Here is a 144,179-nt window from a genome sequence, read left to right on the forward strand (position 1 = left end):
CATGTTTTTTTCAAAATGGATTGTAAATCCCACCGACCTTTTTGCGAATCCTTTATCATAAGCAAAACTGTTGAGAAAACAGACATCTTCAAAGTGCTTGTGACAAAGAACACTCGTCGACCCTGGCTTGAAATTCCCTCTCATTGCCAGAACAAATTGGTCCATTTACGTGCCCTATTTTCATTCTTTTGGCTTCTCCAACAGAAGCTTCCCAGAATACAAACAATGCATCGCCACAGAGCGCAGAGGCATTTCGCCGAATAAGTTAGTCCATTAGTTCAGTACTCTTATCATTATAGTACTATTATCATTGCAGTAGTTTTTTCATTGCAGTATTTTCTATCATTCAGTATTTTTTTTTTTTTTATCATTGCAGCGTTTTTATTTATTTCCCCTCTGTACCATGGACAGACATGAGTGTTTCCTTACACTTGTATATGTTGTGGGATGTAAGTGTGTATATACGTGGGGATCTGTGTATATACATATATACTGTGTATATTTGCATGCTTTTTATGAATGTCTGCTGCTAATGTTATACATTAACGGCTACATTACGCCGCCTCTGTGTGATCTATATCTTTGCTGCTGTAACACTGCAAATGTCCCCATTGTGGGGCTATTAAAGGACATCTTATCTTATTGTAACTATGATTCTAGAACGTTTGCGTATAACCCCCCGCCCCCCCCCAAAAAAAAATAATGTAAAAAAAAAAAAAGTGAGTATTCTTAAATTAGATTTATTACTCAAAATGGTTGGTCAAGTTTACTTCCCACCTTGTCTTTAAGAAAGCTGTGCGACGCTTGGCCCGCAGGGGGCGCTAATACTCGCAATGCAGCCGTTGTGTCGCTCGGCGGTCCAAGCAGGCTGACACTGAGTCGCCTCCTCCAGCTTTGGAGCTCCCTCTCCACTCTCTCCATGTTGAGCCCGAGCAACTTCTCCACAAGAAACCACAACACTCCTCCAATCTCGCGTTGCAGTCTTGTTGCACGGTTTCCTTCTTGGTCCTCGTGGATATGACTCCAAACTGGAACGGGAGCTCGGAGACGACTGCATGATCCCCGAAACACGGCCGACAGTAAGTTTGCATTTTTGGAGCTTCCTCGCTGCATCATGTCGGTTGCGATAACTTGCTATTTTTAGCTAACGTTACTTGTATTTCTCCGAATAACGTGCATTCGATGGTGTTCTTCTCCAGCGCGTGCTTGTTGGCAAAGATGACACTAACGAGCATGAATTCGGACATTTTGTGCTTGGAAGCGAGGGTTCTTTTAGAAATACTTAACGGTTCGCCGTTTGGAGGAATTCGCCCACTTTTGTGTGTTGTGAGGCAGGGCGCAGGCTAACGTGTCTAGCTTAGCGTTAGCGACACCAAGTCAGGCTTGGCCACGTTATCGAGCTGTACCGAGCCTCGTGCCCAGCTTTGTTTTTAATTTGTTTATTTTTGCTACACTGCCAGTTGGCCGAATGGTAACCCTAAACACTCGCGATTGATGAGAACTGTGCTAGCTCCTGGAAAGCAACGCACGTCTCTCTGTGGACGCTTGACCCATTGATGGCGTCTTTATGTGGATTTGTCAAAGAAAAAGGGTAATCTGAAGCCCTAAAAGGGCATATGTGACAAAGCATTCCCCCGAGATAAACATAAAGGATGAATGTGACTGTGAAAAGGGTATTCATCATCAACATGATGCACGACTTAAGCTCACGATGTGGCGATGTAACGTGAGAATATGTCGTGGCGAGGGATTCAAAGATCACACCGAGTGGCTGGGAGACATTAAAATTGTGTAATTTGTAGGCGTTGTCATTTTCTGATTGGGGGTGTTGACTAAATGCAAGCAAATTCTCAATGGCAAATGCTTGTCTGCTGTGTCCCCCTTTCTGTTTTCATCAAGGCCAGTGTCATTACATGTAAGTACACTATTTGGGTGTCTGTGGAACAATCTTGATTGACTTTACTACAATTTTGTGTAACATCTGCCCTAACCTGTAGTCATTACACCATCAGATTATTTGGACAGTCATAGTCATGGGATCTTTGAAATGTTTAAGAAAAGAAACATGCTGTACATAAATGTGTCGCCCAGTTCTGCTCTGCCTCTCCCATCTGTGGACACAGATAAGAAGCTCATCATATAGATACGTGCGATTTAGCGTCAAGTGAGAATAACGATTCATGTTCACTTACATTAACAGATTAACAAACACTAAAGAGCTTCTCAATATAGTATTTAATCGGGATGTGCTGTGGTTTTAGTCTGTACTTGCTTGTTGGCTGAAGAAGGACAGTATCAATTACGGCAATCAGAAATTGGTGTTCCAGGGGAAATGATTAATTTTACAAATGGCTCCAAAACTGGTTGATATAATGGAAAATAAATGCCAGTTTCATTTTCCTGAGCAAAAAATACATGTAGTGATTTTATTAGTGATCAATAAAGCATGGTGACAACTTTAGTATCAACAATTTCACCCACCCTGTTTGTTATCCAGAGCGATAAAGGCTTAATGACTGGTTGTGGATGTGTAATAACCTGCTATTGAATGACCGCGTAATGGCACCCTCCAAAAGCAGAATTCCATTCTGATCAGTAATACTGACAGGCCAAAGGAAGTAGGTCAAACGATCAATAAAAATCCACTCTGCTTATGTCTGTGTTACTTTATACACTGAACATCCGATGTTCTTTTGATGAACGCTAAGTCCATCCATTACCAAAAAAAAAAAAAGTATTTTTTTTTCCCACACCCCTTTATAGCTTTAGTAATGATTGACATTTCCCGGCGTTGATCTGTTAGCGCTAACGTCTGCTCATGACGTGTGTTGCTCTACCTTGCTCAGGCGGGGATATTTAATGGTGTTGCTCCCTAAGCCTATCAACTAGAACTCCGGCTTTGCTCAGCTGTTGGATGATAAATGAGGAGAGAGTGATGGTGGAAACTGATGGCTAGTGAGAATTTGAAGAGCTGTTTGAGTCACGTTTTGTGGGTGATAGCTGCTGTGTTTTAATCATTGCTTGTTTCAGCAGCAAGGCACAACAGATGTCCCAGCTCCCATGCTGTGCAATGCTAAATACTTAAAAGACGCCATTTTCAAGCAGACACTGTTGAGCTGACCTCTACACTCTTGTCCCTGCTCTGAAACCAGCTGGGATTTGTGTTACTTGCCCTTTGCCACTATCGATATATTTTTATGCTGCAGCTTTCACCGCATACTAAGGCACACACATACATTAGCTGTTCTCATAAAACTGACGACACTGAATAATAATGCAATCACATAATGCAGTGCTTCTCAAATAGTGGGGCTGCCCCAGTGGGGGGGGGGTGCAATGCTGTGGGGCGCGTGTGACCCTGCGGCACATGCTTTTTTTTCGCCGTAAGTGTAATTGCACATCCACTCCAGTAGTTGGCTGGGATAGGCTCCAACATGCCCGCGAAAAACTGACGATTGATAGAAATTCTCTCAAGTAAAACTGCTTCAAAGGAATTCTCTCAAGTAAAACTGCTTCAAAGGGTGTTGTTTTATGATATCTTATTGGAAATACATCACACCACTCTGTGCATGTAGTCCATTGGTCAAGCCACCCGTGTGGGTGTTATTTTTACATTTTATTGACCATTCTAAAATGCTGAAAATGTCTTGCTCTCTTTGGCGATGTAATGTTAACGATTGAACGGTTTTGGGGTCTTCTGAGAAGTGATTGATGTTTGAGGTACGACTTTTCGGCCCGGCGCCAGCGATATGTGAATTGCAATTGAGTGTGTCCGTTGTTGAAAGTACCATAAAATCCTCTGCTCTTTAAATTTTGACTTTGATTCTGATTTTTTTCACTGGTTGCACTGGTTGCTTGTGACTCAGCCCTTTAGTGTTCCTTTGTGACATAATTGCTTCCCCTTCTCGAGTGTGTGAGAAATCTGGGCTGATACTGCTCTATTTTGGATTTATGAGAATAAACATGCATTTAGCTGTCGATGTTGTGGCAAGGGTCTTGTTGCTTTTTTTGGTAAAGTATTTCCTGAAAGCGACTTAACAGCTGTATGTTGTTAATCCAAAAAAGTAGCTCTCTTTAAAATTTCACATTTTCCCACAGAAGAACCTACCTTGTATATGGATACATTTTGCAGTGGGAAATAATATTTATTATGTATGTGATACACTGCTCCATAGAATCGATACATTGTTGACTTTTAACTGTTTAAACATTTTCCCAATTTCTATTGAGCCAATGCACATATTGGAAATATTGGAAAAAATCTCTAGGATAATTTCCCGTGGCACACCTGATAATCTCTTACGGGATGTGCCATGGCACACTGGTTGAGAATCACTGGTTTAAGACATATGACACGACGCCATTGGCACTTCCTGTTGGTGGCATTGCTTCATTTATCTCCAAAAGCTTTCATAGCGCCTTTAACATAGATAGTGTTGACGTTTAATAGTGTACATACGATAGTACAGGGAAGGGAAAATGGTGTGGCCCGTGCTCACACTTGGAGTGGTCTTTGATTAATTTCTAAAAATAAGCATGTTTACAAACAGCTGAGCGATCCCAGACACTCCCTATTTGGACACCAGGAAGTGAGGTGAATACATAAGTCTCGTAAAAGCTTTATAACTGAAAATGAAATCGATCCATGGTAAGCCACTTTCTGCAGGATGGAACGCTGGTGGGAGTATGACCACGAGCAACCCAACGAAGCACTACCAAAGCTTGATGAAACATTGCCATGTAGATCAAAACTTAAGTAGCAAAGTCTGGGTAACTCTGAAGACAGCATGAACAGAGGTTGGGAAAAAAAACTCACAAATTGTCCTCTTTAGCCCCCTCCACATATTTTCAATGCCTCGGGACTGAGGTGTACACTGGAGGACATTGAGTCTGTTTGGTAAACCATGTCTACAATTTTCAGTATGAAAGTATACTCACTCTTGCAATGAAAAAAATAGAATTATTTTTAAGGCTTTTAAAACATCTTAACCAGGGATGACATTAATTGTGGAGGGCACTGTAAGTTTGTGCATTTCCTGGGCTGTCAATTTGAAATAATGTCCTGTTTTTTATAATAAGGCGATGGAAATTTAGATCAGATGATTTTATTTATTTATGTTTATTTATTTTTTTAAATTTAAATTATTTGAAAAAACAACAGATGAATGGGTTATTAAATGTATTGAGTAAGCAGCTCTAAAATTGAAAGATGTTCAGCTAATCCATGTGATCGGTATTGGAATCGGTATGGGCTGATCTCACTCATCATCATCATAATAATCATAATAATAATAATAATAATGCATCAGATTTATATAACACTTTTCTGGACAACTAGACACGCAAAGCACTCACAATGGATGCATTATTCATGCAATCACACGTTCCTTCTCTGGTGGCGATAAACGTAGCTTTCCTCGGTCAGGCTGATGGAAGCGTGACTGCCAGTGTGGGAATCCAACAGTGGGCTTTCCCGTTACTGGACGACTCGCTCTTACCTCCGAGCCATGGCTGTTCCGGATGATGAGTCTTAAAATAGCTAACATATTACCCTGATGAGAACACCTCTAATACGCCCAGGTTGCCCTGATCTAAAATTGCTTTCTTTCTAGTTAGGAAGTGTGCGGTTCTTTGTGTGCCCCTCTGTAGCGCTGATTATAAATTGGGGCCCTCCTCTCTAAGTTGGATGCAGACATTTCATTTCCCCCCTCAACACGTGTCAGTTATGCTGTTGTACTATACGAATTATCTTGCAAAATATTTGTGTTTGGACAGTCTAATGAGGAACCAGTCAAGCTCAAAATGTCCTTTAAATGCTTTCCAGTTGTGTTCCCTCGAGTTATGTTTAACTGTAGGAATTGCTCACATTTATTACTCTTTCAATGAGCGGGTAAGATAACGAACAAGTCATTGTTGATGTTATTCGTGTAGACATGATCACATGTGCACAGTCGCACACACACAATATAAGCTGTGCAAATAACCTGGTGAGTGAGTGGTGACCCTTGAGGTTTGTTTCTAGGCTGCAGGTTGTTGTATGTGTATTTTTAGACCGGTTTTAACGTCATACCTCCAATCATCCTTTGATTTTTATGTCTTGAGAGATGACTCAGCAGTTTGTACATTTTATAATTAACAGCCATTTCTCATAGATCTCAAGGCCACTTTCGGGAGCCATTTAGTCTCTTGAAATCAGTAGGGATGCACGATAACTGTTTATTTCCATCAATAACCAAAAATATCCTGCTTCTCCAGACTGATACTGAAAACGATATTTTCTTTTTGTAAGCTGCACGCTATTCTCTGTAACGAGTCCTCAAGTAAATTGCGTACTCTTATTGAAAAAAATAAATAATTACAAAAGCCAACCAGCCCCAGCAACAATTATTCATGCCAAGCATGACAGTAACTGAAGATGAATGACAACTTTAAAATGGACCTTAGCTCCCCGAAGATAACTTGCACCTCAATTCCTTGGTGTGATTTTGTTTTGAAATTGTTGCCGACAGCGTATGGTGGCGTGGCGGCTGTCTTGACTCGTCGTCCCTACTGGAGTTAGGGCTAGTTTATATTGGCGACAATAACTATTTCCAGCAAAATCAATGCAACGTCATTCTGAAATTAACAGCATAAGCATCAGAAGCAAAAAATATTGGCTGACATTCATGATTTGTTTTTGTTAAAAGCAAGCATACACTTCACCTCCAGGTGAGTCCTTAGGTTTCTCAACAGAAATATTTCCCATAACAGTGGAGAATCAATTCAATCCTCCCCTCTAATTACATGGAAAAAGGTGACCCTGTTGCCTCATTTAGCAGTGCCCACATATTTGTTCAGACAAGTGTTGACTTGCTCCTCTATCGATAAATCTGTTCTAAATGGGGTTATTGAAATTTCCTAGCCAACCAACAACTGTTACAGTGGGTGGACTTTGTTTCACGTTTGCTGCTCTGAGTATGTAACAATGTTAAAGTCACCCAGATCAACAACAGCAGATGTGTTTTTCAGACATAAAGAATCAGATGTGTAAAAGCTCCGTGGTGAAACTAAAGTTTAATTAGGAACTGGTTCCCACCTGCCATTGTTCGACATTACAGAATATAAGAAGACAATATTTGTCCAGTATTCATTAGATGCAGATTGCATTGGCATTGACAAGTTTCACACCTGCATATGTTACACCACTGGAGCTATTAATTAGGTCACACCAAGATGGCCCAAATAAATAATAATAGAAACAAATTGTGGAATGCTGGCATAGCTCCTCTGTTGTCTTGAACAGGTGCCTCTGTTTTGGTCTTGCGCCAAAATCTTGGGCACTTAGGGCTAGATGATAACTGTCAATTTAAATACTGTTCTTCAATGCAAGGTTGCAAATTTGACCACATGCTTGGTCAGTTTCCTTTTAACATGCACATTATATTTTCTTTCCTAAAGCTTTGTCATCCTCATGCTTGGGGAGTTGTAGTTTTTTTTTATTTATCTCATTCACTGGCTCACCTCTGAAGCCCACCATCCTATGCAACACATGGTTCGTCAACATACAGTCAGCTTGTAATGCAGTAAACTGTGTTAAACAATCTGTGTGCAATAGAAATATCCTAGTATACACTGAATTTCATGTTAAAAAGTGCTTTAAAATCTTTATGAACGGTATTGCATTTGAGGAGTATAACTTTTGATAGTAGAGTTTGCATGAGAAATCTCACTGGTTTACGTGGCATTCATCTGTGTTTACTTGCAACCATAGGTTCGTCTTGCCCATTTCTTTTTAGGTGCTAAAACACCCCTAAATAAAACAAAGCTTTCCCAAAATTTGAGAGAGCTCAACATTTTATCGACTGTATTCATCTTTTTTAAGAAGCCAGTAAAATCATAAAATCATACTGTACTTGGTAAAAATGTCATATTTTAACAACAAAATACAGTAACCCCCTTTGGCCTTAAAAATGGCTTGATACAATTCATCCCTCCCACCTCTCTTTAGCCCTGTGCAAGTATGCAGAGTCTTCCAGTTATATGAATTTGTGTAATTGAGCAGAACCACCTTGCATTAACAAAGAATGGGACAAATTCTGTTTATGTTGTTAGGTAAGAGTTAGCTGATGTTTTTTTTCGTGCGTGTACGTACCTTTCTCCTGTCGACCAAATGCCCCTCTGTATCGTCAGATGTATTCTTATGTCAAAGCTGGCATCAGCCCTAAACTTTTGATCCAAGAATCGGCTTTGCTTGCAACAGCTTTATACAAAATCGACTATGCTCTTTTAATTTGTTGGATTTGGGGCTTATTACAATAAAATACAATTAGACCATAATTAGTGAATAAAATTATTGTATGTCCGATTAATTGAATTAATTTTGTATTCATACCTGATGCAGTGATGCTTACAATTTTTTTTGTCCGAAACAAAAATAATTTTGTTGCATTTATTGTTTAAATTAATATAATTTGTGCTTGGGATGCGATCCTTAAGTCAAATAAAGTGCAATTGTATGATGGTTTATTTAGTAAATAAAAATGAAAAGAGTAAATGTTTTAATAGGTTGTGACTAAAATGCCACTTCAAACTTTGACTTTCTTTTTAAAATTAGACCAACTCTTTCTGGCTAATGTTTATTTCCGCATTAGAGAGAACATTTCCGGTGTACAGGCATCCACTAAATGTATGTAATTAATGCATGTGCATTAATTTTCACTCAAACTTTGTTAAAATTGTTCTTTCAAGCCACATTTATAGGCTGTACAAAGATGGGATGTAATTATTTTCCTTTGGCTTGACTTAGAGAACAAGATGCAATTAGAATGTCTGTTGCACAAAATGTTCTGCTGCTTCAAACTAGGAAGGCAACAAATTTAGTTTGAGCAGCAAATCAGCAGCTTTGGAATATAATTGCACACTACCACTGTGCTTTACATTCGTACTTTGTTTGGTTCAGTGGGAAATGGCAACACTGGACTCACTTGACCTCCAACCAACCGTGTGTTTAGTAAAACTTTAAATGTAATGAAAAAAAAAACTGTTTTGTTCATTGTTAATGAGGAAACACTTTAATAGTTTTGCTGTCAGTTGAACTTTTTTTTTAAATGGCATGAGTCAACAATTATTCAAGTCCGGTAGTTCTTTATTTGTGGCTTTACAGTTAGTTGGCAAACAGTCCCAGAGAGGTTCCTCCCTTAGGACTGAGCCTGGAGCTGGGAGGGCTGAGTCTCCTCCCTCGTTAGCAAAGAGCATTGAAAGGAGGAACCAAGGATGTAATGCTCTTCGGAGGACTTACTTGTTTGTCTATGTGACAGCTTTTTTTTGTGTTTGTGCATCTCTGCAGGTGCGACAGGCGGCTTTGACAAAAGCCACTGGATGTGGTGTGCACTACAACTCAGGTGAAAGGTAAGAAGAGCGCTCCCCTACTTAACCACCATTTTCATACTTTATTCATAATGAATGAGCAGTATTATGGTTAGGCCTCTATTGGAATTAACGCTTTATGTTCATGCTAGGCTCCGTATTTTGCCTTGTAATTGTCTATCGACACGGCATTTGCTGACTGAAGCTCATTTATCACTGTTGGTACTTTACTTAAATTACATTCAAATTATTTTTGCATTTAACGGTAAAGAATTTTGTATGAGTGCTGATATAGGGTTGATGTTTGGGATGCAAATTGCTGGCTAAAAGTAGATACTTATCTGTCCTTTATTTGGAATCAGAAAGCAGGAAATGTTTGATTTTGCCCAAGGACGACTTGCTATAGATGGAATGAGATGAGGATAGCGGAGAGTACTCAGCGATCTTGCATGTGGTTAGAAAGTGTAATGACAAGGTACTGCTTTTTTTTCTGCCATGTGTCTTTAGAAGAGTGTGTATTTTAGTGACTTCTGACAGGATAATTGTACTGTGCACCGTCTATATTTATGTTAGTCGTATAATGTGCAAAGGAGTCATTGGAGTGTTGTTTGACTGTTATTTGAAGAATATGGTACCTTCCTTTTAATTATTTTTTTTGTTGCCAATCCTAACTAGTAGTTCCACATGGGGGGGGGTATTAACTACAATAGGGCAAAAGTGGTATAAATTCACTATGGTTTTGGATCGCTTCAGTCCACAAAACAATGACGGCCCTTTTTTATGTCCAGTTTGGGCTGGAAGGTGTTGTCGTCATTCAAAGCCCTTAAATAAACCTCCACTATTGGCAAGACCAAGAATAGAACATACCACATATCCTCCCACAGAGCATCACAAATTATCCAGTGTTTTCTTTTCTGGAACAGTTGACTTCCATTCTTATTCATTTTTTTTCCAGTGGAAAAAAGTAGCTTTAGACAAGGTTAATTAGAACACCCTGTAAGATACCAACTTTATCTATCAATATAGTACTTACAACTGAGATTTCTCTTCTCTTGGTCATCTGTTTTCTTTTCTTTTCTTTTTTTTTTTTCCTTTTTTTTTTAACCCAAATGAGGCAATGTGATACCTTTGGAACTTTCAACCCCACACAATCTTTACACCTACACTATTTGTTATCTGCAAGCTTCCATGAATCAGGTAGTAACGTGCTCACTAACAAACAAATGTCCCAACAAATCCAAATGCAAAGCTTTATAAATATTTTCACATTTATCAATAGTTCATCATGTGGAGTTCCGCACCCCACTTTGTAGTATTCTAGTTTTAATTGCTGAAACAACAAATGTGTTGCTTGCCTAAGACCCTTTGTACAGTTCTCTATATATTATTATTAGGAGGTGGACTCACTCCTGTCATCCTGATTGGTTAATCATGCTGACGTCACCAAAGGACTTCATAACAGTATGCCATATTCCCGGGGTAAGAAAAATTGGTATTTCCCGGAATATAAATAAAATGTCCCCTTAATAGTAAATGTGTACATAGCGCTTTATGTACACCATACAGTGCCCAAAGCTCTGTAAAATAGTGGTAAATTGCCCTCGTGGTAATGATCCCGAATGCTGGCTGGTTTAGCCTGTATGCTACATGGTAGCTCACTACAGAGACCATAGAAGCCTTGGCTGGTTGGCATAAAAAGCAGCCACCTTGCGTGTGTTTGCTCCAAGTTCATTATGACTCGTTGAATTCTTTTGTGATTTTGACACAGATAGGGTTGTGTTCATGTTACGTGTAATTTTCTAATTTTGGCTTTTACATAGTGTCCCTGTTCTACACGGCGGCCACTCAGAGTGAAGGCCCTATCTATAGCTATCTATACAGACGCCTGCCTGCCTGAAATTTACGCGTTTTCCTTTTTCTCAACGATTGTCAGCCCCTGGAGCCTTTCAAAATTTAGCCATTTGTTGGGCTGTCGACGTTTGAACTAACAAATGGAGGGAAAAAAAACATGCGCGTTGGTGTTTGTTTTACGTCAAATATTTGCAGGGTGCCATGAAAAGATTCAGAGCACTGTCGAAAGAACATCAGGAATGATTTTATGTGTATGGACAGTTACCATATTAACAAAACGCCAATTCCAGTGACGTCACACCATCTGATCCAAGTCCGGAAATTGTGCTTTGATTTTCCTTGTTCGAATTACCACTCATTTGTGCGCAGCACTAGTGATTAACCTTTAGTAAAACAAAAGTAAGTGGAACAGCAGACGGTCATACATGTGTGCATGCTCAAGCTGCCGTTAAAGACTGCTAAGTAGAATAGTTGATGCTCATACTGCACTTGGCCGCAGCCAATTTGGTTATATGTAGGTCATGTCATCCATTGGCTATGCCGCGATCGGAGACAGGGTTGGGGGTCTGAAAGGAAGTGGACTGAAGGGAGGATGCAGGGATCTGTTGTATGCTCGCACACTTTTTTTATGCTCTTAACCTACTGAGTAAAATCATGATAAACTGACACCCAGCTGGGTTTATAGCCCCTTTAACATTATCTTCTTTGGACACACATTGAGCCTCTGTTCGCCCATGCTGCACCCACTATCAAGCTCCAAACTAGGTCAGGGCTCCAGACTGCTATTAAATGGTCGGTAGAATTTTGCCCCAAAAATTATGAGGCAGCGGGAGTTAGCTTCCTCCACTTCGGTCAATCTTTTTTTTTTTTTTTTTTTTACATGAAATGTTTTCAAAATTAAATTTGCTCACATACTTCTGCTCCACACTTCGGATCAAGACCCTTCATCAAAACGAGGCTGGCATAAACAGGATTTTGTGATGACAGAAGAAGCCAGGCAAGAACGGGAATGGGCATGAGTCAGGGTTAGCCTCATGTCGCGAACTTCGGTTTGCCCGATCGGCGCTCGTTATAGAACTGTGGGAGTGGGACAACAAGGGGCATGGATACAAAATGACGCTATGTCGCCATATTCTTATTTCCAATAATACATGATAAAAACTGCATGCTAAAGATTACGCTATTCATCGTAGATCTTTTAGGATAATGCACAACAACATCAAGACACTTAACGGCATTCTGTGTTCACCTTCGACACTTGTAATAAGGCTTACGACTGGTCACATGGAAGTGGTGGGTAATATTTCCAATCTTGTTTTCAATGCCCGTCCTGGAAATCGTATTCACCCAGTCAGTGGCGCTGTTTGGCGACCTCTGCCATAAAGTGAGCAAATAAATTCCATGTTTTGGTTATCCATTGTTAAAATGTCAGTGTAACATTAATATTTTCATACTCTTCTCATTGAATTATTCTTTGAAATATTAATTGGAATGCATGCAAATGCAGTGTCTTGATTTCTGTGAGGCTAGTTAGTACACAGTCATAGCCATGAATACAATTGTACTGTTTAATTCTGCATCTCATTGAAGATAACCTTTTGGACCAGCCATTTGAATTCATTCATTTCGATTTTGGGTTTGTTGTTATAACAAGAAAAGCAGTATTATTATAAGATTTCATTTCATGACCAGTTGAATTTATGCAGCCATCCAGCCAGGCAATTCCAGATGTAAGCAAAACAGAAATAAAAGTTAATATTTCTATTGAATAATTGAAATCTTGGATTTTATATGAGTTTAATGGATTTTCTCGCACAATTAGTCCAAAAGATTGTCTTTACTGTGTACACAAAACACAAACACACCATATTGTAGCAGAAGGGTGAATGGAACCATGCTGGTAGCTTTTGGCATCAAAGTCCCCGCCCAGATAAAAACATTTTTCCCGTCCATTTCCACTGAATGTGGCCGATTGCACCACTCACCATATTTTAATTTGAGAAAGAGAAAATGAAGAACACGGATGGCCAACTAGTCAGAGGTTAAGAGAGACATTTTTTACCGATTCTGCAAGGAACATAATACACAAGAAAACTGCTCCCGTTCTGTCCCATCACTCCGAGGTCTCTTTTGCATGACTTGATGAACTCCCCTTTTTTGTATGGCTGTTTCTTCTAAGCAAGATGATATCAGTGCTTCCTAAATTTTGGGAAAAACTCTCTTTACGTTTCTGCTTGACTTTTCTAAGTGAGCAACTTTTGATTGCGAAGTTGACACCCCTTTGAAAATTCCTGGTTATTGTTCGCTTAGAATGAACCGATATTCCGGTAAATATTTGAAGCCTTGAAATGTTCGAATGGTGCCGAACATATAAAACAGAATGGCTTGCCATTGTGTTCAACAAAAAATGTTTCATGTTCATATTTTTTTGAGCTATGCTTTCTTCCCTCCCATTTTGAGTATTGCCTGACCAAGTCATAGGAGAAGTACGTTTTTTTTCTTTACACTCATTCACCTCCGTTGACAAGCAGCTATATGAATAGCATAAAACTGGGAAGGCTGGTGCTGATTAAGTTAATGCCACACAAACGACCAACACCTCCTTCAGGGTCTACTGGTCGATTGCGAACGACGCATTGGGCACCCATGTCTTATACGATACTCCTTCCATCCAGTCACGGTATTATTTAACAATGTCTTTGTGCATGAGCTACATATTTCGATAATCCATTTAAAACTCTCTGTAATATTGTAGTTGGTCAAAAAAAAAAAAAAGGAAGTCATCCATCTGTCCGTTTTCCCAGCCTCCGAACCGATTTGTTTACACATTAAATATTTACTTTGTTCACACCTATCCGACTGAACTGCACCAGAAGGGGGGAAACAAATTAGTTTGATTAATTTTTGTTAAAGGGTTTAAGTACAAGTCATGGTTATTAAATAAAATGTCCGGTGTGAGACGAAACTATGGTCCTGCACTCCACCATTTGCCTGTTGTCATTTTATCGGTCCTCTTATTTGTTGTTCAAGGTTAATGTTTGACAGAAATATTTGGTATTGACTGAGAAGCTGTTGCTGCTGTGCTGTTATCTTTTCCACATTGCGGTCATATAATTGGGTAAATATTAGCAAAACTTCAGCTAATGTGTATGGTGGGAATGCGATTGGCACCGTATGTATGTACTCTTATTATATATACGGATATATATGCGCTTTTTTTCTTGCTTAACAAAGTACTTTCTTGAGATACATCATTCACTTTACATACAGAATCTAGTGATTCCCTCTGAACAAGCCTGCAGCTGTGATGACCAACTTTGCAGGTCTGCTCTCCATGTTATTTATCCACATGAGGTACTTGACTATTTGTGTGCCCAGACAGTTCTGTTTGCTGTTGTGTAATGCGAAAAGCTTTGAGCTTTCCATGCAGGCTACCCTCAACTGTTCATGCACTGCAGAAAAGAAATTCTATTTATAGACCCTCCTTACAAGGACAAATGCATCTCTCTATTTAAAAAAAAATAGTCCCCCTTTTCAGTTTCCTATTCTCCACATTGATTTAAAAAAATGAGCAGAGCGCAGTACATAGGAAAATAACATCAATAGGATGAGTAGAACATGGAGGAAGGAGCTGGTGAGGTCTTTTTGTAGGACAGAGCTGCGTCGGCCTTAGTCTATAATGTACAGTATGTGGTGAATATGATTTGAGTACAGTATCGAAAAAAGGTGCTATGGTCCAATGGCTTGCCACTGGGGCATTCCACTCCAAGGCAGTCGGGTCAAACGCCAGTCCTCACCTCATTCAAATGAGAAAGATACTTATCAGGCTTCTTCAGAGCTTACTGATGACCTGATCACTAGAATGAGGTGGGTTGCAGCCGGTAGAGATTGAAAGCCTGCAGGAACACGGTCCTCCAGGACTGGATCTTGACACCCCTCACTCTAAGGCAGTGATAACCCAACCACCGGTCCGCGGGCCACGATGGGCAATACAGATGAAAGAGAAAGGGGGAAAAAACTTCCAGTACTTCCGGTTTATTTATTATTCAAAGCTAATATTTTATTTTGAAAAACTTCTCTCTGTTACATCCACCTATGATGGAATCTTGACGCATGTCAAGAGGCTAAATGTCTCTGTCACATTACACATTACATGCTAGCAAAATTAGTTAAAAATAATAAAATAAAAAACCAGACCGTGTACAAAGCCTGCTCTGCACAAAATGCGGCGAGCGGCTCTTAATAAAATGTTGCGGTGAGTTATACTGTATATGTTTGTACATTTCTGTGTTGCCTCATTTTGGTACATTTCAGCGGGGCACTGCTAATATCGTGACAAAAATGTGGCTTCACGTTTTTTGTAGTATCCAATATTATAGTTGTTCTGTGGTGCATGTTTTATTACCAGAGTGACCATATTAAGGTACATAAAAATACATAGTGGATTTGCGCATTTTGTTGTAGCATTTTATTAGTCAGGCCCCCCACATACAAGTTGTTGACTTGTACAGCTTCAGCTGTTCAACAGTCGGTGGTCTCTTACACTTTATAATGTGCCCGATATTTTCAATGGGAGACAGGCAGGCCAGTCTAGTACCCGGACTCTTTTACTACGAAGCCACACTGTTGTAACACGTGCAGAATGTGGTTTGGCATAATCAATGGGGCCGTTCATGAAAAATACGTTGCTTGGATACCAGCACAAGTTTCTTCAAAACCCGTTAACCTATTAATTAATGGCGCCTTCACCAATGTGTAAGTTACCCAATGCCATGGGCTTGTCTTTTTTGCCACCTGTCACAGGTTTTGTGGAACAACGTTCTGAGTTGCCCGATAGTTTGAAGTGAAACAGTGCACACGCTGTTAGGGAATAGGAATTTTGGGTGCAAGTCCAAGTTATTAGTCTCGGTTTTTATGAAATACATTTACGAAAAAAAGCAACTTATGACCTACATATTGTAAATCTTTTTTTCCTTCTTTATGATGCATTTATTGACTGGTGCGACTTGCACTCCAGAGCAATTTATAGTCCAAATACAGCTTATATCTGGATGAGCGCAGAGTAGCCTTCGAGACGGTTCCAGCTGACGTCAACTATGCTCCATTTAGCTTTGTATTTTACAGTCAGTCTAATTGACCAGTATCAATTATAAACGAGTATAATTATCCATTTGCTGAGCGCTGGGCAATAAATATATAGATGTTGTTTTTTTTTTTTCATTTTATCAGTGCTCTTGCAGTTGGATGGTGGAAAAAAAAAGATCATTAAACAGCCAGAGTGAATCAAATTGCAATGCCTTTGGGTCTGTCTTGAAATTCCCAATGGAATGCACTTTTCTTTATGAAGATGCACCCCATTAGGTAATGGAGGTACTTTAAATCCTCAGCGCACTGCTTGTGGATGTCTGGCGAGTCTGGTCTGTTATCCTTGTAAAGTAGCATTTTCTCGGGGCTGTCTGCTGGGTGTGATGAGGGGGAGGAACACACTCTCTCTTCATTCACAGGCTATGTGCAGTCTCAACGGCTTGTCATGACCAATCTTTGTGTCATGTTGTGAGAATGACAAGTTACTATACAGTATGTCTTTGTTGCTACACCAAAGGTTTGGGTTCCAGACATGCGCAACAGAGAGGTGGGAGCAGGAATGAATTTGAGAGATCACTTGTTTGACATTACCAAATAAAAGATCTAATAGTTTTTGTATTCAACAATATTGCAGTGATTATCGTACATATTTCATTATTGTTTCTTTTCCCCTGTCGTGTTATTTTTGTCTGTCTTTTCCACAGAGAGGGCGAGCTAATTTTTAGGATGAAGGAGGAGAGTTTGTACCACCGTAGGTTGTCTTTGTGTCCAAATGCAACAACGCCACCCAAAATTGACCCCCGCACCCTCACAAGAAACCTTTCTTATGGAGGAGACAATGACCTCTACAACCTCAGCTCAGGTAAGAAGCCATACATATACAAAAGACCCGAGCAGATGTTCATTTGCCACTTTGGCCCGGTCATGCATTTCCAGTCTGTCAGCTGACTGGCTCCCTCAGTTCATGTGTCTGTGTGTGGCTGTGTGTTGTGGGTTCCCACTAGGCAGTGAGACAGACAGGCACGATATCTCCATGATGACTAATGAACTTAGTCCTGCCCAATCACCAGGCAGCAAGGTAAGAGCACAGATATCTGATTGGGCAATTCCATGGCAGCTTCTCCTACATGTCTTTTCTTTTTTTGTCATTGCCACCTGATCAATTGTTTAGGGTAAATTTTCAGCACATTGCTGTGGTTTTTTTGTGAAGGCCATGTGGGAATTAATTGTAACCTAGACCTTTTAGACCTCATGCAACATTTCGTCCTGCTGTGATTTTTGTCCCTCTGTCTATGTTGCCAAAATCAACTAGATTTGGTCAATATGTTTTTCACTGGCTTATTTATGCTCCTCGTGATGTTTTGTCTTCTGCATTTGTGTTCTGTAACATGTGAAGAAATGACAAGCTTTAAGCATTTTTTTTTTATCTTAAACATTTTAAAGATAAAACATCCAAAGTTTGAAGACAATCCAATCAACTGTGTAGGGGGAGTTAATTCAAGTAAAAATAGATCATAAAAGGCCAAAACCGCGCCAGATTCCAAAGTAAATTCAAAATGACGTTTGGCATATTGGGTAACACTTTATTTGAAGTTTGTTAATAAGTCATAATCATGACTTGACACCTGTCATGAACATGAATGCATCCTTATGACAGATGTCATTAAGTGTCATTCGATAAATGATGCCGCTTTTGATACATTGATCAATGCCAGCTTTGCATCAAAAGTGACATAATTTAACGAATGACACTTAATGACATCTGTCATAAGGAGTCATTAATTTTCATGACAGGTGTCATGTCATAGTCTTATAACAGTCTTATGAACAAATTAAATTCAGTGTTACCGCATACTGCTGCAGAATATTTTTTTTTTTTTTAGATTTTGGCCTATTATACATGTCTCCAATATTTGGATATTTTCTGAGCTTTATGTGGGCATGTGTAGAGTAACCGTTACCTGACAAACCCGTTCGCAACTCCCTTGTCAGGTCCCCATGCTCACATTCTGAAAATGTAATCTTTCATCTTCCACCTGCCATTGTTCTGCCACTTGGCACAAAGCCAACATTTATACTTTGCCATGTGTGGTTTATTGCAAACAGGGGAAATTAGGGTCAAACTGGAATCAGCAGTTAAACTTTGTGGCCGTGTTTGCGCAATATCCATTGTGAATAGAGCGAGCAAACCACACGTGCAATTGGAATTGTTATCTGTGGATGCAGTTCATGCTTTTTGTATTCGTCCCTCTTTTTTTTTTTTGTGGAGAGCAAAGCGACATGAGTCACTTTTGTCTCCGTGTCTCGTCATTCACTGCATCACCACAACCTGCTGCTATTTTTCAGGAATTTTCAAACTATCTCATTGCACTATATTACATTTGCAAAATAAACACATTGAAGATGCAGAGGGATGTTTTTTTTCCACTTGACCATTAATAAAAGCCACCTCTCTTCCTTCTTTGCTCCAGTCTGAGTCTAGGATGTTTAATGGTCTGGAAAAGGAATGCCCCTCACCGACGGAAAAGCTTGCTCGAAAGGAGTCTCTTAAGGTTTGCGCATGCGTCATACAAGTATCATCATTATCTCATCGAGCTCATTCCATTCAGAATTAAAAAAGGAAGAAAAACACACTGTTATCTTTTTTCAATTTATTGCAGTCACTTATTACCCTTAAAAACTTTTTTTAATAGTAACATTTTTCAATGCCCTGGGAATGAATTGTATTTTTATAGGACTTTGCTTCCATCTAGTGTATGTACTTAGTATACATGCTTAGTGCAATACTTTGAATACTTCTGGCATGTACCATTTTGACAGGTCCAAAAACAGAATTACCGTCAAGAAAAGAAGCGGGCTGCCAAAGAACTGTTCAGCGCGCTGAAGGACCCTAGTGTTGTCATTATGTCAAACTGGCTAAAGGTGAGATTGCTGACGCAATGTACACCTGTTACTGACACCATATAGACAAAAATATACTGTAGGTGTTATTTATAAACTGTTCCTGATCATTCCGCATCTTTTGAGCCGACAGATACAGCAACGGGAGGAACTATTTTTGACACGCATTGTATTGTTGTAATCAGCAGCCGCTTCAACCAGATTCAATAACAGCCGTTATATCTGAACTGCAGACTGGAAGACTTCACAGTAAATCGGATCGGTGATACATTGATCCCTTAAAATAAAAGCCGTTTTGTCCGCGATTTTATCTCTCCTCACAAAGGTTCATGAAAAAGTCAGCTTTTGTTGAGATTTCTTTCAGAGAAGTACTTGGTGGCTCATAAACAATCAGTTTGTATTTGTATTGTTCGATGTTTTACGATAAAACATGATTGGAACATCGGAGATGTATGCTCTAGGTTCTGGAAAAATAAATTGCGATCGGCAGAAGTCTGGGTCGGCAGGTCAGGATTTTTAGATATTGGTGATCAGCCTGAAGATTGCGATCGCTGAACTCCTAAACTATATGCGAAGGCGTTATGTTGCACTCAGTGAGGCAAATAATAGTCACGCCAGGTACTGATTTTCTGACCCCACCTCCGGGCACACCTTCCCCATACAGTAAAACTGCACATTCCAGCGTGGCCTTTTATTGTGGACAACATTAGGCATACCGGTATTCTAATTGTCCTCTCTAATCAACATCTTGATAAACTACACTGTTGAGGTTGCTGGATTATCTCTACAAAAGAGAAGTGCTCAGATTTAGGCTGATTTGCGAACAATGAAAAATGTGAGCAACAAGTGTTACATTTACAGTATATTTTGCACATTGCATAAATGGCATGTATCTACATCATGTAGAAATTAATATTGGTTACACTTGCATTACACTATTCATATAGCAGTTTTTTTCATGTGTTCTCGTGCAATACTTAAAATGACCCTCCATTGCCTTTGTTCTTTTTAAGATCCGTGGCTCTTTAAAGAGTTGGACCAAGCTGTGGTGTGCCCTGAAACCTGGTGTTCTTTTGATCTATAAGACCCCTAAAACTGACCACTGGGTAGGCACCGTCCTGCTGAGTGCCTGCAAACTCATCGAGAGACCCTCGAAGAAGGATGGCTTCTGCTTCAAGCTTTACCATCCACTGGACAAGTCCATTTGGGCTGTCAAGGTCAGACATGTTGGTAATCTGGGTGCCCCTATTGATCGGACACCAATTGCTGATGGCTAAGGTTACTGTAAATAGACCTTGCTGGGTCAATGCCCTCCTCTCCCCGTCATAAAACACAGTGCAAAAACAAGAGGTGAAGAGATGGATTGTAGTGCTGAAGGAGATTTTAATGGTGGACCATAATAGCACCACAGACATTAACAACGTTAACTACAAACTCTTTTGCGTTCATTAGATATTAAAAATAATGTGTGTGTATGTATATATATATATATATATATATATTTTTTTTTTAGGTTGCTATGTTTTACTCTCACGATGCATTCCACAGTGTTTGTTCCGTATGTTTAGGGTCCCAAAGGAGAGAATGTAGGATCCATCACACAGCCTTTACCAAGCAACTACCTGATCTTCAGAGCGTCCTCTGAGTCTGATGGTGAGAATTCGTTTGTCAGTGTCGAAGCCAAAAGTTTTCGTTCCTCCCAGGGCTCCAGACTATTTTGACTAATAGCTGAGTGGTCCCCAACCGGATATTTTAGGGGTGCAAGGAGAAAATTTAGGGGCACGTTGCAAAATATTCACATTTCCATTCATTTTCACTGTATTACTGATAAATGAGCTCAAGTTTGGAGTCGAAGATTATCATCAACAATGTTATCATATTTTTTTAATCAGCAAATTAACTGATCGCTCATGAACGAGTAGATGAAAAATTTACTTGCAGTGTCTCAAATTTGGATGGCAAAGTGCCACCATTTCGGGACAGCCTGGAGCCCTGCTTCAATGCTTTAAAGGTGTTTGCCTCTTCAGGCCGATGCTGGATGGATGCGCTGGAGCTTGCTCTGAGTTGCTCCAGCCTTTACAAGCTAACAGCCAAGTCAGGAAAAGAAGGAGATATCAGCACTACTTCTGAGTCTTCCCACTTCCTCCATCTTCTGCAGTCTACCACGCTAGCAGACGCAGAGCTTTTGCAGTAAGTAAGAACTCATTGATGTTGCTGCATAAGAAACAGCTGTGATACCTGACCACCGCGCATATAAGTAACTCATCAGGTTTACAGAGCTTGTCAAAATTGAACTTTTGGTTCACTGCAAAAATGTGTATTGTTATTTTTCTCTGTGCCAGTGACACAAAGCGGCAGGCCGAATTTCACATTCATGTTGTAGTGAGAGGAGTTTCATTTCGACTTGTTTTGCTCCAATCTTGTGGACAATGTAAGCAAGTAAAAACCTTATTTGGGGACAGGATCATTTGTTGTCTTATTCATAGCAAGGCTCAGTTCCTATTCCCTGCAAATAGGAGTGAAGCACTGTATTTATACGTTGTGTGGCATTTTCCTTTGGGGAGGGGCCATGAGATTTTTACAAAGGAAAATGTCTTCCGTTGCTCAGTAAAGGTTGGCAGGTGCTGCTTTCCAGCTCAGCCCAATTGAAAGTTGTCCCCAGTTTACAATCTGCAGCAGTTGCATATATTTGTGCTTAATGTCACATATGTCCATCAGCATGACATTGTGTGTGTTTGAATTCTACTCTGGAAAATGTATTATAAAACTGCTATTCGAATTTCTCAAGTCAGCCATTCCTCCACCCCCTTTTCTGTGGTTTCACTTTATAGTGACATATTCATCAAGCCAATGACAACATTCAGAAAGCTCACACGGCTGAGAAGCAGGAAAATCTTATAAATGTGAGCTATGTACCTTTTAGAGAGAATAAGATGTGTTGTCATCCAGCAGACGTTAACAAACAATAGGTTTGTAACACTTGAGCCAACAGGACTATAATCTTTTCAGTCTTATACGATTTACGATTGAAGACAATTAGGAGGACAGCTCCTCGTATAGACGACTAGATTTACTGGTAACAACTTCAATTATTTGAATAGAATGATATTTTCCATGTTGCATTTCTCTGCTGCAGAACATTTTAGCATTGCTTGATTTCAGATTTGATTATTTGCGCATTTTACTTTGCTCTGGAATGTGATTTTTCTGGTCTGTCAACTCGGGTGTGTGAGTTCCTCATTTGTGGTTTCCTTGCTTTTTCGATAACCTCGTTCTTTGTCGTTTGATTTTGGACTGGAGCGTAGCGTACGTTGGAAGTAGCCGTATTTCTTTGAATATGAGCATTTGTGTACCTGTTTTGAAAGATGTCATAGTTTGCAACAGGTGGGAGCTCAGCGGGTGCACGGACATGTCATGACAGGTCTTTAAAATTGCTTTTTACTCGGATTTAATGTTCTACTTTCTTTGAGATTATATAAACAAACGACCATGTTGTTACAAACGAGCATATTTGTTATATCGTTATAAGGAAATATTACTTATATTGTAACCGTAATATTTGTCTTTAAAACATTCTTTGAATACTGACACTATTTGTTAAAGGCCCAACAGCACCATCTAGTGACACTCTGATTGGTCTAGTCTCTCATAGGGTAGAGGAGTCCCTAAAACGTCCACTTAAAGGGGTCACGTTCTAAAACGGAAAATTAAATTTTTAATGATTCATTTGTTAAGGTGAATTTTAAGAAAGTGTGTGTTCCAAATACAGGAGGATCAAACTCCTCAGCCTCCCTGGTAAAGCCTTCCCTGGGAAGTTGAATCTCAGATCCCGGAGTAGCAGATTGGCCTTAAGTAGTGTTGTGGAGGGTGTAAAAGAATGTGTGTGTGTGTGTGGGGGGCGGGGGGGTGCGAATGAAGTATGAGATACCGGACCCCCAGTATGGGCCGTTTGGTCCATATACAACCAGTGTTAGAGTTTGGTTTACATTGCCGGTTCTGATTCGTTTCCTGTGAGGGTTTGACTCCGCCAACTCACCCTTTGTGGACAGAACTTCTAGGCACAGCCAACGCATTGCAGTGGTCCGGTTTGGTTGCCTCGGTTACATTTCAGATTTTTGCAGATGGTGTGCTTTGACTGTCTTTATGAACTTTCCCTGGAACTGTTCCCAGACGTTTCGTGTATGAAGCGGGGGGAACTCGAGACGAGAATCTGCACCTGCAGAAAAGGGTGTGCCTTTTCTAGCTTGGGATGTCCTAAGTGGAGCAGTATCTTGGGGTCTTACGGGAAGAATGGAGCCACAGTTAGAGAGGTGGTTGCAGCATCTGTAGAATTTAATGCTAGTGGCTAGCCGGGGAAGGCCGTGGGAATCCCCCCCCCCTAAAATAGTTGGACAAAATGGCTGTGGATGGCGAAGAAAATGGATAGGTGGATACTTTTTAGTGCATGTTTGAGTCCCTGCTGCAACACACCTGATTCAAATGATCAAGATTATTATCCAGCTTCTGCAGATCTTGCAGATTATCTGATCATTTGAATCAGGTGTGTTGCAAGAGGGAGCGATGGATAACGGCACCAGCCCTCGGGGTACAGGATTGAGGACCTCTGCTCCAGGGGGTCTGAAAAGTTCATAACTCAGGCAGAATTCTTTTACATCTGCTTGTTTTGTTTTCTTCACAACAAAGATTATTTGCCAAAAATTACTGGAGTAGTGTGCAAAACATTTAGCGACTAGTTAAATTGTGTACGTGTTCGAATGATTCGTTGTATACATAAATGTAATCTTGGTGTTACTTTATCTATGTTACTATGAGGTTGAACGAGTCTGTGCTGCTTGGTAATCACCACATGGACCCTGATGGATTTTCGGACAAATCAGAGCGCGATGGTCACGATGACTGGGACGCCTCTGCAATTGATAATGGAGGAAGGTTGACGGAGGAGAGTGACGTGGACCAATCAGATGAAGCGATGTCTCCCATAGTGCAGGGGACAGTTTATGTCGAGCAGGGCACAGAAGAGATGGCCGAGGTGAGATCCCATGTACACAAGGTGTCCCTTCTTGCTTGCGTAACAATTTTAATCACAAACTTGCAGCATGTCTACATACTTTATGTTTTATATGTCTCAGGCTGGGGAGGCGTCACAAGTTGAGACTGTTTCGGAGGAAAACAAGGGTCTGATCTGGGGGATCTTGAAGCAGCTGCGACCGGGCATGGACCTATCAAAAGTGGTGCTGCCCACATTCATCCTGGAGCCTCGTTCCTTCTTGGACAAGCTATCTGACTACTACTATCATGCTGATCTGCTCTCACAGTTAGTATTGCCGTGTAGTTGTAATCTAATGTCTGATTGTCTTTGTTGTCATACTTTTTAATGATTACTTTCTCCTTTAGAGCTGCACAGGAGGACAGTGCATATGGCCGAATGAAGCAGGTAGTCCGATGGTACTTGTCTGGTTTTTACAAGAAGCCGAAGGTAAGATATGTCCCGGGTCAATTTATTTTTACCCCATAAATAAACACTAAATTAAAACATTTTTATTTTCTAACACCAAGCAGGGAATGTTAAACCATATTCTGTTCAGACATATACAGTCAAATAAAATTAGACCACCCTTTGTTTCTTGACTTTCTTGTTCATTTTAAATGCCTGGTTCAACTCTATGTTGGACAACCAAAAATTCTAAAGTTTAATTTAAGAGCTGATGCCAATGTTTTTCTTGATAACTCATCCATCCATCCATCTATTTGCTGTACTGCTTACCCTCATAAAGGTCGCCGGCATGTTGTAGCCTATCCCAGTTGTCTATGGGCAAGAGGCGGAGTACAACCTGAACTGATTGCCAGCCAATCGCATGGCACAAATAGACTAATAACCATACTCAGTCACAATCACACCTACAGACAATTTAGTCTTCATTGAACCAACCATACATGTTTTTAGAATGTGGGTAGAAAACAGCATACCCGGAGAAAACCCACGCTGGCACAGGGAAAATATACACATGCCATACTGAAAGCCTGTATTTGAATGCACGTCATTGTCTCTGAGAGGCACATGTGCAAACCAGTTGGCCACTGTGAGAAACTTTTTAGTCAACCAAAAACGCTCCAGTTCTTACAACCCTGTAAAGTGCTTTTCGGCTTTCCATATTTTTTAGTCACAAGGTGTTATGAAGGACAAGAAATTGAAGAACACAATGTGGACTAATAATTATTTTCCATGAAAGTTTTGTAAGAATAATATTTGAAATGTAAATATTATTGGCATTTCATTCATTTTAATCTTATACCAGTATTGTTGATGACATTCTTGTTTATATATAATATTGTGATCTATTGTTCCTGTTAAGTTTTGGAAATAATAGAAAGCTTTGTGGCTGAATAGATTCCAATGTAGTTTTTTTGATAGTGTACAGTCCACTTAGGTTAATTGTATAGTAATTGCCTTAGTACACATTTATAAAATAAGTTACACATGTATTGGTCAATTCACCGACATATTCTTCATTGCATCTATGAATATTCCAGGGTCTAAAGAAGCCTTATAACCCAATATTGGGTGAAACTTTTCGCTGCTGTTGGCCTCATCCCCAAACTGAAGGCTGCACTTTCTACGTAGCTGAACAGGTGAAAACAGCAAGACTTGTGTAGATGAAATTCCGAAAACCTGCTAATTACACAAATTTTAATAAGTTTGGAACTGATACATGCCAGATGGGAGTCTTGGCAGACACATTTTTGCTCTCAAGTTCTCAGTGTCAATGTCACAATGTTTCTTTTTCCAGATTTCGCACCATCCACCCATTTCTGCCTTTTATGTCTGCAATAGAAAGGATGGTTTTTCCATCAGTGGAAGCATCTTGGCAAAGTCCAAATTCTATGGTATGTAGAATATTACACTTAGTTTTCTTTTCCACTTCTGTCCTCGATAGTCTTACATGAAAGACAAAAGCAGAATACAAGATTGCTCTTGTATTTGGATATTTGGCTCATTAGCAATTGTTCAAAAATTTGACAGTCTGATTAAATGATATTTTCTTTTATTTCCTTGATGATAATCTCTTTATTTTCAGCATTGCTTATTAATCAGTTATCCGGGAACATTTGAAGCGAGTTACTTATTGGAATCCAGAGAAGTTTATATTAATGTTAATGCTCATAATGTAAAAAAGGAAGAAAAAAAAAAGACACGTAAAACTTTTAGTCCCGTTTTCTGTTGCGCTTTGAGAGGTTTTTTGTGAACCATGTGACCATGTGAACTCTAATCAAGTTCTACTCTGCTGCTCTCTCGAGTAGGAAACTCTCTGTCTGCAATCCTGGATGGAAAAGCGAGACTGCTCTTTCTGAACAGGGACGAGGAATATGTCATCACAATGCCCTATGCTCATTGCAAAGGTAACTACCCATTTCCTATTTCATTTCAGCACAACTTTTTGTGCAATATATGTTGGAAATATTGACACACTGTCTGTAAAAATGCAGGTATCAGTTTTCAGCGTGCACATTGCTTGATATATTTCTAACATGTCTGCCTGTCCTTGAAAGGTATCCTGTATGGAACTATGACACTTGAGCTGGGTGGAAAGGTTACCATCGAGTGTGAGAAAAACAAAGGTTTCACTGAGCTGGAGTTCAAGTTAAAGGTACACTGATGACCTCTGCTGTTCAATTTGAGCTTTGCAGTCTGCGTCGGTTTCAAGGAAAAACACATTTTGATTTTGCTTACTGCAGCCGTTCCTGGGAGGCCCGTGCTCTGTGAATCAGATCAGTGGCAAGATCTTTGTGGGGGATGAGCTTGCCGCCACCATTGATGGACATTGGGTACAAAAACCTTCTCTTGCCAACTTTTCTGTTCTGTTTCCTATTTTTTATTTTATTTTTTATTTTTTTGCCAAATCGTTGGGTATGACAATGAGTCACAGATTTTTTTTAGATCAGTGGTCACCTTAATGGTGTCCCTGGGCACAGGATTGCCTCCAAGGATCACATGAGTGAGCTGCGGGCCTGTTCTGAAAATAGCTCAGCAATGAAATTAAACTGCCGATATGAAAATTATTAAATCTTTGTTGATTAGTATCTTCACATAAATTAAGCATTTAAGTACATATAATTAGGGCACATTTGTTATTTTCAGAAGTTTGGTAGCTCTTCAAATTAATCCAACAAGCAGCTTGCAGTCTCAAAAACGTTGATGACACCTTGATTTGGTTTTCTCAGCTCAAAAATAGTATGCTTTGGTGTTAAAGTATTTTTGTCTTCCAAAGATGTGAGGCAATCTTGCCCATCTCCTCCTATCGATATAGTAAAACCAATAGGTTCTCAGTTATTTATTTTTTTCATCATTTATCGATTTCCTGCCTTTAATGACAATTTATTTGACTTTTCGTAATCAGGACAGCGAAGTTTTCATTCATGAGAAGCGCTCTGGACAGCAGGCGACATTGTGGAATCCAAGTCCAGATGTCCGTAGCAGTCGTCTCAAGAGACGTGTGGTCCACTTTGACCAGCAGGGAGAGTTTGAGTCTGAAAGGTAAATTGCATGTTCTTCTGTGGATCTCGGAAGAATGTAATGGCATTTTCCTCAAAATGTTAGTGATTTTAGCCCTTGGCGAGCAAGTTTAAATGGATTGTTACTATTTATTATTTTGCATGGGCTGTTCATTGAGAAAAATGTCAGTAGTGGAAAAAAAAACTACTTCCGTTGGGTGATGTTTCAACTTATCTAGCGTTCGTAAGTATTTTATTTTTTTGGTTGTGTTTTCCTCACATAACAGGCTGTGGCAGCATGTGACCAGAGCAATCATAGAGCGTGACCAGGTGCAAGCCACACACGAGAAGTTTGTGCTGGAAGAAGCTCAGCGCAAAGAGTCCAGGGAGAGGGGAGACAAGCCCTGGACCCCACGACTTTTTTATCAGGACCCAGTGACCTCAGATTGGACCTACAAGCATGTGGAGTACGAACAAACCTGCCATCTTCATTTTTAGCTTCACATATGTTGTGACAACTGACCTGCCGAATAACCAGTCCAATCATCTTTGGTTTAGAGCTGAGCCCTGGGAGCCGGAGCATTGTCTAGTTCAGTTTGAGAGAGATGGAGTGATTCAAACGCTGGAGAAAACACAAAGACGGCACAATGGACTTTCTTACAGCGATAGCTGGCCCAGCCAACGCAAGGTTAACCACTCACCTTTACACTTGTAACAGCTCATTGTCATTTTTGATAATTCAACATTATTTTAATGCTTCTGACTATCAATCCAGACATACAGGAGTAGAACTGACTTGGATTACATAAAACAGACGTTTCATCGTGTCATCAACTGGCTAAATTATTCAGTGTAGCCAAATTTTACTTTTAACAAGCGGTGTCCATTTGTTAGCTTTAGCATTTGGCAACTGACTGAATAAAATATTTTTTTTTCCAAGGCTAAGGTGAATGGGACACACAGGAAAGCCAGCAGTCAGCCATCCAGCTGCAGCCAGAACACGGAGAGCAGCAGCAGCACCCCAGAACCGACACACGAGTCCTCAGATAATGAGGGTGAGACGTTTACACACCAGGGGCGGAGCTATATTGTAGCTAGGAGTGGCCATAGTAACCCCAGCTCATTTTTTGGCCACCCCAAATTTAGGGTACATTTTGATACCTGTCACTTTCCTGCCTTTTTCACATGGTTGCAGTATTCTTATCTCCCTGGATGCTCGTACACAATATATTCTGAAGAACACATTTCCAATTGACCATTGGATTCTTACAGTCAATCTCAATCAAAATCATTACTTTAATAGCATAACTCAACTTAACACACCTTTAATTATATGCAATCGAACAAAGTGGTTGAGAAGTCATTGTTTATCATACCATCCATAGTCATGGATTCATTAAATAAAATGCACACACATGCCTCTTATATTTTGCCCAACACATACAATACAACTTTATTTATATAGCGCATTTATGTTTTTCATTCGTTAAATAATACAAGCAGGAACAAACTAAAACGCATCGTTTAGAATTGTGACAAAAGAAGATTTTCTGCCATTGTGGTTTTTAGGTATGAGGTATAAATGGGCCATTAATGACTGTATGCAAAATGGTATAGGCCCTCTGTGACAATTGATCACAGAGTACTATTTTGGAAAGTAGCAGAACTATATCCTGGATTGGTCTTCATCATAATTTGAGCTCTATACGTTTTTTTTGTCATTGCAAAACCCAAATTTCATGCATGTTCCTTAGTCCATCATAATTTAAAAATTCTTTGTAGTGGTTGAGTAGTGTTGAAGTCAACTCTCAATGGTCACTGAGCTAGAAATTAGTTTTTTTTCTTTGCGTGTTTGTATTCTGAGCTCGTCAACGTTAGGGTTGGATATTTTTGACACGGTCTATATGTTGGTGTTAACATTTATACCGTTCTGTTTTCAGACTTCTCAAACCACTGTGCACGGTGCAGCAAAGACATGGCCAACCTCCACACATCCATCACTTCCATACAGAAGACACAGCAAGACATTCAAAGGTGATGCCAGACACAGCAGCAGTGATTAAGTGATTGTGCTTAGGCGGGGTACACATACTCAATGAAATCAAAGTAAAGTAATTCAACGTCATACAAAATATAAATCATGAAAAAAGTCATTTTTATGTCATATATTCAACAAAATAATTTTTCCAACTTGAGATCCTGGCAAGCAACACACTCTGAAGTGCGATTTCATTTCAAGAACAACAATAAGGGGGTTACACATCGAAATGACCCAGAAAGCGATATTTCAAATTTATTTGAGGGGATCCAGGTGTTTGAAGTGTTAGAGGAAGCGCAGGTTGTTGGTATGATGTATGTTGAAACATACATGTGCCCAATGCTCAGAATACCCAAAACGTTGTGCCTGAATGACTGAATATGGAGTGGATACGAGACCCATCGAGACTGGAAGAATGGAAAGAGGCTGTGGTTATTAGCCTCGCATTATTCTTTGAAATTTGATGCTGTAAATCACGCACAATGTTGGCCCATTTATTCTGCTAGCGTTATCAAATTAGCTTTACTTTTTGTCACATTTTGATCGTACTGGTAGGCATATATAAGGTCTATTTAATAAATCATAAAATGCAATTAAATTCACACTAAGATTGACTCGTGATTGGCAGTTTTCCAAGAGGACGTGGCATGTTCATCAAACAAACGGAAATTCTAAGACACGACATGTTCTTAAAATTTGATGGATTAATCCCACCTATGTTTTTGCAAAACCTGTATCAAAAGCAAAAGGTTGAGAAAACAAGACATTTTTGAAGTGCATATGACAAAAAACATTTGTCCACATTGACGTGAAATTCATTCGCTTAGTGAGATTGAAACTGGTCAAAATATGTTTGGTACCGCGTTTCAGCAAGCACAAAAACATAGAATTGCTGAGATTTTCATTGAATGATGACAGAAAGGCTCCAGAAACCAAAAATGCATGATTGGAGCAAAATTGGGTTTAGGCAAGTAGACACAGCATTTGTGTTCAGAAACAGTACAAGTTCCTTCCTGATAGGCCGTAGTTGGGTTCCATATCACAATCTAGGAGTCAGCCAAAATCGGTGTGAACCACACTCACATGCGCACACACACACACACACGCACACCTGCAGGTACTGAAAACGTTAACAATTTGAAATTGTCATCCCCTGAAAGATTCGGTCAAACGAGTTTGCCTTTCTCTGTTTATTTGCATTAAAAGTGCACCTCACTTGTCTTTTTAGGAACCTGTCAGCTCTGAGTCGTCAGCTCACTCAGCAGAGAGCAACAGATGACAGCGTGTCATGGCTGGGTCGGCATTGTGTGATCGTCTGTTTGGTGCTCCTCTCACATCTTCTCCTCCGCTACGTCTACACCTGAGAAGCTCAGGTCTCCGTCCAGCACCGATCTGACATTCAATTCCCTCCCACAAGCACAAACTAATCAACCGAGGGGCATAGAACTCAGATGAGTGTTGGATGAGGGCCTTGGTCCCATTCTTTTTCTTATAGGAAGCGGCTTAGCATGAACATTATAGCAATAAACACAGCCAACGCCTGTCAGACATCTTCAGATAGAAAATGACTCCCCCTAGTGTAGCCAGACTAAAAGAGCACCGGCACCCACGCACTTTGGACAGGAGACAAGGGATGGTAGAAAGGAAACACAAAGAGGGTCTTTCAATAAAAGAAAGGATGAGTTGTACCACGAAGAATGATTTGTTATAACATCAACAGAGTCCACCATCCCTTCGTGTCTATCTACTTGCTCTGCAATACAGTCTGTCTGTGAATGTGTTTGTGTGTTGTTTGTATGTACCATAGGCCCTACGTGCGCAGGTAGTTCACTGCGCCAATGTTTCGTACAATTTCCACTCCAGATTTTGGGCCTTAACCGCTGATGCCAAAAAAGAAAAAGAAAAAAAAGAGGAAAACCACATCACATACAAACGAAAGAAGGAACATCTTCCAACAGTGCAATTCTGTGTTTTGTATTTACTGTATTCACACATCCGCTATGTCTCGTCTTGTAATGAGAATAATTTTACCAAAACAGTATTTATAATCCGAAAAGGACAAAGTTCTTGTTTACAGGGAGCACTGCGTGTGTGTTTCTAGTGACACATACTGTAGGAAGGAAGGCGAATGTGGGTCAAGAGTGAGAGCCATACAAAGTGTCTTTATATTTGTGTGCCTACTGCGGCATAATGGAAGGGACGATTGTGGAGCACTCGGTTTGGTCAGCTCTGGATGAAGCACGTGGCGTTAGCGTTAACATTTAACAAAAATGCTTTGACCAATGGAATCATTTTTGCTTATGTCTCCTAGATAACATACTGACAGGTCTCTAGTTTGACATTTTGTTTTTTTTAAGACAGAAGTGTTTGGCCAAGTTACCATTTCACTCACCCTGCAATATGATCTGAAAATATAACTAACACTCTTATAACCCAGCATAATCACCAACATTTGAATGATTTGATCGGTTGCGTCTGTTAATTACTAGCTGTCTGTAATAGATGGGTTTAGCGGCATACAACTCACAAATGTATATGATCTGAAAAGCTCAATTGCGTTGGTATATATTTTTTTATGTCAAGTGACTATTAATGGAAATTGGCTAACAAGAAATTAAATATTATTTAGTCGCAATACCACGCCCCCCTCTGGCCACAAGGGAGACTGCAGGTTCAAGACAATTGTTTCTGAACTGGCCATTTGGTGTTCATATTGGTCTGCAACATGTTCAAGTGACTTTAAATGTGTAAAAACACTTATTGGTTTGTTGTATCTGTTCTTTTAGAAGGTATGTATATATTTGTCTGCAGTGATTTTTACACTCTGTGATAAAAAAAGAGATTTCGGAATGTATTTATTGTGTGATTTACCCCCTTGGTAACTAATGTTGGAGTGTAGAGCTCAGAGACCAGGGATGACAATCTTGCTCCCAGAGTTGTTTGCTGTCCTCTCATGTATGTATTTTTGTGTGTGAGAAAGCCATTGAGTTGTGCTAAAAGCAAAGCCATGTCTGTGACAGTTTTTTTTTTGTTTGTTTTTCAAACATTTTGTAACATTTCAGTTCAGTGCCCAGTTTGTAACATTTCAGTTCAGTGCCAGTGCTGATCTTCCCAACGGGAGCAAATTTTATCGATGAAAATCGACTCTGAATGATATTCTGTACTTTGAAGTTCTTTTCATTATTTTCCTGTTTTTATACTCGATCACCATTTTCTGGGATTGTAAATGCCACTTACTTTTGTTATATTGAACAAAAACTCTTAAGAACACGATGATGCCCAATTTTTTCATTCACACTTGTTGCACACTGTAGCACTACAGTAAAAACGTTTAACCCCGACAATGCCTTTTTTTATTTATTAATGTTTGACTGTTGAAATGTTGTGCCTCACGTTTTATGGGCTGAGACAGTCCAATTTTTGCTCTAAATTGTATTTGGTCATGGCTGATTATTTGTGGGAAAAACATCACAATCAAAATACACAACACATCTGTGAAGGTCGAATTCTAGTTTTAGTCATCCAAAATCCATATCGGTTTCAAATACTGGCCTTTTTCTGCTCAAAGACAAAACAATACAAGCTGATGTCATGGCATTGCCAAAGCCTCCTTCCACGGTCGTTTCGGGGCGAGGGGGCACTGTGCCTCAACTATGAAATACACATACAGCAGCAGCTTGCAAACAACTCCTCATGCCTCGCACATCACTAAGATGAGTGTGTTAAGGTGGGAAGTGCAAAGCCTCCTGCTGGCCTGGGAGTAGAACTTGAGCATGTGAATATCACCTTGCAACCCCAACACCCTGATAGGAATTGAATTGTTTGGGAACCTCCAAATAATGCAGGCGGCCTGGGAGTGGGTGACGGGTTTTATTAGTAGGACTCTGATTACATGGTTGCCTTGAATTTCAAACAAGTTTTTTTCTCTTGGTGTACTCATTTCCAAAGTGACAAAAATAGAAACGTTTGCAACGCCATAATACCATTTTTCATTTGGATTAATAAAAGTGGCTTTCCTTAGCTTGTCTTATTTCCTGATTCCTAATTCTGAAACCATTCCCCATAATACCATCAACATTTTGTGCCATTCAGTTAAAAATATCTTACATTTAATTCATCTGAGAGAGAGATTTGAATTTGTTCTACTCTAGCCTACTGTCCTGGTTTTGAATTGTCATCCATCCATTTTCTGAGCTGCTTGATCTCAGGTGTTGTGGGTGTGCACACACACATGAACACACACACACAGGTAATATATATATATATATATATATATATATATATATATATATATATACAATTGCTAATTAAATTCACATCTGTATCTTAGGATAACAGATTTAATTTTGTCCTATCTCTAGACTGTGGTCAAATGATTTAAACATACATCCGGTGGGTTTATTGCATCTGTAGTTATACACGTGGAACACATCAGCTCGTGGGTGTTTGTTGTCTCCTGGGCCTGTCCCTTGCAATGGCAACTAAATGATGATACCAGAGTCGCACTCATGGTGGGAGGCCTGTCCTTTTGCAGGGTGCCATAAGGTGTGTGAAGAGGGGTTGGGAGGTGTTCCCAAGCGTCCATGACTGACAGGGGCTCTAGAAAATAGTGGACATGAAGGGGTCCTCAGTGACATGACATTTTTTCGTTTTCCACCTCCCTAGGGGCCCCTTTCTGTCTCACTATGTTTATGGAGGTAGTGGCATGAATGAAACGTCAAAAACGTGTGTGCGTGTGCGTGTGTGTGTGCGTATACATGTGTATGTTTTAAATACATTGGGGATGTAAAATTGCAAAGAAAGAAATTGTATAAATGAGGCATTTATCCGAACCATCCACTCATAGTGTTTCTTCCCGTGTCCGTATATTCATGCACGGGGTGGTGTTTACAAAAGCAGTTCCTTAAAGAAACAAACAAAAAAAAAACTAAATCCAAAACCATTTTATCTATGTTTTATTTGTTTTTACACTTCTGATGTCGACTATGTCTTTTGGATTTTGAAATTTCAAATGGAGTTTATATGATGTGCAACGTAGCAAGTGGGTTAAATGAGTGCTTGTTGAAGAGAGACTTGTTGTGTGCGAACTCCTTCTTTGTCTGTAATTTTGTATTTTAATGGATCCCCAAATATCTTGCCTCACCCATGGGTGTTTGTTTGCGACGGGTGCTACAGAAACATGTGATCATAACCAGATTCATTAGTGTAATAAAAACCGTAACTACCTGGAGTCCTTCCAGTTCCGACCGGTTCTTATGGTTAGTTGGATACTTGACATTCAACAGGCTTCATTTACAAAAGTTGTTTGTAATGATGAATGAAAAATATAACACTTTGCGATAATAGGTTCCATTGCCTATTTTTTCTTGACCTTTCTTTCCATAATCCAATTTAACTACGCTGACTAATTTTTCAATTCTATTTCACGACCCAAGTACAATCACCAGAGAATGAAAGTCAATGGAGGAACAATGTTTGATATAATATAAGGATAATCACACAAAGCCTTCAATGTAGAAAAGCGCGATACAAGTGACAAGTGACAGCCCATTATCAAGGCTCCAATTTTAATCTCACAGTTTCTTGAGTACCCCATAAAATATGGTCAATGCTGTTCCTCATACATCATATAGGTGGCGATAATGTACATTTAAAAGCGTCAAAACTTGTGAAGGGGAGGACATTTGAGTTGGAATGTGAATGCGAGCAAAGAAATGTGCTGCCCTCATCATTTGTGCCGATGTCTCAGAGAGACACAGGATGGACATACAACCATAATTTTAGTGTACAGTAAATGTTTTATATTACATTGATTAACACAATTATTGGACCACAACCACCCTAAGGAAGCTTTATTGTTCCCATTTTAACCAAAGTATAATGCAACTATATCTCTAACCTGTAGGCTGAGTCCATGTGAAAAATAGCACCATCATTTCTTACAAAAGTATAGTCCAGTATATTCTTTTTCTGTTGTTCTTGGGCTATCTTGACTCACTGTGCTTGAAAAGCCCGATTTAAAAATGACAATGTTGTTTCTCTTTGTGCTAAAATAAGCTAACTGCTTTATTTGAGCCAAAAACTGCTTTAACTCTCAGTGGTCTCGGATCCGTCCCCCCGCCCCCACCCCCCTCTTCTTCCTCCTCCTCCGCCTCAACTTGATCTAAGTGTGAGGCCAGCTACACCGAGGACTCATGCAGGATGTTTTCTCATTTCCAGCCCATGCAGGCCCATCCCGAAAAAGACAGACCACGTTTTGAGTCGAGACAGAGGACTTGTTGGGACTTGCCTTCCACTTAAGTGGAGCAAGATGGAGAGGGAGGGGAGTCTGGCTGTCTGCTTCTTCCTGAGGCTTTGTGAGAGTGTGTGTGTGTGTGTCTAATGCGTGTCTTTGTCTTTCTCGATCGAACTTGCCTGAAGCCAGTTTAACATGTAGAGGCAAGATTCTTTGCTGGTAGCTTGAAGAGAGCGCACGCATCTCCTGTAATGGTTACTCATGTGGTTATGATTCATTCTAATTATCCATTTTCCAAAGTCATGGCTGTACACTCCATTTATCGTTGCCACACATACTTTTACAAAATTAAAATGATTGAATATGTTGCTAACGTTTGGCTCAAAGTTGAGTCCCGGGTTTGAATTTTGACTCACAAACTCATGTGTGGATTTCGTATGTTTTCCGTGTGTTCCCTCCCATATGCCAACACATGCATGTTAGCTAATTAGGACTCCAAATTGTGCATAGATTTGATTTTTGTTTGAATGGTGGTTTGTCTATATGTGCCCTGGAACTGGCAAACAGTTCTAAGTGTACCAAAATCAGCTGGAATCACCTATGACTTCATTGGAACTATAAACAAATTATAAATGGATATTATTATTATTATTTATTTATTTGTTTATTTATTTATTTTTGCGTAATGTTGTTTTAAAAATGTGATGATCCAAAAACTGCACTACCAATGTCAATGGTTCTTTGCAGAGGTGTGGCACTGAGGAAGACCTATGTACTCAGTTTGCCATTATATGAAAGTGTTTTCTCACATGCCCTAGAAACAAGTTCCATGTGTCTGTCATGAGTCTTTTGTCATTGTTCCTGAAACAGAAAGCAACCTGCTAACACAAACTGGACAAACACAAATTGCTCTTTGACTAACGGAGGAGGCGTTTCCCAGAAATGAAAATTCCTCTCATTTTGCATTGATGTAGGTGTTGTGATTTGGGGTTTTCAGTTTAGCTGGGCATTTATATTGCGTGATAATGACAAAATTCTATGTTACAGGAGGCGTTAACTGACTGGAAGCAAAACCAAGGAAGCTCCCATTCTTTTTGCGTTTGCGTGGGGCCTTTAATGAATTCATCGACCGCCTCGGGGCTTTCTAGCACACGATACTGAATGCACAGACGGCAGCTTGCAACAATGTGTTCAAACAAAAACAAATATGTGCATTTAAGTGCTCCACATTTTTTTTCCAGTTTTGGTGAAACTCTTTATTTGCTGGAAGTCTGTACTTGTATTTGTTAGGGCTACTGTATCACATTCTCCTGTGTGGAATTTTTAGATGCTCTAGATACTCAAGTCATACATTAGGTTTAGTGAAGTCTTAAAATAATCCTACAGGTGTGAATGGTTGTTTGTTACACTGCATATACCCTTGGCGGATAAGTCCCCAGTCCAGGGTGCATCCCGCCTCTGATTAGGTCTGGTAAAATATAATGTCAGCTAGAATAGCCTCCAGCTGACCTGCGACTCTAACGAGGACAAGCACTATTGAAAATGCATAGATGGATATTTACGAATATAAAATACAAATGTATTCCAAAACATTTTTAGTTCTCCATTTCGCTCAGTGGTGGCATGGTCATCTCCCAACCCGAATGTTGTGGGTTTTTCAACCCTTGTGACCATGTCTAAGTGTTGCAGAGCAAGACAGACGCTGACCCCTAATTCGCTCCCAGTGGACCTGGCAGATCCTTGCATGGCAGCAGCCGGCTATTAGTTTGTGAATGTGTGTGTGAACTGATGAATGTGAGGCTTTGTAAAGCACTTTGGGCACCATATGGTGTAGATAACGTGCTATATAAGTGCACTCCATTTATTCTTTTATTTTCATCTTTATGTCATTGCAGAGATAGAGAGAACAACCATTCTAAGTTCAAAGCTCAAAGTTGACTCACCAAGTCTGTCTTGATCGGAAAGATGAATCATTGACATTCACTTGTTTCCTTTTAGGGTTGGGCATTGATTTGTTTCAAAATACAGCAGTGCCTCCTCTTGTCAATTGGGGGGGTGGTTGGTGTGGAAAAGAATGGGCAGCAGGGGTGGTGGTCCTGTGCAGGCAGAGGCTGAGGATCTACCGTGCTTAAAGAGATGAGTGCGATGATGCGATAATGATCCGTTGAAGCTCTATTGTTGATAAATCACTTCCACCCGGCTATTACGCAAGCAACATTATCTTCTCTTTGCTTTGCTGTTTTTTTTTTAAAGTCAATGCATTTGTTGTCATGACAGCATTTTGTGTGCATACCTGGCATAACTGACATACTGTATTGAGAGCTACAGGACCACTCGCGGAGTCTTGTGCCAGACTTACAAAACAAACACCGGCTTGAGGCAGCTTTACGACCACAAACGTTTAAATCGCTCGATAAACGGCTCTAATTAATCACAGAACAGTAAGCAGCTATCAGAAGTGTCAAAAGGATTCACACACTTCACTTACAGTAATTAGAAGTACCGTATTTTTACGGCCAAAAGACGCGTTGTATCAAAGGGCGCAGCACAAGTTGAGGGTGCTATTTCTGTATTTATTACTTACACTGGGCGCGCCGCTCTACGAGGCGCATGCTAGCTCGCGCATGCTAGCTCGCGCATGCTAGCTCGCGCATGCTAGCTCGCGCATGCTAGCTCGCGCATGCTAGCTCGCGCATGCTAGCTCGCGCATGCTAGCTCGCGCATGCTAGCTCGCGCATGCTAGCTCGCGCATGCTAGCTCGCGCATGCTAGCTCGCGCATGCTAGCTCGCGCATGCTAGCTCGCGCATGCTAGCTCGCCAAATGGTCGAGAGAGTTACTCAGTCTATGGGTGGGTTGCATTACAAGGCGCTTCGTTTGTTTTGGGGAAAATTTGGGACTTTAAAGTGCGCCTTATTTTCGCGAAAATACGGTAATTGCGTTGAGAAAAAAAAGACTGGTTAAAAGTAATAATGATTTAACTTCTGCACTTAATAAAAATGTAATGAAGTACAGACTTTATACTTTAACTTTTATGCTTGCTCTTTTTACATTTTTTTGTTGGCAAAAAAATTACAAGTAGAACGTAGTTGCAGGTATCCAGGTAAAGTAACTAAAAAATAACCCACCAAATGATTTAATTGAATGATTACAATCACGTATCGTACTCTGTTACTTCCCACCACAGTCTACTTTGTTGTTTTTCTTTAAGCAGAAAATCCAATCGGGGACATTGTGTCCTTTTTAGCACACCTCCTAAAAATTTATAGACAGTGTATTGTGTATGCGGTCTTGCAGCCTTGTGTGGTCACATGGCAACTAAAGATAGATGCGACATCTGTGCGAGTGTTACTTGTTTGATCTTGTTGCCTCGCCCTGTTTACTCGCGGTATGTTAGATGCGGTTACCCACTTCCAGTTCACGCCTTGACTCGCTCTGTCATCTCAGCATGGCAACGTTGTAGCTTGAGTGTGATGAGTCCGTCCATCTTCTTTCTTCTTGTCCCATCTTAAATGCCGGTAAACAGCTGCTTGGTTGCACATGAGAGCAAAGAGTGGACGGTGTAATGAAATGAGTGTCTCAGCTGGTGTATGCATGTTTGAAATCCTACGCGCGTGTCACACACGCTAACAGGATAATTATTGGCATCAACACAGTGATGTGACATGCAGCTGTTTGTTGATGGACTTTAATTGAAAAGTTAACTGAAAGATGGATGGATAAATGTTTTGATACACTATAGGGCTATTTTTATTCATTAAAATAAGGTGACAAAAATGGTGGTGGTTTTGAAAGGATTAAAAGCTTTTCATTTTAATTTAGATGGTGAAAAAAAAACAGTCAAGGTGTGAATAATATTAGTAATGCACCAATATTGTCCAAATTCAAAATGTCGCCATGATTAGAAAATTTACTTCTCACTCTTAACACCTCTACACACCAATCCGACGTCGGCCGTGGGAAACTCGGTACGCGTCGTCTGTTTGGGGACGGAAACATCACAAAGCCAGTGAGCAGGATGTTTTTTTTTTTTTTTTCTTGGTGGGGGTAAATATGAAATCTGATTAGTTAAATAAACAAACATATGTCAGCAATTTGTGGATGGTGGACACCGCCACTGTGTATTTTACATGCACATAATCCTGCTCCATGTAGAAAGAAAAAGAATTGCATTGCACACAAAGCTGAGACAAGCGCTACTTGACAACCGTCCTCCAAAATCCCTACAGTAGAGGCCTTTATGTCAACGCTCATGTCCTCAGCAGCAAGAACTTGACCTCTTTGCGGCTCATTCCAATGTGGACTGCCCACTCAGCTCTTCCATCTCGGCCCAGATTCCTGCGGACCTCCCTGTTCGGGTGCGAGAGGCGGAGGGTTGTCGAGGTTGCACAGCAGGCTTTGAAGGAGGCTCCAGTGACTCATTACCCAACAATCCACTCATCCTCCATGTGCCCTGCGTCTCCCCCCCATGAAAACATCTCTTTCCTCACCTCGGCCAAAACCCCTGCCCCTGAGGGCCGGATAGCAGACACTCGGCAGTCGTTGAATGAAGAAAGCAGATTGTGTTTCAGATTTCTGTGAAAGGCTCCTCTGTCTTCATGTGTGTTGTATTGTGTAAAAGGACGTCTGACCAGTGGCCACTCTGGACTTTGGATTGGAAGCAATAAACAGCCAGATCCAGCAGATGTCACGTTTTTCTTTCTTCCTAATATGGATTTTATATTTAATACAGAAAATGGATTACATTTGATTGAGAAATTATATAAAATGCTTCTCTCTTATCGTAATGTTGATTTAGAAGTCTTTCATTGGCTTTTTATGTGACTTCCCTTCCCTGACTTCTAGATTTCTCTCCAGGGTCAAAGTGTCATCAGCTTTAATTTGAAATTTGACTAGCCGACTGGTTTGATTCTTTTTACACCAAATGACTCGCCAAGTACCAACACAATGAATAACATCAAAATACAGTAGCATAGTCGGCCCAAGTGTTCAACAAAAAGTTGATTTCATATTATAGTTCAAACATTTACACAAGAATGGTATAGGAAAATAAAAAAAACAAACTGCACTTTAATAAGAAATTATTTGACGTATAAAGGCTACTGAAATTGTACACACATTTGTGACACTTGATTAAGTAACGCACATTCATCCATTTTCCATAGCGCTTGTACTCATTTGAGTCATCGGAGCCACTCCCAGCTGACTTTGGGCAAGATCCGAGGTTCACTCTGAACTGGTTGGCCGCCCATATTCTAACTTAGAACCTCCAAACTGTGAGACAGACAAGCCAACCACAAATTCTTTTCTCGTTAGCAGCAAGGACAAATTCTGCCTAGCAACAAGTGGCTGTAAACATGTGAAGCCAATAAGAAAAAAACGTGAGAATCTGAGAATTGCCGTTTAGATAAATTGTTCGAGATGGGCTTCGAAAGATGACACTCATTTGTGTTGTTGAATCTATTGCAGTGGAATTTATTGGGCCAAGTATAATACTCTTTTTCTGCAGGATTTATAACAGGATTCACTTTTCACCCTTACTCGTCTCAACTGTCGTGCAAAAGCCTGAAATCTTGTCTCTTCACGCTTCCCTTGGTGCTATGTAAAGCTACACCTTGAAATTGGGTTCCCACAGCTCACGCAGCTCTTCATTTAAGCGGCTGTGGACGTGTGCGCCACCTCATGGGGATAAAAACCAGACGTTTGCGGTCATGTTTTAGCCATCGGCCGAGGAGAGTTGTATGGTTTTGACATCCTGCCGTGCGTCTGCATGTAGCTGTGCGCCTTAAAGATGACTTCCGTGGGAGATGACATCATTGGGACTTCCTGTCTGGAACGCAAGGCCCAACATTACATTCCCAAGTAGCCAGTGATCCAGAATATCCGCACATAATTTCAATTGCATCTGTGGGAAAATATGACTTTTTATGTAAACTCCTTGGCCTGTACTCAATTTTTTGACGTGGAATGTACGTGGATTTCCCCCAAACTGCTACACGTTATATATATTCAATTATTTTCTCTTTTGACACTCCATTAAGCTACATGTTACTCTCAAAATTTCCAACAGGGAAAATTTTAAAAGATTGACAGCTGAAGATTGTTCTTCAATACCAATGATATGAGAAATGTATGCAGGTTATTTATTTAACATCACAACTATTGCATGTTTTATAGACTTAAAATTTTTAGTTTTCCCTTTTTTGCAAGCAAAAGTGTCAAATGTTAAACACACTGCAGCATTGTGATCCATGTTCCACTGCATTCTCACAGTTACATTATATCACTCTGACAGTGGTCAACCTAAAACGAGGCATTATAAACTCTCGAACTAGATCTCATTAGATGTCACAGGGGTACCTAATAAAGTGTATTGTGAGGGCATTATGATGCTTTTTGACCCTGCTGTCTAATTTAATTAATGCTTCATGCAAAACAACTGTTGAATATTTGCCAAAAAGTCACCACTTTGTTCAGTCATGAGGGCAGCATTTGGACTGAGGGGACCATTGTTCTTCTTGGGAAAGACCCTTAAGCTATGAAAAACAGCACTTCCTTCTTTTGCGAGGCTTAGTCTTGTTTCCGTTTCCTTCCTCGATATGCATTATAAAGTGGCCTTACGAAAGGTGAATGGGGCTTCAAAATTAGGGTCAGGTCGTACCAGGCTTTACTTCGTGTATCAAAAGGCACACTAGTTGATATATTTTTACATTTATAATTACATCAATGAATAATTATATGATAATTCATTTCCCAGACATGCTGCTTCTGGGTGATTGTGAAAGCATGCAGACGTAAAGTGAAGCCTACGCCCTGTTTAAACATTGTCTGCAATACACACCTTAGTTAAATGATCAATGTGGTGTGATTGATGGACACATTTGGCAGTCAGGGCAAAGCCGCAATGCCGAGGCTAACCGTGACTGAAGGCAAACAATGTGATGAGAGAGGACTTTTGGAATCTTGACCTTCTACTTTTGGAAAATGAAAATGATGGTACCACAGCTATGGGCTACCAACCAGAAAACGGTTGTAGTACAGGTTCAACACTTACAATTGTCAGCCCAGACCTTCCGAAGCAGATCGGGGAGGGAAAATAACAGACCCCATATGACATGATGGATGGTTGGGATAACCTGCGAGAGCCATTTTAGAAATTATGCCATTTAAAAATATTTTCAAAATTCTGTCATCGTTCATTCATTCAAGTCTAGCAAGTCTAATGAGAGCCTGCTATAGTGTTTCGGCACCTGAAAAACAAAATTCTGAAAAATGGACTTAAAGTGGAACACATTTCCACAAATACATTTTGGGATAACATTGTGAGCATAAGGGTAGATTGCTTTGTCAGCTTTCTCTGTCATGATCTTTCTTTGTTGTTTTTGGTTTAGTATTTAGTTTCATGTTTTTTTCTTTGTGTTTGTTGTGTCGCGTCATGTTCATTGTGTCCACCTGTGTTCGTCTACCCAAGCGCCAGTGTAAACCAACCAGCTTCCTTCCAACCCTTTGTGTCTTGTTCAGGTGCTCCTCGTTGTCTCGTCAATTCGTTTGTAATTAGTTCCCTGGTTACTTTCAGTGCTTGTCGGTGTAGTTCTGTCAAGTTTGCTTGGAGGTTGAGTGGGAAGATTTAATTGATGATACAAAAAGCTAACAATTAGCTTGGCATAAGCTAAAATATCAAAAGGACAGAACAAGGAGCAACGAAACACAAGGACATTTCTTGAGGAGGACAACTGACGTGGACATGAACATTGACAGGGACAATGTACCAACAAGAATCGAAAGCAAACAAGGAACTAAATGCAAACAAATTAACAAGACAATGAGGAGCACCTGTACAAGACACGAAGGGCTGGAAGAGCCTGATTGGTTAAGGCTGTGGCTTGGGTAAACGAACTCAGGTGGACACGATGAATATGACGCGACACACCAAACACATGGAAAAAACATGACTGATGTTTGGAGATTCTGCTTGAGTTGGATATAATTTCTTGACTGGTTTACATTCTATACCAAATGCATTTTTTTCCCGGACTGCTTCCTCACTGTGGAAAGTAACTTGAAGCTCCTTGCTGCAAAATACCAAATCACTCACGTGGGAATGTATTGAGGCAGTGTTTGCTAATGAGTGGCTTTGTTTGCTCACATAAATCCATTTCCTACAAGAAAGCATTTAACAGATTCCTACTGAAGATGCAGTATCTTTGCACTTGACTAGTTGGCGAAGCATTTTCCCCTCAGATTCTTCCTCCTCCAATATTCTCTGTCGTGGATTCCCCCCTCATGACCTTAATTTACTCATCCGTCTTGCTTTCTCTTTCACTTGCTTTCCTCTGGTGCAGAACTCATTTCCCCTGGTTTTGATAATGACGCTTACCCGGGGTTATTCACTTATTACACTATATTGCAAGCATTTGTTTTACCTTCGCTTCTATGTTGGTTACACAATGTGCTGCGTTGGTGTTTTGAGCGACACCTCGGTGACTATTAACCTTGCCCTCACTTGTTCTGTCCTGATTCTCTCACACTCTACAGTTGTCTGTACCTCTTAAATTACTCACTTATCATTCATCTACTTAAATCCAGCAGCTTTAATTCAACATGTCTGCAAGATGACACTTGATGAAGGGATTACTCAAACAGACGTAGTGTTGGAAAAAAAAAACAGAATAGGAAGTTGGGAATAGTTTCTCATGTTTGACATTCAGACGGGGAGATATTATGGTTTTGTAATCTGTTCTTGGTCATTTGTTTATACACCCACTCAGGCAGGTGCAAGCAAGACAAATGCCTCCCTGGAGCCTCTTTCGACTGTGTGAACAGCTCTAAACTTTCTGTCCTCTCCTCTTATAAGATATATCACATGTGCTTGCCTGAAAACAATGCAGATGCATGCTCATGTTTTGCTCTCTATTTTGGTTAATTCGTCCATTTTCTAACTGGACTGGTATGCAGTCAAGTAACAGATTCACACAGAAACATTTACATTTTTTCTTTAATGCCCAGCACTGGTCCTTAAGGGCCGCTGTTCTGCCTCTTTTCCATCGTTCCTTGCTAACACACCAGATTCAAACGATCAGCTCATCAGCAATATTTGAATAAGCATGATAACGATCCTAATCATTTCAGTAAGGTGTGTTGTAAAAAGGGTGAAATTCAATTTGCATTTCAAGATAAATGGCTGAGTTTTAATATATAGATTGATTTATTTTGTAGTGATGTGTCATCGCACCGGAACATGAGGCTAAACAACACTCAGAGATTACTGAACTTTCTACGTTGTTGGTTTTGTTTTTGATGTTGTAGCTTTGTACTTATTGAAGTATTAAGTTTAATTTCAGACCATCTCTGACTAAAGTCCTCCTCTGAAGTCTCTATCTGGTGTAAATCTTTGTGTCGCCTTCATGTACTCATCCGCAGACGTCCATCTCCTCACTGCCTTGCAGACATTCCTGACAACGTCTCCTGTCTCAGCCTGAAACTTCTCTGTGGACAGCTGAGGCCCGGCAACATGATCCCCATCAGGCTGCCCTTACACCAACGCTGCATGTGAGTGTGTGTGTGTGGGTGTGTGTGTATACGTGCCACATTCACAAGATTCCCTTTGAAAAACGGGCTTGCTGACTATTTTTAGGACAATATTGCCATACGTTGACATGTGAATGCTTGTTTTTGTGGATGTTTGTTTCCTTAGTAACAATGCAGTAGAAAGCACAATGTCAGTGTCAGGGAAAAACTCACAAAAGCATAAATGTGATCAAGTCATTATTCAGGATATTTTGGTTTCTGTCTTGTGATTCCCAACCAGGTGCAATGAATCCTTATATTGTTATCGCTCGTGTGTGTTCGTCACTAACTGGGCCAAAGAGGCAGTGTTGTAGATGCGCGGACCTCCTTCCCCATGAGTCACAAAACAAAAATGAATGTCCGTTAACAACATAAACAATGTTGTCATGACAGCACACAAAGAATCGGGTCTTTTTGGACATTTTATATGGTAATTCTATGACATTTCATTGGATGAAGGACCCATGAATGTGAAAGGCAATGAATTATTTACAAAAAACAAAACAGAGATTTTGGTCCAACATTCCACATTGTGTCCCATTTAAACTCTTCCCATGATCAAACGGTTGGACCTCATATTGCCTGAGCCGTAGCTTCAGGGCGTGTGACTGACTGACGGATACGCACAGGAATGTGATCACCTGAGTGGTGTATCACGCTGTAAAATACCAAAGTAGGTCGTTTCCAGTAAAACAAGCCGGTGAACATCTCTTGTCGGCGGCGATGAGCTCACAATCACCACCTCTTTTATGAAACAGCTCGGGAAGTTTGGTCGTGAGCAATCCTCTTAAGCATTTGCATCACATCCCGGTGGTCTGTCATGTTTGGGTTTGAGAGCTTTTATATTTACTTACACATGACGCCGCCGGTTTTTCATCCTGTTGGCGTCACCTTTCATGTTACAGGAAGCAAGGGGGGGGCGATCCTCTGTTTGTCGGCTTCCTGTAAGCAGAATAACACCCACATTGGAGCGATGGCATCATCCAGCTGCAACCTGATCTCATGAAAAATGAATGAAAATTGTGCGAAAAGCTTTGGGCGATATGTGAGTACTCCTCAAGCATGGCTTATGATATTTCCATGAAATTTTAAACCGTTTGCCAGGTGTCTCAATATGTCACCATAATTCTTTTGCCAAAATATCCCAAGGATCAAGAATTGCTAATAATTTGTACTTGACGTATTGGAAGTTGCCATAAAGTATTTAAGAGGCTAATAGGAAAGAGTTTTTCAAAAACAGACAGCAAGTAAAACTTTACACTGAAATGAAATTAATAGAAAATAACAAGCGTAGTAAAACGGCTAGTTTATTGGACTCTTCAAATTCCCCTTAAAGGGAAGTCACCAAGAACATTTTCATGATAATAATTTGTTCAAGGGAAGCTCACTAGTTGAAACCTGGCACGGTGATTGATATTGCATTTGCGTAATATGAGTTAAGCAGCAAACTCCACCCGTTTTTAGCCATGTGAGTGGGCGGCCATTTTGTCACTTCTGTCGACGGAAAATGGCATCACAGTTGCTCGGGGCTCAGCCACTCATTAGCTGACAGTGCGACCTCCTGTACATCAGTGAAGGCTTCCTCGTAGAATATACAAATTTCTATGTTAGCGTTATCCAGTACAATTAAAGATATTCTCAAGTAGATATACACCAAATGGGACAGGAGATAAAGCAAACAACCACAGTCCAAACTTGTCTTTTACAAAAGGTGAGACAGATTGCTTTCAGCGCACCAATGTTGTGCTTCCCCTCCGTAGCTTTTAAGATAAAAGAGGCGGGTACACGTTATAACAATACCTAATATGGAATATACAATTACTACATCAACCCAGATAACTTTGGGAGGCAGGACACACCCTGAGCGGGCTCAACAACCATTCCTTCTGCATACAGATTAGGAATAATAGTTTTATTACGTTTACGGCAATAAAACCTTCATACCCTATACATATTGAATGTACAGTACAGTATTATCATTTACTGTGTGTGCTTTTTTTCTTACCTATACCACATACCAACATGCACCATTTTACTCTTCATTTTTTTTTTTTTTTTTTTTAACAAAATAGATTAAAATGTATTTAATCATTCCTTATTGATGTAATTGTACTTTGTAATGTGTTCGTTATGTAAGACTGGTCATGACTTGGAATTAAGAAAACGGTAGTAACTATGAATGACACATGCTTGCGTGTCTTAGTCGGCTTATCTTTTCCATCAGTGTGAAACAATGAATTCACTGTGACGCTGCAAGTATGACATGGACATGTGCTCCATGAGAGGATGTTTGTATAGTTGCCACTTAGAGCGGAAGAAACATTGTGCGTGTCTGCATGCATGTGGGTCCAGGGTTCATTACACACATTACAACGTCCGCCTGATGTACAACTCCTGACCTGTTGCTGAGTCAGGAATGTTGCCCCCGTGTAGCGCTAAACGTTGCGCGCTCACAAAGAAGAGCAGTTCTCCCTCGGTAACAAAAACTTCAGCCCACATGACCTCGTGGGCCCTTTGACTTAGGCACGGCCACTTTATGTGCGTGAGATTAAAGTGGTGCCAATTTGTTAGACCATATTTTTAGAAGGGAGGCCCGTCCGCCCACTTCAAAGCTGGATAAAGGACCGTGACCCCATCAAGCACTTCCACTTCCCTGCTTTAGCCTTTTTCACCTCTGACCTCAGCACATGTGTGCTCACAATACGCCTCTACTCCACTTTATTTACTTGGCCTCGCTCTTTTCAAGAACATGATACTATTACAATATTATATAATTATTATAAACAAGAATAGCCTAATGTTATTCCTATATAGCAAAACAAGTATATATATGTTCATGTGTAGATATATACACATGTACACATTCCGGAGGTTAAGCCAACAGTAGCAATACTTTCACATCTACTTCATTAGTTATGTGAGGCGCACCCGCTAAACACTTTTGGCTCACTCTCCAGTTCTTTGAAAATTTGTCCAGCAGCCATACACTTCTTTCTTTCTTTCTTTCTTTCTTTGTCTCTTTCTTTCATTCACACTTTTTATTATTCTGTCAGGAATATTGCAGTGGGATGGTGCGTGGGACAGCATTCTCTATAGACACTATATGTATACAGCAGAGTACAGATAGAAAAGGGCTATACGTATTTTTGTAATTATTAATTAAAAGTTAGAGAATGAATCAAATACAACATTCTCAACATATATATTTTGCAGTGACAATACACATTTTAAACAAACACATGAAGACATACGTTCAAGGAGCAAAATAAAAACAAATGATAAAAAAATGTCAGTCACCGTTAGCTACCCTTCACCGAGCTGTGGCCATTTGGCGTATTCCAACAAGTATTGTGCCACTGATGAAAAAATAACAAAGTGCAGTGTGATGGCGTCTGTTCTTTATTCCATGATGGTCAAAATAGTTGTGAGCACACAATTGTTGTTAGCGCATTAATGGACCTTTACTGTCCATGAAGCATCATTTTGTGCTGCAGCTGATATGAATTTCTTAAAACAAAGCAGTGGGAAGTCGTTAGCTTTGGACTCATCTGCAGCTACGCTGATATTACTGAAGCCACCTGCAGAAGCGGCATGTTCTAAAACACTCATCGCAATTATCTACTGATTAGTTTTTCTCGATTTCGACCTGTTTAAACAATACATGTCATGATTGTTTTGGTTTTTTTTTCCCAGCTAAACGATCAGGTTGGGGTGGGATGGTCGATACATAACGTCTGCGGATGGATTTAAGTCACCAGCGGTTATGATCAGCTTCTTGTGCATTTAATGTTCGCGCTGACATTGTCTGTAGCCACACTGGCCAAAAACAGCGACAATGCTCTGGTCACGCATGCCTTGCTGCGTGCTTTCCCACACAGAGATGTGTCCATGTACGCTGTGAGAGTGCCACATTTAAAGAGAATGTGACGAGCCGCTTTGATTTGCGGCGAATGGAGTCGGTTGTGTTCACACCCACAACAGCACAAATTGGCCTTTTTTTCTCTTATGTGCCGGCTTGCGCTGCCTCCATGCAAGATTTACTGAAAAGGTGTGCTTGTACCTATCATGAAAATACATTATAGTCTGCTGTAGATTTTTACAAGTGCAATTGAGTTGGTAATTGACACGTGTATTTCAATTAACACAAGTTTTACATCCTACAAGGAAGCGTAAAAAGAGCAATCCTTCAACACATTCCTTGATAACGGTCGGAAAATCACCCGACACACTTGGAATCATTGTGAAACCCCAGAAATATGCCAGATCACACTGTCAGCCACACTCCACTCCTTCGAAGTAGTTAAGGTGTGTTCGCAAGGGCTAAACTGCTCTGCTTATCAGCTATGACCTCAGCTTGAAAGGCTGCCGCTGACAATAAAGAGCCACATTCCACCTGACTCAGGAAAGGAAAGGGACTTTCCGGTCCGCCCTTCTCCTTTGACTGAGCATGTGTGGCATTTACAGAGATATGTTGCCACGGAGAACTTTCCCGAAGTGAACTATATATTGTTACTGCCTCTTAGGTCATAAGATATGGCCAGAGAGAGCCTCACACAGCCGGCTGGGAAAACTCTGGAGAATGGCACTCCGGATAGAAAGTGGACCTGAGGAAGTCCAAGACTTGTCTGGTTCAATTTATCTGCACCGAATATAGCTTTAATAAATACAGTAGCCATCTCACAATTATGCATCCAGTTTTGCCATTTTGAGACTTTATTTACAATGACAACAAAAGCCAAGGCCTCATCAATACCTGTGTCGTTTAGAGGTGTCAAATTAAACATTCTGTAGTGTTAAACATACAACTACTTGTGGCAAAAGAAACACTGGTAATAGTAGAATTAGTAATTCAACTCCTGTACTTAAAAGAACACCGGAGTCCAGAGTCTTAAGTCTGTTTGGTACTTCAGTAGAAAAGTAAAAAGTACAAATGAATGATTACTGTCAATTATATGCAATACCTGTTTTCATTACGGCATAACAAAAAAAAAAATACTTGAACCGAGTCATCATCTAGAGGATTAAAAACGTAACAAATCTATTCTGACTAAATAAGGAATAGAAAATATAGCGTCCTCTTTCAACTGTAGCAAGTAAAAGTAAAATGAAAATAAATACTTACTCAAGTAAACTACAAGTGCAGTAATAAGTGCAGTAATAAAGTAGTTGTACTTTGTTACTTCTCACCACTGGTACTGATTTTTTTTCACATCATGAGAAATTAAGCAGAATGCTGAAAAACATTAAAAAGGTGTGTTAAAAGGCAGAGGAAAAATAAATCTGCTCTTTTACCCAGATCTGCACTAAACACCTAAAAGGTTTGTGGACATCAGAAGCAATCTTCTTTTAAAGTGACGAAAGTAACAAGCAACCTCTTCCACAAGAGTAATGAAACGCTTCAGTTTGTCAAAAAGATGCACGTAATTTATTGAAATAAATACATAAACACATAACACGCTTTGAAACAAGCAAATAATTTAAACAATACAAGTGCCGTTTACCAGAAGACATGATATCCTGGAAACAAATAAATTAACATACATTCTTTTATAGGCATCTTTTTTTCCCTCTCCAATGAGAGCAAACTTTGCTGATCAGTCTATGTGAGTGAAGTTTGGAAAATCTCTGCTGGACCTGTGAGAGTCGTTGTGACAGCTCAGTCCACAATCCTTCATCTCTGGACCGGATGACGTCATCGTTCCCTTTTGGTTGGTCCTTGAATGATTATTTCTTGTGTGGGCCACACACGCTCAAATCCCTGAATGGAAACAAGGATAGGAAAATTTAGAAAGGCTACTTGAAGAGAATTAGGCCATAGAATAAAAGCGAAGAGATGTAGAGTTACTTTGTTTCGGTGTAGGCTACTTTGGTTTAATGGATTTTTTGTATTGCACTGATATTTAATTTTTACTTACTTTTTAAAAAAAAAACTTTTATTTGACTTGGTTTAATTTCTGAAAAGTTATATTTTGTTAATTGACAGTTTTTGATTTGAAGCGCTTTGTCCTTTCGTTTCCAGCACGATTACGAGTAAGTGAACTCACCATATTAGGAGAAGGAATCGAGGCTCGTGGTGGAGGTCTCAGGGAGCCCTCGCCATGCGCCGCTCATGCTGGCCCGGGGACGCGCTCTCGTTGTCCTGGCGCGTCTTGAAGTCCTGGATGGCCTTGCGGTTCTGATAGTCGATGAGGGCCATGGTGATCACCGCATTCCAGCAGTTGTCCTCGCCCGGGCAGCGGAAGTCGATCTCCTTGTCGTCCGTGGTGACGATTGTGAAGTAGACGAACTTGCCGGTGCGCTCCACGCAGTCCACCTTCTTGATGCACTGTAACTTGAGCTCTTTGCCTCGGCTGCGCTTTTGCGTGTCGGCGTACATGTTGAGGCTGTCCGGGGTCAGGACGCACGTCTTTCTCTTCCAGAACTGGAGCAGATTGTCGCTCCTCTTCTCCAGTTCGCCCTCTTTGAGCACCTGGGAGATCTCGGCCGCGGACATTTTCATTTTTTTGGAAAATGTTCTGACGAAAATTGTCTGGGTCAATTCGTGTGAGAGGAGCCCGAGGTAAAAGCCTCTCGTTGGGCCGGAGTAATCCACGGTATCTTTTTTGTGAATGAAACACAACGTGGTGAGGCACTTTTATAGTCCGGCCCCGGTTTGGGCCCCGCCCACTTGACGTCAGTTGGTTTTGGGAATGTATCAGCAGTTGTCGGTGGGTTGATTCAAAGCAGTGTGTCTGTGGGGGCGGAAAGCTGGAGGCTCAGAGGCCAGAGGAAGTTCTAAAGGTGGCCCCAACCGATGCACACACCCTACATGTTAATTAATTACTAACCCTCATCCTATTGTCGGGATTAGTCCCAACATGTGCCCTCTTAGGAAGTTCTGACTGCCGAAACCCATTTTTATTCCTAAAATATACGAAAGACTTTACATTACAGTATTGGTGGAGAAACCATATTTGAAAAGTTCACACACACCTCATGCTGAATTTGGAGGGACATGTGATTTTGCACACGCAATCAATGCTGAATAAGATAAAACCAAAAAATAAATTTTCTTCCTGTGTAGGATAAGCAGAGTTGACGACATGACATTATTATAAACATAACTGAATAACAATGATATTTGTATCACAGAACTACTACTGCAGTCATTTTGGTTAGAATTGGTCATTTTGAGCGCGCTGGAGCCTCAGCTGCCACGAGTCGCCTTCTGTCAATCACCGGACACATATGGACAAAGGACCATATACACTATACACAAAACTGAGAGCAGTGGTGTCAATTTATTTTGCATCTTGGGCACATTGTATTTATGGTTCCCCTCAAGCTTGTGGTCACAATGGTGACACCACATACATGTGTAACTGCTCTAATGAAACACCAAGCTGATATATTCGCACGACTTATTCAACTGTTATAATGCCAACAGGACATAAGTATTGTGCTCCTTGACATTTAATGAAAATTAGTTCTACCTTTCAGCATACGTCATAACAGACCAACAAAGTTATATTTGCAATTAGTAAATAATTTTCAGTTAAATGAAGTGAAATTGTTTAATTTTCTTGATGATCTACTGTAGCGCCACAATACCCTGGTTTGGAATTGTTACCGTAGAAAATTAACAGATGCATGGATAATATTTGATTTGATTAACTTGGGAAAAAAGAGTTAACTAGCCATCTGAAAGTCTGAAATTGATGTTATACTCTAGAAGGAGTCTATTCCCAGTTCCTAAAATCTATATTAACGTGCCACACAGGCCTTATTATTAGCCACGTTTTCCAGACCCATAAAGGTACGGGTTTGAGTCCAAAAGTATCTTTACCACTAAATATTTTACAAAATAATTTTCCTGGTCATGTGTGATAGAGTCGCGAGGGAAGGTAGCCCCTTGTAAAGATTTCAGATAAATGTTCTGACTCTGGTTTTGTGTCGGTGGTTGTCAGGCCACTAAAAGCCACACCCAAACGAGTCAGAGCCACTTTCCTTCTAAAGCGCACTGTAATGGGAAAAAAATAGGTCAAAAGGGTCAAAAAACATAAAAAGGTTGGCGGTGCCTCGTTAGTTCACGAGACACAACACCAGCAGAAAGAAAGACAGACTTTCTTGTTACAGTTTAAAAAAAAGATCCACTTACTAAGTTATAATTATGAGTCAACATGACGCCATTTTGCTTTTTAGGGTGTTATTATCCTCTCATGCTCCTTCCCTCTATAACTGACTTCATCACATGACTCATGTTTGCTTGCGTCGCCCGTCTCCTGGAGTTTGTTTAAAAAAGAGGCTGGTAAGAGGCTGTATGTCGTCAAGTCTCCACTCCAAACAAGCCTGACCCCCTCGAGGAGCTCCTCGTCTTGTTTTTTTCACTCTGAAAGTGGCACCACTTATCTGTTGATCCCCCTCTCCAGTTTTTTTCAGGGACTTTTGGAGTTGCCTGGAGGTGTGCGCACCTGGCATATCCTTTTTGAGGAAACGTTGTGGTGGAGGCATGCCCGGGCTTAGTGACTCAGCGTGGGCTGCAGCGAGCGCCAGTGGAACACTTTGCTTGCCAAAGGAGTACCCGGTGACTCAGTTGGCTTGCACGCACGTGTTTGTCAAAGGAGACGAAGATGAGATGAATGAGGAGATGAAGTACTATAAATATAGATCAAAGTGAGGTGAATTTGAGTCTTCAATGAGCAGACATAAATATTATAACGGCTATGCTTGACAGGCATAGGGCAGTTGGCATGATTTAGACGCATGAAATCTGTCAAACCGTACGACATATAAAGTCACCTGATCTAAGATATTCCATCTAAAAAAACACAGTGTAAATGAACAAAGCATGAAAACAAGATGACACCTTAAAAAAAGATACTGAAGGACATCTACTGCTTTATATTGTTTCTTGTTGTGCTTGTTTATTACAAGTGTGTTTGAAAGAAAGCCCTTTTTACTGAGGCACTGTGACAAGTTTGCCTTCACTTCAATGCAAACACAGTTGGTACTCAATTTGAGAACAAAGTCAAAGTTTTCAACGTATATGACATTTTAGTTAAAATATTGAAAGGTAGCACACAATATTTTAAAATTAAAAATACAAATTTGACAAAAACTGAATGTTCAAGGCTTTTCATCATCATCATAATTTTTAACTTAAAATTATAAATGCATTAGAGTGATAGAGGCTATCACAATATATTTTTAGTAATACATTTAAGTTGAATATTGCAAGATATTAATATAAGTATTTTACTTTGTCAACGATAAAGCTAAAATCACTGTACATTATTTTATAAATTTTAGTAAGCTACCTTTGTTACTTTGCTTTTAAATGCCTTTAACTGTTTTATTTCAAATGCTTTTAAATGTTCATTTAATTCTACAAAGTGCATTGAGTTTCCTCATGTGTAAAAGCACAACAAAGCTCTCTTGCCTTGCATAATATGATATTTAGTCTGTTTTTTTCGTTAGCCCTGTTTCAATACAATATAATACAACTTTATTTATGTTGCCCTATTATCGTTATTATTTATTAGTAATGATTTTAGAATGTTTCATAACTACGTGGTTAAGTGGGCCATGTTCTTCCTTTCATTTTTCTGCATGACACCATCAGTGGAAAAAGTTTGGAAATCCCCAGCCTAGAGCATTCTCATAATTACTCATCATCATTTTGGACTTTAAAAAAGTTCTATATTATACCAAACTGACATCATTTGTTGTTGATAGTAACGGAGGGCACAGCCCTGTCGTGTGGCTGCTGAATAGCAGCAGTCGTACAAACACAACGTGTCACCGCTTGTGGGAAAGAACAACTGTTTCTTTTGTGCGTGTAAAATGGATGCAGGAGGAGTTTTTTTGTGGTGCGTGTTGTGGCAGACTTGAAGTTAACGTCAGCACTTTCTGGCCATCGCTCTTTCTACATAGACTAAACTGCAGCCCCTGAAACACATAACAGAGACATGATAATGTGCCAGGTGCAAAAGCACAAGTAATCATGACATCAAAAAATAAATAAATAGAAAAATAAAGTATTTTTACTTCAGCGTGAGGGAGTTTTGCCGGCTGTGATACATCAGGTGAGAAGTGTTTGGTTGTCATGTTCCGGCACGAAGTCCCTGCGTTTATTGTGAATCACAGCATATTAAACACACGCTACCTAGCTTTAAATAGTTCATGTTGAAAATAACTCTGGGGTTATATTCATTCGTATGCGTCAGAGGTGATGTGAACTGTAATAAATATGTTATAGACAATAACTGTATATTCCTTGAATGAGTAAGAAGACAGACACTTACGACCAGTTCGAAGTGTTATTTCACCATTCATCGGGATTCAGCTGAGAGGCTGCAGTCCAGCTCTTCGTGACCTTCTGAACAGGATAAGAATTGATGGATGGATTAAGAAGATAAGAATGGTTGAATAGATGGTTTAAGAAGCCATATAATTTGAGATTGTGGTCAAGCCAAGTTCAGTCAATGAACGCAAAACAACAAATGTTACGGTTTAACATCACATGTGACGGTGTTAGTGATTCTGTATGTCATAAACATGACACTTTTTTTTTAAATGAATTAATTCAATGGAACTTCTGAAGAAAAGAATGGCAAAAATAAATCAAACTGCCGCAAAAAATATCATTACATTTTTTAATTGCACGTGCTTAGTTTTTGTAAAGTATCACGTTAACATTTTTTTACAGTCATACAACTGTATAAATACACAAATTACTGTTAATAGTAAGACTTGAAATTAAAAAAAAAACTCAAACCTGACCTCAATGAGTGCTAATGCTATTGTTAGCATGTTATGTAGTACAAGAAAAATATGAAATAACTTTGAAAATGCGTAATGATGCATGACATAAAAAGTCCATGTACTCCTACGATGCGAATGTCCAATGATATTTATAAATGAAAGGCGGAGATAAATCATTTTAAACCCCTTTCCACCATTAATGTATGAATGAATCTTAAACATTTTCAAGACAGCAATGTAAAAATAAACAACTGAAATAATGCGGTTGCGCAAGTGTACACACCCTCATAACTGGCGTATGGTCACATTCAGAATTAACTAATTACATTCAACCTCGTTTAATGAGTTGGCACAAACCTGCCACCTTTCAAAGTGATTAACGTGTAATAAAGTTCAGAAGTTTTGTTTGGCTTTTCCACACTTTTTTTTTTTTTTTTGCTAGCTAAGGGGGTTTCATGTTAACACTGACAGGTATTTGGAACTGCTCATAATTTCTTCCACCTTGACAAAGACCCCAGTAACAACGGAAGAAAAAAAAGGTCCAATGTATAATGATTTCACAACGACACTTCATTGTAGGTTTGGTGTTCCTTTGGGGTTCGTCTGCGTTTGTTTGAGCCAAACATACATTTGAGTTCTATGGCCAAAATAGTAATAGCCATGGTTGGCGGTTTAAATGTTTAAATAATTTTTTGCTCAAAATTGCATCAAAATAGAGGCCTTCACCATTAGAGGTTCTGCCATGTTAGTACTGACGCTAACACACCAGCAAAGTCCGGACCACCGATATTCGAAAATATAGACACATGAAAGTGACATGGGGCATTATGGCGCTGACAGGGGTGCTATATTTTTGATTACAAGCCATCTTACTGAAGTTTTTTATAGGCAAACATAAATTACATTCTGGCTAGGTCACAATAAATTTAACAACAAATTTCCACGTGGCTTTTGAATTTCCACACATTAATGCTGATAAATCAGCACGAGGCCGCGTGTTTAGATACATCATAATATCTGGCAAAAGCCTCCGACGCTATACATAGATGCTGTAACAATAGGGAGCTGTGTGGATGAGCTTGCTGTGACGGCCTGCTGACATGTACATCACAGCCTGCAGGTAACAGCTGCACTGTGACACACACACCCACGTAGACACACGCGCGCACAAACACGGGCAAACGCTTTCAAACCAGTTGTAAAGTCCTAAATGTGCCTTTGCTCTTTGGTGACATGCCCTTGCGATGAGACTCTGGGAGCTATTTGAAGCATTGTTCTGATAAGCCCTGTGTGTGTGTGTGCGCGTGGCATTCATCAGCGTGGGAAAAAGAACAAATGGCTGATGAGTGTCAAACATCGCGTTGCCGGAGGAACTGTTCAAGAAAAAAAAAGAAAAGCTTCCGTCATGCATTCTTGCACCAGTCAGTTATGTTATCAGTGATTACATGCTAGTGCCTCCACATCCTGTTCGGAAGAATGCATATCATACTGGTCACGCATCTTGGGAACAATAAGGTATAGTTGAAAAAAATATGAACGATAGCTCTCGCAAACCTGTGTTGGAATAAAAATGATTAGTATATCCTTGCGACGCACAGTGCGGCATTATATTTTAATCTCTCGCTGTGTATGTGATCCTACTTGGGTGGACTATGAGAGCCAACATATGCAGCAGCAGAATGCCTTTAGACACGGAAAAGTAGGTCCTAAATGTCAGGCAGCATTAATTGTAGCGTGCCACTGTAATTAAACAGGTAAAACACTTCCTCCATGCTGCTTTCAGTGAAGACCGTCACGAGTCTCTGATGAGCGCGACTGTGACGAGCTCTACCTTCATCCCGTTCCAGCGACTTTGTCAAAGAATGACAGCAATGCAGGTCTGCTGTCTCCCCGCCTGTCATAAATTGAAGTGTCTACAAAGCCTCAACGGAGATCATGTGATCAACACGGACTATTTCCATATTACTGAAGGTAATCCATGATGGAAGCGGGGCCATGGGTGGGATTTTGCACTTGACAGGTTTAGGCCTTGTGCTTGACCTCCAGCTAAGGAAACAAATAACACGCTGTGGCACACTAGAAATACAGAGTTGGACAAAAAGCAACTCTGTGTCACGCTACTTTGGCGTGCCCTGAGCGATCATTAGGTGTGCTGTGGGAAATGATCTCAGTTCCCTAATCAGTCTTAAATGTATTATTTATTCATTAGAAATAAAGTATCTGTTCATCTGTCGATGACAGACAGGAAAATTACAGTTTGTTGTGTTGAGATCAGGTGACAGAACCGGCAGAGCCTCAAATCATCTGGTTACTTATGTCACATCATGAGCTACGTCATCAAAAAACACCTGTGCCATAACATGACCTCCACGGTGATTACTCATGGTGTGGTATGCTTTGGAGTTGTACCGTTTGCTCTTCACGCCTTTCACTTTCCATTGTCCTGATGAAAATGGTTTAATTTGCCGTTGTGTTCCAGAACTTTTGAGTTTTTTGAAGACGTTTTTTGGCTTCGTGACTTTTGTGTTTTTGAATGCTTAACCCACATTCAAACAGTCTGTTTTTATATTCATGAAGGATTCTAAAAAAAAGTCGTCTTCACAAAAGAAAGAATTCAGGGATAATCCACATTAGAAAACACAAGACATTTTGAAGGAAAATAATGGAACTGTGTTCAATGGCCCAGTCAATGAACTGATCTAAACCCAGTAGAGCATGCTTTTCATTTATTATAGACCGAAGCAAAGGTATTGCTATACTTATAATTAAGTATTCATTAACTTTGTCTAAATACAATTAAGCCCCGAAAAATGCTGGCTCTAAATGGTTCATAATTCCTGAAGGCTATTTGTTGCATTTTTCACAAACTCAGACTGAAACAAATCATCATCATCATCAGCTGATCTGATCTGCTCAGGGCTGTCTGCTTGCAGCCAGAGGCATACATAGAGTAGGCACAAACCATCTTTGATTCCAGGGTCCGCATAACCGTGTGATTCATGTGTCAACACCAGCGACAAGGCAATCACAAGCGATGAGCTCTTCATCGCGCTCGTTGACTTTTGAAGGGCAACGCAAGGTCGTCTGCATAAGTGACCCTCTATCCCTCGTCCTCTCTGGAACCCGATTTGGCTCGCATCGCTTCCGACCGCACACAAGAGTCCACACAAGCCTACTTGTTCACATACTCGATGCTCACATGCACAAAGTTTAGAAGTGCTGCCAAGAGTACCTTTGGAGCCAAGAGCGCAACAGTGGCTGCGACTGCAGCTGTTAGAGATGAAGAGAGCGCCCTGTGTGCACTTGTGCTGGATGAGCGACATCATTAGGTCTGCTTTTTGCATTCGGCGAAGACATCAACTTTCTTCAATTTTGTAATACACTCTCGAAAGGTTGGGTTAATTATTTTAAATCAACAGATTGGGCGGGCTGAAGAGCTGAAGCAGGTCACCATTTTGGACAATTTAGTCCACAGAAGTTGAGATAAATTTAATGTAACCTTAGTAGAAGATTTTGGTGGTGGCTGGGCTCAGAAGGTCGCACCTCTTGGTCAGGCTGTATGATAATATTTTATTCATTCATTCAGAGCCTTTACAGCATTTGCTTGAATAAAAATGGGTGGATTGCGTCAGGAAGGGCATCCGGTGTCAAAACTGTTAAACGTATCGTGCAAGTGACTTGCTGTGGTGACTACGGGGAAAGTTGCGTCTTTTTTTTTATTTTTTATAATATAGTAGCAATAAAATTTGTTATATTCCCAACCACTGCAATACTGATAACCTGATAACAAATTTCTTGGTATCTTTACCTCATCAGTATGGGTAGTTTTTACCCCTTGTTAAATTAAAATTTTGACCCAACATGCTAGGGCAAATCATCAATCCAATGTGCTAGGTAAAAATAACCAAGCAATGGATCGGTCGGTTATTTCACTCACAAAAATGAAGGAAAATTATGAATCAGCGCGACCCCAAAAACTCGAGTTTACTTGCATCTCATATTAAAACCTTTAGTACAAATTTGTTGAACAAGGTTATTGATCAATCTAAAGTGCTGTATTTGACAATGCAATATTAATGGTTGAACAAATATGACATTTTGAAAAGTGAATATGTCCCGATGCCAGCGACATGCATGTCATGGCTGGTTAGTGACGTCACAGTTTATAACCCATCCAGCCTCTTCCACTGTTTGTGGTAGCGGGGTCTGCAAGCTTTACCCGCCATCAAGAAGGAAACAAATTTAAAATCTGATTGTTTCAAGAAACAGTAATAATTTATTGTGAAGGCCCTGGGCAGATTAGCTTGACATGGGATAGTGTTTAGGCCAGCAGAAAAGGCCTTGCTGGCCTTGACCTCTCACCACTGCGGATTATCTTTATCCTGAGTTTGCATTGAATTTCTTTCAAGGAACAAACTACATTTTTCTTCAATCTTCTCTCGTGTCAGTTACGCAAGTCCCCCAAGCATAATCAGCAATTAAATTACATTGGATATCCAAATGTGAAAATGTGTCATATGATTCAAAGAAGTTCTGCCAGGAAAGTCATAATGTGTTCTGCACTGTGGAATGATTGGCTGAGCTGTTTCCTGTGAAAGCTCAAGTATGAAAGTAAGGAAGCAAAATGCGTCACTGTCTGCCATCATCATCAAGCTTTAGATGGTTAGAATATTTCAATGGCCTTCCCGTGAGGCGTAATTTGCATAAAACATTCATGTTTAAATTCTCGAAATTAAATTGTCATCAGATGTTATTTCCTCATCTTTAAGCAATGCCTGCAGAATTTGGGTTAAACTTTATAAAAGTTTCATTGCTATCTGATCAAGAGGAAACCGGAACATGAGTCTTGAAGAATGCGTCTTTGTTAGTGAGCACAGCCCACACACAGCATCAATCGCAAGCAAGTACACTGTTCTGAGGCCTAAACACCAAAACCAAAATGAAGCATTCCAGACGAATAGAAGAGACGTGAAACTACGCCTGATTAAATATTAAACATTAAAAGGAGTTTTGGTGGAAATCTAGCTGCCATGTCGATTTGAGTCAGACATCTCGATTTCCCACGCTGTCACCTCAACTCGTCTCTGGAATGCACACACACAGCTGAGAGGTGGTTCTGCACAAGGTGGCATGATAAGAAACGACAAAAGTTAGGGTTGCTAAATAAGACACAAGCCTCCTTCTCCTCTCCTTCAGAAGCCTCAGAGCACTTTGCCATATCTCCCATGATGCATTACAAAGATCTCTCACAAGAGTGGACACTCTTCTCTATCTGCGGGACAGGATTCCTGACATTCTGTTCCTCTTGTATGCTGCTTGGCAGTGCAGCAAATGTCGGCTTTGCTGTGAGTGAGGAAGACCATGGTCCACTGCTTGTTGACATTCTCCAGTGACGTGTGAAAATGGTCAGCCACCCCTGATGACAATTACTATTTTGCTGGATGAAGATGCATTTAATTACTGCATTTTGGGGAGATTTTATGTCAGACGTTAGGCTACACGCCCCTATTGCCCCTAAATATTACCAAGACATTTTGGACAATTGCATGCTCACACGACTGTGCACCCAAGAGCACAAGGCAAAGGATGCTTTGCTTGAGGTTGGTGTCCAAGAATTGCATAATTAAGGTTATCTTCATCAAATTTATTTCACGTGTTTATCAAAAAAAGTGTCTTAAAATTGATCAGGAGCATAGTAGTAGCTCTCAGTTTCAAAGAGTTTGGCGAACCATGATGTAATCTTACAAAACACTCCCACTTTCTGATTTCACATTGAATCACGTGAGCGCAAGACATACACAGAAACACTTTTCATTGGTGCACAACTTTAATAGAATATCTTAATTCTGTACAAATTGAAGAGAATAAACCAAGTTAACAAGTTAAGGCCATTTGTTAGCACAGGACCCCGTGTGATACATTGGAGGATGACAACCATAGCACAGATGCAAGCGACCAGCTCGTACAATCGAGAGAAGAGGGCGATTGGTTGACTGCTTCTGATGAACTACCAACATGGGCATCCAAACCAAACAAATTCAATCCAAAGGGCAGTACAAAATATATTGGCAAATTGTTTTCAACAAATTATTCAAAAACAAAACCATATACAACAAATCTTTGAGCGACTTTAGATGTTGATTACAATGTGTAAGTGGGGAAACAGCATTCAACTTGGCTTGTTAAGGGAGCAGAAACAAAATCCTAACTACCTGCATGCTGTCACATACTAGAAAGGTCTGACGAGTTGGCTTCCATCTATCTGTCCTTGTGAGGTAAGTGATTGGACTGATCGTGAGCAAATGCAGAAAGGGCTTTAATCGGGCGGGTGAAGGAGGAAGTGTTGTCCTTTCAAGAGCTCACGTTAGGTTAAATGCTTGTTTAAATTGGCAGCTGACTGCAGCATGGCAGCAAACACAATCCCGCAATGATCAAATGTTCAAAATTGGAACTTGCCATTTTTTGTAAATACGAGGGAATCCTCCATATGGCAGCTTCCTGAAATGCATCACTATACTGCGGCATGACACCAGAATAAATAATTAAATGACAAGCACGAAGATGAAAAAACAAAAAGTCGCATTGCAAAAAAAAAAAAAAAAAAAAAAAAAAAAAGGCCCAGCCAAAGTCGACTTTGCTCAGCTGTTCCCTGGTGGACTAACAACTCTCATGTTAAAAAAAACCCTGAGTAACAGATCCATGACAACTTAATTGAGTCTTTTACATTCCATTTTCCTTATGATGTGCTGAGATTCCTGACAGTAATGCACTAGACACGGCCTTAGCAAAAGATGGCAATTGCCAAGACAACTGCTTGGAGCGAGAAAGAAGCCAAACAAAGAAGGGCAACGTGGGCAGAGGGCGGGGGAAAGTCATGCACATAACAAAAACTCAGTTTGGTTTGTATGAATATTGCGTTAGGATGGATGAACATTCATAAAGAAAAAAAAAAGGGCAAGATGGCAACTTGCGGATTGGCTAATTTGAACGATGGCAGGTCTCCTTGTCCACTGGTCACCATGGTTACTGCTGCTTGCATTCAGCAGGCTGGGCGGGCGCTTCTTTCTGTGTGACACAAACATTACACTCAGACAAGGAAGGGACCGAGGTTTGGCTAAAGGGAGCCTCTGGCTGACAGTGAGAAGCAGCTAAAAGGAAATGCAGCTGGTTTGAACCAGGTTTGGTGCAGCACAAGGGACGGGGGGTTAACAGCCTTACACAAAACAAAGCAAAAGAAGAGGAGCGGGACGCCCAGGATGTGAATTGAGGACCACCGAAACACAACCCTTGATTACGGCAAAACAGACGTCAAAGAAGCGAGCGCAAAAGGTCTGAGGTCATAAAGGCAGTTTAGAATGGATTGAGAACGCAGTACAGGGAGGGTGGCCATCCTTAATTCCTCCTTACCTAGAAATGCATGACTGAATTTAGGCCTGTGATGGGAGGAGAGACAATGTCATGCACATGTTCAACAATCACACACTTTCAGAATCAAGTAGACGGTCACCTTGGAAATTAAATGCTAAAGTACTTCACATAGAAATTAATTGTTGACTTAATGCTGCTTAATTTAGTTCAGGTATATCTGCCAATTCACAACTAGTTATTTTTAGGCTCTTCACAAATACTTTGGCAAATGAGGCAAGAAAAAATAAACACCCCATAAACATGCCAAAGATCGACAACCTCAAACACTCGATTAAAAGAAAGTGTTTCCGTGACATACCTCCTACCACCGCCTTTTTGGGCTCCACAACGACAATGAACTCAAATCATGCGCCAGTTGCGCATTTGGGAAATGATGACAAGCTAACTTATAGTCGTCAAGCTAACGCTAGCATAACAGCAACAGCATTAGGGTTACTGTAAATGACAAATTGATGTCATGTTTAATTGAAATGCAATGAATCTGTTCCATCCCACAAATTAAGTTGTTGATCAAAAAAATAAAAGCTATATAAAAATAAGTGCACTTTTATAAAGGAATAAAAAAAAATGCAAAAACAAAACTATTGCTCATTAACGTCTACTATATAGTGTACAACATTTGTTTGGCAAGGGCTGTAACATTTTTCAAATGTAAATTAAAAAAAAAATAAAGGTTGGGTTAACACTAACAGTGGGAGAGCTTGACTGAATGTTTGGTAAACGTCTGGCCCTACCATAAAAAAAAATAATTTGGGGGAAAAGAAAAAAAAACTGTTTACGCTACTTTTCCCCCACATATTAAACCCTGCATCTTTTAATGCAATGCGATTTATCAATGAATTTTTACTGACGAGCTTCAAGCCACTAATAGATTTACCTATAGAACTTTTGCCACAACGAAATTGCGGAACACGTTACAATGGACTAATGAAACTGTTCGAGTCTGCCCTCGTGCTGAATAGTCATCAGCCATTTGCGGTTGGAGTTTGCATGCGTGAGGGTGGGGCCAGCTGCCCGAGTAAGAAATGCTGAGGTTTGTGTTTGTAGCAAGCAGTGAGCATCCGCGTAAACAGCAAAAAGAAGCATCTTGAGTTGAGCTCAATGAGCACAGGGAAAGTGCCATAAATAGTTACAATTGCTTCACTACTGCATCATTAAGACGCTCAACAACAAAGACTGAAAGGATGTTGGGGGGGGTAAAGTAAATAAAGGTTTTTGTAAAACCCACGTGACCCCTTTCTTCGCATATATCTTGTGTTATTAAATCGAATCCCACGGCATATTTTTAAAGCAGCACTGCACTTACATGGTCAATTGGATACATATGGACCCCACCACTTACGATACAGGGGTCCCTCTGTTTCCAACTATCCTAACATACGTTCCAAGGTTTGTTGTGGTGCACAATATATGCGTTTGCACACCTGCGTATAAATAAAATGTGGCATAGGAAAGCACACTCATATATTAATGGGCTTCTTTGTTTTGTTTTTCTCCCCTGCACATATACTTTGATTATACTCGAGCATTAGCTAATACAAATTCGGGTAACATTGCCACAGTATGAATGGACCTGTCATAAACCAAGGATGCACTGTATTGACTTTAAAAAAAAGGAAATGACCATACAACATATACAGACCCTGGGGTCAAAGTCTCCCTCGTCATCGTCATCATCATCATCGTCATCACCATCATCATCTTGCTCCTGATACACAAAAAGAAAGGCAAGATTATGCAGTCAAACCAGATAATCTGCAGGTTGTGGGAAGATTAACAATGTTTTAAAGAACTTTACTCTGTGTCATTAAACTTCACTGCATCAGAGTCATTTCAATTGACCCAGTGAAGCTGTGGGAAACGAAATATGACACAACCTCTCAGTTTGATGGAGAGAAGGACGACAACCACAATAAAAATGAACAACTACTTATTTGAAAGTGTCACTAAACTAGATTTGTATCAGGCTTATTGATATCTTCTCATATTGCACAGTGATTGTGACCAATGAGTTAAGGAAAATCAACAAACCTCATCGCCTTCTTCTAGTTCCTCATCAAACTGTATTAAAAAAAAAAAAAAAAAATCATTAAACATCAGATCACATTAATTTCGCCCAACATTACATCCTTACTCACACTCTCGTCATCTTCCATGGCCTCTCCAGTGAAATACAGCACCGCTCTGGGAATTATTCTCTCACGGAAAAAATGACCAATCTCAAAGTCAAAAGCTAGCTCAGAGTCCTCGTCCTAGGTGGGGAGGGGAAAAAACGGTTAAAAAAAAAAAAAAATAGCATAATTGACAAATGTGATGCCTGCCAAGCAATGCAACTGCTCAGAGAATTATGACTGCAACTTACCATTTCACCACCATCTGGTGACGCTGTGGAGGAAAAGAAACATTCCAAATTATCTTTTCATAATCGACAGCTACTATGTCAGAGTCAATTTCAAATGAAATTACTAGAAGGGATATATCCAATTACTAAATGATGCGCGAGTTATGACTTTCTTTTTAAAAATTTTTTTCTTTTAACAGCTTCTACAATTCAAAGTGCATTCCCACTGATGTGCACTGCTTCCACAAACATGGCAGTGCACATTTCCTCAAGTAACTTACTTCACAGGATGTACATTCTGAGGGCTCATTTTATAATATTGCCATGTTGACATTCCGTTCAGGAGCTATTACTTATTTTCCCATTTTTACCAAGAAAAAAAATATTTTGCTTCATTGTGCGCTGGCTGATGAATATTAATGCTGGGGAGAAAAAAAAAGTTACAAGGTAAAGAGTAAAACTGATCTTGAATACCATACTTGTCAATTGCTTTTTCTATTCTATAAAACAGGGGCGTGGGATTAGAGCATACCAGCACTAAAACAGAATTGGGCAATGTAAAAGCGTGTTTAGAATTAGTGCAGTCCAACAGATAAATGTTCCAAGAAGGCCCATGCACTTCATCAGAGGAGCTAAGAAAGCTATTAATGTTGTCCAATCACAACTTGATACCAGGAAGACAAACATGGGTTTAGCAAATCAGATGCGAGGTCAGCCTCTGAATAGACAGAACCTGCTCAGACATGTTTGCTAGACAAGCAGAGAAACTTTCAAACTGGGAATCCCCACTGGAACAATATGAGCTCTCATTATGCGGAAATCTGACTATGCTTAAGATGTGGCCCTGCTCTGAGATGGACTATACACAGAATTTACAGGCAGATTTGGGCAGTAATTGTGTCGGTTGCCGCTTACATTGATTTTAAGAATTATAAGCAAATAAGCAGTTGCAACCAGTTGGTCTGGCAACTACAACACAATTGATAAATGTAGTGCATTACAAAAGAATTCAACGACTACCCAGTCTAATGTGGCGACCTCTGCTGTTGTGTTTGGCTTAAAGCAGTGAGTTGCTTGTGGGCAAGTGTGGACATGTAAAATATTAGCTCCTCCCCTTAGAGTTTGCCTGCTTAAAGCAAACAGCAGTATGTGCAAGTTCAGATAGAACCACATTACCAAACTTGTGGCAATAAGAATTGGAAAGTACTGCATAACATCATGCCTATGCGCTGACGCTGCACTCACCTTTGACAGGGTTGAAGAAGTTGAAAAAGGAGGGGTTGGAAACCTGTTTGGTGACTGTGCGGACAGTGCCACGACCTTTGTGCTTCTGCTTTTTCTTGATTGTTTTCACAGTCACATCCTTCCCCTTGTGCCAATCGATTGCACAGCTACGGGGAGAGCCAGGGCCAAGGCCATTTATTAGTACAAATGTTAAATGATCATGGACAACCACATAGTGACCTACTTTGCATCCTATAATGATTCTTTTATTTCTTACATGCACATGGCAGCACACAACTGTACAACTACCTGCACAAGCTAATCAAAATCTTATTGGAAACTATTCCTCAACTAAAAAGGTAACACTTCAGTTTTCGTTTAATACTGGTGCAGGTTATTAATTCAACATGTTAGCTACAGTATTTTACACAACTGCAATTTAAACCAATCCCAAATCAAACCATCCAACGAATGAGTCTCATGTTGAAAAAAAAAATCCTAACTTTAAGAACATTGACTAGACATTTTTGGAATATGTTAAGGTCAAGTATCTTTAATTACAAAAACATTTGGGATTCAAATGTCAATTTACGAGGTGCCTTCAATAGGTTTTGAGACTTTCATGAGTGTAGTTATAATCATCCCAGACTCCTAAAAAAAACCGTCATCATGTCATAGCACAAATTTTTGTGATGCCAGGTTGAAAAAGACAGTTGTACGTGGATGTTAAGTGAACACATTAATTATTGTTTGTGAAGGTTACCTCAGAGGTTTTTGCCTGGGCATTCTCGGAAACCTCAGCAGCTTAAAAGTTGCCCAAAAGTGCGGTACCGCCGAAATGGCTCTCTTAACAATTTGACGGCATTCTCACTTCCCTTTAATGTAACATAACGAGCAACAAAAAAGACAAGCATACTAGCTGGTTATGTTACTCACTCAGTCATTCAAGTAGAATTAGCTCTGAGGACAAGTAATTTTCGCCTTTCTTTTAGTCGGCTTGTGTACATATTAACAAACCCTGCCGTTTTTTTCTGCTTCAATAATATGTGCGCATCCTGATTATGTCATCTTTGTTTCCAAACTGAAATCTTGGCTTACAAACTGAAAAGGGTTCTGGAGAGTCCATAGGACACTCTAAGGGGCCTGCTAAGTGCACACGCTCACCCGCCACAGTCAATGATCTCCGGGCCCTCAAATGAAAAAGGCTCTGAAGCATCAGGCTCAGACTTCATCTTGTAGACTTTAGTGAGGACAGCATTGTTAAAAAAGCCGTTGGGCTCAAAGTAGAACTCCAGCGTGAAACTCTGTGAAATCAAAACCAGATTAGAATATTTGCTATCATTTCATTTAACGCAGCAATACTCACCATGGGCTGTCCTGGTTCCGAAAACTTGACTTGAATATCTTTCAGGTGCTTGAGGATGGGCTCATCATGTTCCTAGAAGACGGCAAACAGTTAATTCAAAGGTTAAGTAACATGCTGTGAGCTACTGGCGAGCAAATAAAGGGTTAAATGTACTTGGATCATGTCATTAAGCATGTCTGCGTTCCTGAATATGGTGAGCCAAAAGTCTGGGATGCCTTTTGGGTCTTCCACTGGTGCGGCATCTTCCTTCTTAGAGTCGATAGCTATTTTTTTCTTTATCTGCTCCTGCAGCAAGAAGACAGAACGGTAACAATAAAAAATATTGAAACATAGAGGACAAAAAAAAGCAAATCTTTGCCCAGGAAAACTTTTTAATAAAGAACCAAGAGAGACTGAACTGCCGTTAAAGCATGAACATTATTTTAATAAAAAGATTCCAGATGGCCATTAGTCCTTAATTATCTGCTCAGCTACAGGAAATTAAATTGTCTTATGTATCAGAAGAACGCTGAAGGAGCTGCCATTTTTACACGACTGTACAATTAAGACAACATCTGCTTGGAAGGATGTGTTAAGAGTCTCTAATGGTATTTTATTACACCACAAAAGGTTGCTAGATTTGTGGTTTATAGCTTTTTGGGAGGTGAAATAGTTACTAGAGGGCTCAGAAATGTTTCGCAATACAGCGACAGATGCAAGGCTGGCAACATATGAGTAGGTTCCAACCCCCGGTCAGCTTGGTGAGGAGAGTCATACTGCATTTGCATGAGGCAGAACCACACCCCAAAAATAGCACCGTTTCAATGGCATATATTTTAAGTGTGCCATAATTCTTTATCCAATCTGTATTTAGACAGAGGCTTGTCAGACACCTGGAAACTTTTAAAGGGGAGGGAAAAAAAAAGATAATTTGTCTTATTCAAAGACTTACACTGCCAGAGACTGAAGGCTCTACTTACAGATAGCTCCTCTTCCTCATCTTTGTCACTGTTCCACTCACACTCAGCATCTGTGGGTTCCACTGTGCCCGTGATAAAATCTCTTCGCTGTCATGCACACAAAAACAGAACAGGCAATGACTATTATTGACTACTCAACTCAAACAGAACATACGCAAACAGGCATAGATCACAGTAATACTGAAATACACATGCAGATTGAAATCTAAAACCCTTTAGAGAGGCAAAGTGCCGCACGCACAGGTGCAGGCCAATCTTATCTGCCAATCATTAGAGCAACTGAGAATGGCTTGGTTCTTGTCACTAGCTCTGGAAATAGCCGTGACTGACAAAACAACAGTCGGCTACTCTTTGTACTAGTATATTATATAGCACCAAGGATGTGGTCTAACTGATTTTAGGTTGGACCAGAGGCATCTAGTGCCACTTAACAAAATCATGTTTACATCTACAATATGCATGAAGTAGTACCTTGTCATAAAATGGCCGATAGAGGGCAGCATACTTCCTCTCCAGTTCATGGACCTCCTCATAAAACTTGGCTTCGATGTTGCCACACTGCACCTGAAGCCTTTTCAAGGCATGCACTCGCCTCTTTACCGCTTTGGGCAGCATGCTGTGGTAGATGGTATAGTAAATTGAAATTTTAGGAGGCGCAGTGCTGCAATTCAACCGATGTTGAATATAAATGCATGTGTGCAAATTGAAGTGAAATACAATGCTAAAAAGAGTGTTAGGATTTATAGAACAAAAGACACAATTGTCTTCCTATTTTTACCTTTTGGGGCATGTATTATCTGTCTGCTGTAAAATTAAGTACCTGGGACATGTAATCACAGGGCAAGTCTGATGCTTATATGCATAGCTAGAACCACATCTTAAATGCACAGGCAAATGTTGGTCAGGAAATCTCACTAGTACTCAGATGTTACAATAAACCTGTTTGGAACATATTGTACACATCTGTGTACTGCTCCCTTGTAGATAGTTTTAAAAAAAAAAATGGAGCAAACATAAGTTTTAAGGTTGGCTATGACTTCATGTAAATATAGCTTACAATGAATCTAGTGCAGTGCAAGCTGTTCTGACCTGCAGGAGTGGAAATTCAATGCCCTGTTGAAACATCTGATGTATAGATTCATATGCCAATTGATTGGTTCTCAAAATTAAACCATTGTGTTGTTTTTTACTCCTGTTTTCAGTGCGGTGAAATAATAGTCACCAATGTGGACGGGAGATAGCCTTTTAATTTCATTGTTTACACTGTTTTCTAAAGAGTCTATCCCTTACAATATTGTTCCACAATAATAGCATAGTATAGAGACAAAAGCATGACTTCACCAGTGATCTATGTAATATGCAAGTGTTTCAAGTAACTCAACTAACCTTTCCACCGCATGCAAGCTAACAGGTTTGTCCGTCTGCCCGGCAAGATTCTGAAATCCCGGCTCCCCTTTACCTGCCAACATTTGGACGACAGAGGCATTATTTACAAGTTTATTCTTAGTCATGCTTCACCAGGATGTACAAGAAAAACCCAAAACGTTGTATTTACCTTTATTGACCTCCATTACAGAGTTGCTGCACCTTCCTGTGATTTAAAAAAAAAAACGTCAATCAACCAAGTAGCGAAAGCGTTTTATTTTCCGCACGGGTCACTCAAGTAATCATCTGAAATCGGGGCTACGAAACGTTCCCTTACGCCGCTGACTCAGCCATGTGCCACAAAGAAAACAACGTTATTACAAAGGGGCACACGCATTTACAAAGAGCCCAGGTGTGACGGGTACAGGGTGGCGAATAAGCGCGGACCGATGACGCACTGACACGCTGTCGACAGCTGGGCTAGCCAACGACCAACAAAGTTAGCGTCTGTTCGCGAGTGAAAGCGCTCTCACCGGCAAGTGACAGTCACTCAGTAGCATTAAACACCGAAAAACTACACGATTTCTAACAGTCGAGTGTTGGCTTCCTGGCAAACACTCATGTAAAAACAAGAACGGGCGGCGTCGCACGTTTGACAGGAGCTAAAGAGCTAGCTGACGAGCAACAAAGTACGAGGCAACGTGTTGTGACTAGTCACTAAACTGCCAGAATAGAGACATATATTGTGGAACAATCATAGTGCAATTGCTAAACGTCGCGTGGGATCATTAACAGGAAAAGCGTGACTTATTAACGTCACGATGCCCTTGTGTTTATAAGATAAACAGTGTGTTTAAAATTCAGCTGTTAGCTCCTCGCGAGCAGCACTGGTAAGCTAGGAGTTGCTGGCTACGGTTAGGACCGCAGTTGCTAAAAGTGGAGCCAAAGTAAGTTTGAGACAGTTCACTTGAAATCTTGTAGCTCGCAGTACTGCTTTCCCTATTCGTGCCGATTACTTAATATTGATAAAAGGAACATTTTTACCTGTGACGTTGGGCGATCAAGTGGCAGACCTCACGCGTCTTCGATTCTTCTTCGTTGGTTGAGTGACACAATTGATATTTTAGTGATGTGCTACTGCCTTCTATCGACACAATAAAATAACATATTACTTTGTTGACAAGTGACCACGGATAATCAGAAGATAATGGATGGTTATTATTATTATACAGTTTTTTTGCCTATTAATAATTATGTCGAGCTGGAACCCCCTCACCCCCGTAAAATATATTTTATGAAAAGCCATACGTTCATGACGTAATTTAAACGTAACGTCATGAACGTTTCATCGAAGCGAGTCATTAGTTAATTACTTGTCTTTTGATTCGAAAACGTTAGAAATAGTCCTCTTTAAGTAAGGTGAAGTTGTCATCGGTGGGAGGTCATTAAATAAATAAAAGAATAAAGCATAGTTCCTTAATTGTCTCGATACTAATTTAAACGACTGACGTCACAGATTTGTGATCTCAGCCAGGCAATATACACATAAACATTTTCTAAACCAATTTTGTGATTCAAATCAATTTTAGTGTTTAAATCAAACACCAGACCACATAAAAAACATTGTGAACAAACGGTCTGTTTTTTTGCTGAGCGCGTTTAATGACCGCCAGAGGGCTTCATCGTCCTTCATCCCATGCAGTGAGTTTCCACAGTAAATTGACTTTTCCACCACTGGACAAAATGATGATTGTCATTGCAGACGTGTCTTTTAATATATAATAAATATTCGTAAATATTTACCTGATATTTGTCCTTATTTATTAGTGAAGACACCCTTTCTTGGTTATTGTTTTGTCAAAACCTATTGGGTACGAATGTGTTTTAATTTATGACTCATCCCAATTATAGTCTGTTACTCTTCAAAAGTTTGTAAGATTTAAAAGAAGAAAAAGAAAGCATATACATTAAGGGTAATGTGTCAAAAGGAATTCCAAGTGGGAGTGATGTACTGTATAACTGGCGATTGAAGTTACTTTCTGTCAGCATGCACAAACCTATATGCTTTTCTTTATGGAGGACTGAACGTGCCCAAATTAAATAGATTAATACACTATATAATGTTCAATTAAAATTGTCATTAATTAATCAGTTGTTTCATTCATTCATTAAATATGGAATTAAATAAATCCAATAAATAAATAAATGTACCATTAAATAATTAAATATATGTGTCATTAATTAGATATTAAAGGTTTCATTTATTAATTAAATGTGGAATTAAATAAATCATTGTGTCATTAATTCATCAAATTACCAACTGTTTTATATATATATATATATATGTATGTATATATATATGTATATATATATATATATATATATATATATATGTATATATATATATATATATACATACATATATATATATATACATATATATATATATATATGTGTATATATATATATATATATATATATATATATATATATATATATATATATACATATATATATATATATATACATATATATATATATTAGGGCTGTCAAAATTAAAGCATTAACTCAGGTGATTAATCCCCAAAATTTTTACTCAGTTAACTCAGTTTGATTTACTTCAAAGGTAATTTGCATAGTTTGCAAATATTGTGCCATATTAGCTGTCTTTTGCGTGTCTCAGAACAAAACACTGTGTTTAAGTTACCACAGGGCCTTGCAAACAGACACTGCTGGAGTGTGGCGCTTGTGGGCTGTTGTGAGAAATGTTTAGAAGAAAATGGCTGTAACGATGTCTCCATTTCGTATTCAAGAATCAAAGAAAGCTATTAGAACAGTCTTTGAATTAAATATACTTCATATTGGGTGATTTTGCATCAATTCCAAAATATTATTCAAGTAAATATCTGTTATAAGCTTCGCAAAAATAGTAGTTGAAAAATATGATTAATCATGATTAATCATGGATTTTTTGTGATTAATTAGAAAAAATTAATCACTTGACAGCTCTAATATATATACATATATATATATATATATATATATATATATATATATATACATATATATATATATATATATATATATATATATATATATGCGTGTGTGTGTGGGGGGGTGTGCGTGCGTGTGTGTGTGTGCGTGTGTTGAGTTCTCAGCTGCACTAAGTGACTAACTCAAATCTTGTCATTGCTTTAGCCTGAAGTGGTTGGAAATATAATCGTTGGTAATTTGATTAATTAATATCACATTGAAGTATTTAATTCCATATTTAATGAATACATGAAACATTTAATTAATGACACTTTTATTTTATTATTATGGTAAATGTATGTATTTATTTGATTTATTTAATTCCATATTTAATGAATGAATGAAACAATAAATTAAAATTTAACGTTAACATATCATGGATTATTTATTGATTTCATTTTGGCACTTTCAGTCCTCTGTATTTCTTTGCTCTTTTTTGTAAATTACATGTCAAAATAGCATATCTGCAGCTTGTTGACAAACCATTTATAAATAGGATAGTGACTCTGCACAATGATGTATACCGCTACACAAAACCAACAAAATTCATATGTCAATCTGTGGTCATCATATCTCTTTTTGTCGAGGAAATGTGCTCTTTACAGAAATAGCATATTCCGTAAAAGGCATAAAGTCACTAAAATCAGGCCCTCTCTCTGTTTGCTATCAGCTGGTGCAACGTGCGCACACTTGAGAGGAAGTGACAGTACTAGGGTGCCTCGGGGTATGATTGTGGTGACCAGGCTTCGTGCATGTCACAGTGTGACATTTACCAGAACCGATCTGTACTCACAGCAGAAATCAAATGTGATTGTAGCATTTGGGATTGAGCCACGGATGTAGATAAATGTAGAGTAATTTCTAATTTTGGAAAATTGTGGATGATTGTGCTGCATTTATAAATGGAATTGGTCTATATGTACACACATGGAGAAATGTTGGTACCCTTTGATTCAAGAAAGAAAAACCCTTAATTGTACTTAATAACTTGAAACTGACTAGATGTAATTGCCAAAATGCATGACAAGTCTTGAGACAATAATGAAGCTTCTTGGCCAGTCACATTGCTATACATTTACAGACATGAACCAGAAACATACAAAGAGAAGATCCTCGTACCTGTTGTGAAATGTGAATGAAGCTTGGTTATGATCTGTAGCTGTTTTCTGTGTCCGACAAAAGCATCTTGATTCTATAAGGTTTGAAATTTCTATTTTAAGATGGAGAAAAATGTACTACTCAGTGTAAAACAACAACAACAACAACAAAACCTATTTAAAAAAATGTGGTCCATTCTGAAGAGACCTTTGAAAATCTGAGATGAAAAAAGGGCTGGAGATGTTGCCACCTTTTATACCGGAGACTTTTGAAGTGGTTTGCGCAAAATGTGCAATACCTGTCAATGTACAAGACAGGTATTAAGATGTAAAAGACCTGTTTTTTTTTATTTGGGGAGTGGTAGAGTCAGGCCAGCGAGTTATTAAGAATAATAATAACAACAACAACAACAACAACAACAACAGCAATAATAATAATACTACTACTACTACTACTACTACTACTACTACTACTACTACTACTACTACTACTACTACTACTACTAATAATAATAATAATAATAATAATAATAATAATAATAATGATGATGATGATAATGATTATTATTATTATTATTATTATTATTATAAAATGACAATAATAACACGAGACCATGAAAAAAGCACTGCATGTTTTCTGCATTTTATTTGTTTATTAAAAATTTCAGTTTCAATGTTTTTTCCCATGACCATTGAAACTTTTTCTTGGTAGGGCATAGTGTATACAAAGTATGCTAACACACTCGAAACATTTTGCTACTCAACTCACGTGGGTCCAATCCGTCTCTCGTTGGCGACTGGCAATCGGCATCGAAATGCATAATTTCCACGTCACACGCAGGCGCCACACAAGCAGACACGCAGTCAAATTATATTCATAAAGACAACAAAATCACAAACACACTGCGTGGTGATTAGTGAAATAAAAACAATATGGGACACATGTCATTGATGGCTGTGGGACTGAAAGTTAGACAACAACACTTTTTTTATTTTGTATTTCTCGGGCTAGGTGTCAAGTGAGCGTCACCTGCATATCACGCGGACAGACTGGGTGGGCCTGATATACTGACGGTCTCTCACAGACGGATGAACACACCGATGAATGCCCACCTCTGATTAAGACAATAGTAACACCTGCAAATTGTTTACAAAGCCGTACTTTACAGGATTAGTCTTTGAGTCCCACACCCTGATAACAACCCTTTTGTTTTTTTCTACCATTCCCACTCCCTGAATGAGCTGAGACACACAACTAGCTGTATAGATGCAAAATACGTTAGTGCATTTCCAATTGCGGGACTTAAATGAAGGCGTGCAAATGTGAAATGCTCTATATAAATAAAGTTGCATCATATCGTATTGTATTTTCTCAGCAAGACACAATCTGTCAATTCAGTCAGATCACAGACACCCTTAAGCACTTCATCATAAATAAATACATAAATAAAATGAAATACAGATCAGAGAAAACTATATGCAAACCCCGTCCTGGTAATTCTGTAATCTTTTAAAAGTACTGCCCCCTGTGCAGACGTAGAGACAGATGAACCTGTGGTTGAAGCAACAGAGTGGTCTTCTAAAAGGTCATAGGGCAAAGTTGCTATAGCGAAGTGTTCCTATGTAATACTGACTGCCTAGTTCAGCCAGATCCGGAACCCTGAGGAAATCAAGTATGAATGATATATAAAAATTGGTATGTCAGGGGATCAGTAGTTCAGATAAACATGGACCTCTTAACCTAAGTGTATAATTAGACTTATTTTTTTAATGTCGCTCTTGGATATTTTTATATGTATTTGTGACACATTTAGGATTTGGCTGCTATTAGCACGTGCAAAGATTTTTCCTCAATACGGAGAGCGATTTGCAAAACATGTACCGTTTATTCATTGTTAGCTCGTACTTAATTTGTGTAGATTTCTTTCACTGTCCATTCTTAATTTGTATGCTTTGATCAATGCAATCAGACTGTAGAAATCACTCTCCCAGCTCCTGGATTTTTGACGTTTTTAATTCACAATAAATGTGACAGGTGATCTTTTCCTCATGTATTGTGATGATTTGAATCATTTATCACAGATACTTTGAGACCCAATCTGTCATGGTTTGGGATGAAACTTGTCGAGAGTTAAAAATGCAAGCTGCAATGATGTTGCACAAACACAAGCATCAACAGAAGACAAAAAAAAACAAAAAACAAGAGGTGGTGATAGCACTTGTCTGTTTCCGGCAATTCAACACCTAACATGTGCATCCAATGTGGCCTACCTCATTCCCCAGCGGTATTGTTTTTTGTGAATGAAGTGGCCAAACTCCCAGATGCCACGAATGGTGTTATCGATATGACAGGAGGAGAGGGCAGTGTTTATGAGCCGTCCTGCCCTTGCATCCTCTGTTGTCCATTAAGCCTCTCTCTCGCTAATATATGGGAAATGGCCAATTTGTACACCATAATCAGAGAGACACACACGTTGACACCGACTATAGAAAGCCATCAAAATAAGACACACAACGAAAGGGCCACATTGACACAGCTGCAGTCATTATTCACAAGAGGTCTAGGGTGGGGGGTTGAAGGATGCCAAACGGAACTACTATGTCTCATCTGTTGCGGCTGTGTCACAGAGCGCTATATGCGTAATAAATTGAGCAAAATCATTGATCCGTCTTATGGCAGATCTCTGCCCCGTGTTGTTTGAGTGCATTTTACTTTCATCCGCACCAATAAGCAATTATAATCATAACATCTTTATTTTGTATTCTTCGTTCACTAACTACAGCCTCTGTTCAGCTTTCATGACTGAACCTTAAAGCCACGAATGATAATTACCGGAAACATCTTTGAGTACATGCAGCCACGCACAACGAGTGACTATGAGTTGACAAAATGTAAAAGAGCCAGGTTAGTGAGTCCCTGCAATTTGAGGATCACACTTGTGACAAGAAAACAGATTATTTTCGTATTTTGACAGTTAAGGATTTTCAATAAAGGGCAAACTAACTTTCAACCATCATGATTGTTAACATTAATGGTTTTTCACAAACCAAAAAGGAAATACCGAATTAGTACTGGTGATGCACTAGTTAATCAGGTGTTAACCATTCCCGCAAAACCGGTTTTTTGGTTTGACAATCGTCCCCCTTTCTGAAGTCCCATTTCTGATAACAATGACAAAAAAAACGGCAGCTCTGATTTAATACAAATGTGATTTACTATGATGGAGAACATGCAAATGCTAATTGAAGACAACATTTTTTATTGGTATGGTTGTGAGTGTGGAATGGTTGCTTGTCTCCACGTGCCCTGCAATTGACTGGCAACCCATTCAGCACATATCCTTTCTGAAAATTTTCTGAAGAGCATGTTTCTGCATCAGTCACAACCAAAATTCTCTGAAGTATTGTTTGCTATTGCAGTAAAGTTTACATTTACTGTAGCCAATTTTTTTTTTTAGATTTTCATTCACAATTCACAGGCGACCAAAGAGTATTGAAAATTTAATTTTGTCCAGCAGAACAAACAGTTGGTGCATATTAATTTCTCAACTATTGAGCTAGACCGGATTTTACAGAGTCATTTTTAAAGTTGGTGTTAATAGGGGGTGGTTTAATGTCAACATCTGTCCATGAATCTTTCAAAAAAAAGGGCAAAACTAGGTTGTTGTAATGCAGTGATTCTCAATTATTTTCTGTTACTCCTTGCCTAGCAAGAAGAAAACATTTTCGCTAGTCTCGTTGCACACTGAGTACAATGACAATAAAGGGCTTTCTGATTTCTGATTCTGAATTCGCGCCCCCATCCCACCACCCACTCTCCGCCGCAACTATATTTTAGCATTTCCGTTGCAATGCGCTATATAAATAAAATGATATTGAATCGTATTGTATTGCAAAACAAACCTACACCGAAAATTTGATTCTAGCTGCACACAATGGGCAATGAGAGCGCAACTGCCAACTGCTGGAGTGGATGTGCAATTCCACTTTATTGTAGTATGGCGGGGGGAAAAAAGCATGTTACCCAAGGTCACACGCGCCCCCCCTCAGCATGCACCGTGCCCCACTATTTGAGAAGCACTGTTGTAGTGTAAAAATTCACATTCGTGACATAGCATGGGTTTGGTGAAGAAGCTATCTTAGACTCAAACCTCCATATATATGTTTAAAAAGTCTTTACAGACGAGTGGAAGCTATTAGAGCTTTCCACTGTACCGTGTATATTTTCATAACGCTTGGGAGTGTTGAGCACAACACAAATAAACTTCCTTGTGAACATATTTGTCATTCTCTAACATTGCATGTCAAATAACAAACAAAAAATACTGAAACTCGGGAACTTGTTGAAGGCGTAGGCGCATATAGTACTTATCACATTCAGGTGGGTGTGTCTGTGACCCCAGCTGCTTGATATTCATCAAACACTAGCATGATGCTCCAGGCTGGTGGAAATGGCTATTAAGAAAAGGTAAATCCAATTGGGAGTCTCTTGATGCGCAGAGCTTCTGTGTCACTGCTAGAAGGAAGATCGCCAATGTTACCGCGGCACATCGTTCCTAATGCCATGACCCCACCCCCCAGAACTGTGCAAATTCTTGAAGAATGTGTGCTTAACATAGTTACATAAAAAATAAGCGGGTGTGTTGTTCTTTTGACATGGCGTGCAAGAATAGGCAAAACATTAATGAGTCAGTTGATTTATTTTCTTAAGAATGTTGTTGATTGTGTGGAATTCTGGTAATCCAGCATTTGTTTTATTAACTCCAGGTTTTGCAGTCTGTGAAATATTCGACCAATGGAGCAAAACTAAAGCAGAATGTGATCTTGATTCAGTCCCAAGTAGTTTAAGTTGCATTCTAGATAGAGAGCTACAACAACCACAATGCTAAGGAACTTTTCTTAGGGAACATTACTTCACTCAACATGACAATAGTATTGAAAGGAAAGTTCAGAACATTCCCTTCCCTTGATGGCAACCCTGAAGACTGCTGGAAAGTGAATAGATGAAGGTTTGCAAATAAAGTTGGCCTGTCAATCCCTGCAATTGTTTTCAGCTGCTCGGCCAACTTGGCACGCTCCTATTACTCACCAAGCCTTAGTAAATTGTCTATATTCTGCTATCGGTTTAAAAAAAAAATAAAAAAAAAATATATATATATATATATTTATATATATATATATATATGTATATTTATATATAATATATATATATATATTTTAAATTAAATTAGTCACCTGCATGTACACAGTTTTGCTGGAACCATAAATATGTTTTTCTGTCTTGTTTGCCCTGTGATTGATGGAGCTGTTTCTCTAGGTTGATTTACTATAGCTCCGCCCCTTAACCCTCCAGCCCTGCTGAATCTATGGAACATGGCACATTAAGTAGTTATATGGCTGTGACAGAACCACAGTCAGGCTTATCAGAAGTGACATTTTGCTCTGTTGTGAAACAAAGCAATAGATAGGCACGGTTTTTGCTGCCAAAGGCACTGATAATGTACACTGTGGATGCATTACAACATCACTTATAACGTCAGGTGTTCTTATTAACTGATAAATCAAAGCACTTCAATTAAATTTTACATACATCTTTACGTTCTGTGAAGGTTATATTGGATAACCTTTATCTACTACTAACAAATCCCCGAGCAATGCAGACAAGAAAAGTGTGCAGCATCAGTCATGACCCTCAAGCATGGTGGCGCAGGGACTGAAGTAACATTTCAATGCACCCAAATTCATCGAGCATATTCTGCTAAAGAAGGTTGAGGATGTAGGATGTAAATGATGGACTTAAATTCCAAGTTTTTTGAGCGCATTTATTTTGTTAGTATCTTGACACCTAAGGAAAAAAACAAGAGGACGGAAGTACTGTTAAGCTAGTTAGTGGCCAGCAAAACTAATAGAGAGAGAGAACATCTACCGAACACACAGTTTTCAAATCCCTATCAGATTACTTCACTCATGTGATATTGTCAAAGCAACACTTTTATTTAGGTTATTTGTGTTTTGTTGGTAGAGTGAGAGTAACGGACCGTACTTTTGAAGTGCTTTGGGTCACACAGGATGCAACGCAACTGGTCGTTTAAAGCCGGCTTCCAGCACTTCTCCCACCCTCAAGAATGAAATATCCTACCTGTCTCTTCCTAACTCCTCAATTTTGCATCGCCTGCTCCTCTCTCGTTACTCACGCTTTCTCTGCCCCCAGTATGGCGCACAAATGTATATATGACAAATGTCATTAAGCACTAAGCTTAGTTGTATCAGTGTACTGACTGACTGTCTCTCTCTCTCTCTCTCTTTCTCTGTCTGTCTGTCTGTCTGTCTACCTAGATTCAGATCAATCGAGAGGACGGAGAAAAACGGACATGAACACAAGGGGATGGGTTGTAGTGCAAAGGTGATTCAGCAAGTAGTTTTGACAAATGCAATTCTGCAAGTACCTGAGTGTACCAAAGTGAATGAGAAGAACTGTAAAAGGACAATATGTTGTGTGACTGTTTCTCATCATCAACATGAGATGTTGTGATGCTAAACTCAAAGGTGATTGACTGTGTTGTTCAGCTACACAGAAAGAAATGTGGAGGATGATAGATAATGGCCCAGCTGGTCTCGTTAGCTGCAATTAACCCGTCTGAGGGCCCACAATTATGCAGGCAAAAGCTGACACTTACAATGCAACCACTGAATCAATGCATAATTGTAATAATTATCATTCCGGTGTCATTTGCAAGTACCTCTGAAACTTTGAAAAAAGAAGATAGAGTTGGACAAACACAGAGGGTTGATTGGTGGCGAGATGTCATATTGTTGCAATTCTGACAAAAAATGTCTCGTAACTTGGTGAGCTATGGCTGGGTGCTTCTGCAAATGTCTCTACTTTGGGTTGTACGACACTTGATTTCATATCCATCCATGAATCCATCCATCCATCCATCCAATTTCGTCTGCTTAACCAAAGTTAGGTCACGGTGGTAACATCTTAAACAGGGAAACTCAGACAATCCACAGCTTGTGACCACTTGGCCGCAAACTGCATCAGCAAAAATTGAAATTCACCACTTGATGAAACCAACAGAACCACATCATCTGCAAAAAGTAGAGAGATAATACTTTGCCCAAGTCTACAAGAATAAAGATAAATTGAAAGGTTTTGTTTGTGCATTGCAAAGATGGGGAACTTGAGTCATATGACTTGACTTGAGTGAAACTTGAGTTACAATTTTTAGAACTTGCGATTTGCTTGCTAAAAACTTAGGAACGACTTGACTTACGTCACATGACATACGTCAAGTGTCCCATTTAAGTCATGTATTTACAATATATTTATTTCATTATTACTGCACGGCCATTAGCCATGAAAAATGAAGGCCGAACAGTCGTCTGGGAATTGTAGTCCTTTCTCTGTGTGTAGCGCAGAAGCAGCAGCCAATAAGAAACGAGCTATCAGATGACCTCGCTCCGAGGAGACGAATTTGAGTGTCTTTTGAGGTGAATGGCTCACCTGCTCTCAGCACGAAAAGTAATGGTAGGTAAAAAGTGCTTTCCTTTTTTGTTTCACGTAATAAAAAAATGTGTAAAGTATACATAAAAATAGTACAAATCCACTTTAGAGGTTGGTACCAATAATTCTTAGATTAATTAATTAGGTTGCGTACATTCATGCATCTAACAGCATCATGCACTGCACCTATTGTAATTCAAGATCTGTGAAACTGTAACCTGTATTTTCAAAATTATTTGAAAAAATATTTATTTATTGATTTTTTACAATAGAATACTTACTATGGTGTTTTTCTAATCTTGCATACAATACAATACTATACAACTTCATTTGTAGTTAAACAGCAGTTTCTTTAAAAACAAAGGCCAATACTAAATATAAAGCGTTTTTGAAATAACGAAAATTAATAAAAACTAACAAAGCTGCCCTGAAAACTAATTAAAACTTACTAAATTTAAAAAAACAAAACTCAAAGAGAAATAAAAACTACTGTAAATTCCTTAACAACAAAAAGAAACTGACACAGAAAAACATCCATGAGGGAAGATAGGACGAGAATAGGAGTATCAGTTTAATCGTTATTTTCTTTAAGCCTGAGCTCTGTAACCCCCCTCCACCAAACAAAACTTTCCCGGGTTGGGCTGAATTTGGGCTCGTTGAGCCATTTTCATCAAGTTGCTTGTGATTTTATTGATTGTTAATTTAATCTATGACTCTGAATTTACATCTTTACGCATACACAAAAATATACATTTCTCTCTCTCCTCTACACGCACACACGTGCAAACATGCGCCCCCACCCCACACACACATACATTTGAAAGCAGTAGCTTCGGTGTGAATAATTATGCCTAACTGCAGATAAATGTCAAGCGGCACATTGTTTTGTCTTTCATGAAATAGCACTTTCAACAAAAGGTCAAAACATTGAAAAAGGGGACCTTTTAAAATGACCTCTAGGGCTAATATTTAGACTCTTAAACATAAATTTTACCATTTAAATTGACACAATCTGGCAACTAGTTTGTGCATTTCATCAATGAGCTGAATCGGTGTTTTTAATATAGGTTTATTTTAAGAAAAAATGTAAGACTCATGAGTAGCTTATGAGTAGCAGTATAAAAATATTTAAATAAATGTACACTATCTGTTTAAGAGCTCTCGCTCAATATTAGGCCGTAATGCCCAAAAATGTCATCTGATTAGTTATATTAAATTACTGTCGACGGACCCATCGCAGCAACGTCCTTTCAGAAACCGATTGTAACTCCAAAAAGGTTGAAATATATGTACATCCATTTCTTTATAACAGTTTGTTTTCTATTACAACCTTCACTCTCATTCTGTGCTCCACAATATGGGGGCAAAGTTGTCGTATGCCCAAGGCGGTAATGCTCTCCAGCATTTTGAGCCACTCGGCTCAGGTTGGACGAGAAACGTCGAAACGCCCTGAGTCACACTGGCCTCCACTGCACCCCTACAAGGTTGCAGCCATGGTAGCATTTGACCACAGGTCCGCAAATAATCGTTTTACCTCTGCTTGCCTGTGGGCAAGGTACATCACTTCACAATCACGTTAAGCAGCTAAGTCTTCAGCCAAAAGCAATAGGCTACAAATCCATGTGATGCGCTTGTTGCTGAGGAGGACAGAGACAGATCTAAACAGGGTAAGAACAGTGTCTATTGGGAGTGTATGTGTGTGTTTTATCCCCCTTCCAGAACAAAATCTAATTTTGAGGAGACACACAGATTGGATTGACCTGATAAAGTGACTAAATTTTCCACAGTTAAAACCCACAAAACTGGCCCCCACCCCTCCCAACCTAACATTTAGGCCAGAAGTAAAGACTCTGAGTATTGTGTCAATGCAGGATGTTTACATATTACTTAATTATTATTATTATTATTAATATTATTATTTTACATTATACACACACACAATGACACACACATGCACACATATTTAGTGGATCAGCGGATCAGATAATGTATAAATGTATATATATATATATATATATATATATATATATATATATATATATATATATATATATATATATATATATATATATATATATATACATATATATATATATATATATATAGTGTGTGTGTGTGTGTGTAGGGGTGTGTATGTTGCAGGTTAAGTGCATTCAAACCCTAAAGTATGCTAAATGCAAAAAGAACATGTTTCCTTTTCAATGTACATGGTGCCCACTAGTTGTGACTTGATTGATTAGAATAGAACTGACCTTGGTTTGACGTCACAAACTGCAAGCAAATGAGCGTATAAAAAGAAGGACGCATCTGTGTGGAGAAAAGGGAAACGCCGGGAAGGCACACTCAGACGCACATTCCCTTGTGCCTCCCCCACCTCTTTCTTTGACTTGAAAAAAAGAAGCCAGGAGAAGACCTGACTCAAGATGCCACTTTCGAGCAGTTCCACGTCCTCGTCCAAGAGCATCCGCAGAGCAGCATCCGAGCTGGAAAGGTCGGACTCCATCACGGTAGGAATGAGAGCAACTTTGCAAATTTTTTCACAAATTTGCAATAGGATGTCCAAAATGTGATTATTCAAAGAGGAACAGTAATTGTTCTTATCGTGCGCGCACTTAGGTGATCATGCGCACCAGCATAGGGTGCGCACTTTATGGGTGCCAAAACAAGCAAATAACCAAATGAATAGCTAATCATAAACAACAAGGCTGGACATTAAGAAAAATAAAATTTGGAATATGCACCGTTTTTTTCACGTGTTCAACTATTTTAGTTTGGCGTCCTTTTTCAAAACACCAACAATATTTAAATACGTTCCCATGTGCCATGATTTTAAAGTTATAAGGCCCGCATTCAAACACTACACGCCTCACTCTGTGAGGTTAATGCACCTGAAGATTAATTGTTTCTATTTTTGTCCGTGTGTAGAGGTTTTCGGGGCATTTGGAGAACGTTGGTCATTTTTGCGCACCATGATAATATTTGGCAGGCGTCACTATTGTCAAAAATAAAGATGAAGGTTTCCATATAACATTTACGTTTCTTTTTCAACAGTCACAGCGCTTCCTAGGACGTCGGCAGAGCTTAATCGACGATGCACGGAAGGAGCGCGAGGCAGCCGCAGCTGCAGCGGAAGCTGCAGAGGCCAGCGAGCAGATCGTGTTCGAAGAGGACGATGGAAGAGCTCTTGTCAACCTCTTCTTCACTTTAGCCAGCAGCAAGACGCCCGTGCTTTCTAGGACTCTCAAAGTGTTTGAGGTATAGTTCTGCGTCAAATATGTTTTTTTTGTTTTCTCACCTTTGCAGTGCCTTTTTATTAATGGAGACGACGTTTTTAGACATTTGAGGCAAAGATCCATCATCTGGAGACGCGGCCGTGCCGCAAGCCCAAGGACAGCCTGCACAGCCTGGAGTACTTTGTCCGCTGTGAGGTGCACCTGTCTGACGTCAGCACTCTCATCAGCTCGATCAAAAGAAATGCAGAAGACGTCAAAACCACAAAGGAAGTTAAATGTAAGGCTTTCTTTTCATTGTTTAATTCAACACAAAATATAGGCCACAGCTCTGGAAAAAATGAAGGGACCACAGTAAAATAATCAGTAGCCTTCATGCCAGCAATTCTTCATTGAGATTCACATAAAGTAAAGTTTTTGTCATTTTCTATAAATGTCTATAATTGTGACAGGAGCACAACAAGCTTCATATTTAAGTCATTTTATTTATCTTTTGTTTAATCTTGCAATGGGCTTGATGTTTTCCAGAGCTCTAGGCAATATGAGATTACTTACGCAATACATTTTTTTCATTAAAAAACAAATTTAGTACTATGTAAAAGTCATATAGCCTAGGCCCTCACAAGGCTTTTTGTTTTGTTTTGACTAATTATATAACTATAAGAAATCATTTAATACTAGCCAATGTGATTGAGCAAAGAGAGGTTTTACCAGTATTGTATTATATTCCCAAATGTAAAGTTTTGATAAAAGCTATACATATTTTTTTCTGAATGATGATGATGATGAGGATTATTATTAAATTAATAATTATTTAATTATTAATAATATAATAAAAGTAATAATAATAATAATAATAGTAATATTTTTTTTATTAATAATTTTATTTTTCTGGTTGCATTCTCAAGATTGAAGGATTTCCTAAGCTGAATCATTGTTGTTAGATCATGTTGTAAGTGTGACATTACCTAATTAGTCAAGCTCCATAGTAGTTTGTAAAATTCCTGTCATTCAAATTTAGTCTACTGATCTGAAAAAATCTGTCTCGTGGTGGCCCAAGGCCTTTAACAGTATTTTACTTGAAATTATGAAATAATAGATACTTGATATTTTCCCAGAATTGGTAGCGGTCATTTTTTCCTCTTTGATGTGGAACAGACACTTGAACAGATTGATTCCCTCTAGTGACTTTTGATAACTGAGGAAATGTTGAAACCTTTTCTGCAGTACAGCGTAAATCAGCACAAGATTGTCAAAACAAAAGACAAATATTATTGAAACACCTCAGTCTTTCTCCTGGGTGGAATGACATATTCCAAGACTTTGTGAACCAACTTGCACAAATCAGGCAACATTGCATGAACAGAACAAGAGCAGAGTGTAGAGTGATGGTGGTGCTCTCCATACAGTGGATGTAAAAAGTCTACATACCGCTGTTCAATTGCTAAGCTTTTCTATGTATATAATAAACTATGAGACCAAGATAAATAATAAATAATAATAATAAAAAAATTAAACCAGTCATGTTTTCTATAACCTGACAACTCAATAAAAAAACAAGTATTTTCAAGAGGAAAGTAAAAAGTAACGGAACTAATGTGTCAACAGAATTGTACCATCCTTAATTATAACTCTGTTCAGAATAATGCAATCACATTTAAACTCACATTTAATGGGAATCAGCAAAAATATGACATTCATCATGACGGACCATCCGTGGGTACTGATGGACTGGTGACAACACGGTGTTTCCGATCAACTCTGCCAAATGCATCCCCTATCAAATATTCTTTGGCTCCAAAACACATGTGGCAAAATATATTATGGTTCTAAACAAAGGCTGAATTTTTTGGCCATAATTCCAAAAGAACACCTTATATAGTGGAAACATGGTGGCACCAACATCATATTTTGGGGCCTTAGACAGAGTGGAGGTAATTTGAGATAACAATTTTGGTTAGCCACAGCTGCAAAACCTCGTGACTTCTGCTATGAAGCAAATGCAAAAAATTGTACCGGACCAGCTGAAATTAATTTTGGGTTAATGCAATGCTCTTGAAATGGTGAATATTGGGTTAGGGTTACACCTGTGCTGTCTCCAATAAACATGAGTTTGAATATGATGGGTTAATTGTGAACACATCTGCAGTTATGTGCACACTTGTGCAACCATATTATTTCATTTATTTATTTATTGAAAAAAATAATTCTTAGAACTTCCCCCTTTGAAAAGATGAACAAATCAATTGCATTTGACAAGTTCTAGGTCACGTTCATGGTGGAAAACATCTTGAAATTATTTATCTTGGTGTTCTTTTTTATGTGACAAAAACCTGGCATTTGAAGAGGAGTGTATAAACGTTTTCGATTCAAACTAGCTTTTAGTCTCATGCATGGAGCAAAGGTGACAGACCGAGTCTGGGGCGCTGAGATAGAACTGTGCCTGACAATTTTTGGGCCACTGTCAGTTTTGAGCCCTTCTCATAAACTTTCTCTCCTTAACAGCACCACTTCAATAGGGTTTGTTGCGTATTTTCGAGTTAATCATCGTCTGACTTCCCTTTCTGAGTGTCACACTAGGTTTACAATACACTACCCACAAAAATTATGCCACCTTAATCTGTCCTTCCCCGGTTAACCACGACACACCTCGTTTGTTCTCCATTCTCAATGCTTCATTCTCCATTGAATTTCTTTTATTGTTACCCACATAATATCTGAATCTGACTTTTTCTTCCAGTTCACTGGTTTCCAAAGAAAATAGCAGACTTGGATAAATGTCACCATCTGATTACCAAATTTGATCCAGACTTGGATCATGATCATCCTGTAAGTCAAGACCCTGCATGACAACTGCAGGGAAACAATTGTTCTTAATGCCATTGGCCAAGAAAATGAGATCAGTGTTTGACGAATTTGATTTGAATAGGGCTTCACAGACCCAGTCTACAGACAGAGGAGGAAAATGATTGGAGACATTGCCTTTGGATACAGACAGTAAGAGAGATATATTATAAAATGAACAAAAAAATATGTTAGCGCTGATACAACATTATATTTGTCTGTCCACAGTGGAGAGCCGATTCCCAGGGTGGAATATACAGATGAGGAAATTGGCACTTGGTGAGAGTTGCTGCATATTCTTATTTTAAATCCTGTTGTAATAAAATGCATGAATGTGACAAGATGCTCAGACTTTCCAAAGACGTTCCTGTTGTTTTGTTGTCTCTGCTGTCTTCCCACAATACTGTGACTGCGCGATGTGTCTTTCATGGCTATTTTGGTACATTATTTACAGATGAACGACACTATCAAAGCAGTCCATTAGAGTAGGCAGCCTGTAATTTGAGGGGATTCTTCAGGAATGGACTTCATTTTCTGCTCAGTTCATGCCAAGTCCATGCAACGTGTCCTGAGTTGAGATGCACTGCGGCTAGCTACTATGTTTGAACTTGGCATGGATTCCTAAACAATATTCTAAAAGAAGTCAAGTGACAACACACTCCCCAAATATGACAAGTCCATTCTTTTACTTCACTTTGATTGAAGCAGTCAGGTCAAGGAGCTGAATGCATCTATAAAAACACAACTTAGCCAAAAGATATGTTATTTCATAATTACAATTGATAATATTTGTGCACAACATTAGATTAAATATGACACCAGAAGAAGACATTTTAAGGCTACTTCTGTCACTATTTGTCTTTACTTTTGCGCCCATACATACTCAAATGGTTATAAATTGGCAACAGAAACAAATGGAGTTTGAACAGATGTCCTAATAAAGGCATTAGAGTGTGAAGACTGACTGAAAATAAATTGCAAAATTTAGTCTGTGTTTTTAAATGAAGAAATTACACAATTCTTCCTCTGCTGCCAGGAGGGAAGTCTACTCGACACTGAGGGACTTGTACACCACGCATGCCTGCAATGAGTACCTGGAGGCCTTCCGTCTCTTGGAAAGGCATTGTGGGTACGGTCCAAACAACATTCCCCAGCTGGAAGATGTGTCTCGCTTCCTTAAAGGTAAAGCTGGAGCAGCTGATAATTTAAAGACACATTTCAGATGTGATTCTGACTTTTTTTTTCTAATCTCCGAAACACAGAACGCACTGGCTTTCTGCTGCGTCCAGTAGCGGGTCTCCTCTCAGCTAGAGATTTCCTGGCCAGTTTGGCATTTCGGGTGTTTCAGTGCACTCAGTACATCCGACATGGCTCCTCTCCTATGCATTCCCCAGAACCGTGAGTATACATGTGTACTGAAAAATCTTTATCCAGAATGATTGAGGGGAAAAATATTTCAATTCATGAGCATATGTGGACAACTCCTGTGTTAATGTAAGAACATTAATAATAGCAAAGATAATAAAAAAGAAAATTAACCACCGGAAATTAGATATTGCTTTTCAATTGTAGTTTAACTGATTAAAAAAAAAACAGCTTTTGAAACAGGTCTGGACAATAATGTTGGTTGACGTAGAAAACCTAATGTTACGGTTTTTAATGATGGGTTAATCTCCCTTCTAAGCTTTGACGGGAAAAAGACAAATGCAGTAGAGCATTATTTAACGCCACCGAAGCACATTTTTGTTTTTCCTCATGAAAAAGTACATTATTTATGGCCAAAATGTGTTCCGCTTTCCATCCAGCGACTGTGTCCATGAACTTTTAGGCCACGTCCCCATGCTGGCGGACGGAACATTTGCACAGTTTTCCCAGGTAAGATCATGCTCAACCCAACTCATGTTCATTCTTGACTACTAACGCTGATGACACTTTGCACTCAAGTCCGAATATTTAAAGTGTATTCAAATGTACCAAAGATCCAGTTCAGTTATGGTAACATTTTCAGGTAGAGTTTTAGAATTTGAATGCACTCTGTCATTCTGATAGAGGTGGATTCTATATTTTGTCCACTTTATTTCGCCATATAACACAGTAAAATTGTGTCAGACAGCATTTAGCGTTATTAAGCTTGAAAAGGCGGATTTTTTTTTTTAATGGAATGCAATACACAAAACACAAAACATCACTGGAATGTTTTCTGCAGAATCTTGGCCTGGCATCATTGGGTGCTTCGGATGAAGATATTGAGAAACTATCCACAGTAAGACTAACAGTGCATGTGTAACTCCAAACGATAATGAACTTTTAATTCAACTCTTTATTTGAATGGGTCTTCTTCCAGCTGTACTGGTTCACCGTGGAGTACGGCTTGTGCAAACAAAATGGTGAAGTCAGAGCTTATGGTGCAGGCCTACTTTCTTCTTACGGGGAACTTGTGGTAGGTTCCACCCTCGTCTGTGTTTTCATCTTGACGTGATTAAAGATGATGCAACAATCAAATCGACCTTGTATTCATTTTCTCTCCGTGTAGCACTCTCTATCCGATGAACCAGAGACGAGAGAGTTTGATCCAGAAGCTGCAGCAGTGCAGCCCTACCAAGACCAGACCTACCAGCCCGTCTACTTCATTTCGGAGAGCTTTGCAGATGCAAAGGAGAAATTCAGGTATGACAATTTTACATGGATGCAAACCATTTGCAAATGCACATCCAAAGAAGAGTAGAAGAAAAGACGCAGACACAGGGGAGAGAGAAAGGGTATGCAAGGACAAGGTCAGAAAACAGCCATCCAACCCCGGAGGCCACAAACTTTTGTTGGTCAGCCAAAAGACAGCTGTTACTAATGTAGGCCCTCTTACCATTGCAAAATGCTGCCGTTTTGTTTGGCAAACACATCAAATGCTGCCCTGCAAAAACAAGTAGCTTTGGTGAGTGTTTTGACAGTATTCAGTCACACTCCATATGAAAATAGCAGCAAGGGAATGTTTATCAAAATAGAATCGATATGAACAACAGTGCAATGAATATCATTACATAGGAGAAGATTTCGGATGTTCCATTTTTTTATACACATGCATAGTGTGCCGTGAGGCCAAGTGAAACATTTGTGCTGCGCATTCATCCACCTATCCATTTTTTCCCGCTTATCCTGCCACGGGTCAGCTGGAGCCTCCACCAGCTGACTTTTGGAAAGCCTTTAGTCAGATTCACACCTGGGGCCAATTTAGACTCCTCAATTAACATAACATATCTGTTTTGGGGCTGTTGGAAACCAGGGTATGCAGAAAAAAAAAAACACAAGCAAGCAAGACTTGCAGAATGTACGCACACACATAGAAAAGTCAGAACCACAATTCAAGCCTAGAACACTCCACCATGCCGTTCAGAACTAGAATGCTACTTAACCTTTATTTCCATGCCTCTCTTTATGTTAAACTTCCACCAGGGCATTTGTTGCTAGTATCCGCCGTCCCTTCTCAGTGAAGTTCGATCCATACACCAGCAGCATGGAAGTCCTCGACAACCCCTTGAAGATCCAAGCAAGCTTAGAAGGAGTGAAGGATGAATTGAAGTTGCTGACGGATGCCCTTGGTGTTTTGTCCTGAAAATTCACCTCTTCCCACCCCACCTTGCTGTTGTTTGCTTCCTCTCTGCTGTCTTCTGCAACACCGGAAGTGTGACAAGAATTGGATGTTTGGTGCCTCCACTTTGATGAAGTATATTATGAAATTGTCATCTCCTTGTAGCTGGCCAAAAAAAGAATGACTTTAAAACTTAATGTTTACATTTAAGATGATGTTTCCAAAGATGTTCAGTGCCTCTCTTGGTGTAGAGGCAACAATGGCCATACAGTCTGTAAAAAATGGTCTCATGTTAATAATAAAATGTAACGTAAAACAAAATCAAAGATATGAGTATAAAATGGTTTGTTTGAATATTCTATAATCACAAATATATACATGCAGTATCTAATGGAGGAAGCCGAGACTGTATAAAATAAAATGTAACTGTATCATCTGTATCTGCGGTATGACAAATGCTGTATGTGAATGAAGTATTTTGTCTGCTATTATTTAAAACAGGCAATGCATTTTCTTTCCATTTATGTTTTGCAGTGTCAATGCATGATTAAGAATATAACAATTTAAAATGATGCGCTGAGCTGTTGATTGTTACAAAAAAAAAATAATAAAAAGAATAAATTCACATTTCCAACCCTTCAAACTGTTCATAGTTTCTACTACAATTCCCCATTTGGGTTTCAGGTAAGCTGCAGCCTATCGCAACGGAATTTGGGTGAGATCTCATCTCCATTCAATCGCAAGGCCTATTTAAGCAAAGTATTCAATTACTCTAACATTCTTTTTTTTTGGACTGCAGAAGGAAGTCAGAGTGCCTGAAGAAAGCCCCTGCAAGCCCCCAAGCAAACATGAAAACGGGGAGTCTCAGCCGAGATTTGAACCTGGCATACCTGCTAACAACAATTCTGCATCAAAATTCATTTTTTTTCCCCACATTATATCTTACAGCGATGTCAATCAAAGATAAGGAAATTCTGCTTTGGACTGGCTATCAGCCAATCACATATCTATAAACAACTACTCACACTCACAAGTGCGCCAATGAGCAAATTGGGCACTGCTATTGGGCAATCAACAAAACACTGTGATGCTCATCTGTAAATATATAAATTATATTTTGAAAGGAAATATTTTAAAGCTAAAAGTCTACATCTTGATTGTTTTGCTTCAAATCAATTGTGGTAGTGTATAAAGGTCTTCTTGGCCACGTCCTTGCATTATATAATTTTGACACAAGAGGGTGCTGTTTACCAGTATTTCAAGTGCATGGACCTTCAGGACGATACCGGCATGTTTTTGAACCATCCTAATGCCATTCATGAGTTCTTAATGAAAAAAAAACGCAGAAGCCTATGAAAGCGGCATTTATTAGCATCACTAAATAGCCATAAGAGTTTATGTTTGTACAGAGTGTTACATAAGGTACTCCTGTTGGTCCGATCACAAATCATGACGTCAGAATTTAATAGGCACCATAACTCCAGAGGGAAAGGTTGACAAACAAGGGGGCGGGAGGGGGGCTTCGATCGAGTACCGATAGAAGACAGTGTAACGATGACATCATGCCTACATCCTCACCTGCTGTGCCTCGCACGCTTATGTAAGTCTTTTTTTTTTTGCACTTTACGAGTGACGTCATTCCAGTTTATTTAATTGGATCTAACACAATTGAAAGGTCATATTGAGTGTTTTCCTCGAAGCTTTGTTTTTCTTACCTCTCCCGTCCTTCCTCACTGGAGGGCGGTGTGGGGGTTGATTGTGTGTGTGTGTGGCGGGTGCACCTTGGTGATACACTCGGGCTCCCTCATCGTGACTTCTGGGTGCACCAATCGGTCACTGAGAGACACTGCTGCATCCCTCTGCTCCTGGCAGGATATCACCGCTCAATGACATTTTACCCCTTGGTCAGTCAACAAAAGTTGACCACATCAAGCAGACGCGCTGTTTTAACGCGGTTTGAGTAGAGTGATATGGAGAAATGTGCTCCATTGACTGGGAGATGCGCGATGTCCCGTAAACGCTGTTGAACATAATCACAAATTGTGATCTTCGGTCAAGGTTTCTCTTTTTCCTCATATTTCTATTTTAAAGCACTTTTGTGTAAGACATCTACATATTTTTGACCGCGCCGTGAGGAGGAGGGGAGGAGCGAGGGGTGGAGTGTGGGTGTAAAGTGGGCGTGTTTTGGTATATAATACTTCTCCCTCAGAAGTTTGGTCTGTCGCCTCGGTCTCTGGGACAGCCTCTCACACACCATCTAACTAACCAGCTGGGGAAACTAACTCACCTGCAAGCACCCGACCACCAAATCAGACCCTCCATAATTTTATTTTAGTGTTTTTGAGACTACTGCCGACTGTCATGGAGACCCTGCGATCGAGACCCGGACACAGCTCATTTTGCCACACCTGCAGGACAACGGAGGAGAGCAGAAGGAAGGTTAGCAATAATTAACTGGAACTTTTACATATGCATTTTCCGACCGAACGTTTGCACGTGGCCAATTGATTGAAATAAATAACTTGAAAATAATTTAAAATACAAATGCACGGTTTATTACTTACAAAGTTCAAGCTCCCTTTATGTCATGTGGAGTGAATTTGCATTAGGGATATTTAATGCAACAGACAAAGCAAATGGATCAAAATTCGGGGTGATTCGGTTTGCCGGCTGGTGCAAGACTTGGAGCAAACAGCTGGTCTTATTTGCCGGCAGATAGGGGGCGGTAGGCGGGGGTCACTTTGCTCAATAATGGGTGAACAAGGGGAATTACAAAATGCTGAGTCTAGCTTTTCTGACAGTTAACTTTCGAACAAGCGCTCTTGCGAAGTCTGGCATGTTGTGCAAGAGGTAAAATGGCACTTGTCTAGTAGTTTTCCTCCACAATAGACTCTTCTCCCTCCCCGGTGCCGAGTTGGAACCGCGGCATTTAAAACGCAGACTGAAAGTCGAATGCGTTCGACTTAATTAAGAAAAAAGTTCAGAAGTATTGCGTCATCATGAATTAAATGCTTTGCCTGCAAGTTCACCTTTGTCGTGTGTATGTCGTGTGGTTGCAGGTCAAGAAGATGTCTTCATCCCGCCGTTCGTTGCTCTTTGCACTGGCGCTCACCCTCTATGCGGTGGAGATGACCTCGGCGGAGACTCTGTGTGGGGGAGAGCTGGTGGACGCGCTGCAGTTCGTCTGCGAAGACAGAGGCTTCTATTTCAGTACGTTTGTGCGCGCGGAACAGCGCTGCGCAGTTGTGTGGCCTTTAATCATTTGCCTGCCTGTGCGCAAAAACCAAAACAACCCCTCCAAAAAACACCACATTTGTTTGCATAGCTGACTGAGACTATTTGCTCCGTCTGTGTCTCTGGGTGTCGCACATACATACACACGAGAAGGGAAGAGGACAGCTGTGTCTCGAGTGTTAATACCGATGCGCACCACAGGCTTGCGCGCAACACTGTACCTCTCATTTCATATGAAAGGCCGGCGAGCCGTGAAGCCGCATACAACACAATGGGCTGCTTGTTTACCAGTAAAGTAATAGCACCCCAAGAGGGATATCAGTCACCACCACCCTCGTGTTCACAGATCATACCAGTCCGAGACATTTTTTTAGTATTATTATTATTATTATTAATTTATGTGGCATAATGATAAAAAAACATGTAAAGCATTCTGTGTTTTAATCCCCAAGTGGATAAACTGCTGCGACACATATCCAAGATATTAAATAGACACACACAAAAAACAAACATTAATTTCAAACAGACCGGCAATGTCTTTGTACATGGCTTTTTCACAGATCATTATCCAATTTGGATAATTTCTCCTCCCTCATTTCTTTTCTCCTTTCCCTTCCTGCAATCAAATCTCGCCTTGCGTCTCGTGAGATTTCTCCAACATTGTGTGGGGTGCAGGACTTCAAACGAGCCCTTTATTGATCGTGGACGGCGTTCCCCCGTGGAACATTCAAACGCTCACCCCCTTTCACCTTCTCCTCTCATGTTTTTCTTTCCCGTCATTACTCCGTTCCTCTTTTGATTTGCATTCGCCTCCCGTGTTTCAAGGCTCACACACTCTTGCACCGATCCCCCCGGGCTGTTTTCTCTACCTCTCTGCCCCTCCTCATTCTTGTTATCTCTGCTGACTTGACAAAGGACAAGGTCACAGAGGAGTTTCCATTTTATATACTTGCTCACCTAAGGGATGGGCTCCTTAGGCCCACTCCATGGTGTTTACATCCGCACTCGCTCATTAAGGGACTTCCAGATTGCCCTCATCAGATTATCTGCTCCAAACAAAAAGATTTGTTGCACTTGCTCATAGATTTCCTGTTATCCTCTTTGCGCCGCTATGATTGTAATCCTGCAAAAAACAACCTAGAGTCATTTCTGACCAGAGTGTGTGTTTCCTGTATTAGGCCTGCTTTGCCTTACCCTACCCTGTGCCTCTCTCCAGGTAGGCCCACAAGCAGGGGGATCACCAGGCGCACTCAGAACCGTGGGATAGTGGAGGAGTGTTGTTTCCGTAGCTGTGACCTCAACCTTCTGGAGCAGTACTGTGCCAAACCAGCCAAGTCAGAAAGAGACGTGTCGGCCACCTCGCTACAGGTCGTACCGGTGATGCCTCCATTAAAGCAGGTATGCATCACAGCAACAACAACACCGCAGTCTGGGAACCAGTGAAATCCTACTCCTCCCATCACGCTGTACTCTATTCACCTCTGCATCACCCCTATACCCGTGACATGCTGCACAGACCAAAATGTGCGCACAAACCGCTGTATCTTGTTAGATGGTCTAACGATAAGCAGTTCCATGCAAAGTGCTGACCATCGTGGAAATCGTACAGACAGTCGCAGCACATTGTGATCAAGAAAGGACATGCTCACACTCTGACTGCTGGACCGTGACAAAAACAGTGTGTTCTGAGGCTAAGATTATTCGACTATTAATCATACAACTGTGAGTTCTCTGAATCTGGCATGCGTTTAGATTACCCCCCCCCCCAAAACACAATAACACAAAATAAACAAAAACACCTGACCGAGCCTTTACAGTCTCCTCACATACGCAGGGAATTGTCTCAGTGTTTCACAACGGCCAAAGAAGACCTAGTAATGGCTGTGTTCCCGACCTTTTACAATCCCTTTATGCTTGGTCATGTTCACGTGTCTGTGACAAGCAGTTGAATGAACAGTGCAATCGTAAATCCATAGGAGAAAAGTAACAGGACTGCTAGTCTGCAGAGGGAACATGCCGATAGGGAATTAGTTTGGACATGTCCCTGGTTTGTCCAGGCAGGGAGAGTTGATGGGTACAGCCTGCTCTGAGGGCCAGCTGTTCTTAAGCTATTGAGCGAGCCTCAAGTGAATGAAGGGGGATAAACACTCTTCAAGTGGCAGGACCAAAACAAGCCATTCACATGGATCACTGGCTACTGGCGCATAAATTCCAGGCCCCCTGCTACCATTCCTACTTGTTTCCCATTCAGTGGTACTCAGCAAAACACCTAGCATTGTTAAATTGGCAATGTTTATATTGTCATTCGCTATGAAGCAGTTTAGTGATTCAGCAGGTTGTTTGGTGATCGTCCGCATGCCCTTCATATGCATACGAGACAAACATGCATCCCTTTCACAGTTTGTTAAAGAGGCCGCACTAAGCACTTGTTGACAGCTTCTCTCGGTCGACGAAACCAAAACAAGTCGCGTTTGGAAGCTCGCCAAGACTGTTATGACTTGCCGCTTTTATTACATTTGATTGGCCACAAAATAAGCAGATGAACTGACTCCATCTTCTCCCCTTTCCTTCTGTTTTTTTTTTGCCGGCACGCCACCAAAGGAAGCCCCGAGGAAGCAGCATGTGCCCGTGAAGTATTCCAAATATGAGCAGTGGCAGAGGAAGGCGGCTCAGCGGCTTCGGAGGGGTGTCCCCGCCATCCTGAGAGCCAAAAAGTTCCGAAGGCAGGCGGAGAAGATGAAAGCCCAGGAGGAAGCAAGCTTCCACAGGCCCCTGATCAGCCTGCCCAGCAAACTACCGCCCGTCTTGCTCACCACGAACAACTATGTCAACCACAAATGAGCCCATTGCCAGCCCTTTGCACAGACAAGAGTTTGGAAGGACAAAAAAGCCTAGGGGATTATAGCTTTGTCTCTGACGTCATTTCTGTGGCAGTCCTCTTTGACCTCCCCTGCCCTGTCCGAGCCCACCAATCCCCCCAGCCCATTCTCATCCACTACTTCTTGACCCCCTGCCCCCTTTTCTACTACCCCTCGAACCCGACCGCCATCCTCCGGAACACAAACATGCCTTCACATTCTTCCTGTCTGAACTTTTTTTTCGCTAGCTCTTTCAGTCACTGACACAAAAGGCACAAACACAAATGATGAACAAAAAAATTAACAATTCGACTGAATGCCATTCAGGTGGACCCGTAAGCAAACGAGTAAATGGAAGCGAGCAAGAAGATGAAAGAGATCTGTGGTTTGCAAGTGTCAAGAGGACACCCAGCGGAATGTTTTTTTTGTCCTTGTGGAAAACACCTCAAAGTGAGGAGAAGCTTGCATGACAGAATCCATTCCAGATTTTTTTTTTCCTGAGGCAAAAAAAAAGAAAATCTGTTAGTTATTTTTTTAATATTTTTTTTAATTATTTTAATTTTTTTTAGTTTGCACCTCTACCTATAAAGGGACTTCCACACTGTAAGGAATTATTTTATAAAATTAGATTCCTGTTCCAGCACCTTTTGATCACAAACAAAAAGCAGAAAAGAGTCTGCAAAATTGCACATTGCCACGGATTACGTCAAAGTAAAGAAAAATATATGGCACTATTTTTTTATGAACAATGAACGTGTAGTTTAAAAAATGCCATGGTGCTAGCTTTGGGAAAGGACTCAAAGAAGAGGTGGAAAAGCACGTTTGTTTTTTCTTTGAATATATTATAACTTTCCGTTTTAAGGAAAGTGTGACTTTAAAAAAAAATAGGGATAAAGGATATGGGGGAGCTCCTGGCAGTGGCAAAGTCAAGGGGGAAGTGTCACTGAGAAACTATGGGGGCGATGAGGGCATCAAGGCTCAAAGGAAGTGCTAGTGGCTGCTCATCACAAGTTTGCTGGCATTCGCAGAAAGGGGGACAAGCGACCCTGGCCTTGTCTCTCCTGTCTCCCGTCCCGGAGGCAGATGGACACAGGGAACAAAATATGAGACACACCGTGGACTGCCTGGATTGGGACAGTACAGTAGTTCTGGGACAGTACTTCCTGTTTACCGTGGCTTTGCGGACTGCTGCGGCAGGAAGTATCATGGCATGGACAAGTGGGATAATTGATGATTTTATTTTAGTTTGATCTTATTGTTTCTTGTTTTCTTTTCATATCAATATTTCATTGAAAAAAAAAAGGAACCCCCCCCCCCCGTCTGTTTCTGGTACCATGACATTCCTGTATTTCCAAGTTAGGCATTTTCATGGTTATGTTCTGATGTTACTCTCCTCTTCTAAAAAAAAAAGGCACAGACATTTTGATTCAAAGGGAAAAAACAGCAATAATGTCAACTAACATTTATTTTTATTGTATATCAGTAGTATTCACATGCGTTTGCCTGAAAACAAATACTTGAATATATCTATCTATACATATATAAATATAGATATATATATATGTATATGTATAAATATATAGATATATAAATATATAATTAGTTTCCAGGGACGTTGTGTTATTTCCTATAGTCTGAGCTGTATCTTGCGTAATGAGCCGTCAAGCTTTTTTGTTTGTTTGTTGAAATACAAATAAGGGCACTGTATAAAGGCATTATTTATTTTGTTATAAAATATATTTGAAAATTGGTCCAAATAATATGCGCAGCACTGATGCTCAACTGACGGATTTATTTTGTATGATCTCTGTTTATCAATTGGAGCTGTAAGGCTTTTTTTTCTAGATGCTTTGTACCAAAAATAATGTCTTTTATCCCCCTTTTCATTTGCCATAGTTACTTTAAACTAATATTTTAACAGCATCATGTAGTCTGAATTTTGTAGGCATGTTATGTCACAAAAAATATTCACATACTCTTAATAATAATGATCTGCATGGCTCTCCAGAAGCCTGTCAAGGTTACGAGAGAAGCGAAAGTATCAGTGAGTAACTTTATTAACCAAAACTGTTCAACAAGAGTTGTATTCAACCCACTATGTTTTGAAGCCACTTTAGTATTGATGGCGGGGGAATGTCGAGTCCTTAATTAAATCATTTCTTCCTAATTGTGCACGGTGTCCTGCGATCTTCTGAGGAGCATCTTATCTATGTGCCAGTGCTGCAGATGTCGTCATAAATAGCATGTTGATCGAATCAAATGTCACGAGAGGGTCTTAACTGGCACAGTGTGCCTTTGCCCTCATTGGAGGTTGTGTCAGGGGTCATTGACTATCTATCTATCTATCTATCTTGATGACTCTCCCGCATCGTCAGGCAATGGCCTTGATCTTCTTTTATGAAGCATCACCTTCCACTCGTCCTAGCATTCTGTTTTTTAATGAAGGGCTAATGCAGTCATACGATTCGGGTAAAGAAATAAGCGCTCTGCAGGGAAGAGTGTAATAGTTGCTGAGTATGAGATAATCGTGTGGAGTTGTTATTTAGAACCTTCCGTAATCATGTGGCAAACCACTGAAGCCTATGACAGACACCTTACCGCTTCCTCCTAAAATGGGTTATGCATTACCCAAATGAAGACAGAATCAATACTTGCCATATTGAGGTGAAGACTCACGCCAATGCCTCTACAATTGTTTCCGTCAGATATCTTACATATCCTTCTCTGATTTTATCCTACTTCCATTGTGCAAAGAAACAGACATTACAACTATGATTATTATTATTATTATTATTATTATTATGCTGGGACTGCATTCATTCACTCTTGTAATGTTCAAACAGGCTCCTCTGGTGTTGTTATATTGAAAGGCAACCACTTCTTTTGCTAAATATGACGAGATATCATGCCGAGCAATGGCAACTTCTTCTTTGTCACGAGCTCACTCAGCCTGTGTGTATTTTATTGATTTAACCTCCGCACGCTAGAACGTCCGAAATGCACAATTCATGTACTTTGATTTTTAATATCAATAAAAAAAACATTTTATCAAACATACAACATATAGCATAGTTACTGTTGTATCCTTTGCACTGTCCACCTTTTGTAAGCTTGTTTGTGCACAGCTGGCGTTACGTTTTCACCTTCGCCTTTTCGGACCTCTGTTTGAAGCAGCCAAAAGTTCTGTGCTATTTAAATGTTTTATTGTGTCTTGAGGCTTTACAAAGAATTTCTGCAGCTCTCATCTTGCTACCCCACCCCACCTTTTCTCTAGCACTGCCTGCCTCCATAGCTATCCTACTGTCTTCTGCACAAAATGTGCACGTCACCACTCAAGTAGTAGAGAGGCTGGATGCACATCCTCTCCTGCGTGCCACACTAAATGTGGCCTGTTGTCACCTCCGTCCTGCAGTGGCATATTACTAATGGAGCAAGTCCCCACTCTGTAGCTATGTTTGGAAGCCAACACGTCTCAAATTATCACTTGCATATTTGGAAAATGGCATGACCTGTTTTTGTAGACATGCATACACATATACCCAGCCACCCATGGTTTGTCTGTTACTAAGCAGATTTACACTTGAATGTCTTACCAGAATGGAAGAATTTCTGGGGAATGCCTTATCGTGGCGTTTACGTTGAGTCGTCAATGTTGTTTACCATCAAAGAAGTCAGAAATTGAGAAAGGCTACTGTTCTTTATTGCACAATTCTGTTTCATGTTTGTGTGAGATTGCATGGCCATCATCGATCATGTAAATGATGCAAATGTTGAGGATCCTTGGAAGTGACGGCTAGCTCCATTACCTGCTTTGTCATATAGCTATGTGAGTCTGAGTCCTAAGAGCAGCCCAACAAGCCAAATTTATACTTCAGCGCTTAAGTGGAGGAAGCCTTTAACACCCATAGATGCTAGATATCTCGTGAAATCGAGACAATGTGAATATTAACTTGCCGCCAGTTTTTGTCCAGTTACTGGTTGTCAAGGCAAACATTTTGTGGCCAATTTTTATCCTTAGCCAGCTGCACAATGTCTTAAAGTAGAGTAAATCCCTTTATTCCGCATACTACAATTCAATTTGAGAAATGAGCGTCTTTTAGCTGGCATTTTGACAAAAAGTCAATTGCCCCCAAACGTTTTGTATACCCTTTTCTAATATTGCATATGTCTATGCAGTGTTCTATATGTAGCTACGGTTGTTTGTAATTCTAGAAGTTATCACAGTCCTTGATAATGTGTTCAATCTTTGATTGTGCTTCCTCCAACATGATCGCTGAACTATTTACAATTTGGCCTGGGTATAAATGTCTTAGCCTTAATCGTGTACAGTGATGTAAAGGCAATACAATATATTGACAAATCACTTACGTTTACGATTGAATTGAACCAAACTATGCAATCTTTGAGGGTGAAAACTACACGGTGTAATGTTGAGGTAATTCTCAACAAATACCAAAACACATCTGCATTTAAAACAGCCATTGAAAGTACATACTGTAACACCACCACTGCATAATTCTGATGATTGAAGAATTCCAAAAAGCCGAGGCTATACAAACCATAATCTCAAACGACCGCATTCATCCCATCAGAGAGGCCTCCTGAATGGCAGAGTGGAGTGTAGATGTGGGTGGCACAACTCTCCCAGGCCTGACACTGGAAACTGCCAAAGAGCACACTAGAGTTAGTTGTGGTTGGCCGGATGCACGGGATGCATGGAAGGCCGGGCCAACTATTGAGGCGCAGGGTTCGTCAAGCCCAGACCATCGCGGCCCAGTGTGGCCACACAGGCCAATTAAGACAGGCCTTCGCGCTTTTCTTCTCCTCCTCTCGGCTGTCTCTCTCTCATCATCCCCCTCTCTTTATCTATCACTCTCTCTCTCTCTTTCTCTCAACCTTCACAAAGCATGCTAACACATTCCTCTTATCCCACTTTGCCTCTCTAATTGCAGTGGGCTGAAAAGAGGGATGGAGAGAGGGAAATGAGATTGAGAGAAAGGGACGGAGAGAGGGAAAAAGGGGGTCATACCACACACTCTAGACAGCCAGGACAAACTGTACCGGCCCCTGGAAGAGTCCACGTCGCTGTGTGCAGTTTGCGTCAGGTGGAGCATGAAAGTGAGCATCAATCACTTCTCTGTTCATTCATTACACTGATATCTAAAAGATTTGGCTAATTCTCAAGAAACCACGTATTCCGCAAATCAAAAATATAACTCAGTCGGAACCCTCACATGGGCTCAGAGTATAAAGAGGGGATTGTGTTTCTTCAGCTCCCCAAAAAACGATCTAATTGATGATTCTTAATCAACCCGCCGTTGGGATGCTTCCCTAATTATGTAACTGTTGGTTCTCATATATACCTATATAAATACAAAGAAGTAGATACTTTAGTTTTAAAATTTGTGTGATGAGGGTCTTTGAGTTTTCCACCGATTATTCTGAACCACAGGTGTTTCGAGACCAATTTTGCAGTGTTAATCCCCTAAAATTTGAGACATTTCTTTAACTATGTGTCCTTTTAAACATCCTATAAATGTGCTTAACTCTACAGTACTTGGATGAATATTATAAAAACAAAACTGGTTTGTTCCACCTAATCTCAAATACAGTCGTGATGTGAGTACCTGTCTTGAACCAGCATATGTGGAACCTTCCTTAATGCCTTCGACTCAAGGCCAGAACAACATTATCATTCGATAGATAAGAGGAGTTCAAAGATGACGCCGTTGAGTTGGCAGCCTGCTGCAAGAGCCCTGCAATGGTTGAACTAAAATGTGTATTTTACCACATTTAATGATTATTGTATGTTGAGTGGAACTGTTGCGGATGGTTTCAGCATTTCAAGACGTTGCATTCACTGGAAAGGAGTATTGGCATTTGATTGTTTCGCCTTGAAAATAGAACGTTTACAACAGCACCATTTTGGTTGAATCTCAGAGCTAATCGACAGCCATGAGGTGCTTGTTTATTTTCAAGCTTGAGTGATCGCGACATCTACGATTCCAGCAACCTCCCCTGTTCAACTACACTCGTGTGTATGTAGAGGAACTGCTGTTTCAAAAATAGTTTTCTTTCCCCAGAAATTAGCACGGTTACATAGTTTTTGTTTTATAGATCCAATCCATCCCTATTTTTTTTCAACTAAATAATTTTTTATCAGATTTGATGGTTTAGTCACACACTTTCCCAAAAGTGTTATGTTTCTCCTTACTAGAAATTATGTTAAAAATGTAAAAAACTGTGAAATTGATCTTCCTCAACACCCCAAGCTTCTGATCATGAAGGCACTCTTGATCGAAAACAAATAAATCACCAAATATAGTAAACAATGAATAATTCTTTCAGATTTGAAAATATGATCAAAACAAATTAGAAATTGTTAAGATCATGAAAACAACTGCTTGTGCTTTCATAGTCTGTGCCTGCTTGCTTGCAAAAAAAACAAAAAAAAAAAACAACTCCAGAAGGATACATACAACCCACTCACATACTAAACATAGAGTGTTTTGGATGCTGCGTCTTAAAATATTGCAATTTTGAGGCTTCTGGTGTCTTTGTCAACCCACCATTGACCAGTCAGAGCTTTGGTGGATTTGACATGACGTGTGCTAGGCTGTATTGAGGAGGGAGGCAGTTTAGCCATATAAAATCGCAACACAGGAGGAAGTGGTTTTCTGTGTGGTCACCACATGATAATTTCCTTTCACTGGAAAACAAGAGGTCACAGCTTAACACTGAAATGTACTCTGTGTGTGGTGTAGAGGCTGCCTGCACTTCTCTTTCTCACAGGGTCAAACACCCATTATTGACCGTCCAGAAATAGGGTTTTATATCTAGCAATACGAGATAAAAACGAGTTTCACACAATCAGCCGTTTTATTAAAAAAAAAAAAAATAAAATAAAAAAAATGGATAAAAGGTGTTACCGGAACAGAGAAGTGATCAGTGGTGCACTTTAAAACGCAGAACGCTGCACTTAATTAGACAGGGAGGTCAGCATCTTGCAACGTTTAAGGTTTCTGCCTTTCTAACATTAACATTATGCAGGTGGGTCCTTACTTCACTCTCCCAGGGCATTCATCATTGTTACACGTCGGTGACACAATGTGGAGGTCACCAGGGTACTATTTGGACTACACGCACACACTCACACGCACATGCACGCCTAATGCACGTGCATGCACACACATTTTTTTTTCTCAGGCAAAATTCAGGATATCAAAGGTAAGGCAGCCAAGGCAATTGTGGCTTCCATGATGTTGGCATCCAATGGCTCATTAAAAAAATACAGCTATTGAAAAATAATACATTGATTGGTAATGTAAGCACATGTTATGCTGGAGGAGGAAAATAAAGCAGACTGTACAATGACCAAGGTCGTTGCCCTCTGTGTTTAAACAACATATAATTTCAGATCGACGTAGGAGAGGCCGTTCTAAGGGGAAAATAGCAATCGCTGTAAATTACAAGGCTCATACCTATCACTCTAAAATAACTTTGCTGGAGAGTCTTTCATTATTATTTTTGTTTAGATAAACAACCGTCTATTGTCACAAAAGCAATAAACCTCATATACTGTGTTTTTTTTTTTGTTTGTTTGTCTTTTTAAAAAGTAAAACTGCCACACGGGAGCGACAATCACTGCCAACGTCTGTTCCGCATATCTTGCCAGATTAATAAGCCATACCCAGATCCCTGTGGATGTTATTATGTGCGTTTGAATGACAAGTGTTGACTTGGACCTTTGTGAAAGACAAGAGTGGGTGCCAGAGTGTGTAAGCAGCTGTCTTGCTCTCTCTCTCTCGCTCTCCCTTCCTGTTCTCCACTCTCTCTCTCTCTCTCTCTCTCTCTCTCTCTCTCTTTCACACGCATGCACGCATGCACGCATGCACACGCACTGGCAACAGTTTTAGCACACAGCTACAGTGAAGGTTCCACTCTTTGCAGCCAGATGAGCGTTCTGGTTATCTTCCCCACATAAACAAGATAAGCTCCATTTCGTTGGCCCCCACCGAACCTCGGGGTTACAGAGTTCTTTCCCTTCTTCTGTGCTTTTCCTCTTCCTCGCTTTGATTCATTTCCCCCTTGTTTTTCTCCTTTTTGGCATCTTCTGTAAGCACGATTCAGTGTTTTTAAAGCTAGCAAACGTAAATATCATTGCTCAAAAGAATACAAATATCTTTTAAATCATTTTATGATTTCATTGTGAATTTTGGCCCTGGGTTTTGTTAATAGAAAATCAGCTGATCTCATGCCCTATGCACCACTTGCGTGGACACACATACACCCACGCATGCATTGGCAACACACCACCGAGGAGTGAAAATATTTGCTTAAGAAGGGCGTTGCGTTGGTGCCATTTGGCTGCTCCAAACCATTGTCTGTTGAGACATGCCATGGAAGCTGGCAACACTTGTTTGTGTATGCTGTGCCATCTTTTAGCAGAAGACTGTCAATTTCATTCTCATGGTTCAGTAAGGTTGATGGGAAGGGGTCCAGAAATACCACAACTGAAAGACAATGCATGAATGTGTGAGCACTTTCATATATAACAGCAGTGCCGCCACTCTGGCACACACAAGTAACGGTAGGTTGGCTGTGAAAGCGTTCACAGGGCAGAAATGTAAACCAAAACAAATTTAAAGGCATATGCAAACATAAACACAATATAAAATATACTCACACACTTGAAGATATAATCGAAAACAAACTTGGACTTACAGAATGCGTTTGTGTTCACACAACTCCACTAATGATGGGTGGCAGTATGTTTGTGTGTGTTCCCAAAGAATTGGCATTACTACTTGAAGCAAATCTGCAGCCAACTGCAGGCTATTAACAAAACGTTTTCTTTGTTTGCCTTTTCCCATTTTTTTTCTCCAGTGGCACCAAGATAATAATGGTCTGCTTATGGGAGACAGCAGATTGCAGATTACAGCAGTTTGACCCTGGAACAGATTTTTTTGGATCGTCAGTGTTTATTGTTGTCAAATATTTTTTTAAATCTGATGAAATCTGAAGTTGAACAATTTACTGGATTCGACTTCAGAGCAAAACTGAGTTTTTGCATTAAAAACATCCATCCACTTATCCTCATTAGGGTCACGGGTGAGCTGGAGCCTTTCCAGCTGACTGTGCAAGACGTCTTACACCCTGGACCAGTCACCAGCTAATCGCAGTGCTTAAAAACATTTCATGGAAAATTGGGATCCTGTTTGAGGAGGTGTAGTCATTGTTTTCTGTTATCAGGATCTTACATTCTTACATTCAGATTGTAAACTGTTGACAGTCAGTTGCGTGTGTCGTGCCTGTGAAGCAATGTTTTGAGCACTTGTTTAGAGCTGTCCTGTTCGGATGGCTGGTCATGGAGTATGGTGTATCTGTGTAACTTTTTTGGGGGGCAGGAACAGCCGCAACTGTGCAGTTTGACGTATACTCCTTCTGTGGTTATTTGTATTTTGTTCCCCGGGTGCCGCATTGCAATCACAGGACTTTTTAAGGATTTTTAAGTCTTTGATTCTTCTAACTCCAGAGTTTTCCTCCATATCCTTCACACCTTCATGTTTTTTTTTTTTTCACGTGTGTAGGTAATTCTTCGCTTTCTTTTCTTGCTCGGGATAACATCTTTTTGCTTCCTTACTCGTTAGTGTTTGATATTTGGTAGTTAACCCTCCTTGCCTTTTCAAGCGTTTTGTCTTCTTATCATTTATCTTGGCTTTTTGTTGCCAGCGCCTTCCATTCTTTCATTGTACTTTGTCGGCTTTGTTTATTTATTTATTTATTTTAGTTACAAATCTCTTTTGTTCAATTTTTTTCCTTGTCTACCTTTTTGGGATCCCTAATTTATTTTAATTTGGTTTCATTTCTGAACCTGACGCACACAGTACAGTGTATGAACTGCTGACTGCAATTAAAAGCTTTTGAAGACTGTCAGGTCTCCGTCCCCCCCCCCCCCCCCACCCCCCACTGGCTGGACTCTTTTACTTGCAGAAGTGGAAGCTACCAGCCGGCTACAGTGCACACTCGCCGCCATGAGGTGAGGAAGACCAGACAGAGAAACCTCAGCCGGTATGACACACTTTGATTGAGCCCACTGGGTGTCATTGTTACAAAAGCCGCACTTGCTCCTCATTGGCCCACTGATTTATGGGATGGGATGAGGTTTGGTTCATTTGCATGACAAGGACCAGTCCTGATTTCAGCAAGACAAGAAAAGTTGTGTATAAACTGCACAGTAATTATTGGGCCTTGGAATATTTTGATGAAAGTATGTTGTGTAAATGTTATTAAGACATATTGGAACGGTTTTAAATGGTCAAAAACTGTCTACTAGTGACATTTGGTGCACACTCACTGACAAAAGCCCATGAAAGTGACAAAAGCTTTGGCACATGAGTTATTAGATAATAAAAGTATATAATGATTTGTTTCCACCTTATGGTAAGACTTTTACAAGATGTTAAAGTGTGTCTGTGAGGATTTTTCTCCATTCATCCAGAAGAACCTTTGTGAGGTCAGAGTTCACTTGTGCTGGAACTGAGAGAGGGCCTGGCTAAATCTTTGTTCTGTTTCATCCAAGGAATTTGATGCGGCTGAGGGGCTGTCAAGGTCTAAATGAGCAAACTCATCCAGTCCTTTCAACGGACCTTGTTGGCCACAATGAAGTAAACGGGATGGTCCAATGTCCTGGTATGTTGAAGAACTGATATCCATTCATGAAATTGAACTATGTGCAGTCATTTGACAGGAAAGTTGGCGGCGACTTGTCTGCCAGTATAAAAACGATTGGAGATATTTATTTTCAACACAGGTCAATGTCATTGCTTGGATCGTGGCAATAAAGCTCATACCTTTCCTTCCGTCCAGCTCTGCTGCACAATCCCTCCATTGTTACTCAAACATCCATTTTTGGAGCAATAAAATACTGTCATGGCATGATTTCTTCATTTCCATTCTCAAATGTGCTTTTGTGACAGTAATAATTCAGAAAGGAGTGCGTGTGTGTATTTGTATTTGGGTGTGTGAACTACACTGGGACGCATTTACCCCGTATGTTTAGGAAGAATTAAATCAAATCCATTTCCATGCTATCGCTATTCATAAATCATTTTATGAACCAACAAAAACAGCTGGTTGACAGTAATGTGATGATTTTTACAATTTAAAGGGCAAGTCAGACATTGTGGCTTGGTGTTCATACACTGCCAATGTTATTCAAAGGAGGGAAAAAGGCTTAGCCTGTCAACACTATTTCGACCAATTTGCAACAGGAGGTACATGCGTACACGAGGTTACAAAAATCCAATGATAATGAGATCAGAGGTGACCTACTTACTGTTCAAATATGATCTACTTGGTATACCAATATGTGGTCTGCTACTATACTACAGTGTTTACAGTTCACATTACCATCCAAACATCTGATCATAGTTAATGGCATCATCGTTTGATTTTAGTAGAAACTGGAGGTTTTTAAATTCCACTTATTGTGTCAAATTCTTTGTTGATCAAGAGTCACTGATGGTATAGTGGTCCATTTGCCGGATTTCTGTGCTGGCTAGGTGGGTTCCGGGTTCTGCTCATTGCATTCAGGACATTCAGGAAATATTATTCTCATTACATTCAAAATCTAAAAAATGAAAAAAAACTTCATTAATTCTGAGAAAAGCTGCCCCCCCCCCCCCCCAGTCTGTCAAGTCAATTTTACCCATTCCGGGAAGGATTTTTCTCTTGCAGGGCAAGTAATTGAATTTTGGTGCAGCACGGCAGTTAGTGGTACAATTCTGAGCGTTTGAATGTTGGCACGTAACTTTGCATGTTCTCCCTTGTCCTTGAATAGGGTTTTTCCAGGTATTCCACCCACATGCATGTTCGGTTAATTAGAAGGCTTTACTTTTAGGAAAGGAGTTATTTTGTGACCATTGGAAGTTTTAAATCTGATTGAAGGGCCATGACATGTGGGGTCCCTCAAGGGTCAGGCCTTGGCCCTCTTTTGTTTTTAGTCTGCCTATGCTATATCTTTAAAGACTGAAGACCTAGTCTGAAACCTTTTACCTGCTGACAACATTCATGCAAAACACGTGCTATAAGCTGACCATGAAACAACTTTTAAAAATGAGGTATCCTGTCACATCACTGGTCAGCTCATCTTCCTCAAAGTCAAGAGGTTCTGTGTTTAAATCTGAAAACACTACAGGTACTCTAGTGTCCTCCGTCGTTCCAAAAACATGCATGGAGGCTTTGGAATGGCACATTTTCTCTGCTTGTAGTTCCTGTCACAGTAATTGTCTTAACTTTGAAAAATAGCATATCTGTCTAGCAAATGAGTCAAGAAGAAGACGCTACAATGTTTCAAGTTCACCTTCAATCTGGGTGTTTACACTTGAAAATTAGCGCAGAATTCACATTTGGGTACCTATTCCTGGATGCAGGTCTGTGAACCTGCGCTCTGGTTAGTGACTCGTACAGTTTTTTTTCCTCGAGCTACATACAGTAATGGCTATGTTGACAGGTAACCAGTAATTCTCCAGAGGCTTGCTCCCCAGACAGTCCTTGTGCGTACACAGTGTACTTTGCTTGTAATTGAGAGGGAGTGGTTCTAACCAGAATGCTAAAATACTGAATTCAAATCTGTGATGATTAAGGATGGCGTCTTGATGCACGGAAACCTTAACAATTAATTGCGAATTAAATAATATAAATTGCACTAATCAGATTAAGGGTCAAAATGTCACAAAACCTTGATGAACTGCACAGGCAGTTTTCAGAAACATACTAGTTACTTTGATGAATGGTAATTACTATTACTGATACAAGCAAAAAAACTGCAAATTTCTATGGTTATTATTGATTTTTTTCACAATAAAATCTTTTGGATTTTAACTGAATTTAAGTCAGTAAAAAGTTAATATGTTGTCTATAATTAATGTGCTAACCATTATTCTCAATGTACATTTAATAACCTTTGTTTCCAGCCAATACAATGAAATAAGTCTACAGAGTGAAATTTACATTTTTTTTTTTTGTCAAAGATGCAGCGCCAGATGGCAATTTGTGGCACAAATCCACTGGTTCAGGAAGTGAAGCAAACATGGTGCTCAGCCTCGTTCGCTTGCGAACCATAGATGCATTGACAATGCTGGAAATATTTAAGTCCTCCTACCTTGCGCGGATAATGAACAGCTTCTTTGGTTCTTCAGCGGCTTCATTTACGAGTGCGGATTCCGCTTGCATTTTGGACATAACCTTGCAGAAGCTGACGCCTAAAAATACTCGTCATGATGTTGTTTTTTAATGTCACCTGCGTGGCGTGTCCCCTCTTAAACTGTAACTCACAAGGGTAATTCAACAGGCTTATGATGAAGTGCTACCTCCCCAAGTCGCACTCCCTTCAGCTCGTCCCACAAAGCAAGCTAATTCCTGCTTAGCCCATACAGTTGCTTATAGTCGGCGCTAATTATCCATTGGGGAATTTTCAAGAAAACATGTTAAAGACATGTTATTAGGACATGTGAGAACTGTTTAGAATTGTGAAACACATGCATAATGTTCCCTTTAAGGCATTGAAATTGTCTTCATTCCTAACTGTCAGGCAAGTTTAAAAAAAAGTTAACCACAAAAACAAAAAACCTCGAGTCAGGACCATGTAGAGGAAGGTTTCTGCTCGTGCTTCTGAGTTTTTTCACAACTTCAGCTCATTAAGTTGAGTTTGAATTATTTTGTCTGTACATGCTGCCTTCTATGATGCTATCGCACAAAAAAATCCAAAGAAAAAACAAAACACAATTGTGAATTCAGTCCTTGAGGTCCTCAGTGAGGAATGTGAAAATCTGTCTGTACGTGCATTTTCCTGGTATCATTTCATGTAATGGTTAGTCTCTGATTCGGCCTCTTCGTCCTTGCCCTGATATCTGCAGAAAACTCTTGAAGTTTGAGTTTGAGTTTGTCTGACGTCAGCTGTTAGCCCTGAAGGTTTGGCCACCTGCAGCTCTCGGTGAGATAAACAATGAGAGCTGCTCAGCTCCCACTTCTGCAAATGTCTGTGTGGAACAAACTGTACCTGTCCATGAACTCTGGTCTCTTTTAACACCTGTAACTGCGCAGACATCTGCTCTCACTGTATTAGGAGCATCTGCTGTTTTGTGGGAGAATGGCAGTGGCTTTGGAAGGGTCTGTTTTGTACAATGATATACATTATCTAACAAATCAGCGTTTTTTTTAAGATTTTTTTTCGGCTTAAAAAAAAAATAAAAATATTTAGGGTCTGCTGTACAATTTGAAGTTGTAATAGCAACATTCACCACTAGATGGCAGACACCCCTAGTTGTGCTTGCATTTTGTCTTATACTGCCCAAAACTGACATGAGTATGATAAATGTGGCCTAATCATGTATTTGCGGATCAAGAATGACATGCAGGACAAACAATAGCTGAATATTATAGTTTTTACTGAGTTTATTTAAAAAAAACAAAAACAAAAAAAAAAACAAAATGAGTTCTTGCCCTTAATGATTTTTTATCCAACGGTATTGTGCCGTCCTTGAAAGGTATTTCTTTTGCCCGAGAACCCTCTAATAATGGAAAAAAATATATAAAAAAACATGTTGGGGTTCTGCTCACTGATGGTTTAGTGGTACATTTACCTGACTTGTGTACGGGCAGCGTGGGTTCGGTTCCCACTTACTGGCACACTGGCTGGCGACCAGTTCAGGGTGTAGTGTGCCTTTCGCCTGTTGTCAACTGGAATAGGCTCCAGCACCCTGTATAGGATAAGCAATGCGGATAATAAGAATGAGATGAGATGTTGGGGTTCTTTTTTTAAAACCCTTTGTTGTTGGAGGCTGAATATTTCATACATGCATTGAGAATGAAACATTACGATACATGTACACAGACATTTGCACATTTTCTGTTCATATTTGAAATGACCTTTTTGACATACATGTGATTAGGAAGTGTCCTATGTGGAAGTCCTGTGTGCTCCCCCGGTAACAATGATGAAAAGTTGTATGCCTCTACACAATTTAAGTTGCACATACCTGCAGTACATAATATAACAAGTGAAACTACAAGCTTGACTCCTCTTGTTAGTTCGTGGCGACATTGGCCTCTTCAAGATAGCGTTCTAATTTTCAAATAAAAGTTTTACAAGTAAAGAGGAAGACAGAGTTCTCGCAATTGGCTGTCAAAGCAAACAAAGAAAGCTAGTAAAACATCCCCACACAGTCGTCAAAGTTTATTAATAAAGATGTTGTTGTATGACAACTTTGGCCAAATAAAACATTCCAGAGTTGTTGTTGGAACTTTGGCAGCAAACCATCTTGGAGGACTATAAGCGGGGACGGCACCGATGGATTTACCCCTCGATCCCTACCCCCAATCCTGCCTCTTAAATGTCCTCCTCCACCTGTCCCCGAACACATTCCAGCATTATCACACGCTGATGTGTGCTCCCTATAGTGAGAATGCGGCTCATCGAGGGGTCCTTGGCTGGCCTGGAGCCTGATGGCGTATGGAGAGATGACGTCTCGCAGCTCAGCTCACAGCACAGCTCGGCTCCCCCGTATCAGAGGCCCGTTTGGCAAGTGGGGGGAAGGGTTAGGGAGCAAAGCAGAAAAACAGGGAGATTAAGGAACACAATAACACTTTTTTTGTATCATTTACACGTCTACTCGAGATGTCTCTCTTGCACAGGATGAAAGGAAGAGGCCTGGACTGACAAAAACAACACATTGGAGGAAAATAACATGCAGAGGTCACGTTGTTTTTGTGGGCGGTATCTCCCCTTCGTCATCCTTCATAAACAACACTCTTACAACTGTTTAAAGTTTCTTATAGTACAATATATGGTCATTTAGTATTAGCATGACAATGTCATTATCTGATATAATTTGGATGTATTTTTAAAGTTGAGAGGCAGCTTAATGTGAAGAACAACATACTGTAACTGTTGCATTGATTGCCAAGTGAAAACAATTCTTAATTTGTTTCTTATTTATTAATAGCGCAAGGCAAAGAAGTAACGATTGGGACTTGGAGGGAGAGATGTGTTTGAGGTTTGATCCCATAACAGGTGCCAAACAAAACAGAGAAGATGAGAAAAACATTGCGGGGTTAGCTCACAGCCGGGCTTCCCGCTAACAAAGTGTCACAAACAAAACTGGGACCGTGCGTTGATTTGAGTGTGCCTGGATGATGTTAGGGTGCTTGTGAGTGTACGTGTGCGAGTGTGCGTGTGCCAGTGTCTGCAGCTGTATGTGTGCAATGAGTAAAAACAGTCCAAGGAAATGAATAAAGTATGCTCACTGCTCTGCTATTTTCATTATACCACAGTGCGTGCGTGTGTTTGTATCTGTCTGAGTGCGTCTGCTTTGCTTTAACACAAATTCCTAGGAAACAGTACATGGTATGAAGAGTATTCCCTGCACAGTTTTTGAAGTTTGACATCGCTGACACGAAAACATAAGAGTGGTGCTCACATGCCAGTGGATTAACCGACAATTATTTTGCCCTATTGGCCGTTGAATGGCAATTTTCACTTCTCCTGTGTTTTTGAGCACGGTGGAATAAATGGTTGGAACCTTATATTCACTTTTCAAGTTGTTTAATTGGAAAAAGGTAATTTACAATGCCATAGAACTATGTGACGTGATAGCAAACTACAATTACTCTAATAAAATATACAGCTCTTTGACTTTTATTTAATGATCATCAATCATTAATACCTTTGCATTGGTACTATAGTGATACATGAGGCTCCTGATTTTGCTGTTCGGGCAGATGGCACAGGCTTGAGGCAGGGTGAACTGAGGCCTGGTCACCAGTCAATCACAGGGCACTATATTCCAATGAAAATGAAATCAACCACATTTTTAATGTAAGCATCACACTAGGGAGAGAGTCAATGGGCAGGTTCCATTGTTAGTGTCCTCAACTACATACTTGGAGAAGCAACATACTGAATAGCTTGGCAATGTGTTAAGTAATGTGAGGCTTCACAAACATGGAAAATGCTCAACAAGAAAATTAACGTATAATTCCATATTCATGTCATAATATGCTGGCACCTATCGCATTTGACTTCAGGCAAGATGTGGGGCATACCCTGGACTGGTCGTACAGAAGTGCAGGGTTCGATTCTGGCCTTCCTGTGTGAAGTTTGCGTGTTCTCCCCGTGCCTGCGTGGGTTTGCTCCGGGTACTCCGGTTTCCTCCCACATTCCAAAGGCATGTATGGTTGGTTGATTGGACACTCTGAATTGTCCCTAGGTGTGATAGTAAGCACGAGTGGTTGTTTGTCTCTGTGTGCCCTGCGATTGGCTGGCAACCAGTCCAGGGTATACACTGCCCACTGATCGTAGACAGCTGGGACAGGATCCAGCTTGCCTGCGACCCTTGTGAGGAGACGCGGAACAGATACTGGATGGATGGATTTTGGCCAAGACATTGGCGATGAAATACATCATGCTGAGCGTGTTTTTTTTTTTTTCTTCCTTCAATCGGTTGACTGGGCTTATTCATGGACACTTAAACCCGGGTCACAAAGAGATCAAATTCCTCAGTAAAAGAGAACAACATGCTGTCCTGACACAACCTGTAGCAGCGATCCCTGGTGGTGTCATTAATAGCAGGGAAAGTGCTTTCCATCCTCAAGCTGTTCGCCTGCCATTCAGCACCTTTGGCGGAGTAAAGAGTACATCTTTCCTCCCTCACAGAGTTTAGAAGGCCCCACTGGATAAAAGTGCTGACTGAAAGTTTTTCTGCAACTTGATCGGTTGCAGGTGGTGCTGGCTACGTGAAGCTAAGTAAAATTGTAAACGCTGCCACTAGACCACATGCAAAGCTTGCAGCAGCATCATGTCCACTGGTTTTGATGAAGCAATTTTTCCATTTGTCTTTCACAAATGACCTTTTTGTTATTTCTTTCCTCGCGAACCAGTTTTCTGACGGTTTACTATTTACATCTATGATGAAATAGTATAATGGTGAATTACTATTATCATTATGATTATTAGTAGAGTTGGGCACGTGACCCTATTTTGCTGGGCCATCCACCTGGGCTGCCTCATTGTCACTCCATCATTAATTATAAAATAAGTTCTGGTCCGTCCTCGTCCTTTTAAAGTGCTTCTGTCCTTGAATTTCACTGCCCCCCCCCCCCCCCAAAAAAAAGTGATCGGTTTCATAATTCATAAATATTATTTAAAGCTCATTAGCTGGCTAATGTCTTATTTACATCCACTTTCCGTAATTTATGGACTACAAAAAACACCTGACTAAAAGAAACAAAAGCTTAATTTAGCCATAAAAACGATGCCAACCAAAACTATAATAACATAGTGTACCGGTGACCTTCTCAGACTCTAGTTGTTGCACAAGGCAACCTCACAGATGAGCTCGGATGAGGCTTGCGCTGTAGAGATTGCTGTATTCATTGCACTTCACCCCTTTGCTCAAATTAAATGCAACAGATGCTTATTTTGGATCTCAATTGCTTCTTCACACAGCCTCGTGTATAGCTTCTGTGTTTTTGCTCACATCAGTCTCGCCCACTCGCTTGCTCTCTCAGTTGAACTTTCAGTTAACGTGCCAGTACAAGCAACAGCATTACACGATTTCATTCAAGTATTCAAATATTTGAAATCTATACCCGCGCTACTTGACCTGGTTAGGGACGATTACAGGGATGGACAAAAACCCACTTCAGCCCTTGCCTAGTCTGTCCTTTTGAAAAAAAAAAAATATATATATATATTCTCTGTCCTCCATCCACAAAATAAGCATCTGTCCCAAGAGTGGCGGACGTAACGTTCCGTCCATGGGACGGAATGCCCATCTCTGATTATTAGCATTATTATGACTATTATTGTTAAAGTGACAGCGCCATGAAAAAAAACTTGACTGCCTCACAGTTAACATATCCGGGTGTGAGTCTCAGTCTGAACAGCATTTGTGTGGAGTCTGCATGTTTTGCCTGTTTTCACCAGATATTCGGGGTTCTTCCCACAGCCTGAAACCATGCAGAATACAAAATGGGTGGATGAAAAATAAAGTGGAACCTCTGAGGTTGGACCGTTCATGAGTCAATCATTTTCAAATTTCATGTTTTTATTTTATCGAGGGAAAAATATGGTGCTATGTTGCAAAGAATCTCAAACCAGTGGTCTGACAAGAATTTGGTATCTTGCTTACGATTTGCACACAGGCTCATATTTTTCATATTCTGTTTCTTTTGTTGTTGCTCATGGTCCTTACAAATACCACCAAATAAGGATACCATCAATGATGATGACCAAAAAAAGGAATAGTAAATTGTTGTCTTATTTTGGAGGTCAAATATATTTCTCACTAATCATAGACATATTTTTAAATGTGTTTTTCATTGTGAACTCTTCAAGTTCTTCATTTCAACAGTTCCATATTGATCTGGGTTGTAAAACCAATGACAATATCTTTTTTTAGGATTACCTTCAACTGCTTAAAATCTTTATCTTTAAACCTTAAGGCAATACATTGCTGACATTTCCCAGATTGTGAGAATTCCAAATCCCTTGCCAAATTCCTAAATTGCGCAAGAAAGAACTTGTTTGTTGTTTTATCTGATGACAGCTATGCATGGCAGCCAGCAGCAAACTCCTTGTAACCATATGAGTAAACACTTCACTTACAGAAGCTATTTGTTTTCCCTGGTCGCCGAAGGTCCATGATGTGTGTATTGGGGACTGGAGCAAGGTGATCAGAGATAGTCCTAGCCCTTAGGCCCTGGAATTCCACGGCCGGTATTTGAGGAACACGCCAGCTCAGAGCAGGCGAGCCCAAACCCCCCACTGGGTAACTTCAGACTTATACAACACATCTGTAACACATACACACACACGCACACGCACACACATCAATAAGCAGACAGTCCCCTACCCCCTTCCTTTCCTTTTATTGTTGTTTTCTCATCGCCCCTCTCACAATGGAAAGGCATCTCCACTCTTGAAGAGGCCACAGTGTGAGATTTGCTCAGCATCTATAGTGGCGACACTCTGTGCCTGCCTTGGATTTTATTCAGATTAGCCAACTGATTTGTTATTATGGAGCAAGATATCATCCATTCATATATGCGGTACTGCACATTTTGTTGCAACTAAATGAATAAATAAAAACTCAACTTGGAGATCACAACTCGTGGCTCGGCAGCATCAAGGCATGGATGAGCTGCTGTCAATACAAAGCTCCTTTGAGCTTGATCATTGTCTCCTCTTTGGCTTGCTCTCTATGATTAGTCAGCAATCTGCTATCACACAAGGCCCTGGCCTACTTCTGCACAGGAATTCGACCTATGACATCAGTCTGCTGCAAAGAGGCCAAAGTCTGTCTGACATAGGCCCAATAATGTCCAGGTGGACTATCTTAAAGATTTTGATGTTTGGAATTTCCCATCACCTCTTTTCTGTCTCATTTATTAGCACATGCAGACAAACTAGAGAGACATTAACTATATTTTGAAATGTTACTAAATGGGCATAAAAAGTGACCGAATATATGATTTTTGTTTTTTTCATGAAAATCATCATGTGACAGGGATATGACCAGAAAACCATACAAGGTAGACAAATAAATGTGTTTTTACTTTCTTGTTTAGTCATGACAAAAGCTTCTTAATCTTCAACCACAACCATTAAATAATGGCATATTTCATTTTGCAATTTAATGGCATAATATTCATGGGTCACGTGATGTCAGAAGAGTAACAGTATTGTGAAATAATCCAAGAGAATTGTGGACGACATAATTTGCATTTCAAGTTTATATGCTCTTTTTCTCAAAAATTGATAAGTCTTCGGCCCCCCCAAACACACACACACACACACACACACACACACCCACATACTCATTTTGTGAGCTCAGACACACTGACAGGGATAAAACAGACACTGATGGAGGAGGGGTTACAGAGAAGAAAAAGAGAAAACGTGAGAATAGAAAAAGGGGAGAAAGGCGGATAAATCCTCCCTTGTGGCAGTGCGCTCAAGATGTTTGATTCAAGCGGTTTGATGTTTCTTTCATTCTTATCAATAGCACCTTTGCATCAATTACCCTACAAAAACATCCTTCAGAGGGAAAGGGGTTGGGGGAGTAAAGAAAGGGGGAGAAGGGGCCGAAAGGAGGGTGGTCTCTGAGGGTAGTGTGGGAGACAACCTCCTTGTAGCACATTCCAGGCTTTTGTCGTCCCTGGGAATTTGTTTCCTGTCAACGTCTTAAGCCACTAGATAATGCCTTATCAGGGCCGAGTGGAGTCCTCAACAATGAGCAAAGAAAATAAGAATGAGGAAATATGAGACAGATATCGGCTGGATTTGCTGGTTTACGTCTGAGATCAAACATCCAGAGGTGCTGCAGTTTCTTGGGAGACCCCCAAAATTATCATCAACAGAGCAGATAAAGATAAGCGGCAGCCAAGCTCTTACTCCAAGTGACATGATGTTCTTACTCCAGCGTGTTAAAAGAATTATCTTCAATAAGGATGATTTAGGGTATTATTTGATAGCTTTTTGGTGTAATTTGTGAGGCGCTTCCCCGCACGACTTTGTTTGGTTTGATGGCCGTGTGTCTGCTCAGAGATGTGTGTGGCTTCCCCACAACCAGCATGTGGGGCCAGTAAAGCTCTCCTTGCAATGGTAACTACTGACTATTAAATTTCCACAGTCCAGGGGTGAAATTGACATTCACCTTATGTTTGATTCACTTGTAGTTGTTATTGTTTTTTAGGTTTTGCCATCATCAACCAAATGTTATTCAATATGAGTTCAATGGCACCCAATCCCAAAAGAAAAACATGATCAGTGTTGAGAATGCAGTAGCAATGGCGGAATGTTAAGTCATAGATCTGTCTCATAATCCTTGAAGAGCTGTTTTAAAGTAATATCCTTAGTGTGTCTCTGTCTGACTTCCTATTCCTGTCCGCTTTCTTGCCGCTTTCCTGAAAAGTGTCAGAAATTCCAATCCTCTGACCTGGAAAAGTGCATTGGAAGCTGGGGTCTGTCCCATCCGATTTGGGGAAAAAGGCAGATTACCCCATGGACTGGTGGAAAGTCCATTTCAGGGTACAGACAATATAGACACAGACAACCAGCTCTCATTCAGTGGGAAGTGTACCCAAGTTAGTTGAATGAACTCTGACGCAATCAGTGACTCAAAGTAAAACAAGAAATAATTTTATATATATATATATATATATATATATAAATATATATAAATATATACACACCCAAAACTAAATAGATGTTGTACATGGAAATTCATGTAGAGCCCAGTGATGTCCTCTGTGAGAAATTATTTGATAAAAGGTAAAGGTTGCCACAAATATTGTTATTCATATGAGGTTAGACCTAAAATCTTCCAAGTGGGAAAATGTCCACATCCCAGCAGTCTAGTTTCCTCATCAAAACAAATATATAAACTGATATGTTGTCAGTGAATAAAATGGGCCATCTTGGATCTTGTCCTCCTTTAAAGTTCCTCTGTGTGCTTTGTACCTGTCACCTGCTATGGGTCCCATCATTTACCCGGAGGCAGAAGGAAGGGCTTTCATCGGTTTTGCCGAATGTAGACGTTGGTTGCATACGTGCCGGATTTTGCTGTGTGTGCTATTTGTAGCATTGCAATAGAAGGTAATTTTTACATAAAAAAACAGCATTTCAGACCGGCGAGAGTACTAGTTCTCTTAATTTGCTTACCTATAATGTGTGTTTATTTTCAGCATTTTTATCATTTGGAATGTGATACTGCTCAGTTTGAAAGCTAACACAGTGCAGCATGTGCCTCGCATCCTCTTCCCTCAACCTTTTGCATCCCTGAGTTCTCCTCACGGGGAAGTGACTCTGAGTCCATGGTATGTTGGCAGAGTAAACAGTGGCTCGAGTAGGCCTGGACTAGGCTTATCAGGTCGCGTCTATCTGACTGACCCTCCACTCCCACTTTGTTTAGACATACTGACCGGTGGGTCACGCTTCTATATCCTCCTCCAGATCTGCGCCATTATTCCCACAATATCATGTTGTAAAAGTGAAAGGCCATGTTTTACTTCTGTACTTGGAGGGCAAACAAACAGCCGGAGGTGCTTTTGGGGAAACCAAACACTGCATAAAGGAGCTCTGGCTGCCACCTGAGACATTGTGGGCTGCAGACCTCAGAAACAGTAGGGAAAGGTAAAGACATGTTGTGGGCCATTGACAAATATTTACAGCTCACTTGGACAACAGCAGGAATGTAAGGGAACGTCTCTATCAGTCGTTAATAACCACCCCCTTCCTCCTCCTTCCTCCTCCTCCTCTGTGTGTGGTACTCTTTTTCCTCAGCTATTCCCCAGGACTGCCTGTGGCCTGTCAGCCTGTCAGATTAAAGCTGGGCTCTCCCAGTCGTCCTTAAATGCCACATGCTTTGTTTTCATTGAGGAGGGGTGCAGAATGCGTGTGATCTCTTGTCGGCCTCCTTCTCATCCATCTCTGCCAGAAGCTGAAGGGGCAGAGAGGGTAAAATGGGGTTCAGGCGGGGCCAAGGGGCAGGGTCACCCAGGGGGAAGAGAGGGGTCGGAGGTTAAGCTAGGTTACCCCAAGCCTGTGCACTAGAGTAGCAGAAAATGATGGACAGAGAGAGGCCTCGCAGACACACAAGAGCGCTCTCCAACATACACATACTCTCGGGCCACCAGTACCGTAATAAAGACTTCCACTGACATTTCGCTCATGTCTGCAACACTGCGGTTATTCATGCACAGTGTAGCCTGTTATTGGGAGCAGATGTTGAGCTGGAATGAACAGTGGCGACCCGATGATAAACACAGAGCTGCACTGTGACCTGATATGAAAGTTGAGAGACAGTGAAATAGGGGGAGTGAATTAGATGAGTCTCTTGCAGGTGCAAATGGAGTCATAAAGTCACCTGTAAGATGGACCCAAGCGCTTTTTTAAACTCTTTTAAAATGATAATGTTCTTTTGTGATCCACATTGTCAGTGAGGCCCTTATTTAGCACTGGTGTCATTGACAGCTATTTTCATCAGCCTATTGCAAAAGGTCAGCAGGGATAGGTTTCCATTTTTTAGCTATGACCCTAATTGGGACAAGCGGTAAATACAGTGCATGTAGAAAACATTTGGATGGTTGAATTTGCAATGCCATAAAAGAGTATCGGCCCTCTTCTCAAATTCCTATTTTTTTTTCACCCAATTTAAGGTTAAAATCATCAAACCTAGAATATGTAAATATAAGACAAAGAAACCCAATTAAACGTAAAATGTAGTTTCATGGAGATAATATTTATATAAGAAAAGGAAAAAAAACTGATTACATACACATATACATATACATCCATTCACCCGTCCTTTTTTTGGGAGGGTCATAGGGGGTGCTGGAGCCTATCCCAGCTATCTTCAGGCAGTAGGTGGGGTACACCCCGAACTATTTGCCAGCCAATCGCAGGGCACGCAAAGACACACCTAGGGACAATTTAATGTATCTAATGAATTACCATGTATATTTTGGGAATGTGGGAGGAAATCGGGGCACCCGGAGAAAACCCACGTAGGCACGGGGAGAACATACAAACTCCACACAAGAAGGCCGGAGTTGGAATCGATCCCATAACCTCTACACTGTGAGGTGCATATATATATATATCCTAAATTAACTAAATTTTACTTAAAAATACTTTGCAAAGCCAAATTCAAATACTGTACCATATTAGCTGTACATCTTTAGCACATCAACTCACAACAAAACACCCTGCTCAAGTTACCACTGCTTCTTAAAAACCAAAACTGCTGGAGTGTAGTGCTTGTGGGCAGAACTAAATGTACAGTATAGGTTTTGAGAATTGTTTCGATGAACTATATATATATATATATATATATATATATATATATATATATATATATATATATATATATATACAAAATGCATTGGAAAATAATTTAAACACCCAAAAATCTTTTTTAAAAAAAAGCTGATACACATCAAATCTAACATGGGACGTTCATATGTTTACATCTCCTTCTCTGACTTTAACAAAAAACCTGGTACTCATAAAAATAATCATTCTCCACCCATGTCCATCTTCCCCTTTTTAAAGCCGTCCATGCATTTTGTCTGTCAGCCCCAGCCCCCCCCACAAAAACGGCCTTGCTTGTTGACGCCGTGAGAGAGATGCTAACCCCAGGGATTTCATAATTATTACATAAACATTATTAAAAGCACATTAGCTGGCTAACTGCCTATCCACATCCAAAAATGGACGGACCTTTCCGTCCCTGGGATGGAATGGCCACAATTATGACATTACGGTTAGTCACAGAATTTGCTTAAGATACAACATATTGGCCGATTTTGATCCATGTGAGAGTCAAAGCTACCTGTCTCCCATTGTCGTGAATTCACTCTGGCTAATGACATTTTGGAGAAAATTGGGTTAATTTTAACTAACCACAACTAACCTTGATGACCGAGAGCAGACCTGTTCAATGAAGAAATTACTTCAAGGGCACCTGTCTTACAAAATGAAATCTGCCAAAAGATCTAAAAAAAATCTGCAACAAAATGCCATAATCCAAAGAAATGAAAAACAGATGAAAAATAAAGTCATTGACATCTATTCGTCTGGGAAGTGTTATAAAGTCATTCGTAAGGCTTTAGGACTCTAGAAAACCACAGTGAGAGCCATTATCCTGAAATAGACAAAACATGGGACAGTGGTGAACCATCCATCCATTATCTGAGCCGCTTCTCCTCACGAGGGTCCCAGGTGTGCTGGAGTCTATCCCAGCTATCTCCGGGCAGCAGGCGGCGTCCAACCTGGACAATCACAGGGCACTTATGGACGAACAACCATCCGCGCTCACAAACACACCGAGGGGCAATTCAGGGTGTCCAATCAACCTAGTGTGAGGAAACCGGATTACCCGGAGGAAACCCACGCAGGCACAGGGAGAACATGCAAACTTCACAGAGGAAGGCCGGAGCCGGAATCCAACCCCGCACCTCGGAACTGTGAGGTCATCGCGCTAATCAGTTGCTGACTGTGCAAACCTCAGTGGTGAAACCATTTCATCAAAATTTACAGCAACGACTCATCCAGGAGGTCGGAAAGGAGCTGAAGGAACTGCGGGCCTCCCTTTACTCAGTTAAGGTCAGTGTTGACGACTAAACAATAAGCAAGACAATGCAGAAATGGCATCCATGGAGTTGATGGAGCTGAGCAAAAAATATATAATGGTATGTCTTCCTTTTGTAAAAAAAACAAAAAAAAAACCCTGAATGATTCCCAATACATTTGTGAGAATATTGTACGGACTGACGAGACAGTTGTGGTGTAATGGTCTAAGGGCTGCTTTGTCTCTTTAGGACCTGGAAAACTTGCTGAGTTTGATGTAACCATGAATTCTCTTACTCAAACAAACTTAGATAATATTTGGCCATCAGTTTGCTTAAGTGCACTTGGGTGCTACAGAAGGACAATGATCCAAAACACACCAGCAGGTCTACTTGGGAGTGAAATGACTGGCTCCAAAATCAAGGTTTTGTAGTGGCCTTGTTAAAGTCTGGACTTGAATCCAAGTGAAATGTCGTGGCATGACCTCGGAAACCCTCCAGTGTTGCTGAATTACGACAACTCTACATACAGAATATCTCCACAGAGATATGGAAGACTCATTATCAGTTATAGAAAATGATTCATTGCAGTTGAGGGTGGGGTCAAGTACGTCCAGATAGAGCCAGGTTGCTTTGAATATTTTCTTCCCCTTAACGGGATCATCCAGCAAGGATGGTCCATTTTTCAACAACATGCTCATTTTATGTATTTTTTTTTTTTAAATCAGGATAATTAGATTAGCTTGCATTTTCATGTTTGGCAATACGTTTTGGAATAATTAATACAAAACTGTTAGGTTGCTTAGTGTGTGGAGGACGCAAGAGCCAAGAGGCAGATAGATTAGTAGAAAAAGGAAATAGTTTTATTTAACCAAGGTTGCAGCAGGTGTTGGCAGTCCGGTGTGAGCCGTACCAGGTCAGAGAAAGGAATCCAAGGGGTTGCAGGGTACAGGGCTGGCAAGCAAGGAGCAGAGTACAAATGATCTGTGGAACAAAGGCAACAAGGCAAGGTCAGGATTCTAAAACACTTGACAGGTATACAAGACAAACTGGCTGGCCGCGTAAACGATTTGTAAGTGAGAATGTTGATCAGGCGACAAGGTGGAGCCAGGGCTCAGCTTTAGGACTGATGATGTTAATTAATTACACCTGGTCCCATTGCCACAGCGCCGTCAGCCCTGAAAGACACACACACACACACACACACACACACACAAAGGGAGGGCCTCAAGGTGTCAGGAATTCTAACACAGAAGAGTTTAAAAACGACTCCTGGTAATCAGCATTATGGCCACGCTCCTTTCACTCCTTCCATGTTTTGGTGGGATTAAAATCGGCGAAATAAATAAATAAATAAATCTTGCAAGAAATACAGGGTCTCCTAATTGATAAATTGATTAATTAAGAACTATTTACCTTTGTTTCTCCATATAGTGCACATTTTTGTGCCAGATAAAACTAAGTGTTGAATAGTATTTTCTGCTCATGACTGTTCCACTGAATGTGCATGAGGTATATTTTCCAGTAAAGTAAGGATATCCTCTTTTTTCCCAGTGCAACTGCAGTTTTTAGTCGCAAGCTCAGCAAAGTTTTTGCAGAATTTCCTCAAACTATTGACCAACTAATGAGTTGACATTTGAAAGTGTTTTCACTTCTGTAAAACCTTTAGAATCAATGCAATTTTGAGAATTACAAATAGCCCGTGTCACCCAGTGATTCATCATGTGCAGTTTCTACTTTTGGAATGTGTTTTTGCATATTGGAGCATTTGAAATATTCTCCAAGTGAATACATATACAGTATTTGTAACATGATTAAAAAAAGAAAGAAAAAGACAACCCTATTATTCCAGGCAGTAGTAGCAGACTACTAGAATTGACTAGAACATACATTGGCTAAAATATGTACTTGCCAAACATGGGGCAGCGACAGAATAGTTTTGTGCATCTTAACTGTACGCTGATGCCATGACACAAAATAAATGAGAGCACCTCCATGAATTGCATTTTATTATGCAGAATTCTGACTGGTAAACAAACATAGACCGTGCACATAAAAAATACCCCTGGCCCTACATGAAGTCTAATATTGGCTTACTCAAGCAAAATAATTTCAAACAACTGTGTCAAATATTCACCACTTCAAAATGTGGCAGCGGGTATTTAACAATACAATATTTTAAGTATTTTATTTAACCTCAGAGTAATTTGCAAAGGTGGAGAACTGCACATGTGTTTCTATTAGTTTGTATATGCTATTAGAAATTTAGATAATGACTTGAATAATTGATGGTGGTTTGTGTTGATGACAAAACTACTTTGGTAATTATTTATTGCTTTGTTGTAGTTTGGAGAAGTGTAGACTTTCACGACCCAAGATGTTTCTGTAGAAGGTTTTAAAGCTCATCTATAACTAAGCTAAATCTACTAACTAGGGGAAATAAGTACAAGCAGCATGTATGATTCAATGTATGTGCATGGTTCAATGTCTTACTATGATGCACTGTAAGAAGTTCTACACCACTGTGGATTAAAATAAAAAAGAATTGTAAAACGACAATGATACAATGTAATGCATTTTCTTGGTCATTTTTAAACTGTTTGGAGTTGCGTAGGTGTACCAAATGTGCTTTTCAGTACGTAGTTGTCCATCCTTCAAGGTTGTCTCCTCATTAAGACTGTGATGAGATTGTGGGTGAGAGTATCCCAGCTGACTTTGGTACACACTGGACTCATTTCCAGCAGATCGTGGACTGTATATAAGTATATATTTGTAATGGAACGTCATATGATGCTTTGAACTTGAAGCCCACACTTGTTGTGCGGAATCTGTGCATAGAAGAAGTGCAGAGCGGCTTCCATCAAGTTTGTCTTAACTGGTGTCGTAATGGCATGTAATGACATGAGTGGCGGTGACCCGGAAGGTGGGAGGGCTGTAGCATTGGGGAACGTCCAATAACTGACTGCGCTTGTCTGTGTCTCTGTCCATGGTGCTGAGGGGGACACATCTACACGCAAACACCTCCAGCATGCAAAATGGACTGACAATCTCTCAGCAAGTTATTTCTTTGTTATTACTTACACGGATGTTTATTTATAACTAATACTAAATGTATTACAGTGTTTTTTGAAGAATGTTTTGAAAACTCCGATGCATTTCAAAGGGGAGCAATCATATGCGGTTCTCCGCTATTTGCGGGCCTCCGAATTTAAATGTGATTGAAAATACAATGGCATCATGTTAAAAAGTACGTTCCTGTTTGAAAACCCTCCAGTGTTTCTGAATTAAAGTAAGTCTGCAAGAAAGAGTGGTCCAACACATCATCACAGAAGTTTGAAGGACTCATTGCCAGATGTAAAAAAAGAAAGAAAACAAAAAAGAAAACAAAAAAAAAAAAGATCTTGGTTGTAGCCATTGAGGGTGGGCCGACCTGTTACTAGGCTTTGGAAGATCATTTTTTTTTCTACAAAGGACCAGAAATCTTTGAATATATTTTTTCTTCATAAAATCAAATCACCAATTAAAAATTGGAACATTTTATGTTTACAAGGGTTATATTTGTTACGCTTCTCCTCACAAGGGTGGGTTGTTTTTATGTGGTATTGAATTTATATTTGATCATTTTAAATATTTAAGTGCAAAAAAGTAAGAATTAGAGAAGAAGGCAAAAATGTTGTCATGGCACTGTAAATATTGAGTGAGTATTGCTGTGAAAGTAATTTCCCTCACGGGTTTAATGCTCTAATATAAAAACTAGAGCAATCACTTTTGTGTTAGAAGAGTAGATGGGGATGGGGGTGTGGGTGGGCGTGATTCTTTTTTTTGTTTTGCATCCGGTGCCATGTTGCCCGATTTGAACTGTTGCAGAGGCTGCCTCAAGAGATCTGAAATTGCACGCCTCTCTGTCTTGTTCTTTGTGCCAGTGAGCAAGTAAAAAAAAAAAAAAATACTACACCTGCAACACCTAAAGACACATGAATAAAATACAAACTGTACAGTATGTGATAATCCCTCACTACCCGTAGACATTCATCTATGTCATTCAAATTAATTGAAAACTATATCTATCGAAATACCCGCACATTAACATGAATTGAGGCGTCCTTCTTATGCCTTTACTGTGCATATCGTTCTCCCGTAACATCCTCTCACTCTCCTGAGATGTTAACGAAGTGACTATGCTGGGAAGCGGAGAGCACTCACCTCAAATGCCATCCACTCACCAAATCTATGTATGAGGAGATGTCTTAAGTAAATACTGCACATCAACAGGAAGTTATCCACTCCATCCAACATCCTGCCTTCTGAAAGCTAAACGAGCGGCTGTAAATATGTCGTCTCTGCGGACAGCTTCCCGGCGTGTGTTTGAGTGCGTGTGTGACTCATGCAAAGAGGCGCGATCCGTACAAGTGAGAACTGCGCTGCACGCAGCTTGCAGCAAAGAGTTTCAGCTCCGTCTGCTAATTAGACATTTCTCACGTTTACGAAGTGCTGGTGTTAACAGCATTCCTGGTATTCTTCGCGGATGTACGTATGTGTCTTACTCACCTTCAGCCACAGACCATAAAACTTGGAGAGAGCCGGCTGAGAGCTGCTGACCTCCGACACTAATTAAGTCCACCTCAGTCAAAGTCATGCTCGAAAACATCACTGTGGCCCAACTTGTAGTTTGATCATCTGTGAAGCATTACGAGAACATCAGTTCACTCCTGGTGAACAATCAGTCATCATTTATGTCACCGAGACGCTGTTATTTTCTCATTATTGCATTTTTCTATTGACATTAAAATTGAAAGCACACACTCAACAAAGCTTCTCGTCGTGATTTGTGACACATGCCCTGTACCTTTGAACAATCCAATACAATATTGAATAATGGTAACATTAAAATGATCATGTTTGATTGACTTAAATTATGATGATTGAAGGGCTACACCGGTTTCCTCCCACATTCCAAAAACATGCATGGTAGGTTGATTGGACACTCTAAATTGCCCCTAGGTGTGTTTGTAAGCGCGGGTGGGTTTTCCTCTTAGTGAGCCCAATTGGCCAGCAACCAACCAGTTTATGGTGTACCCCATCTACTCCCCAAAGGCAGCTGTGAGGAGAAGCAGCTAAGATAGTGGATGGATGATTGAAAGGATTTAATAGACTTTCAATTCGAACTCCACGATTATGGAAAAACATGCTATATGGGTGTTGACTACAGTGATGTAGATATTATTGTGCTATTCAATAAGTACCTAAACAATTGACATTTTTATCATGTAATGAATTAAGTATTCATGTGGCAAAGCTTAATGTATTGTTTGCTAAAAATGTGTATTTGCCCGAGATAATGTTCAATTATTGGATGGCAACTCGCATTTAAATTTGCAACTGACTGGTCAATTTCAGACTAAATGAGAGCTATCCATTGGAAACTTTTTGCATCTCTCTGCGAAATGCATATTGCACGTACCGATATTGCGATATTGATATATTGTGCAGCCCAAATCAGAATGATCGTATGCGTTACAAAATGAAATACAATTGCTTTGCTACAACATTCTCAATCCAAAAGAATGAACGTCAGTGGTGGCAACAGGTTGGACCCCAAGGCAGGAATACACGGAAGCATGAAGTGCAGGAGTCTCAAATTGAATTTATTTAACATAGCAAAAAAGGCAAACGGACGAAACAAATCCAAACTTAAAGTACAACAAAACAAAATCAGAAGCATCAAATTAACAAGTGAACGAGAAAAAAAGCACATTCAGCACTACTGGAAACCTCGACAGTAGCGACTGAAACAGAAGCAACAAAGACATGGATCAACAAGGACTGAAAGAAACCAGAGAACTAAATACATGCAGACTGAAGAGACAACAAGGACAAGACACAAGTGAGCGACCAGGGTGACAAGATGGAAACATCCATTCGTCCATTATCTAAGCTGCTTCTCCTCTCATGGGTCGCGGGGGTGCTGTAGCCAATCAGAGCGCCCAGAGAAAACCCATGCAGACAGAACATGCAAACTCCACACAGAAAGGCCTGAGCCGGAATCAAACCCTGCACCTCTGCACTGTGAGGCCATCGTGCTAACGAGTCGCTCACCGTGCCGCCATTGGTGGAAACAACAAAAAATAAATAATACCAAACACGCTACACTACTGCTCAAAATGCTGGTGTCACTTAGAAATGTGCTTCAGTTTTATATAAAGAAACACTCAGACTGATCCAAATCTAATTTTATAAATGTGGAAAAACATCACTCTCTGCAAGTTATGAAATGTTCTCCCCAGCAGCATTTCATGGAATTTATTGGAGACCCTTTCCACATGGGGGATATAAGCCATCAGCATTGACCTTTCCGGTATCACAATGTCCAGTTAGCTCGGCCTGGTCACTGATTCACCAGCGCGGCGATAAGATCTGTTGGCTGAGCTGATAAGGCCTCTCGTGTTGAGATCATTGACATCCGTCCAGCCAGCATTATGAAACCCCATTGCTGCTTCACCAACCCGTCTTTTCACAGAAGTGAAAGGTTCATTGATTAGTCGTGTTCTCTCTGTCTCTCTCTCTCTCTCTTTGTGTGTGTGTGTGTGTGTTGGGGTGGCGTGTGGTGACATGACCAGTGGCCTGTCCATCTTGTACTATGATCCTTCACCAGAGCACTACTTGTACGTTAGCATGTGGAAGTCATACTTAAGTCACAGCACGTGTTTGCTGGGAGAAAGTCCTCTTCGGGTTAAGGTCCACCAATTGAAATGAAAAAAAAAAAGGCTTTTGAAACTGTAGTTAAAAAAAATAAAAATAAATAAAATTAAACAAAAAGAAGAAGAAGATGAGAAAGAATGAGGACAAGAAAGATACAACAAGATTGCACAAACATAAATGTGCATGAAAACATAAGGGAGTATGTATTTCTGTGATAGTTCAGAAAAATAGCTTCTCTTACAAGAAAATGCAAGAAAATCACAGCTGGATGAATCCACTGTGACCAGGAAAGGTCTGTTTCTCATTTGCAAGTTACAAAAAAAAAAATAAATAAAAAAAAAAAAAAGCAGGAATATTCCCTTAACCATAACCAGGTTGCGCTGGATCCATGATGACAAAGTTCCTCTTATATTAAGCAAGCGCTGGCTCCCAAGCCCAACTTGAACCTTTTCCTGAACCCATGGCAGTTATTCGTGTGCTTCAATCTAACCACATCTTAATGACAGTGTTGTCACATTAGTTAAACAAAAAAAAAAAAACGTTTTGGACACTAATTTTGGTTGTGAAATTCCCTTTGTCAGCGCTAACGTGTGACCTGAAAAGGTAGGTTAGATTTTCATATTTATTTATTGTGACAGTACAATTCAGCTCAGAAGTCTTTATACACACATAATAAAACTAACGATAATTAAAACACAAAACCCAAAAATGTAAAGTGACCAGTGTGAGATGTACTTCAGTGCGATCAACTGACAGTGTGAAATGTGAATAGAAATGTGTCTGACTCCATGGGCTCTATTTTCCTTACAGACTCAAGCCTGGCATTTAAAAAGCTACTGATGACCGCTAGTGACTTAAATATTTCCGCAGCCCTTATGTATCTCTCGCTAACACCGATTCCCTCCCTTAGCAGCAGCCAGTGGGGTGATAGAAAAACTTTAATAATGGTGATAAAAATAATGCCTCTGCGTTGATTCAGGGGGTTATGCGCGCTGTTGTCATTTCATGTTGTTATGATGGAAATACAAATGACATCCATGCACATGAGGCTCAAAATGTGTCTGCATGTGCGCCGATGAAATCAACCCAAATCACAGTGGACAATCTGTCTAGTAAATACTGCGGTGGACTTATATTAATATACGATGACGTTATGCCATAATTGTGGGTTTGGTCTGGAATATAACCCACATGATGAAGGAGGGATTATGGTATAGCATTGATACTCCTGTGTTTTGTGTTTGTTCAAATAATATTTAGGTTCATTTCTTGTAATGTTTTACAATAATGTCCATTGTGTCTTCAAATCTTGTGTCTTGTCAGGTCTTCCTTGTTGTGTCATCAGTTAGCTTATATTTAGTTTCCTAGTTTTTTTTTTTTTTTTAGTTTTTGTCAGATCGTTGTTGCTGTCACATTGTTTTGTTTCTTCCAGCGGTGACTTTTGTTTGCTGGTGTTTTGTTGTTACTTTGGCCTTTTCAGAACTTTGTTGATTTGTTTATTTTGAGTTTTCCCCGAGTACTCTTGTTAGTGTTTTTGTATAGACATTTTTTTTTGTTCAGTACACCATGCATCCCTGCCTTGCATTCGTTCCTGCCTCCATGCTTTTGGGTCCCCAAGATTAACTGCATTGCATCAATGAGTTTGCTCGACCACACAAAAATTATAAAGAAACTTACAAACGAGATTTTTTTACGGCAAACAGGGAAATGCAAATGTATTTATTTTTGTCCACCTTCAGTGCAGTACTACGATGTGCCGCGACATGGGGTCTTTGAAAGCATTCAGCATAATTAACAGGAAGAAAATGTAGAGAAGGACCCCAAGTCTAATTGATTTACTATCCAGATTGCAAATTTTGTGATCCTCCATTGGTGAATAAGCCGCTAATCCACATGACCTGATACATTTATTTGACTGTTAAGAGGCCATAATCATAATCGGATTTCAACAAATTATTTGTGGTATGTGTGAAAATGTCTAAAACGACAGTTCTGTAGAATAAGAATGAATAGTTTCTCACAAGTTAGAATTTTCATGACTTTATTCTCTCTTCTTCTTGTGTCACAATCTGACCCTGCCCACCGTTAGACATCTGACTAGCCCAAGGTCCCACCCACAAGTACTGGAAGACTTCATTCATAAAATCAACATTAGTTCATTGATAAAAGTCAGCGGCAACATTCAATAAGATTTTTTTGGTCTTTTTTTCTTTTCAAACATTGAATAATTAAATTTGAGATCAAATTCCAAACCCTTCACACTATGCTGTTAATGATGACTGAATATTTTTTCAGCCAATATTTAACATGAGACTTGAAAATGAAGTGATGACTGTTACATTAACATATTGTGGTTTTTTTTCGCTTTTTGTTCCTCTCTCAGGTAGATGCATGCATGTAACATGACAAACTGGCATGTTTGCACAAACTGAAGGCTCAAGCACACACGTTTTCCTCTGACTTTCATGTGAACTATACTTCCAGGGAGGGAGCAAAAAACTTTGCTTAACACAGTCTGCCCTTGAGCAGATAACTCTGTTTGTTTAGCTACATTTCGGACTTTAGTTTCACAGAGGAAAAAAATGAAACATTGGATCAAATTATAATCTGTCATACCTAATATTTGAACTTTGACTCATGTGAAGAATGAATTTAGTGCAGCCTGATTTTTCTTTTAACTTCATGTCAACAAATTTCTGTTAATTCCTCAATGTTTTTAAGTGGCCCAAATTAAAATAATTACGTTGGCTTTTTTACTTCACGCAAACAGTCCTTTGAGCTTTACCAGAACGTTCTTAGAGAGAACTTGCACACTCATCGCAAGAAGGACGGAGCTGGAGTTTGAAGCCACAACCTTTGAATTGTGAGGCAGATGTGCTGAACATGCACCCAATGTGCCTCCAAGTCATTGTCTCAAATTGAGTTAAAGAAAAATGCTTTGAAGATATTTTGACAAAACCCTTGAAAACACATTCCTACTTATTGTTCAATGAACGTTGGTGGTTGCCCCCCCCACACCCCCTCTCACTTTCTTATAGTACAAAGAGCACTTATATTGGTTGAATGTGGACTAAGGACGGCTCGTCCTAATTTCTTAATTTGCCTAAAAACTTTCATTCACCATTAACTAAAAAAGTGTTAAAGAAATTTGCTTGGGGTCACAATGTGATTGAAGCTTTATTGGATTCTATTTTATTCAATTTCATTGTACAATATAAATCCAATTTGGACTGATGCATTCATGTTAACTTTAGCCTATAGGGGGATTGAATTATATGTATGATTTTTCTGCTGCAGTGGCCACCGCAACACTTATGTGCGGTTCATCACACTCAGATTCCCATTTTTTCTTATCTAAGTACTGTAACAGTTCCTTACAGTTTGGGTGTGTTTTTGTTTTGGCGTGGATAACCCCAATTTTTCAGAGAAAACGAATATTGATAATGTATCAGCATTTTTGGAAGATTAATTTTAGATTTGCATAAAATATGCCCCCTTTGTTTTCCCAGTGCATTTCAATGGGTGTAACTTATTGGTGGATTTTCACTATCTCTATCTCCGGGCTGGCAAGTAGTTTGCACATTTGACAAACGTCACCCCCCGCCCCCATGCATTTGGTTGGGAAGTGTGTCATCTTATGTGGTTAACTAGTAGTGGTGATGAAAATTTAGGGCTACCTCCATCGTTGAAGTTGTCCATCCCTGGTCTAAATTAATTGTATTAATGGAACACTCTAGCCCAAGGTTTGATTGTGAGCGCCAGTGGTTGTTCGTCTTTGTGTGCCCTGTGATTGGCTGGCAACCAGTTCAGTGTGGACCCCGCCTCTTGTCCGAAGACAGCCGGGATAGGCTCCAGCATGCCCCTACACCCTTGTGAGGAAAAGCGGCTCAGATAATGGATAATAATTAATTTAAAAAAAAAAAAACGATTCAATTTTTTTTACATTGTCATTGGTTGTCGACCACTCCAAGGTGTACTCTATTTATCGCGCAAATTGAGCTGGTATCGGGTCCAGCTCACATGTGACCTTAAAGAGGATAAGAGTCCAGAAAATGAAGAGATAGACAGTTTATATGTTTTAAAATATCATATCCAAAGCCATTCATTTTTAAATAAGGGGATCAAGAATGACTGGAGCCAAACTCAGCTGACTTTGGACGAGAGGTAAATATTGCAAACTGTGCCTTTCTACTGCTGAAAACTACTATAGTAAAAATAAACATATTGCTAAAATTATTACGATATCTCTGACAGCGTCCACCAAAACTGAGCTTCAAAAAGTTAGAGCTTGCATCAATTATGCAGGAGAACTTGACACTGAACCAAACCAAACATATCATTTGATTATAACAATAGCAAATCAAATTTGAATTGCTTGATTGATGGAAATTGTCTCAATCTCATTATATCAGTTTATCTGAGAGGAGCTGCCCAGTCAGTGCAGCAAGCCCAGTTTGGGTCATATGTTTTGCATTTTAAATATTCATTCAGTGAGGAAGACTACAACGCATTAGCAGAGAAAGGATAAAACATGTCATTTGTTTTGGCATTTTCAGACCTTCGATGCCCTCATTCTTCGACAGAGTGAATTACATCAATATTTAGGGATGAAGTCATCATCTCTTCTATTATTACTTGTTGATATTTGCACTGTAATAGTATCAGGACAACACGATGTTGTCACACAGGAAACGACCTCACATAACACAGCTTACATAATTACAGTCACCTGTGCAATGCTGACACCTTTTCAGGGTCAAGTGATGGTCACAAAATTTGCACAATATTAACAAAATCCTGCTAAGAGCCTTTTAGCACCTTTTTATCAGACTATGAAATGAGACTGAATTTCTGACCCCTCGTGGAATTCCAAAGTGCATGCTTCATCACCCCTGCCAAAGTGTTTCCATTCAGAGTGTGTCTTCTTCTTTGGCTCTCTCAAAAAGACTTTGTCTGGGTCACAGTAACCCAGAGTCCCATGGCAGTGCTACAAGCAGCAGCAGTATAACAAGTACTAGTTTTAACTCTATTACACCACCAAAAGCTCTGTGTCAGAGCGGAACATTTTGAATTTATTAATGACGTTCCTGTTGATGCTACGAGCTAAGAGATACTTATTTCATGACAAAGGCAGCAGTGGTATGCTGCCATCTGCAGTTGTCACAGCTCTTTTTCCTCTCAAAAGCACTTTATGAAGCAGGTGCTGTCATCTTGACGCACTTGAGTCAGGTCATTGGTGTTTAAGTGAGCAGGAGACTGATGAGGTCCGACCTGTGCAGCCCCAAAGTATGAAACAATCCAAATAAAAATGTACTTTCACATCTACCTGCGACAATTTGATGCCAAACAAACAATTCCACCCATTGAAATGCGTTGTTGGAGTAGTCATTTGATTTGGATTTTGGTCTAATTAATGTTTGACCGCTCGGAGATCCGAGATCTGAATTTTTAAACTCGACATATTTGATGCAAATAGAAAATTGTTTCAGCAATACATAAGTGCAGTGAATTTCTTTCAGCAAAACATTTGAAATAAAACATTTCCAATATATAATGGTTGGTAAAGTAAATAATTGTTGTTTCATTTTTTATCTTATATGATTTTTATAAGGTAAAAATAATAGTCTAATATTATGTCTTGAATTAAGAATAGGGGCACTCTTTACATAGCCCAATTATTATTATTATTATTATTATTATTATTAATATTATTATTATTATTATTATTATTAATAATAATAATTATAATTTTAATTTATATTTAGGGGATGTGTAAAATGTGATTTCCAAAGATTTTATGTTAAATGAGTGTACATTTGCATTTTGAATTTGGGCAATTGTTACACATTAATTTTTCAATGAGGAACAAGCCAAAAGATGCGATATTTACAATGACAATCATATTTTGGAAGGATCTTGAATCAGTTTGTTCCATTATGTTATTAGATGCAGTCAACTTATTGTACTTTACATACGAACATATGTACCTGCCGTATACATGTGTATTTAAAATGAACACATTGCTGTGTTATACAACAAAGTTTTATTTTATTGAATTTTGATCTATAAACTCCTACAGGAATGCCTTAGGATGTTACACTAAGTATAAAGTTTAATCAACAAATGTATCTTGTGTTTAAATATCCTCTACTATGGCTATGTCTATGCTATTTTATGACCTGGGGACTATAAAGCCATAAGACTTTTTTTTTTCTTTTTTAATTTTATTTTCCCTGCTAATGAGAAGTTACTGGGGAGAAGTCGGTGGCGGGTGGTGGATGCTGAGTAGGAAGCCGTGGTCTGGCTCGACTGCTTGCAGGCCACATCAAGCGTCTGTAGTTTGGAATGGTTCTGTAATAGGTCAGCGTAATGAGTCACACTGAGCTCTGCCATCGCCTGTGAACGGATAAAATGAATTCAGCCCAGACCCAGTTTTCCTAAAATATTTTGAGAGTAAATCTTTTTGCTGACTTGAGAGAGACCACAAAACCTGTTATGCCGACATGGCCTACAACAACTGGCACAAACACTCCCGGGGGTGGTCACGCGTGCCTTCTCTTGGTCGCCACAAAGGTCATGTGTAGGTTACAAAGAATTGTTAATGTTACCATTGGTGCTGTGCCCTGAAATGCGGCAGCCAGATTTGTTAGGTCGCAGAATAGAAGGCCATAACCCAAAAGAAATTACAAAGCCTACACTGCTATAAATTATTTTCCCCTCAAAACTGGATCTTTGTAACAAAGAGCATTCACTTTTCTTTATGGTGATGACGCTATACTCTCAGATAGAGATGAAAACAATTGAATACTTGATAGCTTGTAGGACACTGCATTCATGGATAATTAAGGGGCCATAAACACATCGAGTTCACGCAAATGACCCAACAACAAACTCAAACTTCTAATCATCCACAACAGTCAACACATCTACGAGAGAGAAAATGGGTCAGGCCAACAGATTTGAAGTGCGACTAGATTCTTTGCAAGGTGCATGAGAACAGAGTCGGTGTAATTTACTGAACTGATTCATGTACCCTGATCATTTGAAGTGACTCCTTTGCCTTTATGATTCTATAAAAGGTGTCATACACCTCTATAATTTAATTGTCATTATCTCTCCTATGCTTAGGAATTAAAAGGTATCGAATGAAATACTTCCTTCCTGCACAGAAAGTAGAAACAGACCTGGCAGCTTTTGTAAAATGTGAATAGCTTCAATCGCTCGCTCCATATCACCTTCAGGAGCAACGGTTGATCCATGTAATGAGATCATGTCGGACTGGAGAGAAAGCACTCAGATGGTTTTATGAAGCTTGCAGCATTACAATCCTAAAGCCCATTTGCAGATGGAACAACTTAATTCAGCTGTGCATTTCCTGACTCCTTCTATGAATAAAATCCTCCCACACAGAACCATTGCTGCCGACTTCCAGACAGTGGAATGCTGGCCGCATGAAGTTACCATCATAGAGCCCAGCATCCGTCTTGTCCTCGTTGAATGGGGGGGGGTGGGGGCAAATCTAACAGAACCGTAAGCCACGGTGCCACTGTCAGCAGACTACTTTTGGCTGTGCAGGGAGTGATCTATATAAACGTAGAGATCTTCTAAATGACAATTTTGTTTATTACATTGTAACAAACGTGTTTCTTTAATGTGCTGAGGAGTGACCTCACTTGATGACATCATCACACTTTGACAGTTCCCACATTTAATTAAAGAGGAAGACAAAGAGGGATTTCGCCCATTAGCTACTAAAGTTAACCACCAAATTGTTTGGGTTTATTGGCTATAAATAAGAAAATACTGCCGGATTCTGACCTCCTACAGGCACGGCTGGGTTTGTGTGTGTGTTCATCGCAGTAGACAGCTGGCACGCAGAACACAAGCATCCACACACATTTACTTTCAGAGAGCTGTGTAAATCTAGGAAGACTTTGGTTTGAAGGATTCATTTTTGATGTGTGTTTTGGTTTTTCATTTGGATTTTTGCATCCTTTAAACAAAATAAAAATAAAATAAAATAAATCAAAAGATGGCCAAATTTGACTTCAGGGCGAGAGGCAGGATTCACGCCCGCCAATCGGACGGCACCTGTAGACAAACAAACATTCACATCCAAAATAACAAAATGGCCTCGATGGGGCATATCCAAGGCAAATCCGGTGCAGACAAAAAAAGTACAAAAAAGCTTGTCTCACGTTTGCCAAGAAAGATTTGGATAGGCTTTTGTAGTCTGTGTATTTGATCTATATATATATATATATATATATATATATATATATATAAAAGGCCCTCCCACATCAACTATTGAACTCCACAGTTCCGCCAATCTTTTCCAGTTCATTGTCTCATGCAGCTCGCTGTCATCCATCCATGCAGTCATCATGGCAAAGAATTCCTCTGCACTTTCACCAGTGAGCTACTCATTCCGTGGGCCATTTGGTTGTGATTTACTACCAGAGAAGTTTACAGCAAATTTGTTCCTTCCTCTCCTTTTTCCTTCATCTATTCTTCCTCCGCGTCCCGCTTCCCATTCACATCAGTATGATGGCATTTCATTGTGTTCTGTTTGTTTCCTCAGGACTCCTTTCATCTCCCAGTCAGTCTGGCCTCATATCATTTTTAAAGTGGACCCAAATGCTTTCCCTGGCACGCGCCGATGTGCGATTCCAGTAAGTCTGAGACATAAATCGAATATTTGAAGAAAAAGAGAAATAAATACAAGTGTAAATAGCCTCTCGGAAATGGCCTTAGGAACTCCTGTGTATAATCAGGCTATCGTATGAGTGCGCACATATGTGTCTGTGAGTACGTGACAGCTCAAACGCGTGAGAAAGGAAGCGAGACGAGTAGCAGCATGTGAGCAATCATGTTTGTATGTCTCTTTCATGGTGCAAGTGACTAAATGCGTTTTATAACCGATGTGTGAAATGTTCCTAGCGGTGCTGGAAATGTCTTACACAACCCTTGAGGCCCCCAAAGCGTGACGCCTCCCTCTGACCATTCAACACCCCCACAACTCCAACACGAGTAACATTTGAACAACAAAAACATCATTATGGCTTGGCATTTATCTTATGGCTAAGCGTCTTACTGATTCACTGTCGTCTGGCCAAGAGCCTCTAAATGAGCTTCCAGGAAAGGAAAACATAGAGGGGGTAGAGAAGTGCAGACAGAAAGAATGACATATTATTTGGAGTTGGGGAAGGTGATTCAGACAAACCGATGCATGTCTACAATCTGTGAATGTCATAATCATGATGAGATGATAGGATAACCTCTTTGATTATTTGTTTGCGAGCATCACACACCAGTGCGTGCTTCATGCCAGTGCCGCCATTGCGTTGGTAATTTCGGCATGTTTATCTGTGGGTATTGTGTCTGGACTAAGTGGTCATTGTGTTCCAGACATTTGGCATATTCAACATTGCGTGATTCACTCCGACCAGCATCTGTTCTCGCTGAAGTCTCTGACAAGAGAACAACACACAAGTGACCCCCGTGAAAACCAAGTGGAACTGACCAGATATGACCCAGCCTCTAAATATACACCAAAACAAGCCTGAAATGTCATTATTTTAGCTGCAAAGCCGCACGCTCTTTGCCATTGTCATTGCTGTCAAGACTTGACAAAACAAATACCAGCGCAGCAATGTCAACAATAGTCAAAAAGTCAGAAAAAAAATCAATTTCTTCTCCTCACAATTTGCTTTGGAAACACTGAGCTTCATTGCGTTTTTCTAATACAAAGACATGTGACTATACAGTCGCGTGCTTGAAGAGAGAGCTCGTTAAGAAGGATTTAAATACCGCTGAAACAGAGAGTATTCATCTTTTGTAGTTTTATTATGGCACGGGGTAAGCAGGGGTTGATAGATAGATAGAAATCATATAAAAAAAAATCATAATCATAGATAGAAATAAATCAAACTTGCGTCATTTTCTTTCCTTTCTTTATTTTTCCAGTTTCATTTACTCTGCCATCTGTCCACCAGGTTGAATCTTCACTCTTTTGCCCTACCTGGATAAATGAAGGTTCAATTACAATAATAAAAAAACTAAATACATTTTATTTCATTTCTCTCCAACTCCTCATTCACTCAGTCAATGTTTGACAAATCCAAATCAGTGTGACTGACATTATTTAAAGTAAATCAATCTAAGCTTTTCAAGCCTAATATGGTTGTTTATTTGCAGAGCAATTCACTTCCTGTTACCAGTAAGACTGTAGGATTTCAACAACATTTAAAAAAAAACAAAAAAAACCTTGTTACTCAGAGAGAGCAGTGAAAGTCTTTGTCTAAATCAGCTGGCGAAGAGTGGGTGGGGCATTTCGACCTCTGTGACTACACGTATGAGTATTTGAGGTGGAATTTCCTGCTGTTCGCTACAGACAACAGGATGGGCCTGGGACTTGAAGCAATCACCCCGTTGCAACAAACACATCATAGTCGAGTACATTTACCATAAGTGTCAAAGAAAGATTCAAGTGACGCAAGTCAAGGGCAACTAATGTGACTGGCATGTAGGACAACAGAGTTGCCCAACAAATTTTGATTGTTTTCAGTAAGTATGACTATTTCCCAGATATATTTATTATATTTTCACGAAAACATGTTGTGCCGAATATATAATTGTGCATCAAGCAAACAAGAACAAAGTAGTTACGATGTGAATAAATCAATAAGCATACACACTGACATGATTCCCTAAAATTGTAATGGAAATATTACTTCACATAACACTGTTATTGTTTCTGTAATTAAAACCTCAACACTTAATTTATTTATCATTAAATCTGTTACAGTGGTTGGAGTTCCTCCCATTTCCTCTCTAGAGGGCTTTTAATTTGAAATATTTGAAAAGAAAGGCAGCCAAACTCCAGAACCACAATAATACAGTGAACGCGACCATATTTCATCCACACAGGGTGAAAAGTAATGTGTGGTCATGTTGTTGCATTGAAGGAGCTACTATAATAATGTGCTATTAATTGTGGGAATATTATATGATGATAATGATCTCATTCTTTATAGTCTTTGCGTTGTTAAGACAGATACGACCAAGTGCCTTATGCCAATCTTTGCCAAACTATCTGTCGACGGCCGATATTTGGTTCATTCACATTTTTTGTATTTAAAGTACAGTGAACCCTGCTATTCCCCGGGGGGGGGGGGGGGGGGCATAAAGATACACATTTCTGCAAATAATTGTTATGCCCCTAAAAGAGATTATAATTATAGATATAATTATATACCATAAATAGACAGACAGACACAAGTGTGTGGTGGCCACTGAAAATTTCGGGGAAAATATGTGAATTTTCTCAAATGGACGGTCTTGGCCATAACGGGCGCCAGGAGCCATCCCTTCAACAACCCCACCACCTGTAAACAATTAAATTTCAGCACATGACGGCCTCACGTCAACGCCCGCCAATGCGCTTGTCATTGACGGGCCATCATGCGCCGAAACGTACTCTGCCAGTGTGCAGCCGTCACACGCTGAAACGTAATCGGTGAAATGGGGCGGGGGCCCCGTGATGGCGGGAAATACACCAGCTGCTCGGAAAAATTCATATTTTTCCCCGAAATTCCAATTGGCCACCCCGTTCTTGTTTCTGATGCTCTTAGCAATACGTGGTCAGCGAAACATCCCGTTCCCGGTAAAGTTAGGCCTTCCAAATAAAAGCACATCTATATTGCCCGACACACTCAACAACAACATATTACAGGGAAGTGCTGTACAACAAGATGGATGAACTAAGAACCTGCATAAAATCTTAAAGCTAACTCAGGGAGTCCTGTGCTCTGATTTTTACAGAAATGTGGCCCATTAACATTGCGTCAGACTCAGCCTTCCACCTCCAGACGCACGTGCCTACCACAGAGACCGCACAGCTGCTGTGGCTGAATGTACGCCTCTACATGAATAACAGAAGGTGTCAGAGCATTCAGATGATGGATTAATACTTCTCAATGGGCATTGAATTGGTGGTGGTAGCGTGCTGACCTTTTTATATACCGAGGGAGTTCAGTGTTGTGTTCATTCTGTACGTTTATATCCCACCATGGGGTGAGAAAAGTCTCGGCTATACCGCTTGACATTATAGATTAAAAGGAGTCTGCACAAACAGATGTCATGGTTGTTGTGAGTCTAACAAAGGAAGCCTCAGAATTGTTCTTGCAAAGTAGCCTACAGATACACACACTGTAGATGGCATTAGGCCATAAAAAAAATTAAATATGAGGATAAGCGGATGGATGGAATCCACCCATGCATTTTCTGTCTTTTTGTTTTGTTACAGAAAACCATTTCGCGAGTTTTTCCGCAAAATGGAGGACAGGTTTGGGGGAAAAAAGTACATGAATAGGCAACATTGTTTCTTCGTAACTCTGGTTTTAATCTCCTTATTCAGGTTTTGACTGTTTCAGGAAGATCTATCCTATATTGTTGTGAGTGACCTATATAGCACAACAACTCGGTACTCAAAATGTTACTTCCAGGGTTCCTTGTGAATTCAAAACAAGGCAGCAAGCTACAGGTAGGGCACTGAGCAATCTCTTTAAAAATGATGCAGTGTACGTACCCACCACCCAGATTTAGGATTATTTCACATATACATCACGGTAAAAATGTTCAGAAGCTCCTTGAATGAGGTCTGGCCTCAACCGAGTGCTATTGTTTTTACTGTGCCTATCACTGATGCAACAATCCATCTATCAGTCCATCATGCCATTCGGTTTCAGTCTGCATCACGGCCGACACTGCACTGATGCATCTGTCGACATCCCAAATCCATTCTTCCCTCACTTGTAAAAAAGACTTTGAGGCAGAATCTCATCCCTGACGTGGTGTGGACCAAAGTCTTAGATATGGAGGTGCTGATTCTCATCCCAACCGCTTCACACTTGGCTAAAGATTTGAACCAGGGACTTCGCAACAGCGATGCAGATCTACAGTACTTTCCAGTCAGTCACCATGCTGCCATTTGCAGATTAATGTTAATGAAATAACTGAAAAAC

General features: G+C 40.0%; 5 protein-coding genes across 8 annotated transcripts; 3 read left to right on the plus strand and 2 right to left on the minus strand.

Moving 5' to 3' along the window:
- The first annotated feature begins 837 nt into the window (after positions 1-837).
- osbpl5 (oxysterol binding protein-like 5) lies at positions 838-33,054 on the plus strand. 2 transcript variants are annotated; one of them, XM_088298750.1, is made up of 23 exons: positions 838-1,079; positions 9,326-9,387; positions 16,986-17,143; positions 17,286-17,359; positions 18,753-18,833; positions 19,102-19,203; positions 20,196-20,399; positions 20,751-20,835; positions 21,210-21,372; positions 23,995-24,211; positions 24,312-24,496; positions 24,577-24,658; positions 25,714-25,812; positions 25,971-26,067; positions 26,482-26,580; positions 26,731-26,828; positions 26,917-27,006; positions 27,579-27,715; positions 27,960-28,139; positions 28,231-28,360; positions 28,613-28,727; positions 29,613-29,706; positions 30,939-33,054. In XM_088298750.1, exons 1-23 carry the CDS (start codon positions 1,056-1,058, stop codon positions 31,072-31,074), a joined length of 2,712 nt encoding a protein of 903 aa, XP_088154876.1. In that variant the 5' UTR covers positions 838-1,055; the 3' UTR covers positions 31,075-33,054. The 2 variants fall into 2 exon arrangements, with proteins under 2 accessions (XP_088154876.1, XP_088154877.1); XM_088298751.1 differs by lacking the exons at positions 838-1,079; positions 9,326-9,387 and having other exon boundaries at positions 16,995-17,143; positions 17,290-17,359.
- A 12,317-nt stretch (positions 33,055-45,371) lies between these two features.
- On the plus strand, positions 45,372-92,260 carry th (tyrosine hydroxylase). 2 transcript variants are annotated; one of them, XM_088297613.1, is made up of 17 exons: positions 45,372-45,492; positions 46,416-46,555; positions 81,403-81,469; positions 82,484-82,597; positions 84,975-85,080; positions 85,625-85,828; positions 85,909-86,083; positions 88,544-88,632; positions 88,733-88,800; positions 88,876-88,926; positions 89,684-89,829; positions 89,910-90,045; positions 90,453-90,522; positions 90,854-90,910; positions 90,992-91,087; positions 91,181-91,314; positions 92,095-92,260. In XM_088297613.1, exons 5-17 carry the CDS (start codon positions 84,997-84,999, stop codon positions 92,252-92,254), a joined length of 1,470 nt encoding a protein of 489 aa, XP_088153739.1. In that variant the 5' UTR covers positions 45,372-45,492; positions 46,416-46,555; positions 81,403-81,469; positions 82,484-82,597; positions 84,975-84,996; the 3' UTR covers positions 92,255-92,260. The 2 variants fall into 2 exon arrangements, with proteins under 2 accessions (XP_088153739.1, XP_088153740.1); XM_088297614.1 differs by lacking the exons at positions 45,372-45,492; positions 46,416-46,555 and adding an exon at positions 71,865-71,883.
- phlda2 (pleckstrin homology-like domain, family A, member 2) lies at positions 50,913-52,103 on the minus strand. The gene is made up of 2 exons (XM_088297473.1): positions 51,555-52,103; positions 50,913-51,268 (listed from the first exon to the last, which is right to left on the minus strand). The coding sequence occupies exon 1, from the start codon at positions 52,007-52,009 to the stop codon at positions 51,593-51,595; it is 417 nt and encodes a 138-aa protein (XP_088153599.1). The 5' UTR covers positions 52,010-52,103; the 3' UTR covers positions 50,913-51,268; positions 51,555-51,592.
- On the minus strand, positions 62,062-72,150 carry nap1l4a (nucleosome assembly protein 1-like 4a). Of its 2 annotated transcripts, XM_088297617.1 has the most exons (15): positions 71,981-72,147; positions 71,127-71,162; positions 70,958-71,030; positions 70,043-70,187; positions 69,572-69,658; positions 68,766-68,897; positions 68,613-68,684; positions 68,411-68,550; positions 67,268-67,413; positions 66,044-66,066; positions 65,820-65,933; positions 65,713-65,742; positions 65,324-65,389; positions 63,661-63,686; positions 62,062-63,318 (listed from the first exon to the last, which is right to left on the minus strand). In XM_088297617.1, exons 2-14 carry the CDS (start codon positions 71,140-71,142, stop codon positions 63,681-63,683), a joined length of 1,050 nt encoding a protein of 349 aa, XP_088153743.1. In that variant the 5' UTR covers positions 71,143-71,162; positions 71,981-72,147; the 3' UTR covers positions 62,062-63,318; positions 63,661-63,680. The 2 variants fall into 2 exon arrangements, with proteins under 2 accessions (XP_088153743.1, XP_088153742.1); XM_088297616.1 differs by lacking the exon at positions 63,661-63,686 and having other exon boundaries at positions 71,981-72,150.
- Positions 92,261-94,459: 2,199 nt separating the features above from the next.
- Positions 94,460-101,382, plus strand: igf2b (insulin-like growth factor 2b). The gene is made up of 4 exons (XM_088297960.1): positions 94,460-94,669; positions 95,290-95,440; positions 96,681-96,862; positions 98,066-101,382. The coding sequence occupies exons 1-4, from the start codon at positions 94,592-94,594 to the stop codon at positions 98,303-98,305; spliced, it is 651 nt and encodes a 216-aa protein (XP_088154086.1). The 5' UTR covers positions 94,460-94,591; the 3' UTR covers positions 98,306-101,382.
- The last annotated feature ends 42,797 nt before the right edge of the window (positions 101,383-144,179 follow it).

This window comes from Idiotropiscis lumnitzeri, chromosome 6 (genome assembly GCF_059441095.1).
Source record: "Idiotropiscis lumnitzeri isolate Australia: NSW breed Sydney's pygmy pipehorse chromosome 6, RoL_Ilum_1.0, whole genome shotgun sequence".
Taxonomy (NCBI): Eukaryota; Metazoa; Chordata; class Actinopteri; order Syngnathiformes; family Syngnathidae; genus Idiotropiscis; species Idiotropiscis lumnitzeri.

Excerpts from the sequence above, each read along its gene's own strand:
- osbpl5 (XM_088298750.1), top strand. The coding sequence starts at position 1,056 with ATGATCCCCGAAACACGGCCGACA. Across the intron at positions 27,007-27,578 it reads CCACCATTGATGGACATTGG|GACAGCGAAGTTTTCATTCA; the intron begins GTACAAAAACCT and ends TTTCGTAATCAG. Across the intron at positions 28,140-28,230 it reads TGGACCTACAAGCATGTGGA|AGCTGAGCCCTGGGAGCCGG; the intron begins GTACGAACAAAC and ends TCTTTGGTTTAG.
- phlda2 (XM_088297473.1), bottom strand. The coding sequence starts at position 52,009 with ATGAAAATGTCCGCGGCCGAGATCTCCCAGGTGCTCAAAGAGGGCGAA.
- nap1l4a (XM_088297616.1), bottom strand. Across the intron at positions 70,188-70,957 it reads AGCTTGCATGCGGTGGAAAG|CATGCTGCCCAAAGCGGTAA; the intron begins GTTAGTTGAGTT and ends CATCTACCACAG. Across the intron at positions 68,551-68,612 it reads CGGAACCAGGACAGCCCATG|AGTTTCACGCTGGAGTTCTA; the intron begins GTGAGTATTGCT and ends TTGATTTCACAG.
- th (XM_088297613.1), top strand. The coding sequence starts at position 84,997 with ATGCCACTTTCGAGCAGTTCCACGTCCTCGTCCAAGAGCATCCGCAGA. Across the intron at positions 88,633-88,732 it reads ACTTGGATCATGATCATCCT|GGCTTCACAGACCCAGTCTA; the intron begins GTAAGTCAAGAC and ends TGATTTGAATAG. Across the intron at positions 89,830-89,909 it reads TGTGTCTCGCTTCCTTAAAG|AACGCACTGGCTTTCTGCTG; the intron begins GTAAAGCTGGAG and ends TCCGAAACACAG.
- igf2b (XM_088297960.1), top strand. The coding sequence starts at position 94,592 with ATGGAGACCCTGCGATCGAGACCCGGACACAGCTCATTTTGCCACACC. Across the intron at positions 94,670-95,289 it reads CGGAGGAGAGCAGAAGGAAG|GTCAAGAAGATGTCTTCATC; the intron begins GTTAGCAATAAT and ends GTGTGGTTGCAG. Across the intron at positions 95,441-96,680 it reads AGACAGAGGCTTCTATTTCA|GTAGGCCCACAAGCAGGGGG; the intron begins GTACGTTTGTGC and ends GCCTCTCTCCAG.